This window comes from Eschrichtius robustus, chromosome 20 (assembly GCF_028021215.1).
Source record: "Eschrichtius robustus isolate mEscRob2 chromosome 20, mEscRob2.pri, whole genome shotgun sequence".
NCBI classification, from domain to species: domain Eukaryota; kingdom Metazoa; phylum Chordata; class Mammalia; order Artiodactyla; family Eschrichtiidae; genus Eschrichtius; species Eschrichtius robustus.
In genome coordinates, this window is record NC_090843.1 from 10,001 (window position 1) to 116,885 (window position 106,885).

General features: G+C 45.5%; 1 long non-coding RNA gene and 1 pseudogene across 1 annotated transcript; one reads left to right on the forward strand and one right to left on the reverse strand.

The window, feature by feature from the left end:
* The first annotated feature begins 32,391 nt into the window (after positions 1 to 32,391).
* LOC137754753 (transcription factor COE1-like) lies at positions 32,392 to 54,389 on the forward strand (annotated as a pseudogene).
* LOC137754754 (uncharacterized) lies at positions 47,514 to 83,515 on the reverse strand. Its single transcript, XR_011071920.1, has 4 exons — positions 83,339 to 83,515; positions 61,652 to 61,771; positions 58,478 to 58,623; positions 47,514 to 52,437 (listed from the first exon to the last, which is right to left on the reverse strand). It is a non-coding gene; the product is annotated as an uncharacterized lncRNA (long non-coding RNA).
* Positions 83,516 to 106,885: the final 23,370 nt, after the last annotated feature.

Consider the following 106,885-nt stretch of genomic DNA (forward strand, 5'->3'; position numbering starts at 1 on the left):
GGTAAAAATGAGGTCACTAGGGTGCATCCTAATCCAATAGGATTGAGGTCCTACAAGAAGAGATTAGGACACAGATAGGCACAGGGGGAGACCACGTGAGGACCTGGGGAGAAGATGGCTGTCTAAGCACCAAGGAGAGAGGCCTCAGGAGAAGCCAGCCTGCACACACCTTGATCTCAGACAGCATCCACGACTGGGAGATTGGTCTGTTATTCAAGCGGCCTAGTCTGTGGTATTTGTTATGGCGGCCCTGAGCAGACTCACACGCAGGGTAACTCAGGGCTCAGACTGGACAGAGCCCACTCTCCAGCCCCCTGTATGGGAGTTACAGGATCCTCAGGAACTGAGGAGGGGGTCCCTGAGGAGAGGCACAAGATAGAAGATGCCAGGCATTAACACGACTGCATTCGTGTTAAACGTGCCTGAAGTCCATTCACACGAGATGGTCTTGTCCTGTATGTACATCGGCACCTTCAGTCTGAACTGAGATCTTTGGCTTCACCACCTCCACTGAGAGCATTAGCTTCACCTGCTGTGGACCGTCTCCTGTAGGATTTCCAGAACCACAGAGCATCGAAGCTTCACAGGACCCAGAGTCTGTGCGCTACCGTCCAGGTGACCCTCACAGCAGAGCCGCGCAGTTGCCCACCAGATCCCATTTCCCTTTTTCCTGTTCACAGCTACCCTGCACCTCCCAGCCTTCCCACCCCTTACAGCTGGGGCACAGTGTCTTGTGTTACCAAGGGGAAGGGGTGGAGTTGGTGAGGGCCTTAGCCAGCCTGCATCCTAGGACACAGGGCATGATGCCCACCTGGTCACCCCACCCTGCTGGTTGGAGCCCTCACCTGGAAGCAGGGAAGAGAAACAAGGGGGACAGGGCCTGGCACCTGACACCCACCTGCCCTGGACTCTCACAAGAAGGGGACACAGACATCTTGAGCTTCAGCCCAGTTTTGGGAGACACTTTGTTCCAGCAACAAGCTTTTGCCTTAAAAGCCAAGGTGCATTACAAACTCCTCCCCAGCTGTCACAGAAAGTCAGGCTTAATCTCATCATACTTTTCGCAAACCCCAGCTCACGGTGAGACCACCTCTCAGGTGATGGTGCTTCAGAGCAGCCCCTTTAAAAGATCCCTGGAGTTCAGCTCTCCCAGCCCTGCTTTCAGTTTAAGGGAGAAGTTTCCCTGACAACCTTGAAAAACCTGCTCAGTTTCCTTAACAACCAAGCTTCGCAATCTCCCAAACTCTTCTCCTTCAAACTTTCCTATTCTAAGCTTGATGAGCCTAAAGTGACAGTGCTGTCATCATGTGCCAGAGAATGACTCCTCCGAGCCCGTAGTCACTGGTTACATGATGCTATTTATCATGAAATCCCAGAAGAGCCAGCTTTGCAATATAACCATTTCTGGACTCGGCACTGGGTCCCTTTCCACGGACAGAGTGGAGTGGCTGTTTCCACGGGCCCCGTGGTGGAAGAGCTCACCTAATGATACCGGGCCTTGATCCTTTCCAGGTGATTCCAGGGTCCTCATTCTCCCCAGACCCTCACCCACATGGCTGCTGTCTGTGCCAGTCTATACGGGACCTTGGTAATCTCCTAAAATGAGGGTTATTTTATACACAGGTAATGGGTTGAATGCTGACCCCAAAAGATGTGCCCCCCCAGAACACGTGAACAGGACCATATCTGGGAAAAGGGTCTTTGTATATGCAGTTAAGGATCTCGAGGTGAGGTCATCTTGGGTTAGGGTGGCCCTCAATCCAATTGAGAGAGTCCTTATGAGAGACAACAGAGGAGAAACACAGACATAGAGGAGAAGTCACGTGAAGACAGAGACAGAGATGGGAGGGATGCAGCCGCAAGCCTGGGGACGCCTGGAGCCCCCAGAAGCTGGAAAAGGCAGGAAGAACCCTATCCTGGAGCCGTTGGAGAGACTTCCGTCCTGCAACACCTTGATCTCAGATGTCTGGTCTCCAGGACTGGGGGAGGATCAATTCCTGTTGTTTTAAACCACCCACCTTGTGATCATTTGTTACAGAAGCCACAGAACGGTCACACAGACCCTGCTCTGTAGGATGCTGGAAGTGCGGGTCTCACTAAAGGCCGACAGAGGCTGGATTGCAGAACCCTTAGAGTCAGCACTGGGCCCCAGAAATCCTAAAGCAGTGGCTGGACACCAGAACGTTGAGGGGTCAGTCGGAAGCCCGTCCCTAAGGGCGCCGGCTGCACACGGCCTCCCCAGGTTTTTACGCCTGTACATGTTGGGGATGAGTATTTCCATCCTGATTCAGGACTTCTGATGTCACTGTTCACATTGCTAATTAAGAACCCACTAGTTACACCGATGAAAACCCTATCAGGACACTTGCTCCAGTGGTAAACAATTCTGAAGTTGGTCACAGCTGGGGAATCGTCTCCCATGCAGCCAGCAGCCCCCCCGCAAGGAGCGTCCTCATTGCAAAGCTGGGGGACCGTGAGGAGGCGTTTCTGAGTAAATGTGAGCTGAGCCCCAGGCCAGCTGCTGCTGAACTTTTCCCACCCTTCCCAGGTAAAACACCTGAATGTGTGCAAGGACTTGAAAGCCTAGAGGAAGGAGCTTGGAATCACACCAGTGACAACACGCAGGCCGAGTTGGTGCCTGCAGGCCAGGCAGGATGGTCCTGGCCCCGGGTGCTCTTCTGGAAGCCTTCCATTTCCCTACCTGAGTTACCCCTCCTGTCCTGGCCCCCACTGCTTTTTTCTTTCCTCACCTCTACCTGGGAGAAATTCCAACGGCAGGTATGGGTGACACATCCTCTTCTTTAGCAGGTAGCAGACTGGCAACTCCTGCAGAAAGTCCAGCAGAACCCCGCTCAGACCAAGCCACCCACAAAGCCGTGGGCCCTACACTCCTTCCCACCAGCCCAGCCCCGAGACTGCTGACGGGGCAGAGAATATGGCGTCAGGCACAGCTGCAGGGGCTCTTGCTGCCTGGAGAGGTGTTTATATTGACCTCAACCCAGGCACACCTGGGGAGGGCTGGCCGGCAGGGTCAGGCTGCCCAGCTCAGCCAATCCGTGCCCATCAGGGACTCAGAGTTGCAGAAAATGGGCCTTGCTGCACCGGCCAGATCCAAGGAACAGGTGTGGGGTCCTGAGGGCCAGGATAGACATGGGGCTGCAGCTCTGCTTGTTTTCTAATCATTTTGTCTGGTCCATGAGTGGGAGACAACTTCAAGAAGACCCTCTCCTAACGAGAGGAACCCAGGAGTCAGGGAGAGGAAGGGTGGTGGGCGAAGACAGAGGCCTGGTGCCCCGGCTGCAGTGGAAGCCTCTGGAACACCCGTTGGAAGGAGGCCGCACAGAGTGAAGCCCAGGGTCACAGACCTGTCGGAGCTGCTGTTTGTTAGTTCGGGTCCTGCTCTGAGGTGCTCTGTGTCAGCTCTGACCAACAGGTGGGCTGGGGGTGCTCTGCAATGAGGGCTACGTGCACGGTTCCTGTGTGCCCAGCCCTGCTGGGTGCCTGCCCAGGGGAGCTCCATATTTTGGGACAGGCCTGCCCACGAGAGCCCTGTGGGCTGCTGGGTGCCTGCCCAGGGGAGCTCCATATCCTGGGACGGGCCTGCCCACGAGAGCCTCGTGGGCTGCTGGGTACCTGCTCAGGTGAGCTCCATATCCTGGGAGGGGCCTGACCACGAGAACCCCGGGGGCTGCTGGGTACCTGCTCAGGTGAGCTCCATATCCTGGAAGGGGCCTGACCACGAGAGCCCCGTGGGCTGCTGGGTGCCTGCCCAGGTGAGCTCCATATCCCGGGAGGGGCCTGACCACGAGAGCCCCGGGGGCTGCTGGCTGCCTGCCCAGGTGAGCTCCATACCCCGGGAGGGGCCTGACCACGAGAGCCCCGTGTGCTGGGAGCGGGGCGTGTGTATGAGCGTCCTCTCTGTGCAGCCGGCACAGAGTTGCTTAGCAACTTCCCTGTGGGCAGTGCTGGGATGAAATGAGGACCAGGAGATGCCACGGACCCCCTGAACCCCTGTCCATCCAGAGTGATGCGGTCAGTAGGCAGGTGCTGGCCACTGGGCTGCGTGAGGGAGGCCCCACGGGTACCTCTTGTGTCTTCCGCCTGACACCATGGAGGTCTCCCCAGGACAGAGCAGACAGCCTGCCTGGGGCAGGTGGGAGCTCCTGGTGACCCTGCAGGGGACATGAGAGGGACGGACCAGGCAGGAGGGGGTGGGAGCCCAGGCAGAGCCATGGGGCTCGGGGCCGAGGGGGCTTTTCTGGGTCTCAGCTGGGAGCGGACGTGCAGGTGGTGAGTGTGATCCAGGAAAGCTGCCCTGGTGACGTGAGGCTGAACCTGCGTCAGAGTGACAAGCTTCCGGGTGATCCCAGAACAGGATAGTGAGACGGATCCTGTTAGAAGAAGGTAAGTGAATCCCCCCAAGAGGAGGCTCTGTGAGCTGGCCCTGGGAGGGGGGCGAAGGGAACAGGCGTGGAAGCTGCGGGGAGTGGGCAGTCCCCCTGGGCGGGCGGCGGGTGCAGACCCCACTCCGTGGCCTCACGTCTGTGCTTCCGGCTGGATTACTTGGCCTCTCGGAGCCTCAGCTTCCTAGTCTGCTCGTGGCGTGATGATGCTGAGTGAGATTCTCCAACTCTTTTTCACTGTCTGCCCCTCAAGCCTGTGAGAAATGGAATATTTCTTGCCGTCACAGTCATCAGCACTTGCAGCCCTCCAATGTGAGCCGGCGGGCCCTGAGGCACTCAGGATATGCAAATACAGAATGCAGGCCCCAGAGAGCTGAGGTGCACATCAAAGGAAGGATTTCAGCGAGCCCAGACTCTTGCATCTTCCCATACAAAGAAAAGCGCTGCATTCCTCACCTTGGGAGAGCTGGTTTTCCTTAGTTAACAATCACCTTTTGATGTTCCCCATTACCTGCGCCAGTCCCCTGCCCTGTCCCCTCCCCCCGGTACTTTAGCTCAGGGAGGAAGGAGCGCAGGGGGACTCGGCTGAATAAGGGGCCTGCGCGCCTCGGGAGGAGTTTTCAGCCGCTTTCCCCGCAGTCGGGAGGAGGGGCGCTGACGCTGCAGCCGGACCCTGCGCCTCCCTTGCCCCGTTTCCCCTCAGGACGCTCAGGCCGACCCCCTCCCCACGCCCACCAGGCCCCGCGAGCCAGGCCGAGGGCAGGGGCGAGAGGAGGGACCGAAGTTCCCCGGGACCAGACGCTGGGGGCCGCTCTTTCTGCACAGCAGCGGCGGGTGGCAGCGAACCCCTGCCCCTCAGAAGCTGGTCTTGCGCTGCCGTCCGGGCACCGGACCAGGCGGAGGGTCGGCGCCCACTTACCCGGCCCGCCGTCCCCGCGACTGTCACGGCTTCGGCCGCCGGGGCACCTCCAGAGCCGGCAGCCTCAGTGAGGTCGCCCTCCCCTCGGGCTCCGGGGCAGTTCCGTGACGGCGGAGGGAAGAGACCCCGAGCCGGGAGTTCCAGCTCTGCGGAAACGCGGGCTCCGTTCTGGGCGCAGGGGGTGGGACCGCTCTGCCCCGAGGCCTTCCGGGAGGAGGGGGCGGCGGGGGAGGGAGCCGCCAGGAGCGCAGGGCCCCGTCGGGGGTCCTGGAGGGGCGGCCCGGCCTGGGGGCCACGCCCACTGTGGCCGCAGCCCAGGCCTTTTTCCTGGAATCCTACACAAAAAAGTTAGAAAGATACACAGTCTATAGTAAATATTCACAAATGATTGTTGCTGCTCTGCTTACTATTCTATTAAAGGTGTAAAATCCTTAAAACACTTTAAGTTCAAAATTAAATATGAATTTTTACCTTTCTAATTATGTCTCTGCTATTCCCAACTGTGGTTAATGAATCAGAGACTGTGGCAACACTAGTTAAAAATGAGCTTGTTAAAAAAATAGAACTCAGGGGGCTTCCCTGGTGGCGCAGTGGTTGAGAATCTGCCTGCCAATGCAGGGGACACGGGTTCGAGCCCTGGTCTGGGAAGATCCCACATGCCGCGGAGCAACTGGGCCCGTGAGCCACAACAACTGAGCCTGAGCGTCTGGAGCCTCTGCTCCGCAACAAGAGAGGCCGCGATAGTGAGAGGCCTGCGCACCGCGATGAAGAGTGGCCCCCACTCGCCGCAACTGGAGAAAGCCCTCACACAGAAACGAAGACCCAACACAGCCAAAAATAAAAATAATAAATAATAAATAAAAATTTTAAAAAAATAGAACTCAGGCCCACCGGACCTACTGAATCACAATCTGCACTTTTACAATCTCCCCAGTGTACTTGTGTACCCATGAATAGTTGAAAGGTACATTTCTACCCCGACATGTCTTTTCTGTCTGAGAAATACACACATTTTATCCAGTTTGATATAAACAAAACACTCAAAAATGCATATGCCTGTGTTGAAACCATCTTTTTATCATTTCTTTTCCAGACAAGTATAGTCTCTATACTGGTTTTGTGGATCACATGCCATACTCTTTTCTTGTAGTTAGAAATAAGATAGAGAAAGTTACTTTGTAAAAAAAAATAAAATAAAATATATATATATATATATATATATATATATATATACACACACATATATATTAGTGGATAATTGAAGACACTCTTCTAAATTAAAACCAGTTCTCTTAACTTGCTGTTTTCTTCTTGGGTCACATTATGAACTCTTCCCATGGCCACATGGCATGTGTACTTTTAATTTCAGGGACTGCTGACATTCCAGGATGTGGCCATAGATTTCTCTCAAGAGGAGTGAGAATGCCTGGACCAAGATCAATGGGAATTGTACAGGGATGTGATGTTAAAGAAGTATAGGAACCTGCTCTCCTTGGGTGAGGATACCTTCATTCCAGAATTCCTTATCCACCCACAAGGTTTAGAGTCCTTCAGTTATAGAATGTCTCCTGGAACCTTCTGCTTCCTACAATAGGGTTTCAGATTACAACGTTTCAGGAAAGATTGGGAGTTTGTGGGTATAATTTATCTTATTCTTTTAAAATTGCAGCCTCCCTTTTAATATACTTTGTAACTGCTTGGGATGTGTCTATAGGAACTGTGTACTATATGCTTCTGTTATAGTCCTTACAATATTTTATTGTCTTATTTTCTGTAACACTTTTCCATGGATTCTTTGGGCTTAAGGTATATTAAAAGAGAGACTGCGATTCTGGGACTTCCCTGGTGATGCAGTGATTAAGAATTCACCTGCCAATGCAGGGGACCCGGTTCGATCCCTGGTCCGAGAAGGTCCCACGTGCCACGGAGCAACTAAGCCGGTGGGTCACAACTACTGAGCCTGCGTGCCACAACTACTGAAGCCGGTGTGCCTTGAGTCCGTGTACCATTTATTTTTTGGAGAATAAAACCACCTCTGAGTGATTAAACTTTAGACCAGCTAGTCAAAATGCTTTATCACCCGTTCTTCTAAAACACTGATCAACGAAACAAGTTTTACTAGGGATAACACTGTAATTGTATTCTAGAGTTCACATCGGCAATGTGGTTTACGACCTTGATGCTGGATCAGGACATTTCAATGGTATAACTGCTGTTAATTGTCTGTTTGTTCAACGATTAATGTCTCACGTGATCTGAGTTCAGACTGGAGTCATCCTGGTTGGTTTCTGTCTATTGCAGATTTCTTCCAGTGTGAAAGGACAAGAGCAATACGGCTTACTTTACAAAATGTCTTCAAACTAAATGATGATATAATCTACATTCAATTAATTTATACATACCCAACTGTAGAACAGGGTTCGTTACGGTGGCAGAGCCCGGTAATTATGTAAAACTGAAACTTTTTCTGCACTGGTTCAGGTCCTCTTCCTAAGAATATGTTTATAATCAACATTCTTTCACAAATTACCCAATTTAATTCACCATAGCATTCCTCATATTAACTAAATGGAAAATCCTAGGCTATATACAAATCCAGAAAGGGCCAAAAATCATCAGCCCCCATGGATGATTACAACCCATTGCTGAGGCATTCAAATTACTTATTAAAGAACCACTATGTCCATCAGCATCATCAATTTATATATTATTGCCCTAATGCTAGCCTTAACCCTGGCTAATTCCTCGTCGCATATCTTATCCACTAATTAATATAAATGTAGGCATATTATTTATATTAGCCATATCACACCTAGCCATTTATTCCATCCTCAGATCTGGATGAGCTTCAGATTCAAAATACTCACTCACTGGAGCTCTAGGGACAGTAGCACAGACAATCTCAGATGAAGTAATGATAGCAGTTATTCTATTCTCAGTCTTACTGATAAATGCATCATCTACACTTTCAACAGTAGTTATTACACAAGAACACCTATCACTAATTTTCTCCTGACCCCTACCCAGAATTTGATTATCTCCACAGTAGCAGAAATCCAATGAAGCCCCACTTGATTTAACAGAAGTAGAATCAAAACCTGTATTTGGCTTCAATGTAGAAAATGTAGCAGGCCCATTCACCCCGTCCTTCCTAGAGAATATGTCAATTTCCTTATAATAAACATTTCCACAACAATCTATTTTTAGGAGCATTCGACAATACATTCCCTTGTATGGATGGGCCATGTTTTGCTTCTCCATTCATCTGTTAATGGACACATGTAATACGTGTCATGCTTCCTCCTGGGCTCTGGTCACACACGGCGACTGTGTACCCTGTGGGGCTGGGCTTTCAGCCTCTGCACAGGACCCCTTGGTGTTGGTTAAAAGTTCAGCTTACACCCCAAGAATGACGGAAGGTGAAATCCTCATCAGCCCTGTGCGGTGCAGGCAGGGAGTCACAATTAATTATAGAGTTAAAAGCAGAGAGGGTAAGGGTGACTCAGCCATGGAAAAGGAGTGAAGCACTGACACAGGCTACGATGTGGATGAACCTCGAAAACATGGTGCTCAGTGAGAGAAGCCAGACACAGAAAAACAATTAGTGGATTCCACTTACATGAGACATCAGCACAGGCAAGCCCACAGAGACAGAAAGTGGACTGGGGATGCTGGGGCTGTGGGAAATGAGGGGTGACCTCTGAAGAGTGGGGTTTTGGGGAGATGATGGAAATGTCAAATGCATTGTGCTGGTGGCTGCACAACCCTGTGAATATGCAAAACACCACTGAGCCTAATACTTAAAATGGGTTAACTAACTGTGTGGTACAGAAGTTCAATGTCAATAAAGATGTTATCATAAGCGAAAACCTGGGGGCTTCCGGGCCCACCTCCAGAATATGACCCCAGAGGTGCGGGGTCGGACAGGACCTGCGTGTCTGAAAGCCCCATGCGTCCAACCAGGTGGTCTGTGGGCACCTTGCGAAATTTCCCCCGTGGCATCAGAAGCGTGGGGCGCTAGTGTGGCCAGGCCTCAGGCACAGAGGCTGGATTCCGTGGCCTTGCTGTCCTCTCTTAGGAGCTGTGGCATCGTCTCCGTAGAAGGAGGTGAGTCAGCTTGAAGCCCGGTTCCCTCTTCTGCACGTTTCTTCTTTCTCTCCCAGCGATGGTGCCGGCCGAGCTGTGCCAGGGCAACCAAGGCAAAAGGGTCATGCACGGAATGACTGAGAACTTTGACCAGTCACATCTCCTGGTGGTTGGGTTCCCCCCTCCAGCCTCTTTCCTAACTGTCTCCCCACTTGGGGAAGAAGCACCCTGAACATAAGCATTTCTCTCTCTCTCTCTTTTATCTTTTTTTGTAATTTATCTTTATGTTTATAAGGGGGTGTAGCTGAATGTCAATGCTGTGTTTCTTTCTGCTGTACATCCACTTGAGTCACTTACAGAGAGACATCAGTATATTCTTTTTCAGATTCTTACCAGTCTTGTATATTGTTTTCCTGTGATTACAGTGTGTTGAGTCGAGTTCTGTGTGCTATACAGTCACTTCTTATCAATTACCGCTTTTGTCTATGGAAGGGTATGCATTCCAATTTCAACCTCCTGGGTTATTCCTCCCCTCCTCCCACCTTTCCCCTCTGGCAGCCATAATTTTGTTTTCTATATCTGTGACTCTGTTTCTGTTCTGTAAGTTAGTTCATATGTATCCACTTTTAGATTCCACCTGTAAGTGATTATCTTATTTTTTTTTTTTTAGAAATTTCATGTAATGTCTGAAACATTTATATTAACATATTTCCATACATATTTCCATACAAATACAAATATAAGATTTTTAGAAATTTCATGTAATGTCTGAAACATTTATATTAACATAGTGATTATCTTATGATAAGTCTTAGTGATTATCTTATGATAAGTCTCTTTTTCTGTCTGACTTATGTCACTTAGAATGGTTGTATCTAAGTCCACCCGAGTTGCTACAACTGGCCTTATTTCATTGATTTCATGGCTGAGTAATATTCCGTTGTACATATGTAGCACATCTTCTTTATCCATTCTTCCTTCCAAGGGCATTTAGGTTGCTTCCATGTCTAGGCTCTTGTAAACAGGGCGGCACTAAACTTTGGGGTGCTTCTGTCTTGTGGATGTTTGGTTTTCCCAAGATATATGCCCACCAGTGGAATTGCAGTATCCTCTGTAGCTCCATTTTTTAGATTTTTAAGGAAACTCCATTCTGTTTTCCAGAGTGGCGCTGTTAGCGGCTTACAGTCCCATCATCAGTGTAGCAGGGGTCCCTTTTCTCCACGCGCTCTCCAGCATTTCTTGTTTGTAGACTTTGTGATGATGGCCATTCTGACTGTTGTGAGCTGATACTTCTTTTTTTCATATATAATTTATTTATTTATCTATTTTATTTTTCATTGAGTTGGGTCTTCGTTGCTGCGTGCGGTCTTTCTCTAGTTGCGGCGAGCGGGGGCTACTACTCTTCCTTGCGGTGTGTGGGCTTCTCACTGCGGTGGCTTCTCTTGTTGCGGAGCACGGGCTCTAGGACTGCAGGCTTCAGTAGGTGTGGCTCGCAGACTCTAGGGTGCAGGCTCATTAGTTGTGGCACATGGGCTTAGTTGCTCCGTGGCATGTGGGGTCTTCCTGGATCAGGGCAGGAACCTGGGTCCCCTGCTTTGGCAGGCTGATTCTTAACTACTGCGCCACCAGAGAAGTCCCCCGATACTTCTTTGTAGTGTTGATTTGCATTTCCCGAATATTTGGTTGCCCAAAAAGGGCTTTCAGTTTTTTCCATAAGTTTTTATGGTCCTTAAGCTGGCCAGAATGGTTCCACCTGCTTGTTTATTAAAGTGAAACATCTGCCCTCGGATTATTAATCTGAGGGGCTATGAGGGATGTAACGCAACTGCTGGTTACCTTGGTAACTGATGAACCAACCTGTCGTCACTTCCCCGTATAAACAGTGGTCCCCTCCTCCCCTGAGGAGCGAGGATGGCTCCCATGGCCTACCTCCCGTTTGCCATTAAGTGGTGTGCTGGTGCTCCAGGACCTTTCTGCTTTGCAAGAGTAGGACCCTCTAGCCAATAAATCATTGACGTCTCTGTTGCTATCTCCTGGCTCCTTTCGGTCTCAGAGCGGGGCAAGTATAGGCCTTGCAGGCCTGCTGGGTGCAGCCCACCAACCACATAGTGATTCAATATTTTTATAGATTATACTCCATTTTAAGTTATTTTAAAATAATGGCTATATTCCCCTGTGCTGTGAAATATATCCTTGTTGTTTATTTATTTTATATATGGTAGTTTGTCTTAATCCTATACCCCTATCTCTCCCCTCCCTACTTCCCTCTTCCCACTGGTAACCACTAGTTCTCTATATCTGTGATTCTGCTCCTATTTTGTTACATACATTGATTTGTTTTATTTTTTAGATTCCACATGTTAGCGAGGATGTGGAGAAAAGGGAACCCTCTTGCACTGTTGGTGGGATTCTAAATTGGTGCAGCCACTCTGAAGAACAGTATGGAGGTTCCTCAAAAAACTCAAAATAGAACTACCATGTGACCCAGCACTGCCACTGCTGGGTGTATATCCAAAGCAAACGAAAACACTAATTCGAAAAGATACATGCACCCCAAAGTCCATACCAGCATTACTTACAATAGTCAAGATATGGAAGCAACCTAAGTGTCCATCAACAGACGAATGGATGAAGAAGGTGTGGTATGTATATACATCAGTACAATGGAATATCACTCAGTCATAAAAACAGTGAAATTCTGCCGTTTGCAACAATGTGGATGGACCTAGGGAGTACTATGCTTAGTGAAATAAGTCAGGCAGAGAAAAACAGAAAAATGCCTTCCATCATTACTATTGAAAAATAGTTGACTATTGTTTAGAGGTCAGTCTGACTGCCGTGCCTTTAAAGGTAATTGTCTTTTTTACTCTCAGGATTTTTCTCTTTACCTTTGTTTTTTGCCATTTTACTATCATGCATCTAATTGCAGATTTTTGTTTTATTCCTTCCAGTTTTATTGAGATCTAATTGACATACAGCATAATGACTTGACATTCGTATATGATGCAAAATGATTACCATGATGTTTAGTCCATCACCTCATACAGTTACAATTTTTTTTTCACCTTGTGATAGCTTTCAGGGTCTACTTTCTTAGCAGATTTATTTAAATTTATTTGCATGGGGTTCCTTGGATCTCTTTGATCCATAGATGAATGTGTTTCTTCAGTTCTGGAAAATTCTCAACCATTTTCTCTTCAAACATTTCTTCTGCCTCATTCTCTCCTTCTAGGACTTGATCAGATGCACGTTCGATCTCTCATTGTACCCTCCTTGTGTCTTACTCTCTTTTAGATTTGTTTCTACTCCATGTTTCGTGCTGGATAGTTTATTCTAATTTATAAATTCTAATTTATGTTTAACATATATTTATATATTATACATAATTGACATATAAAATTAGATAGTTTCATATCTAAAAATATGTCTAATTAATGAGTTCATTAATACTTCCTATATTTTATCCAATCTGGTGTTTATCTCATTCACTGTACTTTTTTAAAATTTTTATTTATTTATTTATTTTGTTATTTATTTATTTAGGCTGCATTGGGTCTTTGTTGCTGGGTGCGGGCTTTCTCTAGTTGCAGTGAGCCAGGGCTACTTTTCATTGTGGTGTGTGGGCTTCTCATTGCGGTGGCTTCTCTTGTTGCAGAGCATGGGCTCCAGGCACGCGGGCTTCAGTAGTTGCGGCATGCGGGCTCAGTAGTTGTGGCTCGCAGGCTCTAGAGCTCAGGCTCAGTAGTTGTGGTGCATGGGTTAAGTTGCTCAGCAGCATGTGGGATCTTCCCGGACCAGGTATCAAACCCATGTCCCCTGCATTGGCAGGCAGATTCTTAACAACTGCACCACCAGGGAAGCCCCTCATTCACTGTATTTTTTTTTATCTTCTCTGCAACCTGCCACCTCTTTCTGCCCTTAGCTCTAGCAATCTGAGTGCTGGCTCCAGTGCAAACTCATGGATTTATAGAGTCTAATTTAGACTCACAGTTGGTTAGAAAATAGGACCCATAAGCCTAGGCTCATCTTTTCTGAAGAGGGAAATATATATTGTGTGCTGTAATGAGAGGGAGAGTTGGTGTGGGAGTGGGGAGCTGAGTGGAGGGAGGGAAAGGCAGCACATCAAGTACAGGTGGCACTGATGTCAACGTGAATGGCTGTCATGCTGTAGCTGCCACACAACAGCATTTGGCCTAAGGTTACATTAATAAAGATATTGTCTCTAGAATAGGGAGGTGCTCTACACTGATCATTCATTCAACTGATACTTGTTGTGTGTCAGATATATTACACGGTATTTTTGCATCTAGGAAACCTCAGTGAACTAAAAACAAGCAACCATTGCTGTCTTCGTGGAGCATATGTTCTATTGGTAAGGGGCAGAATGTATACTATAAGCACAGTAAATGAGGGAAGTGTTTATATTAGAAGTTGCTAAATGCTTTAAAGCAGGTGATTCAGAGTACAAGTGTGTGGGGAGAGGGAAGATGTCTGTTGTGGTCAGTGTGGGCCTCATTGAGAAGGTGACCTTTGAGAAAAGATTGAAGGACCTGAATTTTCCAAGAGGATGTCTGGGGATGTTCTTTCCAGGCAGGGAGGACCTCCAGTGCAAATGCATGAGAGCAGCAATGTGCCTGTGTCCATTCACTGTATTTTTTTTTTTTAATAAATTTATTTATTTATTGTTGGCTGTGTTGGGTCTTCGTTTCTGTGCGAGGGCTTTCTCTAGTTGCAGCGAGCGGGGGCCACTCTTCATCACGGTGCGGAGGCCTCTCACTATCACGGCCTCTCTTGTTGCGGAGCACAGGCTCCAGACGCGCAGGCTCAGTAGTTGTGGCTCACGGGCCTAGTTGCTCCGCGGCATGTGGGATCCTCCCAGACCAGGGCTCGAACCCATGTCCCCTGCATTGGCAGGCAGATTCTCAACCACTGCGCCACCAGGGAAGCCCCCATTCACTGTATTTTTAACATTGGTTATTTTAATATTTGTTTATAACAGCTCTGTTTGTTTCTTTTTCAAGTTTGCTACGACAAATTTGATAGTCTCCTATAATGTAATCTGTTTCCTATGATATACCTGTTTTCTGCAGGTATTTTCAAGTTTGTCATTTAATTCTTTAAGCTTGGTAATGAAGGTGATGTTTTAGTCTGTTTGATAGTCTCCGTGTCTGAGAAGAGTGCAGCTGTGTTTCTGCTTTTCTGCTTCCTTTTGGTTCTTCTGGATCTGAGAATGGAGGGGTGCTTCTTTCTGTTCCTGCTAACCTTTGACTGCTGGCCTTTTTTGCCTTTGTAAAGTTACTGGTAGGGTAAGTAAGACCTGGCACAGGTGTTCCTGCCCCCAAGAAGCTTTGGGTTCACTCTGTCAGGGACCTGGGTCACTCCCACTTGGGATCACCTTAAACCATTTTCACGATTTGAGATTCCTTAGCCAACTCAGGTTGTGAGTCCCTAGGAGTCAGTTCTCTTGAGGCGCAGTCTGGGCCCAAAAGTCCCCCGGTTTTGGGGAAAGAGGGATAGGTTTCCACTAACTTTTTTCCCTGATGTTGAAAATTCAGCTTTTTGAAACCCCAGCTTAAAGTGAACAGGTTTCCTACAAATTTTCACCTTTCATGGGCTTTGTGCTCTGACTCTTGCTGCCCCTCGTCCGTGCAGTCCCTGAGCAGAAGCCCGAAACAACAGTAACCGGAAATGCTTGCAGGCATGAGCGCTTCCTATATTCCACTTTCCTCTCTGGTTACGTGCCTTTCTCCAAAAATTGGCCTGGGAACAATCTACTGCTGTTTGGGCTCGTCAGTCCATTTCAGAGATGTTGAAAGTATTGAAACCAGTGTGTGCAGGGTGTGTGTGTGTGCAAGGGGGAGTGATCTGAATGGCGGTTGTTTTTAGTCTCTCATATCCTTAAACGTGTTCAAGTTGGCATGGGATTCCCCAGAACATAATGGAATTTGGGTGCTTATGAAGTGCTATACACATGGCCATGGACCAGCACAAGAGAAAATGCACTTTGTTTAGACTTCTTACCTATTTCCAGCTGTTTAAGAATGTGTTTCATGTCTTTACTAGACAACTGCTTGCATGTCTCAAGGCTGTATGATTTCCACAAGTCTTTTTTTTTTTATTTCATTAATTTATTTATTTATTTATGGCTGTGTTGGGTCTTCGTTTCTGTGTGAGGGCTTTCTCTACTTGTGGCAAGCGGGGGCCACTCTTCATAGCAGTGCGCGGGCCTCTCACTATCGCGGCCTCTCCTGTTGCAGAGCACAGGCTCCAGACGCGCAGGCTCAGTAGTTGTGGCTCACGGGCCTAGCCGCTCCGTGGCATGTGGGATCTTCCTGGACCGGGGCACGAACCCGTGTCCCCTGCATTGGCAGGCGGATTCCTAACCACTGCGCCACCAGGGAAGCCCCTCCACAAGTCTTAATACAAGAAGCTGAACAGTCTTTTTAATTGTTAACATATTTACTGGAGAGAAAATAGATTCATCTGTACAAATGATCAGGCTTGAGAAATGAAGCCTTCAAAGACACACAGTTAAGGAATCGACAATTGCTCTTATTTATTAGGAATACAAGCTGTATGTTATATTTTTAAAATGTCAGTTTTCTCGTGCATGCTCTTATGCAAAGTTAATGAAATAGAATATTTTCATTAAACTATTTTCAAATAGCTGTTACTGAAATGAGGAATACAGTGAAGACTAAAAAAATTTTAACCCAAATTATAAAGCATTTTGTTCTGAAGACATAAGTGTACTCTTACTGTCCTGTGCTTACCATATTGTAAAGTTTAAAACCCTTGTGAAAATTGCAAGTGTCAACTTTCCTACTGATGCGGTGCACAGATTTCAAAATCCAGTCTTTATTCTGTTTTATAGTACATGCTTTTTGAAGGGCACAGTCCATCACAGAAGAAAATATTTCTTTTCCTTACTTATGCAACACATGTGTTCATGCCATTCAGTTTCAGAGTAGAGTGAGTTGATTGTTCTTCATTCTTTAAAAAGTAAAGTGAGATAATAATCGCCTGAAAGTACCTCTCATAGAAGAGTTATTTCCTTTCCCTGTGGGTTCCCTCAGCGATGGTGAAGTCAGAGCAGCGCCCTGAGTGGAGGTCGTGGGCGCCTTTCCAGGGCCCAGGGCAGTGGTGTGGAGCAGCACGGGTTTCTTTCCGTGTGCAAGAAGCCAGGCCAACTCAGCCCTTCCTGACTCCGTAGCCTCTAGATGACCCACCTCAAGTTCCAGAGGGCGGAGGTTCTCAATGACCCCTGAGTAGCTGACTCGCGTCATGGTGGGTGATTTCTTCCACATTGCTTTTTGCACATTTACTTAGAAATTGCAGTCTCAAAGGGGAAAGCACATCTCTCTCTTTAGAGTCAGCAGGGCAGAGTTGGGGAGGGGGCAGTGTGGTCTGGGGGTGGGGGACTGGGACTGAATGTTGATTCACAACTTACGGCCTTTGGAACTTACACAAACGCTCTCTTCTTTCTCTGCCTCAGTTTTCTTACTTGTCAGAGAAGAACAAGGACTGTTTCCACCTCATGGACTTGCTCTGAGGAAAAAATGAGATCATAAGTGGAAGGAATTTAGTCATTGGCATATAAAAAGTGCTCAATAAATGTTTGATTTTAATATTCAGACACAAGAAATGTTTTGCACAGATTTGGTTAACTCACCTGGGGAGAGTAATATTCTTGAGAGAGAGTTTTGAATGTAGTTCTGAAATAATTAAATGCCTTCCTTGATTGAAATAGAAAGGCAATTAAGACAATGAAGCATTTTTCTCTGTGTTATCTAGGACGTATTTTTCTCATTTTCCTCTTGTAATGGGAAAATTTTGAAACTCACACATAGTGGTGACAAATTATACATCCTGAGGTTAATTGTTCCCCATCAAATACATTTCGTGTAGGGAAGGTGGATGATTCCAGAGGTTTCAGAATCCAACTGTGGGAAGCATGGTGCTTGGGACTCACACAGGCCTGGGTTTCTGGTGTGGCCAGCATAGGATTTTGGAAAAGTTTTTTTAACCTCCTGCGGTCTCAGCCTCCCTCACCATAATTAGGGGTAAAAGTACCAAAGTGCCGTGGTGGTATCTGCAGGCTTGTAGGTGACAGGCTATCACATGCTATTACATCATAGCTGAGCCACAACCGGAAGCTGACTCTGCAGTATATTCCAGGGGCTTTTACTTATTGGAAGAGGGAGCAACCTGTTCACATGAAATGAACCAATTAACCAAACTCTGTTCACTTTACCCAAGCAAACTGTCTCCCAAATGTGTGTCTCTGGTTATCTGGGATGGGGCAAAACAACACTGATATGTGTCCAGGAATAGGGTGAGAGGATGGAGGGGACAGAGGTGACTTTCAATGTCATAGCTGTTGCATCTATTAATTTCCCCATGCACATGATTATCTATTTGATGGTGTTTTTTTTATTTCACTAATATGTATCGGGAAGGCTTTGTGACAGATGAATAACCCACAGTCTCTGTCTTCAAAGGAACATAGGGCAGAAGAGGGACTTATGTTCTTGGGTATGATATCTGCTGGTTTAAAACCTCAGGAGCTTCCCGGGTAAAACCTGGCCCCTGTACACGGAGGGCAAGGGGAGACCGAAGAAAGAGGCAGACCACTCCAGATTTGTAGGTGGCAGGTTTGATAAGCAAGAGAACTTACATACGAGGCTTGTCTTGGGTGGCTGCAAGATGAGTAGATCTCTGCACGTGCCCGTCCGAATCTTAAAAGTTTAGCTAGATTTGGGATAATGGGATTCAGTCACGTATCCTGTCCAGATGATCTCAACAACACATTGCTCACTCAAGGCCGTGTCCTTGAAAACAGTTCCCACTGTGGGAACAGAGGGCAAACGTACATTTCAAGGACAGGGGAGGGGGTGAGGAGCCTCAGATTGCCCTTATGCAGCTCGAGGGTCAACAGGAGGTCACAGCTTCTCCATGACCTCCTCCAAGGAGGGGGTCAGAGTAGGCTAACACTGACCAAACCCTAAAATCTCTTATGAGTTAACATAAGAGAAGTTTATTTCTTGCTTGTATTAAAATGCATTTCCTCACGCAGTTTTAAGGACCCAGATTCCTTTGACCCTGTGATTCTGACATCCCAGAGCAGGGGTCAGCAAACTTGGCTCGTGGGTCAAGTTTGAATACTTTTTTTGTAATTTTTTTTGGAAATAAAACTTTATTGGAACACAGCTACATCCATTTGTATGTATTACCTGTGCTTTGTAGCTGCTCTCACACTGCGACGGCAGAGTGAGTACTTGTGACAGAGGGAGTATTTAGCCCATGAACCCTAAAATATTGACTCTCAGCACTTTACAGAAAAAGTTTGTTAAGCCCTGCCTTATAGCATTGGAATCTTCTCTTGGATTCTCTGATTCAGCTCACAGAAGGGGGAAGAAGGGTGGAAGATTCTGTGGGAGGTTTTTATAAACTATATTTGGAAATGGCTTCCATCAATTCCACCTACATTTTATTGGCCAGAGCTCAGTTGGAGCCATACGTAGCTGCTAGGGAAGCTGAGAAATGCAGTCTTAGCAATGGCCCAGAAGGAAACACATAGCAGTTCTCCACCGACTGGTACTGTGCTAGACTCTTCCATTTACTCTATCTTCGTTGTTCCTCAAAACAACTGTTTAATGAGTACAGTACTACTTTGCTGATGAGGTACCTGAGATTCAGAGAGGTTAAGCAACTTGCCTCAAGGTCACTCAGCATCAAAATAGTGGGAGTGGGGATTTGATAGTCAGGATATCTTGCTCTGAAACCTGCACTATTCTCTCTGAAAAAAACTTTGTTTTAATTGTGGTAAAATACACATAAACATGTACCACTTCAGCCATTTTTAAGTGTACAGTTCAGTGGCATATACAATATATTTTGGAGAGTGGGGAGTTTCTTAGATTTTGACAGGAATTTAAAAGCTCAGGGCTTTCATTTCAATGATAATATTAAAAAGGTAAGCATAGTCAGACTTATCCGGGTAATTTCCATAAAACCGAGTACTGACATAAAAATTTTTTTTAAGGTTATTTATTTATTTATTTTTGGCTGTGTTGGGTCTTCGTTGCTGTGCGTGGGCTTTCTCTAGTTGCGGTGAGCGGGGGCTACTCTTTGTTGCGGTGCGTGGGCTTCTCATTGCGGTGGCTTCTCTTGTTGTGGCGCACGGGCTCTAGGCGCATGGGCTTCAGTAGTTGTGGCACGAGGGCTCAGTAGTTGTGGCTCACAGGCTCTAGAGTGCAGACTCAGTAGTTGTGGCACATGGGCTTAGTTGCTCCATGGCATGTGGGATCTTCCCAGACCAGGGCTCGAACCCACGTACCCTGCGTTGGCAGGCGGATTCTTAACCACTGCGCCACCAGGGAAGTCCCCATAAAATTTTTAATCTCACATTTTAGTTTGTGTTTATTGGTGCCAACACTGATTCTTTATTGTCATAAGCTGGTAAGAAGGAGACAGAGGTGGATTTGCTACTGAAATAACTCCTTTAAGATCTTCCTATACCACATGTATTAAGGAATGCTTTGTGGTGGTTCAAAAAAAGAGAAAAATGGCAGAAGAACTGAGACATTACGCCAGACATAATTATACAGACATACCAGCCTCAAAGAACCTACTTTTTTTTTTTTAATTTATTTTTGGCTGTGTTGGGTCTTCATTTCTGTGCGAGGGCCCTCTCCAGTTGCGGCGAGCGGGGGCCACCCTTCATCGCGGTGCGCGGGCCTCTCACCATCGCGGCCTCTCTTGTTGTGGAACACAGGCTCCAGACGCGCAGGCTCAGCGATTATGGCTCACGGGCGTAGTTGCTCCGCGGCATGTGGGATCCTCCCAGACCAGGGTTCGAACCCGTGTCCCCTGCATTGGCAGGCAGACTCTCAACCACTGCGCCACCAGGGAAGCCCAGAACCTACTTTTCTGAACTCAGAACCATCTTGACATTTGAGTGGCAATTTAGTTTCCACAAAACAATGTTTTCCAGCGTTTTATTACTGTTCATTTATAAATCTTTGCTTTTGTGGTGTTTTTCATTATTTTTATAATTTGTTTTCACAGTTGTTTGTGCCATATGCATAAAGAATTTATCCCTAGTTTTATGCTTGTGCATATTTAAGTAAGATAGTAAAATTAATTTAAATAAAAACATGAGGGATCCAGGAGAATATTTTCTTTTTAAAAGGTATGTGTACAGTCGTCCCTTGGTATCCGAGGGGAATTGGTTCCAGGACTCCACAAATAGAAAAATCCAAGGACGTTCAAGTCCCTTATGTAAAATGGTGTAGTCCAGTCAGCCATCCGTATCCACCACAGGGTTCCACATCCAGTGGATTCAACCAACCTTGGATCCAGAGCACAGGGATACGGAGGGCTGACTGTATATGACTCAAGTTTACAAAAGACCACCCCACAGAGATAGTTTTCTTTTACAAAAGAGTTATATTTGAGTTAGGAAACTGTACCAGTCAGGACAGGCTAATCTAAGCTGCAATAACAAGCAAACCCCAAATCCCCAGTGGCTTAAATCACTTGCTTACATGAAGTCTATTGGGTATTGGCAAAGACCTCTGCTCATTGTGATCCTGGACAGCAGGACCCCAACTGGCGGATCTACCCTTGGTAATGCCTCTGGTTGAGGGGAGTGACTAGTCTGGGTCCTCTCACTTCCAAATAAATGCTCTGGCTCAAGTAGGTCAGATGACCACACCTAACTACAAGCAGAGGACTGTAATTTGGGGGGGTACCCAGAGGAGAGAGAAACCAGGAATCAGCTCACAGCAATAACGTGTGTAACAGAAAGCATCCTTCATCTTTCTGTAAAGTAGTACCCTGTGCCCTGGTTTCAACATTTTCTATTCCCTGGTAGAGTTGCAGACAGTTTTCTTAATTTCATGGGCAGCTGTGGCTCTTGGGTTACAGCCAGGCCTGGCCGCTTACTAGCCACGGGGCAAGGGCACATCTCAACCTCAGCTCCTCCCTTGTGAAATGGGGGAGAAATGTCACTTGCATGGTTTGTTGAGAGGAGTCAAGACAATAACTCATGTGAAACCTCCTTCTCAGTTGTAAACTATTACCCAAAGGAAGGTAATAGTATTGTTTCTGGTAATAAGTCATACCACACTGAGGATAAAGAACAGATAGTAATGATTTCACCCTACAGCACTTGTTACACGATCAGTATTTTCTCACAAAAAATTTCCTGAAAATTCACGAGAAATATTTCCTTCGGTGATCTGCTCATGAAACCTGAAGAGAATAGCTCTCCAGTGAAAAAGCAGAATGTTCCTCTTGGCTAGAAGATGAAAAAGCATTTTACATGGCCCCAAATCTATATGGTCCAATTTTCTAGCAGATTCCTACATTTAAAAATGTGAGGTTGAAGAAAAGAAGCACTATCTATTTTCTTAAGGAGCAGTAGCTTTAAGTTGGGGTTCAGTATGAAAAAAACTACAAATGTCTCACAAAATAGTGCTGAAGACAGAAACACAGGAAGATTCTCGTACTACTGTAGCATTGATTCCTAAAACTGAAATCACCCAAGTATCTTGGAGTTCTAATTTAGTAGAACTGGATGGCATCCTAAGATGGTCTTGTCCAACACTCTTATTTTCCAGATGAAGAAAGTAAGGTCTGGAAAAGTTAATTGATTTGCCCTAGATTATGTTCCTTAGACACAAGTTGATAAGTCAAGTATTTTTTCCCTTTCCCCAACCTGAAATTATAGAGATGAACACAATGGAGGAAGAAAGGTTTCTCTGTTCCCTCATACAATTGCTAATAAAAATCTCTTCTAATCAGAGCCTATGAAATTCCCTGCATTGTGTACCTGCAAGTGGACAAAGGGCCCACTGGAAATTCTTGTGAAGGTCTAGCAATGATTTTGAGATTCCTTTTCTGCATATCTAAAATTCAATTGTTTCCCCATTTCAGAATTTTCAAAATGATGTTTTGATCCACAGGAAATGTATGAATTGAGTAAGAAAATAAGATACCAATTTCTCATTGAATAATTTCATTATCTGATTATTCTATTTAATTACATGTGGAAGTGTACTTTTCATCCTAGGAGAAGAATTTTCACATTGTCCACAAAAAGAAAAAGAAAGGTAAGCTACCTTCCTAGGCATATTAGTCAGGAGAGGCTCGATTTTGCTGCAGTATAAAATCTCTGGGACATACAGTAACAAAAGATTATTTCCCATTCATGTTAAAAGTCCACTGTGGGTTGGAGAGCTCTTCACTCCACATTATCTTTGCAAAGAGTGGCAGGTGGAGCGAAACTCCATCTGGGGGTGGCCAGCAGCTGTGACACAGGGAAGGGGATTTGGTGAATTGCACACTGGCTCTTACAGCTTCTGCCTATAAATAACACACACTACTACTGCTAATTCCTCATTTGTCAAAGCAGATTACAAGGTCACAGCTAAATGCAGAAGGATCAGAATGCTTTCATCTTACTCTGCACCTGGAAGAAGAAAAACCCTAATTCTGGTGAGCATCTCTAACGGCTACCATACTAGGAATAAAAAAAGAAGAAAATAAACAGAACAGGACCCACCGCCGCCCGCCACCTGACCCAACTGTCAAAAGGCCAGAGTCTCACACCATCAGCATGAATCAAATCCCCAATCAAGGGTAATAAAATATCTGTCAGCTATACAACAAAATCTCTTAACACATTAATTTTAGGCAGGTAAAATTTCCTGAATCCATTTCTCCATCTTCATACGTTAGTATTGCGTAGATTAGGAAGCAGGTACAAATAAACTAAACTAAATGTGGGGCTGGGATGAAGTTTCTAGAAATTCATTGTGGGCCAGCTTAATGGGGAGACACATTTATGCCTTTTGTGGATTTTATTAGACTCATTTCTTTAAGGAGAAATCACTTCTTTATGACATAATTATACCAATCAATAGAGTCTTTCTAAAATAATTTGACAGTAAAAAAGTTAGAGCCTGATCAGACAGAAACGTTCATATTCACTTAAATTGCTAGTAAGAGTAATTGTTTAATGGGTCGCTCTACAAAGACACCCTGAGCCTTTAAAACTTAGCCTTTTTGGGAAATGTCTGAAGGTCTGGAATATGTTTAAACAAGCTTCATTTGTCTCTTTTATTTGGGTACAATTATTTGCTTAGATACATATTTTTAAACTTTTAGTGTATTACTAGCAACAAACTGTTTCAAGTGGGGGGAAAAACTAGCCCAGAACGTCCCCAAAATTCAAAAACAGAGTTTTGTACTTTCCAGAATAAGAAGCACTTTTATAGTCTTTCTTTAAATCCTTCTTGGTAAAAACCTACAAAGCAAAAAGAAAGGGTGAGAGTCAAAGTCTGCTGATTTGTGTTTAGTTATATCTTCCCCCCCACCCCCCCCCCCCACCCCTTAAAATCCTATAACAGTGCCGGGTTAACAGTAACACTCCAACCACAACAAACCAAACATATTTTATTACATATTTTATGTTCAAGATGAAAATGAAGGTATAATAGTGAGATGATTTTATGCAGAGGTACCATGAATTCTCTGTGAATAGGCGTAAGTCGATTTTGTGTTTTGCGCATTAGTTTTCTAAACTACCATTCCTGATTATATAAATAGCAAACTTTTATTGAATATGGACTACAGTACCAGGGGCTATACCAAATGCTTTACGTTTTCCCCTCACTTATTCCTCACAGCAAACCGACTTTTACAAGCAAGGAAACTGAGGATGAAATGACTTGACCAAGGTCAAGTCACCTATCTAGTTAACAGTGGAATCCTCTTTTGGGATAAATCATCGTGGTAACATTTCAAACAAGGTATCTGATAATTGTAGTGTTTTTCTAATCCGGCTGTCCTGGAGAGGAAAGAATTTAAATTGGCAGTGGTTCCTTTATTCATAAATATATGAATGCCCACTCTGTGCCTGGTCCTGTCTTAAAGCCTGTGGATATAGAGCTGAATAAATCTGCAAGGCACAGAGGTTAAGAAAAGTGGGTTCTGGCATCAGACCAGCAAACCTGGTTTGGGATCTTCAGTGCAGCCTTGGACAGGAACTCTAGCTTCAGCTGAAAACTGGGAAATTATGTTGATGCTTCACTTCATGGTTTTCCTGGTAAATTAAATGAGATAATGAAAGTCAAGTGCTCAGAACAGTACACTGCATAAGACGCTCCATGGTATGCGCTCAGTGAACACTAGCTTTTACTGTCATTTTTGTCATTGTCGTTGGTATAAGCAACCACAGACATTGTCGAGGAGCTCCCTGATTACGGAGGACGGGGAGACATTTAAAGGATATTTCCTGTCCAATATGATATGAGCATTAGGCGAATCAGGAAAAGGCGCGAGTGACTGCCTATCCTATGGGTTTGGAAAGTTTTCGCGGAGGAGGTGAGCTTGAGCCGGTGATGGCAAGAGGAGACGAGCTTCTCCAGGTGGAGAAGGGTGTAGGCGTTCCGCTCCTGTACAAAGGTGCGGCGGCAAAGGTGTGTTTGGAGGAACCTCTAGGCTCTGGCGAAGTGGAACGTTCTAGTGAGGGCAAGAGGAATGAAAAGCGAAAGGAAAGCCAGTAGTGGGAACTTGGGCGGTCTGGACCAGGAAAGGCTCTGCCTTGGGCGGCAGTGACGGGAGGGAGGCAGGGTGGTCGCGAGGTGGCGCTGTGGCTCCACGTAAAGGGAAGATTCGGGCACCCGCGGGTCACTGCGCGCCCAGGACAGCCTCGGGGAGGCGGGGCACGGCGGTCTTGGTGGGCTCGGCACCATCTTCATGCAGCCACCAAATAATGAGGGTGATAAAGATAGCAAATACGCAGATAACCCGAAGCAGTCTCTTCTAGGACACACGGCATCGATAATCAGAAAGTGTCCGCGAGGAACAATTTAGAGCGCGGAACTGTCCAGCAGGGATCAGTGCGCGCGCATTGCGGATACTTTGTGGATCCCGGCGGAACCTGCCTCGCCCGCCTGGAGCCGAGCTGGGCGCTAACCTGTAGCCTCGGGGCGGCTCCTGCGCCCCGTGGGCGACCTCCTGCTACCTGCAGGCCAAAGGAGCCACAGTTGCCACGCCTGCTGTGGGGCGCTCAGTCCGCAGCCTGCCTGCACCTTTCCTCTGACTGGACCTGAGATCTTTGGGGGACTACTTAGCTGGGTTTCACATGCACTTATGGACACACGAATCACATAGGAGCTCAGGCTCAGACACGTGTACCATGCTTTTGCACACACATTACATGCACACCCACTCACATAAACGAGGAATGTCTACACGTGACACATGCGCACACTATACACATGCACTCGTGTACTCACTTTTGTGTGCAACAATCCCCCTCAAGCACACGCGCACACATGCACCCAAGTGCGCGATGTCACTCACTGCCACACACTCGTATTCCACAGACCCACAATATGCAACCACTCTTCGTTTGTACAAACATATTTGCACACTCACATCACACACATCCAGCAAAGACCTCCAAGCGCGGAGCGGTGCGTAAACACCCAGTGAATTGCACCTTAAAGAAAACACACTCGAGAACGTTCTGTGACTGGGACATCTCGAGCTTGTCTGCTAACTCCTCCTCCCTTCTACTTTCCTCTAAGCAAACAGGCCTTCTCCTCCTTCCCTCCCGCTCCAAATCCTAGGAGGCCTCAACTTCCTTCTTTCGGATCTGCACTTCTGAAGGGATGCTAATTTCCAAACAGCCCGGCAACCCTGTTCTCCCACCCTGGAGTCTCCTTCCGTGCGGGGAGCGAGGGCCGTTCAGGCTCCAGAATCAAGCAGCCTGGTCAGGCTCCAATCCCGCGGGCTGGAGGACTGTGGGGAAGGGTCAGGGGAGGGGGAAGGTCGCGCCCTGGGGCAGCCTCGGACTGGGACCTTTCTGGCAGTGCCCGTAACTGTGTTCTCTCTGCACAGAGTAACTTCAGCTTTTAGCTGTGGTCATTCCAAGGCCATGTGGCCTTCCTCCACTACAGCACATCCGCAGGTGTCCAGATTTCTGCCCTCTGATGGGCGTCCCTGGCATCCCCGCAGTCTTTTATTTCGTCTATTTCAATTAGGCGACGTTGCTTGCGCCTGGAGCTCTAAAACTTCAGCTAGGGCTGGGGAGAAGCGGCTAACTGGAGGTCACATAACAAATGTGGCAGAGCCAGGGCTGGAGCTGGCACGACCCTAGCGCGCCCTGCCGCTGGCGGCCCCGAGAGACGCGGGCATCTGTATCCGACGCTGGAATGCGCATACAGTCCGCGTATTATGGCTTTTCAGAACCGTTTACCCTCCTCTCTACTCTCTGCTGCCTGCCTTCGGGGGGACAACTTGCGCCGCCCACGCTCCTTTGTCATCCAGGATACCTACAGGCCCGAGAGCTAAAGGGATCTTCGAGCCATGGGGGGGGGCACGCACCAAGGCGAATGCGGGAGATAAGCGCCGAAGCTGGGTGAGTGGTTTGGATCCAAGGTTCAGAGCACACATAGGCTCTGGAGAAATTTCGGCTCGGCGAGTTTATTAGCAGTGCGGCTGTGGACAAGTTTCATTTTAATCACAGAGCGTCAGTTTTCTCACCTGTAAAATAGGGGTGATCTTACCTGCCTTGTTTGTCTGTTGTGGGAATTCAGTGAGTTTATGCCCATAAAACCTTCAACAAATGGGATCTATTCTTATCTGGGGACCACCCCAGAGGAAACCCAGGAGTCTGCAGGCTCGATCTGGGAAAGGTTCTTTCGAACCCCTGGCCTCAAGCCCTCGTCCCAGGCAGACTAAGCGCTCCCAAGCCAGAGCCCCAGCGGTGTTATTTGCCTGATTTCTACCTCCTAGCTCTCTGTGGGGGACTTTGTCCCTCTCTAGGCCTCAGTTTCCCTGTTCGTGCTGTGGGAAGAGGCACGCTCCCAGGGTCTGGAAGTATCAGCCAGGCTGGGCGAACAAACCGGGGCTTCTCTGCAGCGCTGCGGGTCGGAATCAGCGTTCATGGTCCAGGGAAATGCCCCCTTCCCTTTGCCGCTTGCCGGAGAGGACTGAGAGCAAGGAGGGAGGACAGATGGATCTCCGGTGGAACCGTGGCCTCCAGCTCCTGCGCATTCCTCGAGGGCAGCGGGTAGAGGTATTAGGAGGGCAGGGGCAGGGTTTTGCCGCGGGCGACCGGGGTCCGTTGTTTGACCACCCCCGCCGGCGTCTGGGTGCTGCTCAGGGGCCGCTGCGGAGCTGCGCCCCGCTCAGGTCCTCTCTTTCCCAGGGCCCCGGGCCACCACCCTCCACCCACCCATCCCTCTCCTCTCTGGGGCAGTGCCTTGGTCTCTGTCCAACCCTGCCCGTGGCTCCAGGCCGTGGAGGGACGCCTTCGGAACCGGCCGCGTGCGGCAGGACTTTGCGCCTTTGGCCTTCATCGCCCCATCTTTCCCTCTTCCCTTCTTCCCAGCTTTGGAGGAGGCGTCTCTCCTCCGGTTTCACTCTGGTCTCTGGCTAGCGGCAAAAGGCAGGGGGCATTTCCGCGACAGGCAGGCGGCCCTTCGGGAGCGTGTCTTCACAAGGGGGACCGAAACGAGGGAATTTTCTAAGTGACGGGTCCCAAGTCTGGCCTCCTGGGGGCGGACTAGCGGAGAAGATGCCCTCTTTCCCTGGGACGTCCCCCTAGTCTTAGCTGGGCAGTGTCTGTCTTGTCTCCGCTCTTTTGGGGGGCGGGTGTGTTTCCATTTGCTCTCCCCGGAAGTCACCGCGGCGACTGCCGCTCGTCAGGAGCCGGAATTGATCTCTTTGTGCCTTAAGAGGGTCGGGATAGCCAAGAGTGAGAGGGTTTCAAAGGCCAGGGTGGGGAGAAGGGCTGGCTCACAGGGCCTGAGTTGCCCGCAGCGCGGGGAGACCCCGAGGGCTGGACAGCCTTGTCTACTGTTGCGAGCAACTGAGAGGAAGTGGGTGGATGCTAAATCGCGCCCACCACCAGCTGGAAGAAACTCTGAGAAGCCAAGAGGGAGTCTTCACTCCAGGGGAAATATCAAGCCTTTCCAATTGCTCCTTCCACATCTAAGCTCATTCTGCTGTATATTTTCCTCATGCACGTGTTCTTTACCCCTCACTTTCTTCCTCCCTAATTCTGCAGGGCTGGACAAGGCCTGGAAATCTGCATTTCTAACAAAATTCCTCCTTCCCCTATTTGATTAAGCCGATAAGCAGGGTTTACCTTATAAGTGATTCCCGTTATAAGTTACCCTAAAGTCATATCACAGATATGCTATAAAGCCTGGGCAATGCTATACATACAAGTTTGTCTCTCTACAGAGGATGTGACTATAATGTAAAAAGGATGAAGACAGTCTCAGTACATACTTTATAGTCACCCCTGTCCACACATGTTTTGCTTTCTGCAGGTGGTGCAAACCTTACATGAGGGAAGACTGAAAAGCGTTTAAGGGATTTTTCAAAGTTTGAAACTGTCCGTGCTAGTTCATTATCCACCAGAGGAAATCCACAAAAAGGTACCATTCTGCTGGCCTGGGTGTTGTTCCCAGTTTTCTATCACCCTCTTCGTCTCTTTTCCACCTTCTCTTTAGCTTCCTTCCTACTTAAACATTTCTTACTGGGTAGGAGAGCAAGGTTGAAAGCACAAGGATGCCCAGAAGAAAAACTACGAGTACACTCTGCTTGATTAAAATAAAGTACACTCACCATCCCAGGTGAAGCATCTGCTGCCTCTGCATAGCCAAATGGACTTGGTCGTAGCAAAAGATACCTGCCCCCTTTTGTTTTTCTTCCCATGGCCTGGTGGATGTGGAGGTTGCCTTCCTCTTATTTAGTTCCTGGAGATTACTGGCTCTGGGGCAGGAATTGGGCTGCTGAAGCTTCTTTCTCTGGGCCAGTTTCTCTTTTGGATCACGCAGCTTCAGGCCCCTCCACAAACACATCATTTGCAGAGTGCTTCTAGATTTGCTTGACCCCCTAGAAATCCAGCTGTTGTGTTACTCTCACTGATGTGGGTCCTCAGAGTGGCTGTGTCTCTCCTTTCTCTGTCACCTTTGGCAGTGACCTGATGCCCCATCACTGGGGTATGTACCTCACCAGACTCAACTTGGGAGTCCTAACACTGTTTACTGGAGAGTGAAATGGAGGCTCAGGCAATTAAAGAGAGGGAGATCTCGGTCTTACGCCGGTGCTCCCTGGGACTCTTTGATAGGAGGGTGGCCTCTGCTTCCTGGTCCCCCTTCTCTGAAGGATCCCCTCAGAAAAGGCAGGGGATGGTCCAGGAAGGGGAAGGGATTGGCTCTGGGGACCCTTTGGGCCTTGGAGGTTAAACTTGGAGCTTTGGGAAATTTTCAGCAGGCCAAGATTCAGCTGTGCACTTAAGTTCTATAGAGATGGAGAGTGTCCGGCTTCCCCTTCCCCTCTTCACAAACCTATAGTCCTTCCAGTGTTTCCACCAACGTACCTCTCATGAACGTATACTGGGTGCCAGGAACTCTGGCGGGTGGTGCCGGGATCCTGATGGATCAAACAGATCTCTTCGAGAGCATCTTGGAGGAAATGGCATTAATTCTGGTACCAGGGAGGAAGAGCTCAGCACATGAAGTGGTCCAAATTAAATGGTATGAGACTGGGCAGGCTTTGTGCACAAGAGATAAAGCAGTGTTGAAGACAGTGGCCATGTATCCTCAGGCCTGAAACACAGTCTTTCAACTAGGTTACGAATCTGGAAGTGGCTCCCACTTTCCTGCTCTGCCAAGAGTACTAAGTTTAACTTCTGCCTGTCTCCGTTCCATTCAACATGGGCATGTGTACTTTTCCATCACTGACCCCACGAGCTCCCTAAATCAAAGGGCCAAGAAAGGCCGGCAGAAAGGGGACCTGGATTTCTGGCAGACAATTTCCCCGAAGGAGCCCTTAGCAGACTTGGCTGCAGGCAGGGAGTTCCTTTGAGGGCAATGAAACAGAAGTTCACCATGTGCTTATTAGAGGTTACAGCCTGCTTTAAAATGATGCGGCACGTTACCCAGAAACATCTACCTATTTCCTTTGCCAGCCACAAGCGTATATGCTGAAAGGTCTGAGGAAGGAGATCATTTCGTCTTCCCTTCCTTCCTCCCTTCTTTCCTCTCTCCCTCCCTTCATTCCCTCCTTCCCCAATCTCTCTCTTTCTTGACAGGTGGCAGAGGCCGAAGTTGGGGGGAAGGTTTGTTCAAGCCCCCCATTTTAACAGAAAGAAGGAGGAAGAGAGAAACTCTACACCAGATAACTAATCAGAGACGTTGTTTCTGCTTTGGTAGTTACTCTAAGGGAAAAACTGTTTGGGGGGCGGGGATGAGGGGTGGGGATTGAATCCGAGCAAATTTTAAAACGCAGCCTGGCACAGCTCCAGTGCGAGCATTCGTTAGGTAAACGGTGGTTTACGTATCCCGCGGGATGCTCCAGAGAAGTGGGCATGTGAGGACGGTGCCTAACGCCGGCGGTCTCCAGGCTAGCGGCGGAACGAGAGGTGTTTCAGTGGCTTGACTAGGGGCAGAGCCCGGGTCCCGCACTCCCTGGGGATCCACGGCGCCTTGCTTGCCGGGGCCCAGGGTCCACCCCTCCCTCCCAGCGTGGAGGCAGTGCCGTCCGCGAGCTCCCAGCGCCGATCTCACACACCCATTTTTCCAACCCACCACCCCTCCTCAAGCGAAGAGGTGGGCGCCTGGCATGCGCGTCCTGCTGCTTCCGCCCGGGCTCTCCCGTCTCCTCCACTTTTGCCCCCGACGTCCCAGAACAGCGGAGCAGGACACGACCCCGGGAGGGCGCAGCCTGTGCGCCTCGAGCGCGCTCAGGGCTCGGCGAGGATGCTTAACGGACTGCAGTGGCCGGGATGCAGACCCCAGCTCAAATCCCTGAGAAGAATATCCTCCTCCCCTTCCTTCTGCCTCCCTTCTCCTGCCCGGCTCTGCCCAGCTCAGCCCCGCTCCTCTCCAGCTCGGACACGGGCACTAAGCGATCCTTCGCGCGCCACTTTGCGAGGAACTTTGGCCAGCTCCCCTGCGCCAGCCGGAGAGGGATGTTAATAAGGGGGCGCGGCCCTGCGCTGAGAGCCCCAGGCTCCTGCGCCGCGATTGGCTGCGGCGAGGCGGAAGGATGGCGTTATGCAAATGAAGGGGCGGGCCCTTGCCGCGCGGGCCCCGTCTCCTCCCTTTGGGGTTAGTGTGCTTGTGTTTAGCACTGGGGAGAGCCAAACTGGATTCCATAGGGAAAGCCTGCAAATCACTTCTGTTTTAGCAAGGAGAAAACAATCTCCATTCAGCAGGGTCCACCTCTCTCTCTCCCTCTCCTCTCCTCTCCTTTCCTCTCTGTCTTTCCCTACCCCCCTCCCCCTTCCCCCCACCCCACTCTCCCTCTCTGGTGTATTCTGTCTAGGGCAACCAGCGTCCTCCTCATCTATACGCACTGAAAGGAAAGAAACATCTTTGGTTGGGAGAGAAGGAGGAAAAAAACAAAAAAAGAGAGAGAGAGGAAAAACTTGCCTGGTAGCGGAAAATGACACTTGAAGTAGCAAAGCCGGCAGCGCGAGTTGAGTCTATTATTTCTTAAATTGCCATCAGGGTTTTTTTTTTTTTCTTCCTGCTTCTTCAAGTGAACGGTACCTCTACAAAAGGAAACTCCAGCCCCTCCTGTCTTCCACCGGCCTGTGATCATTACAAAAAGAAAAAGAAAAAAAAAGAGCACCTAAACCAAAAATTAACCAACCAAACAACCCCCAACAGCCAAGCATACATCTGTTTTTTAAATTTTGGTCTTTTTGTTGGATTTCCTCTTCCTTTTTTCTCTCCTTTTTTTTTTCCTTCGGGTTATCGCTCAGTTTTGAGCGAAGGTTTACATTTTTTAAAAATTTGCTTTCCAGCCGGCCTTGATCTTCTAGCACGAGTTCAACGACTCAAAAAAAAAAAAAATCTCTGGCTGGTGTTTTTCTTTCCTTTTTTTTTTTTTTTTTCAAATTTTCAAGGGGGAGGAGATTTTCCACAAGAAAAGGTTGTTTTCATGTTTGGGATTCAGGAACGGATCCAACGGAGTGGAAGCAGCATGAAGGAAGAGCAGCTGGGCAGCGGCAGGAACGCGGTGCGGACGTGGATGCAGGGCGCCGGGGTGCTGGATGCCAACACGGCGACGCAGAGGTGAGTACCGCTCGGGGACCGCGGCCGGGGAGGCAAGCCGCGAGCAGCAGAGCCCGGAGGTGGTAGCGGAAGCCGCCGCCCCGGGGCCGGGCCGCGCTCGTGCGTCTGCCGCTCGGCTCTGCTCGTCTCCGGGGCTCCGCGCTCCCCGGCCGCTCTGTCTTGGTTGCCTGCGGCCGCAGAGCCAAAAGCTGCCTGCGAGGAGCCCGCGCTTTACCGGCACTTTTCCCTGCCTGGTCTGTGACTGTTTTCATTTTGTTTTAAGCCTGAAGAGGCGTCTCCCCAGTATGATGTTGGATATCTGTGTTTTTCCGTGATTGCTGTTTCTTTTCAGGCCGCCTGTCTTTTCTTTCTTTCCTTCCTTTTCCTTTCTTTTCCTATTTTTTTCTGTTTTCTTTCTTTCTTTTTCTTTCTTTCTTTTCTTTCTTTCTTCGTTCTTTTCCTTGCCTTTTCTTCTCTATTTCTTTCCTTCCTCCTTCCTCTCCTTCGTTCTTCTTTTCCTTCCTCCTTTCTCCTTTCCTTTTCCCCCTTTAAAAAACTTTCCTTCTCCTTCCTTTCTTTTCTTCCTTCTTCCTTTCTTTTCTTCCTTCCTCCTTTTCCTTCCTTTCTTCCTTCTTTCTTTACTTCCTTTCTTTCCCCCTTTCTTCTCCTTCCCTTCCTTCTTTCCTTCCTCTTCTTTCTTCACTCTTTCTTCCTCTTTCCTCTTTTTCCTTCTCTTACCTCCTTTTTCTCCCCTTTTCTCTTTCCATGTCCCCTTAGAATCATCTCTTATTTCTCGTCTCTGGTTCTCCCTCCCTCTCCCTTTAGCTTTCAGTTTTTCTTGGTCCACCGGAAGAAGAGCAACTCCTAACTTTAATTCTGATGTCTCCTGAAAGTCTTCCCCACCGTCTATGACCATGGCCTCTTCTAGCCCCTCTGCCGCTCTCAGCTCCTGGATGCTAGGCTGTATGGCCTAGAGGCACTGCCTTTGGAGATTGACCTGGGGGAACTTTCCTGGGCACCCTCGGTACCCTTTCTGGGGACTCCTGGTCCCAAGTGAGAAATGGTGTCCCCCCCCTTTTTAGGCCACCAACTGGGCTTGGGGGAATGGGAGATCTGGTGGCTCCATGCTCTCTCCGGCCCAGAGAGGGCGGAAGGGGAAGAATGAAGATGACTAATTACATCACCCTCATCTTCTCCGGGCTGGGGACAAGTGTCCACAACACTGTTCCCATCCCCGATGATAATAAGGATGGGGGTGGTTGGTAGTGAGAGTGAGTTGGGTAACTGGGCTAGAAACGAAAGTGTGTGTGTGTGCGTGTGTGTGCGCGCGCCCTTGCGTTGGGCAGGTCGGGCTGTCAGTGGCCTCCCTGCGCCCCCGGCGCCAGCCCCCGGGAGGGCGCGCTCAGCCGTCAGCCCTTATCCATAGGATTTCTGGAAAGGGTGTGAGGATTTCTGCGGAACAGCGAAACTTTGTCAGGACAGGTCTTTTAAGAAAAATCCCCAATTCCCTTTCCCCCAGCGACCACTCCTGACTGCTCTGAGTTCCACCCGCAGATCCTTTTTATCCACATGCTTTATTTGGGGGCGGGGGGGACAGAGGGCTCCCCGAGGCCGGGCACCCGCGGCTGGCCGGGGGCGGGGGGGGGGGCGCATGAGGTTTCCCGGAGCATGGCTGCTGCAGCGAGGAGCTGAGCATTTTCCCCATCCATTCTCACCTGCCCACGGGAGATTCGAAGGGGTGGCGAGAACCAACTCCCATGCCCACCCTCCGTCTACGTTGTAAACGGCCGGCTTTGTTCCACGATCGCGCGTCACCTCATCCACCGCTACTTTTCTTCCTCCCCACGCACCGCGCTTCAGGTCGGAGTAAACGCGTACAGCGTTTTGTCTCTTGCACAAAACCCAAGCAAAACTTTCACACCTCTTCGTCGGGCTCGGGGGGCGCGCAGGTCCTCGGCGGGGAGGACTGGCCAGGCGAGAGCGCGCATGTCCCGTCGCCGGCTGGGCCCGGGGCGCCTGAGGGGGCGTGTAGGGGGCCCACGGGGCGTTTTGGGGGAGAGGAGGTGGGTGTTGGAGGGTACGCGCGTGTGTAAGGGGTGACAAGGCGTCGCGGTTGTGGTCCCGCCGAGCCGTCTAACTCTGCGTCTTTGGCCGCAGCGGGGTGGGTCTGGCCCGGGCTCACTTTGAGAAGCAGCCGCTTCCAATCTGCGGAAATCCACCTTCTTCCGCTTCGTCCTGGCCCTCTACGACAGACAGGGCCAGCCCGCGGAGATCGAGGGGACAGCCTTGGTGGGGTTCGTGGAGAAGGAAGAAGTAAGTGGGCGCAGCGCCGCTGCCCCTCGCCCCCAGCCGGGGAGCAGGCCCAGGCGCCTCGGGGGGCGCGCTCCCCCGCGAGTGCAAAGCATCCGTAACACTCCCCCGCGCGGGGGTCCCCCAAGCCGCTTCCCGTTCCGGGCGAACCCGGGCTCCTAGCTCCTGAGGTTCTGCTGCAGAAAAGTTCGTGCTGAGTCCCGAAGGATGGAGAGAGGCGAGCCCGGCTTCGCACTCCAGAGTCAAGGGCGCCGGGAGGAACCCGCCCTCGGCCGCGCGCCCACGCGCGGCTCCTGCCTCTGCTGGCGCGGGCTCGAGCCCCCAGGCCCCAGGAACGGGATCGCCCGTGCGCGCCCCACGGACTTTTTTGGAAAGTTGGAGCAGTAAGGGTGGGAGGGCGGCAGAGGGGTCCCAGCTGGCCGCAATTTCTGCTGCTCCGGGCCTGTCCGGCTCCCAGGCCAGGGGTCCCCGCGTGGGGAAAGTTGCCTCGAAGTCGGTCCACTAGCTCACGCCGACCTCCCTCCCGCGTCTCTTGTGTCTGTGCGCCCTGCTGCGACCCAGGACGCCAGCAGCGAAAAGACCGATAACGGGATTCACCACCGGCTCCAGCTCCTCCACAGCAGTGGTGAGGCTCCCGTCGGGGCTGCGCCGGCACCCCGGGGCTCCGGGTGAGGGTGGAGGGCGCGGGGAGCTTCAGGCGGACGAGGACCCGGAGCAAATCTCAGTCGTCCGCCATCCTCGGGATAAACCGGCGTCTCCTAAGTTTCCTCCGAAGAGGTTTCACCTGAGTGGCTCGAGGGCGGCCGCATCAGCGAGCGCGTACCTGGGCCCAGGTGTGGCGCCTTGGCCCCGCTGGGCCGCTTTCTTTCCTCTTCCCCGTGCTAAGGCCGGGTTCCTCCGCTTACCATAGACTTCATGCCCAGGTCCCTTGCGTTCAGGGGGCTAGAGCGATCAGGGCCATGGTGGCTCCCGGAGAGCACGCGGAGGGACTCCAGCCGTGGGAAGGGAGAGAAGCCGGGGGTGAGGGGGGTGGGGGGCGGGGTCCGCCCGATTCCCAGCTGCTGTGCTTGGGGGCGGGGCTGCCTTCCAACGCGCTCGCGCTGGGCCAGAGGCCCTCGTCCGGGAACTGGGGAAGGGGGTCCTGGCTGTGCTTCTCCGGGACAGTCGGCCTTCCATCGGCCTCGGAGCCCCATTCTTTGTGTGTTTGTTTCATGCAGATCCGCTCTCACTTAATTCTCCTTCGTTCCCCGCCCCTCCCCTCCCCCAGGAATGAGGACGCAGCGGGATTTCTACGTTCGCCTCACTGACTCCCTGACAAAACAAGTAAGTTTCTTAAATTCGCGCCGCGGGGATGTTGGGAGAGTCAAGAAGCCGGCTACTCCTTAGCGGGAGGGCTGGGGCTCGAACTCTCAATGCCAGGGCGGCCCGCGCGCTCAGCGCAGCCTTGCAAGCGCCCCGAAGCACGCGGACGCGCCGCGCGGGGGAGGCGGCTCGGCGGCTCCTTCTTTACGAGGGAACTTCAGACCTTGCGATTTGAGACTACGGGGTGCTGCGCGGGCAGAGTAGGGGCTGAACTTCCTTTGACCCGGCCGGGGGGCCCCAGGGGGCGCAAAGGTGCCCAGAGACCCTGGTGCAGACCGGGCTGAACTGTGAAACCCAAACCGTCAGGGCCTCGCCCGGGGGGCAAAGGTAGAGGAAGCGGGTGAGGGGCAAACGCAGCTTCCCCAGGAACGGTGCGGTGGTCTGAGAGCGCGCTTGACCCACTCTACACATTTTTTAAAGAACAGATGGTGGTGGTGGTAGTGCTGGAAGACGGAGCGACAATTGTTAGAAGATATCTTGCAAAAATCCCCCTGCTTTTGCCTCCAAGTTTGGCAAGAAGCCAGGCAGCGTGAGCGAGCTTGTGGTCTTAAAGGTACATAGACGGCATTTTCTTACGCTCCCAGCACGCGGGTGCCGAGCAGTATACATTAAGGTTGAGTAATGGTTTAAAAGACGCAATTATGAGCCGAGTCAGAAAAGAGGTCTGACATTGTTACGAGGCGCAGGAACATTTTTTAATTTTAAGAAAAAGTTTAGGAATTAAATATCTGGTTAGGTAGTTGGAGGATTTAGTAACAAAAAAGAAGACAGTTTTATTGGGTGGGGGACAGAAATCAGAACAAAGAGAAAAGTTACCCATTGTGTACTAACCACCAGTTCAGTGAGAGGGTTAAGACTGGTTTGCTTGGTGGCGGTTCTAAAACATTCCCTTTAAAATAAGGGAGGTAGTTTTCATAGATACTGGCTTGGAAGGTTTCAAATTAGAGTATACATGCATATTTAAAAATTGTTTTTAGTTACCCATGGCTTAAATATGTTGCACAAAATGCACGTTAATAACCTGTTGGGAGTTTTAAAATCTACTCAGCAAGAACCAATTAATAGCAGCTAATTGTAATTATTACCTTCATATTTCATGGTGAACCAAGTGAAAAACATGAGGGTATGACATGTATTTTTTTAAATGATAAATACATATCTCTTGAAATCTATTTCAAGTTGTTAGCCTAAAATATTTGACTTTCTTGAAGATCTGTTTTATTCCTTAGTTGATTGTTCAGAGTAAACGCACATTTATACTTTTACTCTTGGTATTATTATTGTTTTTTATTATTATTACTATACTGGTTTTGATCATCACATAGGATAATTCCCTTTGATTTGGACGCTCTGTATTTTGTTAAATTTTTTTCCTGCCAAGCAAAAAAAATGCAAAAGCCTGATTTCAGTAACTTTTAAAACAAATGATATCAAAACAAAAATGTCTTAAGTGGAGTTTTGTTTTTAAAAAGTTGTCTGATACCCTGGGTATCTTTTCCTGCCACTCCCATCAGAGGAAAGAAAAGATGGGAGGGGGAGAGGGAAAGTATGATTTCTAATACATATTCCTTATGTGCTTATTAGAGTTTATTTTTTAAAGAATAAAAACTCCCCACAAACCAGTATGTAAGACCTGTCTGCTTGTGAAACATTGGCCACTTAAATATTAAATTATCGGCAACTCTCTGAAGTGAACAGTTGTAAGGAGCGCAAAATTAGGACACGTTTGAAGTGATAACTTCTCTCAAAACTTTATTTTAGGCCCCGTAAACAAAAAGCGCCGCAAGAATTGATCTTCCCATTATGAAATGAACTGACTTTACACACTCTTCTAAGGAGGAAGAATAATCTTGATTTGTATAAAGCAATACATCTAATATCATTTTACTAACAAGGTCATAGAGCTTAAGAAAAACTATAGCTTAAGGCATTCTTTGACTGCTTGGTTTCATAAATTCTGTCGTGGTGGGGATGGGACCAGAATAAGATACAGTGTAGTAATAGCAGGTATAAGAGAGTTACTTGCCATACTGTGACATCTCACTGAAAGTTAAAATTATAAATGTAGGCAATTACATATTTTGGTGGGGAGTGACCTGAACAAAAGGCTTAGTAATTATCTGAATTTAGTCTAAAAATATCAAGAAAAAAGATTTTTCCAGGCATACCTGTTTGCTTTCATAATAGTTGTCTAATGCCTTCTCTGTAGCTTTTACTTTGAGAGGCAATCCCTGCCCGTTATCCGGTTGCTTGTTCCTTGATTAAGTGCTGTAAGAGTTTGGGAAGTAGGTTAGCTGCTTGTGTACACAGCTAATACAATAGTCTTCAAAAAGCAGATCAGCGTGAAGAGCGTGACTTTCCTTAGCTGTGACATAATTATTATGTTTTAGTTTTGATGAGTAAAACAGTGGATTCTCATCTAGCTTGAAATTATTCTGTGATAATTAAATGCCAAGTCTGATTTTTAAATTTCTTAAATTTTTGATTTTAGTTAAGTGTGCAGTGACCCCTTCAATCAGAAGTAAGTCTTGACATAAGGTGACTGATTAAATGGTTACTTTTTTTTTTCCCCTGTGAAATTCTTCCAGGTAGATTGACTCAGGATTTTGAATTTAGAGTGCAGAATGGAATAATTTCAGTGATGTGATGAGTTCTAATAACATCATAAATTTCAGTGGGAATATCTAAGCATAGTTCAAGTGTCTTCTCTTAGCTGCTTATTTATCATAACATTTTTCACATCAGAGATGCAGCTTTATGTATGTGATGTCATATCTTTGACTCACAAGTTGGGGTTAAAACTTGAAGGGAATCTTTGGCAAGCAAAATTCAAAACTAACTGTGCACTTTATATTTTCATAGAATGTTTGTGATCTTGGGTGGAGTTAGCAGCATTGAGATCAAACAGAAATGTACTCAATCAACCAGGATGTATTGGTAGGACACAGTATTTCACACCTTTTCAAAGTGTCTCTTTACACTATTTGGGGTAATGACTCTTAATTTTGGACTCTACCAGGAAAGGGAAAGCTTTATTAGAAGTGAATGTGTAAGGATCTGAGCCCTCTTATCCCTATGCTTTTCTTATAAAACACTAAGGATATAATTATATTTAAAATATTTGTCCACCAACTAGAAAATAAGAAGCTTGCTTTTGGGAAGGGTTTTCAAAACCAAGTTTAGCTGGACTAAAAATAGGGGTTTTTTTGTTTTTTGTCATTGCTGTTTTTGGTATTCCATTAGTGAGCATGCCGAAAGGCCTGTAGGATCCCGAAGTTTATGGCTGTTGCATCCGGAAACAGTATCTACTGCAGAAACTCAAATGAACTCAGTGGGAGAGGTCTGAGTTTTAATGTGCCTCAGTTCAGATTTTCCTGTAGTATTTGAGATATAATTACATTCTGTGATTGCTTCAGTGAGTTATCTTTAAATAGTTTTTTTTTTTAAAAAACCTTTAACTTATCTGCCCTCTTACCATCTTGCTTTGAAGAAAGGGACATTTTTACAATTCAACGAGAGTACCAAATTCCATAAAGTTATCAAAAGCAAAACATTCCCTGCCCCCAAACCAAAGCTCTTTTTTGGAAAGGGAAAAATAGTAAGTCACATAATCCTTGTGTGTATGGATCTGAAGGTAGGTGATATTGTGAGGGGACCCCTAAAAAGTCCCAGCACAGTGGGAAGTCTAAGGTACAATAATCAGAACTGCTGTCATAGTTCTCTTTCCAGCTAATCTTTATATATTTGTTTTGATGTTCCTGGTACTTTAAGTTATTGATGCAAGTGCATTTTTTCCTATTGATTGTTTCATCATATCCTGCCACAGCTACATAGATTTGATTAACAGCCCTTTCTGTTCATGGTTCTTCATTGGTAGATAAGCACATTTTTAGTGTATCAATAAGTTCCTAAGGAATTCAACTAGGCCAGCAGAGAGGTTCTTTCATATATTTGGGGAAACAAACAAACAAAAAATGACACGGCAAGTTTATAGTTAGGAGCCATATTTTAGCAGCTGTCTCTCTTTGGTAACATGTCAAAAATGCAGGTGATTTGAATTTCCTTGCACATAGAGGAATGAAGAAGTTTGGAATTTTTATGCATGATCAGGACCTGTGTTTGGGAAAATGTAAACTCATCACAGTGGAAAATGTGTTGTTTGGAGTCTGGGGGTGAAAACAAAGCTGATAGTTTTGGAGAGATTGCTGGAGCCAGATGGCCTAGTACTTTCCCAGTCTGGCGGTCCAACTGCTGCCTCCTGGATAATATACAGCCATTTGTTTGGGGATATTTACACTAGAGCTGTTTCCATGTGAATGTTTGAACAGCATTTAAAACGAACGTATTAGTAGTGATGCATTTATCGAATTTGTATGACTACACGGATAGTCTGTTCTTGTGTCTTATATTGCTGAGAGGAATGAAGGAGTATCTGGATGTTGGTGAATTGTTTATATAGTTGTTGAGCAAGAATGATTTGGTCTTAGTTATTAAAATATGTAAGCATTTGGAAACTAATTGAAGTAATGGCAGCACCTACCTGGAAGCTCAGTTGTGAAAATTAAATGAATTCATACATGGAAAATGCTTGGAACAGTGACTAGCATACATTAAGTGCTTAATAAATTAGCTGCTTTTATTATTTTATTATTATTACTATTATTACCCCATTGAGTTGACAAAGCCAGTTGTATCTACTAATATAGATGTAAATGTAGTTATATGAGTGAAATATCTTTTATTACTGCTAGAAAGAGAAATATTGCATGATATTGTTAGAATGATTCAGTTTTTATCTTGGTGTTTGAATAATATGAGAGATTTTATTTCTTTGAGACACAAAAGATGCATTCTGAAGCTAACTGCTTTTGATACACATTCTCTTTTTATTCAGGGCTGTGATGTAACTGAACAGCACACTGAATATGATGTCATTCTTTTGCAACTTTCCTAATTCAGTTCTGAAAACAGGCCTGCTTAGCTGCTGAGCTTAAATTACATCTTTGTAATTTGTTCACCAGTAGCCAAGCTGCTAATTGAAGCAAAATAATTTTTTATTTTATTTCACTATTAATTTTGGATTGCTGTTTGACACAGTTGTTTATGAAACGTCAAATTTGTAGTGTTTTCTTTGGCACAGGTTAATTTTTAACTAAGGCTCCCTTACCTACTGGAAATTTCTCAAACTGCATTAGCTAACACTTTTATTTTTTTTTTAATGACGAGCAGTGGAACTTGGTGGTTGAAAGTAATGATTAATATTACAGCATGTTGATAATGTAGGTGTTCATATTTTTTTTAGTAGTTTTGATTCTTGGTAATTTGCTGCCAAAGTCGTGTTGACAGTCTGTATTTAGAGGACACTTTACTTCTGGTTGAAGGAGATACTTTGTACATTCATGAATGTATTCTTTAAGGTGACAAATTAGGTTTGGTGTTTTATTTTGTATTTGGAAAAAAGAGTGATGTATTTTCAAGGTTACTGTTTTGATTTAAATGGAAAATTAGGAGTTTTTGTTAGTTATAGGTAACCTATCTACCTGTTCCTTCCTCCCTTCCTTCCTTCCGTCCTTCTTCCCTCCCTCCCTCCCTTTCTTCCTTCCTTTCTTTCCTTTCATTCTCTCTTTCTGTCTTTCTAAATTAATGAGGACAAGTCTCCGATTGTTGGTTTGTAAACCAAGAAAGACTCCTAATGAAAACATTTTGTTCCTAAAAACCTTTCAGATTTTAATGAACCAAAGTCAAAAGTATTCTCTTTGCCCACTTTATTTTTGCATGGAACACGAAGAGTTAAAATTATTTGAAAAGTAAACAAAGAAAACTGTGCTCAATTCTCTGTATTTCTTTTGGCATGCCATTGAAGTGTGATCCCTGTGTAAGCTCACCCTGTATTTTTTGTTTTACTGTGTGGTCTTTATCCATAGTAAGTTTCAATTAACTTTTAAGACCCAGTGATATTTTAGAAAGGTGGAGATGAACCACAATTCACAAGATGCCTTCTAAAACAGTGGTAACAGAGGCAGATTTTTTCTTTTGATTGATTTCTTTTCAAAGATGGTATAGGTTAATGTGTAATTGGGCATTTGAAACTGATGGCATTTCATCCTCTCACAGCAAACCTTCTGGCACTATTATTGTGTAAGAATGTGAAAGTTTAACAATTCCTATTTTTTCCTTCATTTTTGTTAATTATAAAAAATTATTCTTGAAAAAACCCTCAATCAGAAAGTCAACAGAGTATTAAAAATAATTGTGATATTTTCATTATGCTCATTAGAGGAGAACATTAAGGGAGGCTGGTATATCAGAAGAATAAATCTGCTCCAAATATGTCAAGTTTTGACAACTTGTTTATCAGTTTCACTAGGTTTTTAAAGTTGACATGAAGTTCGTGCTGTTTATTCTTTTACTCTTTTCCTGTACAAGCATTCCTGCCACCTTAAGGGATTTATTTGCATTGGCAGGATTAATGTAAACATCGTTTTCTATTTGATATTGTATTTTGTTGTTGTTGTTGTCTCTTAGGTTAAAACCTCAACTTGCTTCACCATCAATTCATTTATTTAAATAATATATTTGATATGCTTTCTCTCCCCCTCCCGCCCATCTCTGTAACAGGCCTCCCATCCTTACTCCTGATGAACACACTGATTTCTTCAAACCACTGTTGTTTTTGTCGCTCTCACAGCAGACCTACCTTCCTCCCAGTGAGCAGACGCGTGGCTTACTATGCAGGACGAAGATAAGCCTTCTTCTTGGTGTTCCACTGTCTGGGTCCTGAACCAGCTGTCTGTTAAAGTGGTTTCACTTAAAGTAGTCAATGCTGTTTATATGCTTCTGTGATCTCCCAACTGACCCCGCCTCAACGAGCTTCACTCACACCCCACAGAGGCACATATTAAATTGGGAAAACAAGCAGAAACTTCTCCCTAAGCTGGTGTTAGAGGACCCCTTTCCTTTTAGGCTCGAAGTCTGCGTTCGCTGAACTGTGAACCAGTCTTGACGTGTATACTAAATGTACATGGTAGAGATTTGATGTGTGTGAAAGCTGGAGGGAGAACTTGTTGACATTTTTTTAAATTTTATTTTATTTATTTATTTATTTATTTATTTATTTATTTATTTATTTATTTATTTTTTGGCTGTGTTGGGTCTCCGTTTCTGTGCGAGGGCTTTCTCCAGTTGCGGCGAGCAGGGGCCCTCTTCATCGCGGTGCACGGGCCTCTCACTATCGCGGCCTTTCTTGTTGCGGAGCACAGGCTCCAGACGCGCAGGCTCAGTAGTTGTGGCTCACGGGCCTAGTTGCTCCTCGGCATGTGGGATCTTCCCGGACCAGGGCTCGAACCCGTGTCCCCTGCATTGGCAGGCAGATTCTCAACCACTGCGCCACCAGGGAAGCCCTTGTTGACATTTTTTAAAAGTCTGTTTTATCGTTGACACTCTACGTCGGAGACATTCATCAAAATAGATTTATCCTGTTTTCCTATGTTGGATCTCATCAGAATGTCGATTTCTTGGACCATACTTTTATATGACAGTGTGGTATGTGTGTGTGGGGGGCGGGGGTGTGTGTGTGGGTGTGTGTGTTTTAACAAGCGTTTTCAGTAACAAAAACTCCTTAGGCGAGGTTGGAGGTGGAGCTGCCTTTGACAGAGTTTCACTGTATAGCTAACTCTATTACACTGAGGTTCTAGATTATTACTCTATTTTCCAGGATTTTAGTTCTACTCCTTAGGAGAGAGAAAAGACTGTTTCACTTGTTTTCATTTCAGAAGTCACAGAAGCAGCAAGCACTTCTTTGTCTGTGTTTATGTGCTGAAAAGTATTGTTCTGCTGAGGCCCCAAGGAAAGGGACGGAAGAAACTTCATGCTTCCTTCCGTCCCCAGAGTTTAACTATTTCTGAGCAAATCCAAACTCATGCTTTCATTTTTCTATGCTTGATGTAGAGAAAGATTCTCCATTTTGACTCCGCTGCCAGAAGCGAAGTGGCAGGTTGACGTTTGGTAGAGATGTATTACGGAGGCCCTGGGCCTTCAACGAATGATGTTCAGTCACCAAAGACAGAAACATGGAATACCTGGGAGACCACGGATCATCTACTGTCTGGGGGGGTCGTCAACATATTTTCACTGCAGCGTATCTTTAACTGAGTATCATCACAGGCCCACTGATTTCAGTGGAACCAGCAGCCTCAGTAAAAAATAATATTGGTATTATCTAGAAAGACTCAAAATGAGGTCTGATGTAATTGATACTCCTTTCTCCTCCCAAAACCAATTTTTTTTTAAACAGGAAGGAAAACCCCATTAATACCCGTGAATCTTATTTACCAAGTTACTTGTATTAGTTTAGCACGACAGAAAACTAAAGTTGAACCAGAGGTTTTCAGGGGTATTAAGAGAACATAGAAAACATGTAGTGATAATAGGATTTCGCAGAAATGCATGATAGAATTTTTTAGCACCATGTATGAGATCTAATCAGTTATTTACAGTGTTTCTTTGATTTTTTAAAGCAGTGATTGCAGTAAATAAAGCAGGCAGATGTAAGTTTTGGTTTTTAAAACATTTTCAATTTACTTAATGCATTTTCTTGAGTAAAGCAACTTCTTGGGTATTAAAAGGTCTTTTACGATTGCAGGAATGCATCATCAGTGCATGCTAAAACTAATGGGTGAAAATTTAAGTCATAACATGATGTTAACATAATCTAGATGATTTCCCCAGAAGATAGTTATGAATTACTTAAAGTGAAGTAGTAACTTTACAGTACACAAATCTGGCTGTGCTCTCTGATGGGTGGCAGGCACCCCCTTAACCAAATGGTCAGAGTTTACTGGCATTAGTGGAACGAGTTGACAGTGTGACGTGATACAGGGAGAAGAACTCAGCAGCATGTCTGTGGTATTCCGGCCCTGAATTACAGAACTTTAGTCTAAGCCTGAGGAAACATTAGACAAACCCAAATTGAGGATGTTCTACAAAATGGCCTGTGTTCTTCAAAAATGTCAGTGTCATGAAATACAAAGACTCAGGAATATTCCTTTTTAAAGGAGATATGACAACTGAATGCTGTGATTGGTATTGGTTTTGTTGTTTGCTATAAAGGACATTATTGGGTATTTGGTGAATCTCAGGTGTTGATTAGATTATTGTATCAATGTTAATTTTCTGATTCAGATAAGTGTGCTATGGTTATGTAAGAGAATTCCCTGTTTTAAGGAAATACATTCTGAAGTATTTAGGGCATGTCTGCAGTTAACTAATAAATGGTTCAGGAAAAGAAAATAGAGAAAGAAAGAAGAATAAAGCCAATTTACTAAAATGTAAACACTTGAGGCATCTGGGTAAAGAGTATCTTGGGGGCTTCCCTGGTGGCGCAGTGGTTGAGAATCTGCCTGCTAATGCAGGGGACACGGGCTCGAGCCCTGATCTGGGAAGATCCCACATGCTGCAGAGCAACTAGGCCCGTGAGCCACAACTACTGAGCCTGCGCGTCTGGAGCCCGTGCTCCGCAACAAGAGAGGCCATGATAGTGAGAGGCCCGCACACTGCAATGAAGAGTGGCCCCCGCTTGCCACAACTAGAGAAAGCCCTCGCACAGAAACAAAGACCCAACATAGCCAAAAACTAATTAATTAATTAATTAATTATTTTTTTTAAAAAAGTAACAAATATTCAAGTACAATTGGTGTCTTTAAAAAAAAAGAGTATCTTGGAATTCTTTATATATCCTTACAACTTTTCTATACATCTAAAATTATGGCAAAATAAAACATTAAAAAATATAGGGTTATAACAGGCTAACCATAAAAAATGCTTTTGATGGGCCAATGGTAGAGAAATGTTTTCTCCTTATACAGGTACTTTTTGTCCTTTTTTAATTTGTTGCAATTTTTGTTTTGTAATGGAGTTAGGTAACAAAGCCAGAGCCTGCTCTGAGGGTCTGCACACATAGTGTCATAAGCTGTCCTCCATCATTTACAGTTCTAAAAGTCTCAGGTTCATAAACAAGCACATTCCAGATAATTATAAGTTAGTTACTGCAGTTTTTGTGTGTCCTAAAAAAAGGATGGTCTCTGGTTAATTTAAGTAGTTTCGTCACCAAGAAATTGGGAGTTATCTGAATGTGTGAAAGTAATTTTATTAACAATTTGAAGCTGTGTTATATTAGTATTACGCAGTACTACATTGTTAAGTTAGTTAAAATGTATCCCCATGCAGAGCACTGCTCTACCCATAGCTGTGAGCTTTTCTTTGGCCCAGGTATTAACATGTAGATCTTCCAGTAAGCAGAGGTCTCAAGGAAACTTCCGGTGACCTTAAGTAACATGTTTGTACACATATTACTAAAAACAGACAAAAAACATCTTGGCTGGGGAGGCGGTTTGGGACTCCAAATATTAAGAGTCAGATATAATTCTTCTTAGTTGAGGGAGATAACTATGGCTTAACTCCCCGCCCAACCCTGCCCTTCCCCCAGCATATGCGGGCGAGTATTACTGTTTGGGTGGTTATACACCCCAGAGAGCACATGTTTTCAACCTGTAGGCAGGAAGGATTTCCCGACTGATGAATCATCTCAAGACAGTGAGTGGACTCGTTAACCACACCCTCACTTGTTCTCTACTACTTACCTCTAGAATATTACATGTTGGAGTTGGAAGTAGTAAAATGAGGCGACAAATACGAATCATTTAAAAATAAAATCCATGTGCTTTTCTATATTTTAAATCACTAGTATCTCAGTCTGCTAAGCCTTCTGGGTTTTTCCTTCCCCATTGGTTAGATTTATTTTTATTCTGAATTGAAGAGAGAATTGCGGTTGTCTTGACGGCAGAAGCCCATCTCATACAAGGATCCAAAGATGTGCGTTATAATAAGGTGGTTGATGGGACAAAGAGGAACATATCCCCTTCCACTCAATTTGGGTTGATCCTTAACAACTGTCTTAAAACAATCAGCCCAGTGAGGCCTTTGGCTCTGAAAGCCAGTTGGCCTTGCAGCAGTGGTGAATGGCCAAGAACTCGATTGTGGTAGTTTGTCCTCTGCTACTTGGTTACATTCTTAGCTCAAATCGTGCCTTTGTTTACAGGCCATAGTATATTGAAGGCCAAGACAAGAACCCAGAAATGTGCCAAGTCTTGCTCACACACGAAATCATGTGCAGGTAAGAAATACCTTGTTCTTTCCCTTTAATTAGCAAAGAGAGAAGAAGAATTTGTATCTCAAATCTAGGTGAATTCAGGTCTATTTTTGGGTATATGTTTATCTTCTGTTAGACAGTCTAAAAACTGTTAGATGTGAGTATTTGGTAGTCAAGTGTCAGGCATCACAGTGGTTCTCAATCATTTATTAGACTTCATCCTAAAAGACGTGTTTCCATTTTGATATCACATTGTTAACGGGTGCGAAGCAGTGCTGTCCCCTTTTTCCTTTCAATCGAGTAAAATACAATATAACCCTTTTAGTGTTAGTATATGTGCTCAACTGCATTGCTGGTAAAATAAGGGTTCTATTGATGTCAGCAGAAACCTCTGTTTGGATAAGACGTGAAAGTTACAGTTCCCCTTTTTAATTCTTCCACTTAAAAACGTGACCATCCGTACATAGGCATCATTCCTCCCCACACCAACTCTGCATCTGATCTCTTAATCTTAGTTACCTTTTACATAACTATTGACAATGTAGCTAACATTTCTTAAATGTAGCAAGCTTTTGGAAGGATGGCAAAGATGAGTCACTGAAAGGTATAAACATTCATGTTGTCCACAAATGAGTATCTTTATTTTTGTCTGAACTGTCCCTAACTAAGGCCCTGATGCTACTCCTAACTCAGGCCCTGACACTGTCTCTAACTAAGCCTGGAAGCTATCCCTAATCTAGGCCCTGCTGCCGGCAATAACTAAATTCCTGACACTATCCTGAGCTAATATCCTGACCCATCTCTAACCAAGATCCTGATATTGTCCCTAAGTAAGCCCTGACGCTGTCCCTAACAGGCCCTGAAGCTATCCCTAACTGAGGCCCTGACGCTGTGCCTAACTCAGGCCCTGATAATGTCTTTAACTAAAGACCCTGATGCTGATCCTATGAAAGCCCTGATGCTACTCCTAACTCAGGCCCTGACACTGTCCCTAACGAAGGCCCTGAAGCTGTCACTAACAAAAGACCTGCTGCCATCATAACTAAAGTCCTGACACTATCCTGGGCGTATGTCCTGACCCATCTCTTACCAAGGTCCTGACACTGTCCCTAAGTAAGCCCTCACGCTGTCCCTAGGTACAGCCCTGAGGAGGTTCCTAATAGAGGTCCTGACTCTGTACCTAACACAGGCCCTGAAGCTGTCCCTAACTGAGGCCCTGAAGCTGTCCCTAACTGAGGCCCTGATAATGTCTTTAACTAAGACCCTGATGCTGATCCTATGACATGCCCTGACACTGTCCCTAACGAAGGCCTTGATGCTAGTTTTAACTCAGGCCCTGACACTCGGCTTCACTCAGGTTCTGACATGGTCCCTAACCCAGGCTCTGACGAAGTCCCTAAATCAGGCCCTGTTGCTCTCCCTAAGTCAGGCTCTGACACTGTCCCTACATCAGCCCTGTCGCTGGTCCTAATTAAGGCCCTGATGCTCTCAATAACTAAGGTCTTGACACTATCCCTAGCTCATTTCCTGACACTATCCCTAGCCCTTAACCTGATGCTGTCCCTAGCTAATGTCCTGCTTCTTATCCTAACTAAAGCCCTGATGCCGTCCCTAAATATGGCCCTTATGCTAGTCCTAACTCAGGCCCTGACACTGTCCCTAACTAAAGCCTTGATGCTAGTCCTAACTCAGGCCCTGACACTAGTCCTAACTCATGCCCTGACGCTGTCCCTATAAGGTCCTGAGACTGTCCCTAACATAGGCCCTGCTGTTGTCACAAAGTCCCGACACTATCGTTAGCTAATGTCCTGATGCATCTTTTACCAAGGTCCTGACACTGTCCCTAATAAAGTCCTGATGCCGTCCCAAAGTGAGGCCCTGATGCTGTACCTAACACAGGCCCTGAAGCTGTCCCTAACTGAGGCCCTGACGCCCTGCCTAACTCAGGCCCTGATAATGTCTTTAACTAAGACCCTGATGCTGATCCTAGCTAAGGCCCTGACGCTAGGCCTCACTGAGGCCCTGACATTGTCCCTAACTCAGGTCCTGACTCTGTCTCTAACTAAGGCCCTGAGGCTGTCCCTAACTCAGGCTCTGACTCTGTCCCTACCTCAAGCCCTGATGCTGGTCCTAACTCAGGCCCTGATGCTCTCGATAACTAACATCTTGACACTATTCCTAGCTCACTTCCTGACACTATCCCTAGCTCTTTCCCACACTCTGTCCCTAGCTAATGTCATGACTCTGATCCTAACAAAAGCCCTGATGCTTTCCCTAACAAAGGCCCTGAAGCTACTCCTAACTCAGGCCCTGCCTGTCCCTACCTAAGGCCTTAATGCTAGTCCTAACGCAAACCCTGATGCTAGGCCTAACTCAGGCTCTGATACTGGTCCTAACTAAGGCCCTGAAGCTGTCCCTAACATTGGCCCTGATGCTGTCAATAACTAAAGTCCTGACACTATCCTTACCTAATATCCTGATGCATCTCTTACCAAGGTCCTGACACTGTCCCTATGTAAGCCCTGACACTGTCCCTAACTGAGGCTTTGAAGCTGTCCATGACTCAGGCCCTGACAGTCCCTAATTCAGGCCCTGACCCTGTCCCTAACTCAGGCCCTGACAATGTCTTTAATTAAGACCCTGCTGCTGTCCCTAACTAAGGCCCTGACGCTAGTCCTAACTAGGCCCTGACATTGTCCCTAAGTAAGGCCCCAACGCTGTGCTTTAAGCCCTGTTGATGTTCTGAACTAAGGTCCTGACACTGTCCCTAAGTAAGGCCCTGAAGCTGGTCCTAACATAGGCCCTGGTGCCTTCAATAACTAAGGTCCTGACACTATCCTTAGCTAATGTCCTGACACATCTCTTACCAATGTCCTGTCAATGTCCCTACGTAAGCCCTCACACTGTGCCTAACTCAGACCCTGACAATGTCTTTAACTAAGACCCTGACACTGGTCCTAACTAAGGCCCTGAAGCTGTTTCTGACATAGGCCCTGGTACCATCAGTAACTAAGGTCCTGACACTATCCTTAGCTAATGTCGGGACGCATCTCTTACCAAGGTCCTGTCACTGTTCCTAAGTAAACCCTCACACTGTGCCTAACTCAGGACCTGACAATGTCTTTAACTAAGACCCTGATGCTGTCCCTAACAGAGGCCATGATGCTGTCCCTAACTCAGGCCATGATGCTGTCCCTAACTCAGGCCCTGATGTTGTCCCTGACTCAAGCCCTGATGTTGTCCCTAACTCAAGCCCTGACACTGGTCCTAACTAAGGCCCTGAAGCTGTCCCTCACATAGGCCCTGATGCCGTCAATAACTAAAGTCCTGACACTACCCTTAGGTAATGTCATGAGGCAACTCTCACCAAAGTCCGAACACTGTCCCTAAGTAAGCCCTGAGGCCATCACTAACTCAGGCCCTGAGGCTGTCCCTAACTCAAGCACTGACCCTGTCCCTAATGGAGGCCCTGACACTTTGCCTAACTCAGGTCCTGGCAATGTCTTTAACTAAGACCCTGATGCTGATCCTAACTACGGTCCTGATGCTGGTCCTACGTCATGCCCTGACACTCTCCCTAACTAAGGCTCTGACGCTGTCCATAATATCTTGGTCTGTCCCTCCCTAATTACCTGAGGCTTTCCATAACTAAAGACCTGACACTGTTTCTAACAAACTGCCTGACTCTGTACCTAACTGATACTGAATAAGCAGCCTCTCTGCACCGGTTTTGAACCGAATCTCAAGAACAGTGTTTTGGAAGAAATAGAAAAGATTAGTTTTATCACTCTGCCAGCCAATGGAGGACACAGCAGGCTTGTGCCCTCAACAACTGTGAGTCCCAGTGCAGGAGGATTTGGTGAGGTGTTTTATAGCAATGGTTCAAGGGTGTGGTTGCTGATAAGGATCAGGGTGTATACAGGGCCTGCACTCCTTTAATCTGGCCTCAGATAGTCTCTTGATGAGCTTCTCTGGAATGAAGAATGCTAACATCTTCCATTTGTTGGGGGTTTTAGTTCCTTAAGGAGCTCAAAAATATTGTTATGTGTATCCCTTGAGGCAGAACCAGGACCCTGCCTCAAGGCTGCACTATTGTTTCTTGACTGTTCCTCCCTGTCTCTGCATCCCCTCCCTTCCCTGATTAGCAACTGTTCGAATCTGCCCTTTGGAACTCAGGGAAGGTCCTGGAGTGTCTAGTCTATTCCCTACAAACAACTTCGGAGGCACGCAGAAAGGCTTCTGTGCCCAGGAGACCCACAAGGTCCCGCTCAGTTTAACTCCTCCTCTTCTAGACACTCCTCAATCTTTAGGACAACAGATTTTTGACAAGAAAAGGAATAATCATTTCAGATTGAGACATTAATCATAAACTTGGCACAGGAACTCGGTTTTAAGGGGACTCAGTTTTAATCCCCACTTCAGTTTTATCTTTCCCCACATCTTTCAGGCAACGGGGCAACGACTGCTCTGGCTACTTCCTGCTGAAATTGGGGGCAGGGGGTCGTCCTGCCTAAATCTGGGGGAATGGATACCAAATTACAAATATTTGAGTTCCAAGTCCTGGATCTGAGACTCGTATGATTAAGATCTCAATCCCTTGGTCTGCCATTTTGGTGCAACCAACCCAGTTAAAATAGGAGGGGTAACAACTGAAACTTTAATAGTAAAAGTAGATCTCATTTCCTTAGGAATTCAGGAGAATAAGTCTGAAACCCAGTCTGGAACTGGCACTTCGGAGAGACTTTGTAGCCAGTTGTCTAATTTTACCTAAGTAGGTTTTAACTTCTGATGTAGTATTAACATATCCATAACGGGAGCTATTGACCACTACACATATGTCTCATCTTTCTATTAGTATCTGATCTAACGTCATTGTTTAAAATTTAATAGTTAAGAGAGGAGTCCTTGAAAACGTACAGTTGCAGCTACCAGCAGACATTGTTTTGAGAATGGCTAGTGGCATCCCGAGTCTGACATAGCTCAGAAATTCAAGTTCAGCAATACAGGAATGTGGGGACTTCCCTGGCAGTCCAGTGGTTAAGACTTTGTCTTCCAATGCAGAGGATGCCAGTTTGATCCCTGGGCAGGGAGCTAAGATCCCACATGCCTCGTGGCCTAAAAACCAAAACATGAAACAGAAACAATATCGTAACAAATTCAATAAAGACTTAAAAAATGGTCCACATCAAAAAAAAACATCTTAAAAAACAAAAAAACAACACAGGAATGCATCTAAAATCACACCTACAATGGTCACTTAGCTTTACCTTGGATGTCTGAAGCATAGTTACTCCTTTTTGACTGTCAAATGCATTCCCCTCCTCGATGCCAAAGCAGATGTACAATGCATGTCCGAAAGGCTACAAAACAGGCCACTTTGGTCAGTAAAATTTAAGTTAAACCATGTATAAGCCAGAGTGACTTCCTCACACCTCAATACGTGAAGTTTTTTTCCCTTTTGAATACAAGTCTTTCAATAGAGAGCATTCATGATCAAAATATCAATCCCTCAATGCCAGAGTGATTCAGCTGTTTGGCACAGGTGTAGATCATGTCCTTCAGTGCTAGGCCTCCTTTATATTTGCCTAGTTAATCCACATTGGGGGAATACTGATCAGGTATCATGAACATGCTCAGAGGTAATGTTAATGAGAAAACGCTTTATATAGGCCATACATGTTATTATTCATACCCAATTGTCACACAAGCATTGTACATGTGCTTTTAGCAGTAGACCTAAAGCAAACAGTGATACATCATGAGTAATTACATTCTGATAACTTCACTAGGTAATTTTCCTTTTCTCCTAAACATCAGGGCAAAAGTGAAGCCAACACAGTAACTTTCATAAATACAGACTTCAATACAGAGGTGTCATTTACCCAACTGCTCAAAGTCCTAAGTAGCTTGAGGGGAAGGACTTCCCTGTGACTGGAAAACACAGGTCAAAGCCAGCAACAAAAAAACAAAAACACTGTAACTATATTCACCAGTTCACCCAGTAACCAATCCTTTTGTTAACTTTTTATGAAGCCATCAGATTCTCCATTAAGATTTTTCATTTCTTACCCAGTTTGGCATTATGATACGAAATTTATCAGAGACCTGTGTTTGCCAAAAGGTCCTTCACATAAATCTTCTTGAAGATGGAGCACTTTTGCAAAGTGTTAGAGCACAACAATAACTATCTATAAATCGCATAAAGACTTAAAAGGTCACTGTTAAACATTTGATCACAATGTAAATGACAAAAGAAACAATTATTGCTGTTACATGAAACATTTAAAAATAACTAGAATTATGACTGATAACATTTTACCAGGACATACTAGATTTTTAGGAATTCCATGTAATTTAACATACTAATCAAACATTTCTCTCTGAGATGGCTCAGGGGCCTTCTAAAGCATCTCAAAGTTAGCTGGAGATCAAAAGAACTGTTAGAATTGACCAAACAACACTTATTCACTTAACCAAAGTAAGGAGATTTCAAACAAAAATACAGATCACAGACACAGGCAAAGGAACTCACAAGCTGTTATCAAAAGCAGCTTCCAAGAAGACTTTGGAGGGAGAAACCAAATCCAGTCTTGCCCTAACCCACTTCCAACAAAATCCATTTACCCAACTAAATTTAATCCAATCTTAGAAAATCCTGATCATGCACAACTTGTTTCCTCAGTGTTCCCTTTTCACAAATTTTCATCACCTTCTGTATCCATCTTATTTTGCCCCTTATTTTCTTCCACATTCAGAAACAACCAGCTCTAGTACAAAGTGACTTTCTTTTCTCTTTGTACTATCAGCCTGTTACCTAGCTGCTCACTTCATTACGTAGCTTCATAAACGCTTGAACATATGGAACTTCTTTTGTCTTTCTCTTCCTGTGACAAAATAACTCTACCTGAAGGATAGTATAGTCATTTAGGCTACCATTCAAAGACCATCTTTCCTCATTTTCAAGAATGTATCCATACGTTGGCCAGACAAAATTACAATAGAATTTCATTCTTTTCTTAGTCTTAGGTTTACAACTACAGGTTGACCAGTCTGCCAGGATTTTGCCCATTGGCTATCAGATGGAATTGAAGAAGAAGCACTTCCTATGTTTGAACCATAGAACACTCATACACGGACTAAGAACAAAACAAAATCCTCACCACTAATGGAAGCCTCAAACCAAAGGAACCAAAAATCAAACAGAAACCAAAAACCAAACAGCACAAGACTCAAATCAGCTTCCAAGTCTCAACTTAGCCTGTGACCTCTGTCCAAGTGGTGCACCTTCCAAATGAGATTTCCTGGAATGAAAAGTCATCCAAATGGGAACCAAAGTTCCCCCAAATGTACAGGGCTAAAAGGACCTCAGAGTGCATGCCAGGGGAGTTACCACATGCTGGCTGAGGTATCGCAACACCCCAAATGCTACTTTTCTGCTTCCCCAAAATAATCCCTTGGAGTAGGACATTCGGGGCAGTCCAGTCAAGAGGAAGAGAGGCACATCCTCAAGGCAAATACGGCCTTGGCAGTTGCTAGGGTGGTCCCTCTTCCGCCATCTACTCCTGCCCCAGAGTTCCAACTGCTGGGATGGCAGATGGGGTATGACTGAGGCTTGGCCTTTCCAGGCAAGGGTCCCAGGCAGTCTGGCCTCTAAAGGAATTCTCCAACCCTACACTCTCTCAAAACAGGCTGGCATGGAGAAAATCATAGAGTGTCCAACCAAGTCAGGGGACCCACAGGGGCCATCCCCAAGTCAGCCCCATACTGGGTACTAAATTTGATGCCAAAAACTTGACCTCTGTGCACCAGTGCCGAATCGAATCTCAGAGACAGAGGTTTGGAAGAAGTAGAAAAGAATAGCTTTACTGCTTTGCCAGCCAAAGGGGGACACAGAAAACTCGTGCCCCCAAAAACTGTGTGTCCCAATGCAGGAGGATGTGGTGAGGAGTTTTATGGCAATGGTTTAAGGACACAGTTGCTCCTAAGGATTAGTGTGTGTACAGGGCCTTAACTCTCTTTAATCTGGCCTCAGATGGTCTCTTGATGAGCTTCTCTGGAATGAAGAATGCTAAAATCTTCTATTTTGTGGGGGTTTTAGTTTGGTAAAGAGCCCAAAGATACTCTTACGTACATCCCTTTAAGGCCCTGTCCTTAACAAAGGCCCTCAACTTATCTTTAACTGAGGCCCTGACACTCTCCCTAACTAAAGACTGAGGCTGTCTCTAACTAAGGCCCTGAGTCTGTCTTTAACTAATGGCCTCACTCTTTCCCTAACTAAGGCCCTGACACAGTCCCTGACACGGCCCCTAATAACATGAGCTGTCCCTCATTAATGCCCTGATGCGGCCCATAACTGATGTACTGAAGATGGCACTAAGGTCCTGACCATGTCACTAATGACCCAAAATGTCTCTTACTAAGGCCCTCAAGTGACCTCTAACTGAGGCCCTAAAGATGTCCATAACTAAGTCCCTGACACTATCTCTAACTAAGACCCTCAAGTTATCTTTAACTGAGGCCATGACAATGTCCCTAACAAAGGACTTGATGCTGTCTCTAACTAAGGCCCTGAGTCTGTCTTTACCTAATGGCCTCACTCTTTCCCTAACTACGCCCTGACGCTGCCCCTAACCAAGGCCCTGATGGTGTGCCTAATTGCCTGAGCTGTCTTTCACTAATACCCTGACCCTGTCCATAACTAACACCCTGATGATGTCCCTAACGAACAGCCTGAAGTGTCTCTTACTAAGGTCCTCAAGTTTTCTCTGAGGCCCTGACACTCTCCCTAATTAAGGCCTTGACACTGTCTTTAAGTCATGGCCTGATGCAGTTCCTACCTGAGATGCTGATGCTCTCACTAAGACCCTGAAGTCTCTACCTGAGAAGCTGACACTGTCTGTAACTAATTTCCTGACTCTTTTCTTAACTAACATCCTAATTTTGCCCCTAAATAACACCCTGACACTGGTCCTAACTACGGCCCTGATGCTGAACCTATCTAAGGCCCTGACGATGTCCCTAATAGACTTGGATGTCCCTCACTGTGGTCCTGATCCTGTCCAATACTAAGGCCCTGAATATGTGCCTAAGTAAGTCTCTGACCCTGTCCTAAGGCCCTGACGCTCTTCCTAACTAAGGGCCTTGATGCTGTCTCTACAGAAGGCCCTGACACTGCCCCTAAATAACGGCCTGACACTGGTCCTAAGTATGGACCTGATCCTGTAAGGCCCTGAAGCTGTCCCTCATTAAGTCTCTGACACTGCCCTTAATAAGCCCACGACACTGTCCCTAGCTAACAGCCTAAGCTATAACTTACAAAGTCCCTAACACTATCCCCAAGACCCTGACACCCTCCCTAACTTAGGCTTTGATGCTGTCCCTTAGTACCTAAGCGGTCACAAAATAACACCCTGATTCTATTACTAAGGCCCTGAATATATCCCTAAGAAAGTCTCTGAAGTGTCCCTAACTAACAGCCTGAAATGTCTCTTACTAAGGCCCCTAAGTTATCTCTGAGGTCCTGACAACACTGTCCCCAACTAAGGCCCTGTTGCTGGCCCTAACTAACGTCCTGATGCTGAACCTAAGGAGGCCCTGATGCTCTTCCTAACTAAGGCCTTGATGCCGATTCTACCTGAGGCCCTAAAACTGTCTGTAACTAATGACCTGACTCTTTCCCTAACTAACACCCTAATTTTGTCCCTCATTAATGCCCTGACACTGGTCAACACTACAGCCCCGATGCTGGCCCAATCTAAGGTCTTGACAATGTCCCTAATAGCCTTACATGTCCCTCACTGTTGGCCTGACCCTGTCCCTAACCAAGGCCCTGACCCTCTTCCTAACTAAGGCTGTGATGAGGTCTCTACCTGAGGCACTGACACTGTCTATAATAACGGCCGACTCTTTCCCCAACACCCCGATGCTGTCCCTAATAGCCTCATATATCTCTCAATAACGCCCTAATCCTGTCCATAACTAAGGCCATGAATATGTCCCTAAGTATGTCTCTGACGCTGTCCTTAACTAAGGCCCTGATGCTCTCTCTACCTAAGGCACTGACACTATCTATAATAATGGCCTGACTCCTTCCCTAACTAACACCCTGATGCTATCCCTAATTGAGGCCCTGAAGATGTCCCTAATACCCTTAGGTGTTCCTCAGTATCACCCTGATTCTGTCCAGAATTAAGGCCCTGAATAGGTCCCTAGGCAAGTCTCTGACGCTATCCCTAATTAAGGCCCTGATGCTGCCTCTACCTCAGAATCTGACATTCTAATGTCCTGACTCTCCCTAACTAACATCTTGACGCTGCCCCTAAGTGAGGCCCTGACACTCTTCTTAACTAAGGACTTGCCGCTGTCCCTACCTAAAACCCTGACACTGTCTGTAACTAATGACCTGACTCCTTCCCTAACTAACACCCTAGTTTTGGCCCTGACTAACGCCCTGACACTGATTCTAATTATGACCATGATGCTGGCTCTAAGGCCCTGAATATATCCCTAAGTAACAGCCTGAATTTTGTCTAACTAAGGCTCTCACGTTATCTCTTAGGCCCTGACGCTGTCCCTTATAGTCTAAGCTGTCACTAAATAATGCCCTGATCCTATCCACAACTAAAGCCCTGAATATGTCCCTAAGTACATCTCTGACGATGTCCCTAACAGCCTGAACTGTCTCTTCAAGTTACCTCTGAGGCTCTGACACTGGCCCTTCCTAAGGCCTCACCCCGGGGTTGTCCCATGCTGCTGGGCAGTCTTCTCTTGTCCGCATCTCTAGCCGGCTGCCTGCCATTGGCCACTCTAAGATTCTGCGATGCACTGGTCCCACATGGGATGTGCCTGTGTAGGCTCACCTGCGGGAGGAGAGTCATGGCCACTCCGCCCTCCGGGAGACTGCAGCTCAGGGTAGGAATCTCTCAGCCAGTGTCTGGACACAGGGTTCTGTGTCCTTGTTTGTTGTAAATCCCTTGGAGTTACCTCTAACATTTTTTAAATGGATCTCCCCCTCAGCATATTTATGATTTAAATTATTTACCACATTAAAATTCAGGAATGACGTTATTAGAATGAGCAGGAAGACACCAGATGCCCCCCCCCCACCGTGATCTATTACTTGGAGGATTTAAAATTCTAATGAGAAAACACTCACTCTCCTCACCCTCTTGGGTGTCAGCACAAGGCGGGAATCAGCTGCATTCTTTATTTATCCCTCTGATCTTCCAGAACCTTTCCTTCAAGGAGAAATCTCTGGGCTCTGCGGGAACTGTGAGTGGTGACCATCAGGTAAATCTGAGACTGAAAAGCAAGAGGAAAAGAGATAGAGGAGGAGATGAGAATCGGTGATGGGGAGAAGCAGGGGCATCCACGTTCAATCTCAGGCTGAGAGTCTGGGTTAGTCTCCAATGAAGCTAAGGACCACCAGGATCTGGCCCCACCGGCCTTGTCACCTGGTGTGGGGATTGGGGACAGCCAAACCACCATGGCCACTCTCAGAGAAATAAAGAAGGTGGGAGGGCACCCCTGAGAGCCAGACTGAAAACGGTCATGCTGTGAAATAATAAGATGCCCTTTTCAGAAAAGTCAAGATGGTTCTCTTGGTTCTCAAAGACTTGCAAATACTCTGTGTCCTTCTGGAGGCATGCTGAAGCCTTCAGCCTTTGAGGGCAGTAATGGGAGGGAATCTGGGCTCAAAACCGTCCAGCACTCACTCCTTGAGGGTGCGGAGGATGACCAGTGTCCACCCCTTGGGTGCTGTGGGGCCTGAGATCCCCTTATCACCTAGGACGGGAGGGGCCGCACAGACACTCCACTGGACCACTGGGGGCTTGCCTGGTGGACTACAGTCCTTTATCAGATACATGGTTTGCAAACATCTTGTGCCATTTTGGATGGTGGATTATCTTATTCCTTGCTCCTTTTATACACAACTGTTTTTCATTTTGAGGAAGTCCAATTCATCTATTTTGTCTTTTGTTGCTTGTGCTTTTTGGTAGCAAATCTAAGAAATCATGACCAAATCGAAGCTCATGAAGATTTACTCTCATGTTTTCTTCTGTGAGTTTTATAATTTTGGTTCTTACATCTAGGCCTTTGGTCCATTTTGTGTTGATTTTGTATACGGGGTAGGGGGGAGGTAAGGGTCCAACTTTATTCTTCTGCATGTGGGTATCCAGTTGTTCCAGCACCTGTGCTAACTGTTTGGGAGAAAATACCTGCAAATGATGTGACCAAAAAGGGCCTAATTTCTAAAGTATACAAACAGCTCATACAACTCAAAAAAGAAAAAAAATCAAAAAATAAGCAGAAGGTCTAAATAGACATTTCTCCAAAGAAGACATACAGATGGCCAATAGGCACATGAAAAGATGCTCCACGTCGCTAATTATTAGAGACTGCAAATCAAAACTACAGTGAGTTATCACCTCATAGTGGTCAGAATGGCCATCATTAAAGTGTCTATAAATAAATGCTGGAGTGGGTGTGGAGAAAAGGAAACCCTCCTACACTGTTGGTGGGGATGTAAATTGATGCAGCCACTATGGAAAACAGTACGGAGGTTCCTCAAAAAACTAAAAATAGAATTACCATATGAACCAGCAATCCCACTCCTGGGCACATATCCAGACAAAAGTATAATTCAAAGAGATATGTGCACCCTAGCGTTCACAGCAGCACTATTCACAATAGCCAAGACATGGAAGCAAGCTGACTGTCCCTCAAAAGATGAATGGCTATAGAAGATCTGGTACATATATGCAATGGAATATTACTCAGCCATAAAACAGAATGAAATAATGCCATTTGCAGCTACATGGATGGACCTAGAGATTATCACACTAAGTGAAGTAAGTCATAGAGAGAACGACAAATACCATATGATATCACTTATATGTGGAATCTAAAATGAGACCCAAATGAACCTATATACAAAACAAAAACAGACAGATATAGAAAACAGACTTGTGATTGCCAAGGGGAAGACAGCGGGGAGGGATGGATTGGGAGTTTGGGATTAGTAGATGCAAACTATTATATATAGGGTGGATAAACAACAAGGTCTTACTGTACAGCACAGCGAACTATATTCAATACCCTGTAATAAACCATAATGGAAAAGAATATGAAAAACAGTATGTATATATGTATGTGTGTATGTGTGTGTGTGTATATATATCTGAACCACTTTGTTGTACAGCAGAAATTCACAACTTTGTAGGTCAACTATACTTCAATAAAATAAATTTTTTAAAAATAAGGTTGAGATTATACCATCAATTAACTTAAAGGCACTTTTATAAAGTAGGCCTTATTTCTCTTGTCCTTTCATCCTGGGACAAATGTATAACAGATAGAAACTAACCTGGATTACTCCAGGCTGAACTCGTATCACACAGAACCTTAATTGTTGAACAAACCATGAATACCAGTTACACCATGGGATGTCCTGATCCAATATGAAGTTTGTAAACCTTGTATCAAGCCTGCAGAATCCACTAAATTTGGAAATTCAAAGTGAAATGAAGCCACCTATCCCATGACTTCTCTAAAACTAGTTATACAACAATCAATTGGAAACCATATGCAAGCAAATGAATGTAGACAGAAACAACTATACCCTTCCCTTTTTTTCATTTTAGATGAAGACGGTATTTAAGGTGATGTCTTGGGCCATTCCAAGGTGTTACTCAATTTCCTGGGTATCTCCCATGCACACAGGATGTACACGTGTTAGTTAACTTGTTTGTGCAACGACATGAAGGTAGTTAATACCACAAAACTGGATACGTAAAATGAATTAAATGCTAAAGTCATGTTTTGTATTTGTAATGACAATGAAAAAAAAAGTGTAGTGCTGATATTTGTTACAAAAACGAACATTAAAAACATCCTTAGTGAAAAAAGCCATACAGAAAAGGCCACCCAGATCCCATACTCATCCTGTCTGCTTTAAATCCATCAAGGTTGTCCAAATGAGGGGAAAACTCAGTAATGGTTCCAGAAAAAGAAAACTGGATCAGGATGGAAAAAGACATTTTCATACAGTTGGGAGAGCAGATGAAAGTTGAAGTGGGCCTGTGTATTAAATTATAATGTGGACATCATGATTTCATCATTTAGGGATTATGTGCTGGGTCCTTGGGTAAAACACACTAAGCATTTTGTGTGAAGTGGCAAATGTGACTACTTTTGGCCATTATTGAAACTTTTCTGTACATTTTAAGTTACTGAAAAGTAAATTACTTTTCTAAACAACCATGTCAGTACCATGCCAGAAAATCAGATAAGACAGCCATCAAACTTAGTTATAGAGGCCAAGACTTACCCAGACCAAGTTCAACCAAAGTTGTGATACTTATTTCCCTTGTAGGAGTCCACATGGTATTAAGAGGCACCGTGGGAAGAGTATATTAGTAGCTACCATGTCGTGGGTCCTGTGGATCACCTGGGGTGCAGGAGAAACAGTGAGATTTTAGTATTACAATTTTTCACATTACTTCAAAAAATATGTTAAAAAATAAATTCAGTAAAGTTGCAAAATATGGAATCAATATACACAAATCAGTTTTATTTCTGCACACTAATAATGAACCACCAGCAAGAAAAATCAAGAAAACAATCCCATTTACAATTCCATCAAAAAGAACAAACTATTTAGGAATAAATTTAACCAAGGACATGAAAGACCTATACTCAGAAAACTGTAAAGCATTGATAAAGAAACTGAAGACACAATAGAAAACAATATTCCATGCTCATGCATCAGAAAAATTACTATTATTAAAATGTTTATTCTACCCAAAGCCATCAGCAAACAGTGCCAGGAAAACTAGACACCAGACTCCGAAGAACGACACTGGTCACCATCTACACGGCACATAAAACTAACTAAAAGCGCACAGTATTCCACATTAAATCCTTTCTCTCCTGAGGCCCCTGAAGATGCGCCCCACCCACCCAGCAGCCAGCTGCACAGGAAGATTCTCCACACTTGCTCGTTTCTTCCTCTTGTGGAGTCTCCTCACCAGTGGCTCCTGAGAAAACCCAGCTCCTGTCAGTGTGGACAATGCCTCATGGTCCAGAAGCCTCAGCCCTGACAGGAGACAAAGCTCCTGTCTGCTTGTCACAGAGCAAAGTCTGTGGGCAAGGTGCACCTGTGCCCCCAGGGTCAGACAGGTGGGTTCGGCGCACCCTGTGGGACATCAGAGAAGTGCCGGGAGCGCCGCACTCACAAACCCAGAGGCCTCATCCGGAAGGCAGTTCTGCTGTATATACTAAGTTTGGAAATCCAAACTGAAATGGAGCCAGGTATCTCACTGTATTTTCTCAAAACATGGTTAAGGAACAATTAATCAGAAACCATATGTAACGAAATGAATGTAGACACAAACTTTACAACTTAAACCAAAATTCACTCAAAATTGCCCATAGACAAATTTAAATTACCAAACTATAAAAATCCTAGAAAAAAAAAAGAAAATCTACATGACCTTGTGTCTGGTGACCTTATTCAGAAAACCGAAAGACAAACCACAAACTCCAAGAAACTATTTCCAAAACACGTATCTGATAAAGGATCTGTACTCAAATTATGCCAACAACACCATTAAAATTTGGTAAAGATTGAAACACACACCTGGCCCAAGAAGATAAACAGGCAGTAAATAAGCATACAAGAATATACTCAAGATGCTGGTGGAATGCACGTACAACCAACTTTGGAAGACAGTTTGGCAGTTTTTTCCAAATCTAAACAGTCTCACCTTAGGATCCAAGAAATGTACCTCCTGTATTTAGACAACTGCTTTGAAAAACTGTGTTCAAACCAAAACTAGCATCAAGTACTGCACAGCAGCTCTATTCATAATGGCTAAAAACTTAAAGGTATCAGGATGTCCTTCTGTAGATGAATTCATAAGCAAATTAGGGCACATACATGTCAAGGGGAGCAGAATACACCACCCCAAAATATGCCCATTTGACAAAAGGATTATTTTGCACTGATTAATTTAAGAAACAGAAGACCCAGGAGAATCTTTCAAAACCAAGTAGAAAATGCCCTTTCATGAGGTAAATTTACAATTATTAAGGATATCTCCATTTGTAAGGGTATGTCCCTCTCTGGACCAGGAATTGAATGATGACCAAATATCAAGAAAAGCTCGTTGGGACTTCCCTGCTGGTCCAGTGGTTAAGGCTCCATGCTCCCAGTGCAGGGAACCAGGGTTCAATCTCCGGTCAGGGAACTAGATCCCGCATGCTGCAACTAAGAGCCCGCATGCCGCAACTAAAGATTCCACAGGCCTCAACTAAGACCCAGCGCAGCTAAATAAATAAATGTTTAAAAAAAAAAAAAAAAAAAGCTTGTCAATGAAACAGGCCTGGATATAAATCTGTGTAACAACCATACCCTGTTTACTGTGCTTTGCCTAATAACCTCCCTTAAATGGCTTCTTCCATTCCCTAACATCCTTTTTTGTTCTCAGCAGAAGATAGCATTTAAGGTAATGGCTTGGGCCATTTCAGGGAGTGACTCAGTTTTCCTGGGCATCTTTCAACTATACAGGAGGTAAGCATGGTATATATTAAACTTCTGACTGTTTTCTCCAGTTCATCTCCTTTTCATTACAAGGGAGATCTCAATGAAGAACACAGAAGAGTAGAGGGAAAATTATTTTTTCTCTCATATACATGCAATGCAATAGTATTCAGCGATAGAAAGGAATGGACCATCAACCCGGGCAAAAAAAAAAAAAATAGATGCCTCTAACACTTACATTGCTAAGTGAAAGAATCCAGTCTGAAGTGCTACACACTGTATGACCTCATTTATATGACATTCTAGAAAAGGCAAAACTGACATGGTAAACAGTTTATGGAATATGTGGTTGAAACAGTCCATATAATACTTTAGTGGTGAATAGCTGTCACTATGTATTAGTCTACACCCACAGATTTTTACAACCCAACAAGTAATTTACAATCTATTCAAATTTAGCTACTTAGGATATGGGAGTGTCAAAGACTGGCATACAGAATATAACAAAGAATCTAACTGATTTATAAATGTATGAAAAAACTCACTGTTGGTGGTGGGACAAAATGGGCTGACCTAAGTTAACTTTGGAAATGAGCAGACTCTGTAGGCCAAAGGCAAAATATGCCATACATACGCAGTGGACTCTAAGTTCTTTCCCATGAGGGGCAGCAGCTAACAGTACTGAAACTACTATATCAGAAATTGAATGGAACAAGCAGTGAATTTAATAAATGACAAATGGTAGAAGCCAGGTCTCTGACCACTGCAGTGGGAAGTCACAGACAAACAAAGAGAGAAGGTTACAATATCCATGTCATAACAGATCAGGTTGGAGATAGCAGTATAAACTATCTTTAGCCTAATACAGATACACATAGTTCCACATGGAAATCTTTATAATTATGTGTATATGCATAGGCTGGGATACATGCATATATTTCCATGCACTGTCAGCTGAGCATATTTAGCTCCCACGTGTAAGTTTTTAATACCATTCTCTAATAAAAGGAACAAGGGCTCTTTGAAGAAAGGGCTGATGCTAGGACTGAGACAGTAAATATATAAAGCAGGATAATCTTAAAATATCAGAAAGTACAGAAGTACCAAAAATTTTAGAAACCCACAAAAGAAAAATTATGTAAAATAAAAACAGGAGCAAATGGAAAAAGCTCTCAACAGCCAAAGCAAGAATGAACTAAGCAGTCTAATAATGTAGTGCTGGATTATAACCAAAAGTTAAAAGTTAAAGTTTCATGTGTCCAAACTGGTAAAAATAAATTACATAGTTTTTGATGAATGGTGTTAAATAGAAATCTCCTATGCAGAAAGTTTCTGAACAATTCATATATACACTCAGCTGTCCATCAAGGATGTGAAGCTAACCCCTCTCTCCTCAAGTGTGGGTTCTGCATCATGACTTCCTCCTAAATAAGACACACAGGATGGACATGGGGAAAAAATTAACCTCACTGTGGGAAAACTTGACAAACATTACCTCAGCTGGGTGACCAAAATTAAGAATATAAGTGAGAAGTTCCCTTAAGAGCCTGTCCTCTTGATATACAGTGAAGAGGAAGCACTTCACCTCTGTGGTCTGCTTTTTCAAAGCCAAGTCTAACCACGACAAAACCACCAAGCAAATCCCAGTGCCCGGCAGTCTATAAAATACCTGACCAGTCCTCCTCCACACTGTCAAGGTCATGGAAACAAGGAGAGTCTGAGCAACTGTCAAAGCCCAGAAGACACTAAACAGACATGATGACTCCATGTCCTTTGAGATCCTGGAACAAGGAAAGGTATAACAAAGGGAACGTGAATAGGGTCTTCAGTTAATAATAAAGTATCAATATTTCTTCATTATTTGTGATGATTCTGTAGAAAATTAAACAGGAAAAATTAGAAGTCAAATAAGAGAAAACTACTGTAACTGGAAATCTAGAGGAAACGGGGGATTTCTTTGTAAAAACACATTACCAAAATGCACCCTAAATTAAGGAAAACACAAAAAGACCAATTAATCACTGAGGAACCTCTTCCCCTACTGGTTATCCTATCACTGTTGCAGGGTTTCCCTCTCCCAGGACAGGGAAGGAACAGGGACAGAGTTGTTTGGCAGCTCCCCTAGTATCTGACCCCACCCAGTGTCTTCATCTCCCCCAGCCACGCCTACCCAGTGAGGACACCTGAGGAAGGATCAGGGAGTATTGATTCAGATGTGTCAACTAGGACTTTTTTTTATTCCCAGCAACTGGACACACTTACTGAAGTAAAATAAATTAGTATTTATTGTAAGGGTAGAAATACATTAATACTTGCAAGTGGCAAGTTGAAGAATGGGTTTGGACCTGGCAGGTCCAGTGGCTCACACTGTCTCAGTGTGACCTTGCTTCTCTCCAAATCTTTGTCCTGTTCAGTGCCTTTAGGGGACCCCATTCACAGGCACAGGCTCTCTCACTGCCCTTGGGCCAACAGCTATTCTAAGCTGACAACCACTCACCATCCATTTTCCGAGAAACAGTTTCTCCTTTTCCTGGATTCCAAGAAAGTCATGGTTTTAAATGCCTTTGGTCTGGCTTGGGTTACAGTCTCATACTTCACCCATCACCAGAAGATGGAAAATGGGACTGGCTAGATGTGGGTTGTAAACCCATCTTCGAGCTGGGTGCAACATGGGCTCATCCTTCTGCAACTGTTTGGACTGGAAGCAGGTGAGATGTAATTCCCAAAGGAAAACTGAGGCACTTGGGCCTGAGAACAGATGCTGGCTGGGAGAAAGCAGCAGATTCTAAGTCAACGACAGCTCACTGCACAGCATAGAATCTGACACAAAAGGAAGAAAGAGGTTCACTCAGGGTCAGGGGCTGCAGCTGCTCATCCAGTGCTTTTACTGTCCTCCCAAGACTGCAAGAAGTTCTTTCACTTGCTGAAAAGGTAGGATTATTCTTGATGGTAAACTCAAATCTCCTGCCTTGGGCATCAGGTCCTCACATCTCAGAGGGTGGCCCAGAACAGCCCATGTGCCCTCAGAAGACACACAGACCTCATTCCTGCCCCTGAGAGGTGGGAGCCCTTGAGCTACGCCATCTCCTTGGCCATATTAATTACCCATCCCTGAGAAACAATACTGCTCCTTTTCCAGTTTCTTCTCTCTCCTTTACTAAGGGAAGAAACCAAATGCTAGGGTGGTAAGGAAACTCTTGTGCAATGAAGTAATGGGAGGCTCAAGAATTATTCCAAGCCATGGAACCCATAATTGGCAGGCTTTCCAGAGGCCACATGGATGCATATGGCTCTCCAAGACAATGCAGTGTCACTGTGAACCTTCCATTGGGAGGTCCAGTTGCTCCCATATCTTTGATTCTTAATGAATATGAATGTCAAAAGCTTCTAAAGACTGAAAGGACAAAGGATTGCAGGGCCATGGTCTGCTGTATGGTTGTTGTGTCAGGGACACACTCCAATGTTTAGAGGATTATTACCTCTCTTGGCAAGCTACAAGGCTGTGAAGGGGAGGGAGGCCTTTTTCTCAACCACATGGATGTTGGTAGTTGACACTTCTCAAAGGAATGTCTACAATGACCAGGTAGCTGTTCAATTGCCCGGAAGCATGGTCAGCTCAGTAACTATACATGAGGGCCTGACAATGCCCAGGCTGGACTGAACTAGAGGACCACAGATGCCTGCCTGGCTAGTCAGAGGTCAAGGGCTGTCCTGCCTGAGACTTGATCGTCTATTCATGCCCACTCAGATGGGACAAAGGATGCCTCCAGTGCCAGGAGGGCCCCACCAGCCCTTAAGAAGGCAGCATCTGGGGGCTGGCAGGTCACTGCACCCAGTCCTGTATAAATCCACACATGCCCACTGAGTGCCCTGCTGTCTGGGCTGTGCTGGAACCTGGGGCTGCCCAGGCAGACTAGGGCCAGCATCACCCTTCCCAGGTGGGAGGGCAGAAGGAAACCATGCATGACTTCTGACACCCTCCCCAATCCTTGACAGAGGCTGAGTTGGATAAGAAACAGTCCGAGACAAGAACAGACATTTCATTCTTCTCTCAGAGCCCAGGACTGGGGGAAGGGAGGCCAGAAAAACAGTTACTGACCTCAGCTCCCTGACTACTGTTTGACCCTGGGCAAATCCTATCCATTCTGGAGGCTTAAGAGAGAAGAACAGGGGAGGGCAATGAGGGCCAATTGTGCTTAAACCTAACTCTAACCTTAACCCTAAGAACCCTAACCTCTAACTGTAACCCCCTAACAACCCTAGCCCCAGACCCCTAGACCCTCGTCCCTGACCCCCAAACTCTAATCCTTGACCATGACCTTTAACCACAACCCTCTACCATGACTCTCCAACAATGACCCATAACCCTAAACCGTGACCCCTGAACCCTCACACTGACTCAACCCCAGGCCTAAAGCCTGGCCTAGTGGGTACCGAGAAAGGACTCTATGAACTCTCAAATAAACCAAGGAATTAAATCTTCCTGACCACGAATTTAGCAATGGTTTCTTAAATTTGACAGTAAAGCATAAGAAATGAAAGAAAAAAACAGATAAATTGGACTTCCTCAAAATTACAAACCTTTGTGCATCAAAAGAGGCTATCCAGAAAGTAAAAAGACAGCCCACAGAATGGAAAAAAATATTGGCACATTATATATCTCATAAGACTCTTTATCTAGAATATACCCAGGACTTTTACAACTCATCAACAAAAAGACAGACAATACAATTTTTGAAACGGACAAATGACTTGCATGGACTGTTCTCCAGGCAAGACATACAAATGGTCAACAAGGACATGAAAAGATGTCAAACATCAGTAGTCATGATGAAAATGCAAATAAAAGCCACAATGTGATGCCCCTTCACACACACTAGAATAAATAAAAATAATTTTAAAAATAAATTTAAAAATAAATAGAAGTAACAAATGTTGGCAACAACGTAGAGAAAATGGAACCCTTAAAAGTCACTTGTGGAGATGTACAATGGCGCAGTCTATGTATACAAAACTTTAGCATTTATTCAAAAATATAAAATATAATTACCATGTGGTTCAACAACTCTACTCCTACATATATACCTAAACAATGGAAAACAGGCATTCAAACAAAAACTTGTACACCAACTATTCATAGCAGCACTATTCACAATAGCCCAAGGTAGAAAAGATTAAACGTCCATCAGCAGGTAAATGGATAAGCAAAATAAGGAAGATATCAATAAGCTGCATTATTCTGTCATACAAAAGGAATAAAATAAAATTATACAGCTGCTGTGGAAAACAGTGTGGTAGCTCCCCAAAAACGTAAACATGGAATTAACGTATGATCCCTTGATTCCACTCCAGGATGTACACCCAAAATATTAGAAAGCAAGGACTGGAACAGACATTTGTATCCCATATTCATAGCAACATTATTCACAATAGCCAAAAGGTGGAAGTAACACAACACATCCTTCAACAGATGAATGGATAAGTACAGTGTAGTATATACGCAATGAAATATGATTCAACCTTTAAAACTAAGGTAATTCTCACACCTGCTACAATGTGGATGAACCTTGAAGTCATTATGCTAAGTGCAACAAGCCAGACACAAAAGGACAAACGTTCTATGATTCCACTAGTACGAGGTATCCAGATAAGTCAAATTCAAAGACAAAGTAGAATAAGGTTGCCAGGGGTTGAGGTGAGTTAGTGTTTAATGGCTACGGTTTCACATGGGGAAAATAAAAAAGCTCTGGAGATGGATGGTGAGGATATTTTTACAACAACGTGAATGTAGTTAATGCCATAGAACTGTATACTTAAAAATGGTTTAAATGGGGCTTCCCTGGTGGTGCAGTGGTTAAGAATCCACCTGCCAATGCAGGGGACACGGGTTCAAGCACTGGTCCTGGAAGATCCCACATGCTGTGGAGCAGCTAAGCCCGTGCGCCACAACTACTGAAGCCAGCGTGCCTAGAGCCCTTGCTCTGCAACAAGAGAAGCCACCGCAATGAGAAGCTTGCACACCACAACGAAGAGTAGTAGCCCCTGCTCACCGCAAGTAGAGAAAGCCCGTGCACAGCAATGAAGACCCAACACAGCCAAAAAATTAAAAATAAAATAAATTTTATTTAAAAAAAGCTTTAAAAAATGGTTTAAATGGTAAATGTTATGTGTTTTTAATCACGATGGAAAAAATGAATGAAATAATGATCAATGTTACAATGTGGATAAACACTGAAAACATCCTAAGTGAAAGAAGCCACACAGAAAAACCACCCAGATCATGCTCATCTTGTACACTTTAAATCCAGCAAGGTTTTTAAAGTGAGGAAAAGCCCCAGTGATGGTTCCAGGAAAAGAAAACTGTATTCGAATGGAAAATACATTTCCACAAAGCTGGGGCAGCTGGTGAAAGTTGAAGCAGGTCTGGGGATAGGATTATAACGTGGAAACCATAATTATTCCTCATTTTGGGGTTATGTGCTGGGTTCCCTGGGAGAGTGGCCCTCCCACGCTCACAGGGTAAAAACAAGCTGGAGTATTTTGTGAATGTGGAAAACTTGATACTGCTATTTAAAGTTTTTTTGTTTTGTTTTGTTTTTTTAATAAATTTATTTATTTTTATTTTTGGCTGCATTGGGTCTTTGTTGCTGCGCGCAGGCTTTCTCTAGTTGCGCTGAGCGGGGGCTACTCTTCGTTGTGGTGCGCAGGCTTCTCATAGCAGTGGCTTCTCTTGTTGCAGAGCATGGGCTCTAGGCGCACGGGCTTCAGTAGTTGTGGCACGCGGGCTCAGTAGTTGTGGCTCGCGGGCTCTAGAGCGCAGGCTCGGTAGTTGTGGTGCACGGACTTAGTTGCTCCGCAGCATGTGGGATCCTCCCAGACCAGGGCTCGAACCCTGTCTCCTGCGTTGGCAGGCGGATTCTTAACCACTGCGCCACCAGGGAAGCCCCTTAAAGTTTTTTATACACTTGAAATTTACGAGAAAATAAAGTACTCATCAAAACAACCATGTCATACCACGCCAGAAATACAGACATCAAACTCTGTTATAGAGGCCAAGCCCTACCCAGATCCAGCTCACCCGCAGTGGGGATGCCAATCACCCTCGTAGGAGTCCACATACTACGAGAGGCACCGTGGGAAGATTATATTGGGAGCCACTATGTCTTGGGTGCTGTGGATGACGTGGATGTAGCTGAAACAGTGGGATTTCTGAATTCTAGTTTTCCACATTCAACCACCAAAAAACTGTTACAACTAAAAAATGAATTCAGCAAAGCTGCAGGATACAAAAAAAAAGAAAAATCAATGCACAAAAATCATTTGTGATTCTCTACACTGATAATGAACCATCAGAAAAAGAATTAAAAAAAAAATCTCACTTACAATTGCATCCAAAAAGAAAAACTAGGAGTAAATTTAACCAACGACGTGAAGGACCTGCACACTGAAAACTGGAAGACACTGATAAAGGAAACTGAACAGACAAAAATAAATGGAAAGATACTCCGTGCTCATGGGTAAAAAGAATAGTGTGAAAATATGCATTCTAAGGTGGGACTTCCCTGGCCGTCCAGGGGTTGGGACTCTGCGCTCCCACTGCAGGGGGCACAGGTTCGATCCCTGGCTGGGGAACTAAGATCCCGCATCCTGCATGCCACATGCTGTGGCCCAAAATTTTTTTTTAATTTAAAAAAAATATGCATTCTAGCCAAATTAATGTACACATTCAACGCAATCCCTACCAAAAGTCCAATGACATTTTCCATAGAAACAGAGCAAACCATCTTAAGATGTGTGTGGAGCCACAAAGGACCCAGAAGAGCTAAAGCGACCCTGAGGAAGGAGAACGGGCTGGAGGCATCTCGCTCCCTGACTTCACACTTCATCACGAAGCTACAGTCCCAAAAAAGTGTGGAATCGGCACAAAAACAGGCGCACAGACCAGAGGAACAGAGCAGAGAGCCCAGGAATCAACCTACAGGTACGTGGTCGTTAATTCACAAGAAAGGAGCCAAGAACACACACCAGGGAAAGGACAGTCCCCTCAATAAACGGTGCTGGGAAAACCGGATGCCACTCGCCAAAGAACAACACTGAACTCTGTCTACACCGCACACAAAAGGGGCCAAAAACCCAGTTTTCCACATCAAGCCCCTCCTCTCCTGGCTCCTCTGAAGACAGACACCCGCAGCGGTCAGCCACGCACAGGAACCTTCTCCCCACATTTCCTCACCTTTTCCCCCATTGGCATCACCTCCCGGCAGGTCCTGAGGAGACCAGGCTCCTGTCAGCATGAACTGGACCCCACAGTGTCCCAAAGCTTAAGCCCCAGAGGGTCCTGAGGAGACCCGGCTTCTGTTAGTGTGGACTCGACCCCAGCTTGTCCCGAAGCCCGGCCGTCAGCATGGACTCGGCCCCGCGTGTCCCAAAAGCCGCAGCCCCAGCGGGTCCTGAGGAGGCGGGGCTCCCGCCAGCTGCGCGCGGGCGCCAAGTCCGCAGGCACAATGCTTGATCCCGGGGAGGGTCAGGGAGGCGGGCTCGCGTTCCCTGCCAGCCAATGGGAACGTGCAGACCAAGCCACCTCCCAGTTCACCTCCCGCCCCCTGAGGGCACTTCCACTGCATCCACTAAACTGCGGAAATTCAAACTGAAATACAGTCAAGTATCCCATGACTTCTCCGAAATAGTTAAGAAACAATTAACTGGAAACTGTATGAAATGAAATGACTAGACACAAACTTTAAACTTACACCAAACTCACTCAAACTTATTAACAGACATTTAAAATGTGAAACTATCAAAATTACAGAGATAAACACAGAAATACATGACCTTGGGTTTAGTCTCTAGATCACGAGCTTTGAGTTTTAACACACAACGCAAAAAGCCAATCCACAAAAGAAAAAAGTAATATTATGGACCTTATAAAATTAAAGATTTCTACTCTCAAAGACGTTATTCAGAAAATCAAAAGACAAGACACAAACTGGGAGAAAAATATTTGCAAAACTTGTATCTGATAAAGGATCTGGACTCAAAATAGACAAAGACCTCTAAAACAACCCCATTAAAAAAAATGGGTGAGGATCTGAACAGACACCCAGCCAAAAACGATATACAGATAGTAAAAATCATACAAAAACAAGCTCAACATCATATACCATTAGGGAATTACAAATTAAAATCATGAGATATCACAGCACACCTATTAGCACTGCTAAACTCCAAAAATATGACAATACCAATTGCTAGAAGATGAGGAACAACAGAACTCTCCCTCATTGCCAGTGGGATGCATGTACAGCCACTTTGTAAGACAATTTGGCAGTTTTTTCCAAAGCTAAACAAGTCTCACCTTGGGATCCAACAATTGTGCTTCCGGTATTCAGGCAACTGCTTTGAAAATCTATGTCCAAATGCAAACAAGGATGCAATTATGCTCAGCAGCACTTTCATAATGGCTAAAAACTTGAAGAAATCAGGCTATCCTTCAAAAGATGAATGTATAAGCAAATTGGGGTACATCCATGTCAAGGCGAGTAGAATATGCCACCCCAAAATAGCTCTCTCTGGCATGAGGATTATTTCAGTCTGATTTTTTAAAAAAAGAAAAAAAAGGAATCTCAGAAAACTGAGTAGAGATTGCCCTTTTGCGAAGGACATTTACAATAGAGAAATCTCCATTTATAAGGATCTGTCCCGCTTTGCACCAGAAATAGAAGGATAATGAAATCTCAAGTAACACTTATCAATGGAGATGTCCTGACTTAAATGTGCAAACAATCACATTGTTTACTGTGCTTTGCACGATAACCTGACATAACTGGCCTTCCCCCCCTTCCCCAACATCTTTCTTCTGTTTTTAGCTGAAGACAGTATTTAAGAGGATCATTTCAGGGAGTGACTCAGTTTTCCTTGCTATCCCCCCTGTATTCAGAAGGTATACATGTTATTAAATTTCTGTTTTTCTCCTGGTAATCTGTCTTTTATTACAGGGGCGGGGGGGGGGGGTCTCAACCAAGAACCTAGAAAAGTAGAGGGGAAATTGTTTTTCCGCCCATACACATGCAGTGGAATACTACTCCGCAGAAAGGAATGCACCATCAGCCTATGGAAAGACATGGATAAATCCTCAGTATATACTGCTACGTGAAAGCATCCAGGCTGAGAAGGCTGCACACAGTATGACCCCATTGGTGACACTCTGGGAAAGGCAAAGCTACACAGATGATAAGCAGATCATGCGGTGGGGGGTTTGAAGTATTCCATGTGACACTCTAGGATGGATACCTGTCACTATGCATTTGTCTAAACCCACAGATGTGTATAGCCCAAGGGGTCAATCATAATCTATTCAAATTTAGTTATTTAGGATGTAGGAGTGTTGCAGGATGGAATACATAATGTGACAGAGTCTAAATGTATTAGAAATATATGGAAACAACTCACTGTAGGGGATGGGGTAAAAGGTGCTGACTTAAGTTACCTATGGAAATGAATGGAATCTGTAGACTAAAGGCAAACTGGACCGTATATAAACAGTGGGCTTTATTTTATGAAGTTCTTTCCAGGGTGTAGTAGCTAACAATTCTGAAACCTCTGCACATGTAACCTGGAAAGGAGCAATGCATACATAAACGGCAGATGGTGGGAGCCAGGCTCCTTGCTGTGGGAGTGGGAAGTTACAGATAAGCAAGGGGAGAGCCTCTGCCCTCGTAATCCTGGATCTGGGCTTCCTGGGAGGATGCTGACTGGCCGGGGGAAACATACAGATCTTCACGCTGGGAAGACCCTGCAGACATAGGAACTTCACGCCCCATCTTTCCACCCATACCTGCTGGAAACACTCAGCCCTCCGTAATCAGTCAATTGCAGCGTTTAAGACATTCTCGCCCCCAGGCAGATAAAGGAGCATGAGGGTCTTGCTTACCCCGAAGCTGTCCCAGAATCCAGGCCCTGGGGGTGGAGCCAGGTTGGGGGTTCCTGGGCCTCTGACCAGCAGGTGAGAGGAAGGAGGAAGACCAGTCCTGAAGACAGAGGTTCCCTCAAGTCTGTGAGCCCAGGAGCCCCGATGGGATTCATTCCCAGTGAGGACATGGGCGGGGTCTGCAGTGGTTCTGTGCTCCCCCTGGACCCCTTTGATGAAGCCACGGCAGCACTGGCCCCAGACGTCTCCTGGCAGTGTCTCAAACTCTGACACAGCGGTTTTACAAAGGAACAAGAGAATGGAGCTGAGCCCCTGACGGCCACTCCTTTCTGGCTCTGAGTTGCTTCCAACAGGACCGCAGTCACCTGCACGTAGTCTGCTGTGACCTACCTGCCCCCACTGGCCTTTCCTCTCCCTCCCTACGATGAGTCCCGTGACATTTCCAGCCTGGACCCCTCTCGCAGGCCAGACGCCTCTGTCCAGTCACTGCACCCCCATCTCACCTTGGGGGCTAACAGGGCCCTCAGGGGACCGGGATCCTGCAGCTCCCCACACCCAGGAGCAGCCCCACCTTCCCAGGTTGCCGAGCCCAGGCACCTGGTGTAACCGAGCAGGACCCTACGGGGCCTTCCCAGGACAGACCCCTCCCCGACATCCTCTGCTGTAGCTCCTCTCTGAAGTACCTGGATAACAGTATCTGATGCACGCTTCCTGAGTTGTTTTACAGATGCTAAAACCACCACCAAAGGGAACAGTGAACAGGCTAGAGAAGAAACATAACCTGGCCTGAAAGAGTTCATCACGCCTTGTTTTACTTTGTCACTAATTTGTAGTAACTAGATTTGTACTTTACAAAGCCAACCTCACTCCCTGACACTATGTAATTTACCTCTGGCACCCATCACCCCGAACTCTGTGTGAGTTACATCCCTTGCCTCTCACTCCCTAACCTTATTATGTCCAGCACTTACATTCTATACGCCCCTCATAACAAATCACCCCCTATAGTTTTTGCATTTCAGAAACAAGGTCACCGGCCGATAAACCAGAGGCAAACGGACGCAATTACCAGACTGCTGGACCCCAATTACCGGGCGGCCTGATGCCAACTATGACTGTTTTGAAATAATGCAAAGGAAAGGAGGAATGCAAGACCTTCACTACTTCGATCCTCATCCTATACCCCGGACTGCGAGAGCCCCACGTATAAAACCTTCCCTGATTCTCAAGGAGGGCGGGCCCAGTTCTTGAGGCGCTAGCCAGCTGTGTCTTCCCTTCTGCCTGGCAGAAGAATAAAGCCATCTCTCTCGTCCTCCAAAATCCCTGGCTCCGTATTTCCATTCGGCCTCGGTGCACAGGGAAGCCGAGATTTCGACAACAGTCTGTGGCCAGTTCCCACACTAATTCACCTCTACGCCCACAGCCCTGGCCCAAGCCCGATCTTGTGCCTGGTTCCTCCATCAGGCCCTGACAAAACTCCCTGCCCGCACGGCGCACCTCACATCCCACCCCAACGTGGTCTTTCTGAAGCATAAATGAGACTGTGACTCTCTCCCACCTGTAATCCCCCAAATGTTTCCCCACCTTCGCTAGGGTATCTGCTGGGAGAGACATCTGCCAAGGCCCTGAGAGTCCCCGGGATCCCCATTAGGCTGCTGGCTCCTGAGTTCCCTGACAGTGAGCACCTCAGCCGGCCAGGCGACACGGCAGGAAACCCCAGAACTGCTCACCTCAGGAGGGGACTGGCACGGCCACGGCCTGATCAGAGAGAGCAGAGAAGGGCTCCCCAGCTGGGACACAGACTCTGCACGAGTGGCCTCTCCCTGAGCCACTACATCACCTCGTGTGACTTGAGGGAAGGAAGGACCGAGGCACACCTTGTTCCTAAGGAGGATGGGATAGGCTCAGCCACGTCCCCCCAAATTCACATGCTGAATCCCTAACCCCCAGGACCCCAGGATGTGGCTGTATTTGGAGATGGGATTTTTAAAGAGGCGATCAAGGTAAAAATGAGGTCACTAGGGTGGATCCTAATCCAATAGGATTGATGTCCTACAAGAAGAGATTAGGACACAGATAGGCAAAGGGGGAGACCACGTGAGGACCTGGGGAGAAGATGGCTGTCTAAGCACCAAGGAGAGAGGCCTCAGGAGAAGCCAGCCTGCACACACCTTGATTTCAGACAGCATCCAGGACTGGGAGATAGGTCTGTTATTCAAGCGGCCCAGTCTGTGGTATTTGTTACGGCGGTCCTGAGCTGACTCACACGCAGGGTAACTCAGGGCTCAGACTGGACAGAGCCCACTCTCCAGCCCCCTGTACGGGAGTTACAGGATCCTCAGGAACTGAGGAGGGGGTCCCTGAGTGGAGGCACAAGATAGAAGGTGCCAGGCATTAACACGACTGCATTCACGTTAAACGTGCCTGAAGTCCATTCACACGAGATGGTCTTGTCCGGTATGTACATCGGCACCTTCAGTCTGAACTGAGATCTTTGGCTTCACCACCTCCACTGAGAGCATTAGCTTCACCTGCTGTGGACGGTCTCCTATAGGATTTCCAGAACCACAACGCATCGAAGCTTCACAGGACCCAGAGTCTGTGCGCTACCGTCCAGGTGACCCTCACAGCAGAGCCGCGCAGCTGCCCACCAGATCCCATTTCCCTTTTTCCTGTTCACAGCTACCCTGCACCTCCCAGCCTTCCCACCCCTTACAGCTGGGGCACAGTGTCTCGTGTTACCAAGGGGAAGGGGTGGAGGCGGTGAGGGCCTTGCCCAGCCTGCATCCTAGGACGGAGGGCATGATGCCCACCTGGTCACCCCACCCTGCTGGTTGGAGCCCTCACCTGGAAGCAGGGAAGAGAAACAAGGGGGACAGGGCCTGGCACCTGACACCCACCTGCCCTGGACTCTCACAAGAAGGGGACACGGACATCTTGAGCTTCAGCCCAGTTTTGGGAGACACTTTGTTCCAGCAACAAACATTTGCCTTAAAAGCCAAGGTGCTTTACAAACCCCTCCCCAGCTGTCACAGAAAGGCTTAATCTCATCACACTTTTCTCAAACCCCAGCTCACGGTGAGACCACCTCTCAGGTGATGGTGCTTCAGAGCAGCCCCTTTACAAGATCCCTGGAGTTCAACTCTCCCAGCCCTGCCTTCAGTTTAAGGAGGAAGTTTCCTTGACAACCTTGACAAACCCGCTCAGTTTCCTTGACAACCAAGCTTTTCAATCTCCCAAACTCTTCTCCTTCAAACATTCCCATTCTAGGCTTGATGAGCCTAAAGTGACAGTGTTGTCATCATGTGCCAGAAGGCGATTCCTCCAAGCCCGTAGTTATTGGTTACATGATGCTATTGATGATGAAATCCCAGAAGAGCCAGCTGTGCAAGGTAACCACTTCTGGACTCGGCACTGGGTCCCTTTCCACGGACAGAGTGGAGTGGCTGTTTCCACGGGGCCCGTGGTGGAAGAGCTCACCTAATGCAGCCAGGACTTCATCCCTTCCAGGTGATTCCAGGGTCCTCATTCTCCCCAGACCCTCACCCACATGGCTGCTGTCTGTGCCAGTCTATACGGGACCTTGGTAATCTCCTAAAATGAGGGTTATTTTATACACAGGTAATGGGTTGAACGCTGGCCCCAAAAGATGTGTCCCCCCAGAAGACGTGAACAGGACCATGTCCGGGAAAAGGGTCTTTGTGTATGCAGTTAAGGATCTCGAGGTGAGGTCATCTTGGGTTAGGGTGGCCCCCAATCCAATTGAGAGGGTCCTTATGAGAGACAAAAGAGGAGAGGCACAGACACAGAGGAGAAGCCATGTGACGACGAAGGCAGAGATGGGAGGGATGCAGCCACAAGCCTGGGGACGCCTGGAGCCCCCAGAAGCTGGAAAAGGCAGGAAGAACCCTATCCTGGAGCCGTTGGAGAGACTTCCGTCCTGCAACACCTTGATCTCAGATGTCTGGTCTCCAGGACTGGGGGAGGATCAATTCCTGTTGTTTTAAACCACCCACCTTGTGGTCATTTGTTACAGAAGCCACAGAACGGTCACACAGACCCTGCTCTGTAGGATGCTAGAAGTGGGGGTCTCACTAAAGGCCGACAGAGGCTGGATTGCAGAACCCTTAGAGTCAGCACTGGGCCCCAGAAATCCTAAAGCAGTGGCTGGACACCAGAACGTTGAGGGGTCAGTCGGAAGCCCATCCCTAAGGGTGCCGGCTGCACACGGCCTCCCCAGGTTTTTACGCCTGTGCATGTTGGGGATGAGTATTTCCATCCTGATTCAGGACTTCTGATGTCACTGTTCACATTGCTAATTAAGAACCCACTAGTTACACAGAGGAAAACCCTATCAGGACACTAGCTCCAGTGGTAAACAATTCTGAAGTTGGTCAGAGGTGGGGAATCGTCTCCCATGCAGCCAGCAGCCCCCCCGCAAGGAGCGTCCTCATTGCAAGGCTGGTGGACCATGAGGAGGCGTCTCCGAGTAAACGTGAGCTGAGCCCCAGGCCAGCTGCTGCTGAACTTTTCCCACCCTTCCCAGGTAAAACACCTGAATATGTACAAAGACTTTAAAGCCTAGAGGAAAGGACTTGGAGTCAAACCAGTGACAGCACGCAGGCCGAGTTGGTGCCTGCAGGCCAGGCAGGATGGTCCTGGCCCCGGGCGCTCTTCTGGAAGCTTTCCATTCCCCTACCTGAGTTACCCCTCCTGTCCTGGCCCCCACTGCTTTTTTCTTTCCTCACCTCTACCAGGGAGAAATTCCAACGGCAGGTACTGGTGACACATCCTCTTCTTTAGCAGGTGGCAGCCCGGCAACTCCTGCAGAAAGTCCAGCAGAACCCCACTCAGACCCGGCCACCCACAAAGCCGTGGGCCCTACACTCCTTCCCACCAGCCCAGCCCCGAGACTGCTGACGGGGCAGAGCATATGGCGTCAGGCACAGCTGCAGGGGCTCTTGCTGCCTGGAGGGGGTGTTTATATTGACCTCAACCCAGGCACACCTGGGGAGGGCTGGCCGGCAGGGTCAGGCTGCCCAGCTCAGCCAATCCGTGCCCATCAGGGACTCAGAGGTGCAGAACATGGGCCTTACTGCACCGGCCAGGTCCAAGGAACAGGTGTGGGGTCCTGAGGGTCAGGATAGACACGGGGCTGCAGCTCTGGCTTGTTTTCTAATCATTTTGTCTGGTCCATGAGTGGGAGACAATTTCAAAAAGACCCTCTCCTCACAAGAGGAATCCAGGAGTCAGGGAGATGAGGGGTGTTGGGTGGAGACAGAGGCCTGGTGCCCCGGCTGCAATGGAAGCCTCTGGAAGACCCAGTGGAGGGAGGCCGCACAGAGTGAAGCCCAGGATCACAGACCTGTCGGAGCTGCTGTTTGTTAGTTCGGGTCCTGCTCTGAGGTGCTCAGGGTCAGCTCTGACCAACAGGTGGGCTGGGGGTGCTCTGCAATGAGGGCTACGTGCACGGTTCCTGTGTGCCCAGCCCTGCCGGGTGCCTGCCCAGGTGAGCTCCATATCCAGGGAGGGGCCTGACCACGAGAGCCCTGGGGGCTGCTGGGTGCCTGCCCAGGTGAGCTCCATACCCGGGGAGGGGCCTGACCACGTGAGCCCCGTGGGCTGCTGGGTGCCTGCCCAGGTGAGCTCCATACCCGGGGAGGGGCCTGACCACGAGAGCCCCGTGGGCTGCTGGGTACCTGTTCAGGTGAGCTCCATACCCGGGGAGGGGCCTGACCACGAGAGCCCCGTGGGCTGCTGGGTGCCTGCCCAGGTGAGCCCTGCATTACCCTTCCCAGGAGGGAGGGTGTAGGGAAACCCTGCATGACCTCTGAGGCCCTAAGAACACTGGACTGAGGTTGAGTTCAATTTGAAACAGCGAGGGACCAGAGCAGACATTTCATTCGTCTATCAATCAGAATCCAGGACTGGAGGAGCAGAAAACAATGGCCTAGCTCAACCTTGACGCTAATCCTGACATTGACCCTAACCCTAAACTCTGATCCTGACCCTAAGCCCTGACCTAACCTTAGCCCTAACCCGTACCCTAAACCTGTACCTTACCCTAACCCATACTCTACCCGTATCCTACCTGTACCCTAATTCTCGCCCATGTCCTAACACCCACTCTAACACAGGACCCTAACACCCTGAGACCAAAACCATAAACCTTAAGCAATAAACAAAACCACAACCATAACCAAAACCATAAAGCATAAAATGTATTCATTAACCACAGGCATAAATAGGTCATAACTGTAAACATAACCATAAGACGTAAACCATAACAGTAGCCATAAACCACAACACAGCCCCAGCCCTAATGCTAACCCTCCAAACCACTTACACCAAGCCAAGTCTAATCAGATTATACAAACACATCATAAAAAAGAAAACTACCCCAGGATACCTTATAAAGATGAATGTAAAAATCTATCACAAAATAATAGCAACATGAAACCAGAAAAACATTAAATGGATAATGCCATAAGCAAGTATCTCTACACCAGAAATTTCAGGTTGTTCAACATATTAAAATTAAGCAATGTAATAAACCACAATAAAAGTGTGAAGTAAAACACATGATCATATCAATTAATGCAGAAAAAGCTACAATCAAAAACCAGTGTTAGGGGCTTCCCTGGTGGCGCAGTGGTTAAGAATCCGCCTGCCAATGCAGGGCACACGGGTTCGAGCCCTGGTCTGGGAAGATCCCACATGCCGCGGAGCAACTAAGCCTGCGCACCACAACTGCTGAAGCCCGTGTGCCACAACTGCTGAAGCCTGCGTGCCTAGGGCCCGTGCTCCGCAACAAGAGAGGCCACCACAGTGAGAAGCGCGCGCACCGCAACGAAGAGTGGCCCCCCCGCTCGCCGCAACTAGACAAAGCCCGTGCTTAGCAACGAAGACCCAACACAGCCAAAAATAAATAAATTTTAAAAATTAGAAAAATAAAAAACCAGTGTTATTTCATGATACAAACACTCAAGAAAGCAGGAGTAAAAGGAAATTTGTTCAATATGGAAAAGAGTAGTACAAAAAGCCACAGCAAACATCATGCTCAATGTTAAAGACTGAAAGATTTACTCCTGAAATCAGGAACGAGGCCAGGAAGCTGGTCTTCATCATTGTTACTCAATAGGATGCCGGAAGTCCTACCCAGAATCTTGAGGAAAGAAATAAAAAGCATCCACGTGTGAATGGAAAAATTCAAACTGTGTCTCTTCACAGAACACAGATCACATCATTTTATATATATAACTACCTATAATGAACAAAAAATTATTTGAGCTAGTCAACTAATGCAGCAAAGTTATAGAACAAGATATCAATTCACAAAAATCTATCTTATATGTATACACTAGCAATAAATAACCTGAAAAAGCATTTATGGTAACAATTCCACTGTAAATAATGTCAACGTCAATATTTAGGAATATACTTAGTCAAGATACAAGACTTGTTTTATGTGTGTAAATTTGTCTGTTTGAAATTACTGGAAAGTAAATTACTTTTCAAAACACCATGTCGATAGCATGTCCGAAAAGCAGAGAAAACATCAAGCTTCCATAGAGCAGCCAAGCTTTACCCAGGTCCAGTTCACCCAAAGTCCACATGTCACTTAGAGGCACTGTGGGAAGGTTATATTAGGAGCCGCTGTCCTCCGTGTTGTGGACGACCTGGAGATGGTAGAAACAGTGGGATTTTGGAATTCCAATTTTCCACTTCATTCCACAAAAAAGCTATTAGAACTAATAAATAAATTCAGTAAAGTTGCAAAATCAATACACAGAAATCAGTTGCATTTCTAAACACTAATAATGAACCATCAGAAAGAGAAAGAAAGCAACCCTATTTACAAATGCATCAAAAAGAACAAAATACCTGGGAATAGAGTTAACCAAGGAGGTGAAAGACCTGCACACTGAAAACTTTACGACATTGATGCAGAAATTGAACAAGACACACGAATAAATGGAAAGATACCCTGTTCTCAGGGAACGGAAGAATGAACGTTGTTAGAATACGCCTTCCACCCAGAGCGGTGCGCGGTGAGCGCAGGCCCCCCCGAAACGCCATGGTATTTTCCACAGAAACAGCGCAAATCCTCCTAAGACGCGTGTGGAGCCACAAAGGACCCCGAAGAGCCAAGGCGACCCTGAGGAAGGAGAACGGGCCGGAGGCACCTCGCTCCCTGACTTCACACTACATGGCGAAGCTACAGCCACCAAAACAGTGCGGAACGGGCTCAAAACAGGCGCACAGACCAGAGGGGCGGGACGCAGAGCCCAGAACCCACCCCGCACGGGGGCGCCGTTAATTCACGACGAGGGGGCCACGGACACACCGAGCGGAAGGGCAGCCCCACGGTAAACGGTGCGGGGAAGACTGCACACCCCACAACCCACGCGGCTCCACCGCGCACCAGCCTGACCGAAAACCCAGCTTTGCACGCCAAGCCCTTCCGGGTCGCACGAAGACGGGCCCCCTCAGCCGTCAGTCGCCCCCAGGAAGCTTCTCCCCACTTTTCCTCACTGTCTCCTCACCTTATCCGCCGGCGTCGCCTGCGTCCTCAGGAAACCCAGCTCCCGTCAGCGTGGACGCAGCCCCACGTTGTCCTGAAGCCGAAACCCCAGCGAGTCCTGAGGAGACCAAGCTGCTGTCAGCAGAGACGCTGAGCCCAGCGTCCCAGCCGCAGCCCCGGCGGTACCTGAGGAGACACGACTCCCCGCAGCTGCGCTCAGAGCAGAGTCGGCGGGGAACGCGCATGCGCTGTGGGTCAGCGAGGCGGGCTCGGCGCCACCCTGTGGTCGGTGCGGGAAGTGGTCGGTCACTGGAGACAGCGCCCCCTGCTGGCGGAACTGCTGAATCTGTTAAACCGTGGAAATTCAAACTGAAATGGAGACAAATATCCCAAAAGTTTTCGGAAAACAGTTAGGGAACAATTAACTGAGAAAGGAGGAGAGGCTGGAGGCATCTCCCTACTTGACCACACACTGTTGAAAAGCTACAGTCGCCGAAACAGTGTGGAATTGGAACAGAAACAGGCGCAGGGACCAGAGGAACCGGACAGAGAGCCCAGAATTCAACACGCACGGATGGGGTCAGTTAATTTATGACAAAGGGGCCAAGGACACACCGAGGGGAAGGACAGTCCCCACGTAAGCAGTGCTGGGAAAACTGGACACCCCACAACTCCAACAAGTTGGAAACCATTTGGAAAGCAATGAACGTAGATGCAAACTTTACAACTTACACCAAATTCACTCAAAGTTATTCACAGACAAAATTTAAATACAAAACTATTCAAAATTATGGAAGCAAACGTAGAAGACAATTGACATGAGCTTGAGTTTGGTCGTGTAGATCATGAGCTTTGGAGTTTTAACACACAACACTAAAAGGCAATCTACAAAGAAAAACAAGGAATACTCTGGACTTTATAAAATTAAAGATATCTACTCCATGAAAGACCTTATTCAGAAAATCAAAAGACAAGTCACAAACTGGGAGAAAAATATTTGCAAACACACATCCAATGAAGGATTTGTCTCAAAACATACAAAGAACGCTAACACAAACAACCCCATGAAAAATAGGGAAAGATCTGACTGGACACCTGGCCAAAGAAGATACACAGACAGTACACAAAACTATGCCCAGGACTAGGGGGCAGAAAAACAATGGTCCAGCTCAACTTTCTGAGCCATTTGTGACGGTGGACTACTCCTGTCCTTCCTGGAGGCCTCAGAGGGATGGAGAAGGAGGAAGGGGTAGAGGGCCAGTTATGCTTAAACCTAACTCTAACCCTGCCCATTCTCACCACTTTCGTTCGACATGGTCTAAGATGTCCTAGCCATAGTAATTAGATTTTAAAAAGAAATAAAAGGAATCTCATGGCAGAGGAAAAAGTAAAACTGTCACTGTTTGTAGATGACATGATACTCTATACAGAAAATCTTGAAGATGACACCGGAAACCAAATAGAACTCATCAGAAAGTTCAATTAAGTTGCAGGATACAAAATTAATCTACAGAAATTGGATGTATTTCTATACACTCACAACAAACTGTCAGAATGAGAAATTAAGGAAACAACCCCATGGGCAATGACATTAACAAAGATAAAATACCTAGGAATACACCTAACCCAGGAGGTAAAAGACCTATACTCAGAAAACTGGAAGACATTGATGAAAGAAATGAAGATGACACAAACAAATGGAAATATATACCGTGCTCATGGATTAAAAGAATCCTTATTGTTAAAATGATTCCACACCCCAAGGCAATCTAGAGATTGGATGCCATTTCTATCAAAATACCAATGGAATTTTTTTGGAGAACTAGAACAAAGAATTCTAAAATGTGTATAGAAACACGAAAGAACCTGAATAGTCAGTACAATTTTAAGAAAGAAGCACAAACCTGGACATATCACGCTCCCTGATTTCAAACTATACTACACATCTAGAATCATTAAGACAGTATGGTATTGGCACAAAAGAAATACGCATAGAGCCATGGAACAGAATTGAGAGCCCAGAAATAAACCCACACTTATACAGTCAATTTATCTATGACAAAAGAGGTGAGAATATACAATGGAGAAAATATAGCCTCTTCGATAAATAGTGTTGAGAAAACTGGACAGCTACATGCACAAGAATCAAACTGGAATCTTTTCTTATACCATCTACAAAATAACCTCAAAATGAATCAAATACTTCAGTGTAAGACCTGAAGCCATAAAACTCCTAGAAGAAAACATAGGCAGTACACTCTTTGACATCAGTCTTAGCAATATTTTTGGATCTGCCTCCTCAAGCAAAATAAACCAATGGGACTCCATCCAACTGAAAGGCTTTCCAGCAGCAGAGGAAACCATCCACAAAAGAAAAGGCAGCCTACTGAATGTGAGAAATATTTGCAAACAATATATCTGGTAAGTGGTTCATACACAAAATAGACCAAGAACTCATTCACACAAGTCAACCTCCAAAAAAACAAAAACCCAATTAAAAAATTGGCAGAAGACGGAACATGTTTCCAAAGAATATATACAGATGGCCAAAAGACACATGAAAAGATGGTCAACATCACTCATCATCAGGGAAGTGCACGTTCAAACCACAATGAGAGTATCACCTCACACCTGAAAGAATGGCTGGCTATTATCCAAAAGACAACATGTAACAAGTATTTCCGAGGATGTGGAGAAAAGGGAACTCTCATTCACTTTTGTTGGGAATGTTCATTGGTACAGCCACTATGGAAAACAGTATGGAGGTTCCTCAAGAAATTAAAAATAGACCTACCACATGATGCAGGAATTATACTTGGGGGTATCTTTCTGAAGGAAACAAAAACACGACTTCAAAAATATATACATACCCTTATGTTCATGAAGCCTTTATAGACAATAGTCAAGTTATGGAAGCCACCAAACTATCCATCAATAGGCAAATGGATAGAGAAGTTTTCATATATATATGTGTGTGTGTGTGTGTGTGTGTGTGTGTGTGTGTGTATATATATATATATATATACACACACACATATATATACATATATATATGAAAACTGGACACACACACTGGAATATGACTCAGCCATAAAAAAAGAATGAAATCTTGGGCTTCTCTGGTGGCGCAGTGGTTAAGTTTCCACCTGCCAATGCAGGGGACACAGTTCGATCCCTGGCACGGGGAGATACCACATGCCACGGAGCAACTAAGCCCGTGTGCCACAACTACTGAGCTTGCGCTCTAGAGCCCGCGAGCCATAACTACCGAGCCCACGTGCCACAACTACTGAAGCCCGTGTGCCTAGAGCCCGAGCTCCACAACAGGAGAAGCCACCGCAATGAGAAGCCCACGCACCACAACGAAGAGTAGCCCCTGCTCGCCACAACTAGAGAAAGCCCGTGCGCAACAATGAAGACCCAACACAGCCAAAAATAAAAACAAATAAATTTTTAAAAAAATATGAAATCTTGCAAGAACATGAATGGACCTAGAGGGCATTATGCTAAATGAGATATAGCAGACAGAGAAAGAGAATTACCTTATGATGTCACTTATATGTAGAAACTATAAAACAAAACAAATGAAGAAACACAACAAAACAGAAATGGACTCATAGATGCCAAGAACATGCTGGTGGTTGCCAGATGGGAGGTTGGTGGAGGGATGAGTGCAATAGGTGAGAAAGATTGAAAGGTTCCAAATTCCAGTTATAAAACAAACGTCATGGGCTGTGATGTACAGCATAGGGAACAGAGTCCATAATACTGTAAGAACACAGTATGGTGACAAACGGTAGCTAGACTTGGTGATTATTTTGTAGTATATAAAAATATCAAGTCACTATGTTGTATACCAGAAGACTAATATATAATAATTGCCATCAAGTATACGTCAGTTTTTAAAAAGAAGAAAAGGTACTATCTTAAAAAAAAAAAAAAAAAAAAAAAACAGGGTGTTGGGGAATTCCCCAGTGGTCCAGTAGTTAGGACTCCGCGCTTTCACTGCCGAGGGAGCAGATTCGATCCCTGGTCAGGGAACTAAGATCCCGCAAGCTGTGCGGCTCAGCCAAAAAAAAAAAGAGTGTAGTGAGATAAAGAGGCGATGTCAGATGAAACTATGAAAGGATGCGGGTTGAAAGGCCATCTGCGAAAGTGTCTGCTGAAGTTTGACTCTCAAGTGGCCCAGACAAACAGGACTTGAAGAGAAGCAGCCATGTGATGCTACTGGAATGTTCATTTGTTTCTTTGTTTAAATAGGGTTTATTTTTTTTAAAGAAGTTTTGAGTTCACAGCAAAATTGGGCAGAGTACAGAGAGGTGCCACGTGCCCCCTGCTCTGCTGTTATTGCTCTCCCCATCTACCCCCTCCCTCCCACCCACACAGGCGTTCAGTGTTTCCCTCTCCCCAACTATCCTATCAACATTCTGGGTGTTGGTCACTATCGATGAATCTACATGGACACGTCATGATCACCAGAGTCCAGAGTTTACACTAGGGTTCACTCCTGGTGTTGCACAGTCTATGGGTTTTGACAAATGTATCTCACCGTGAATGTATCACACTGAATAATTTCACTGCCTTAAAAATCCTCTGTGCTTGACCTATTTATCATAACCCACCCCTTAACCCCGCCACAACCCCTAGCAACCCACCCTTTCTGTGGTTTGCCTTTTCCCAAATGCCATATGTAGTTGGTACCCTAAGCTATGCCACCTTTCCAGACTGGCTTCTTTCAGTGACTGATATGCACTTAAGGTGCCCCTCCCGTCTCCCATGGCTCTTTCTCTCTCTCATTTCTTTTCAGTGCAAAGAACATTCTGTTGCATGGATGGAGCCCAGTCTATGTGTCCAATCACCTCCCGAAGGCCATCTTGGTTGCTTCCAAGTTCTGGCAGTTATGAATAAAGCTGCCGTAAACGTCCGGGTGCAGGCTTCTGTGTAGATGGAAGCATTCAACTCATTTAGGTCCATCAACACCAAGGAGTCTGAGGGCTGGATCGTATAGTAAGAATGTGTTTCATTTTGAAAGACACAGCCCATGTTCACAGAGTTTCTGAAGATGGTCGCTGAGAGCATGTCAGCATGCTGAGGAATCAAGCCAAGGAAGGAGGTAGAATTCAAAGACGCCGGCAAGGAAGATGTGGCCGAGACAGAACCTGACCTCCACCCTCTTAGAGCTGAAGGCTGGTCCTGAGAATTAAACGGACACGAGACAGATTCACAGGAGGGAACCATATACATTTATTTCCCACAAGTTTTACCTGACCCAGGGCGCCCTCTAAGGAAATGAAGAAAGACCCAGAGACGTGGCGAAGCCTAAATTCTTTTCTGTTGGGTTGAACAGAGAGGCGATTGTGGAAAAGGAACCACACTATGTGGGGAGGCTAAGGAGGGTGAGAATTCTGCTGCACAAGGTCTGTTTGTACAGAATTATCTCATTCTCCACTCTCTGCCCTTGACGATCACAATGTCACTCTCCTTCCAGCAGAGGGGGGACGTCTTCCTGGAGGGAGGGGTGGGGCAGTGGCGGGGGGGACATGTTACCTGCTGCTTCCAGGAAGAAGAAGGGGAAGGCTCAGCACGCCCTTCTTGGACCTGCTTTACTGGGGGGCAGGGGGGTGTTTATTTGTTTGTTTTGGTTTTGCTTTGTTTTTTGAAGTGTCTGTAGCTCAAGACAATATTCTGGTTCCCTTTACATCTAAGTCCTTTACCTGGGGTTAGGCTTCTGACAGGAGGAGGGACACATGTTTCTGACATGACGGGCTGGGCAGGCAAGGAGGGATAAGATGGGTGCGGGCCCGTACCTGTTCTCTTCTCATGTGTTGGGAAGATGATTCTGCTCTTGCCAGGTGGGATCTAATTTCTCCATGAACGATCTAGCAAGATATCAGCTGAAAAGAGGAAGAGCAGAGGTCAGAAGAATGTAGAGAAGATGGAATATAGATGCTGGGGTCTCCTGAGCAACGATTTCATCAGAGGTGCATGCACATCCCTGGTCTCTGGACCACCGTGTTTAAGGCCGATTTGGTGTGTAGGTCATTTTCAATGTACGGTGGTACCATCAGGCCACTTTGGGGTACTGTCTCCGGCTCACCTGAGTGGTGCCGTCGTGCCCACATAAGACGGGGCTCACCCAGGGATGGCATGGTGCCAGAGAAAGGGAGACGGCGGTATGTCATTGAACTTAAGGTATTTCCAAGAGAGTGACTCTCTGAAGTGGCTGAGGTAGGAGAGCAGCCGGATATCTGTCTGCTTGTTTGTTGGGTATGGGGGTGGGGGCGGGTGGGTGTTGTTTATTTTCTGGACGAGGTGAAAGAACTCTTAAAGTGAAGGCATTTGTACAAGGGGTCTGGCAGGATGGGAGGGAGGGGGTCCATGTGCCATGAAATCTAGAGAATCTAGAGTGGTTCAGACTCAGGCCTTTTCTCGTAAACAAGCAGAGACAGGAGTTGGCTTTGGTCATGGCAAAGCTAGCTGGCACCTCAGTAGTCACAACAGAGGGTTCCCAGAATGAACTGATTTGAAGGGGCCAGCACACCTGCAGCCCTCCCCCCTCAGACCTCAGGCCTCAGCCCCCAGGTGGTGTACCTTTCACAGGAGAGATTTATTTCCTCCTTGCAGGGAGACAGAGAGGAGATCTTTTGCATGGGTCTTTTCTTAAGTAACATTAATTCAAAATAATCAATATGTCATTAAGGCCTATTTAGAAGTGACCTGCCCTGGACCCTAACAATATATACATACATACATACAAGAAAGAGAGAGAGAAAGAAGAGACAGAGAGAGAAGGGACAGAGAAATAGAGACAGACAGAAACATAAAGAGGCAGAGAGAAATAGACAGAGAGACAATGAACACAGGAGACAGGGAATGAGTAGAAGTCACACAATTTTCATCAATCAGTCCGCACGTTAGAACCCAGGCGCAAGGTCCACCCACCCTGGAGGGGCGGGGATGGCACAAGGACAGGTGAGCAGGAGGCATGAATGCCGGGAGCCATGGTGGGGGCGGCCCACCCCAGGGCCAAGATGAGACTCGGGGACCCGAGTCTAAACGCAGCAGGAGGACCTGGAAGGTTGTTGCCGGAGGGGGCGATGTCTGAATTTTATTTACTTTCAATCCTCCCAATGGGGGGACTCAGAAACAGGCAGGAAAGGGAGTGACTCTCCCTAGATCCCGAGCAGAGCCAGGCCTGTTCAGTTGTGTTCTGTGCTACGCCAGCCCTTCATGGAATCCTTCCTTTGCTAAGCCTGTGCGTGAGCTCCACGTGATACCAGCCCACGGGTTTTACAGGCACTGTGGGTGTTTCTGGGTCTGTACACCTGATGGCCCCCCTGGGAAGTAGATGCCAGAATGACCCCCACTGTGCAGATGGGGGACTGGGGAGACCCTGAGAGGCACATGGCTTGTCCAGGGCCACATCACTGGTGAGGAGGAGGAGCCAGGTCTGAAGCCAGCTGTGTCCTCAGAGCTGGGGCCCTGGCGGCACCCAAGCCTCCCCAGGCTATGGGGTGGGTTGTGTTGGTGTCACAGTGCATAGACATGGCACGGGGTGGGGGTGAGCGGTCAGCAGCCCAGAGGTGCCCTTGGGGAGCTGTGTGTAAGGAGGAAGCCCGGGTAAGGGGACCTCAGGAAGGGACCTCGCTTCCCTGGCCATAGAGCCAAGCAGAATTGGAACCTGGGTGACCAGGTGCCCACTTCTAGAGGAGCTCCCTACCCAGCTCACTTGGTTGGCAATGCTCGAATGGACATGTTGTGCTGTGTCCTGATATCCCGAGGCCGTGGCCTCAGGAACGGCCCCAGAAAGAGCATTTTCCGATGCTGCAGGCCTTGCGTCAGGTCTCACCCCAGACGCCTTTGGCCATCTGCCCAGAGGGACCCAAAGGTAACACTGGGAGGCCCAGGGCAGGCCAGCCCAGGCCAGGCCACCGCTCTGATCCCATCCAAGTAGCCCTATGTCCCCCTCCCTGGACGTGTGGAGGTCGGGGCTTCTGTGGGCTGGGTCTGCCTGCCGCTAGAGCAGGCTGATGAGGGGTCAGAGGCCAGGGGCGCCGGTCATGTCCACACCTCCAGTCAAAGCTGGCTGGGCGGGATGTGGAAAGCCAGGGCAGCGCCCTTCTGCCCGAGGTCCACCCCAAGCCCTCTAGGTGGATCTCTCTCCTCCCGGGTGGGGGGAGAGCAGACACAGGTCTGTGCCTGACCCGGGAGCAGGAGGTCGAGGGGGCGGCGGCGGCGATCACGGCCGGGCGGGGCTCTGGTACCTCCGGGCCGGGCCGGCCGCTGGTCCCTGTCATGGCAGAGCCTCACGTTGGAGATCGGTGACGAGCTCATCCAGGGGGACACCCGACCCACCATCTCCCCGAGTGAGGGGCTGGGGCGCCACGCTGCCCGCGAGGGCCGGCGCAGGCTCTGGGTGAGTGTGGCCATGGAGGGCTCCACGGAACCGGGGCCCAGAGGTAAGCGGGGAAGGCCTCCTGCCCAGACGCCCCCCAGGCCACTCCCCAGGCTCCAGCCCCGGGCTTCCACGGAGCTCAGCACACCTGGCTCTGACCTGGAGCACCACGTGCACCTTCCCCCGAGTCAGCTGCAGGACCTGGAGCCCACCCAGGCAGAGCACAAGGGTGAGAAGGCCGGGAGTGGGTGCATGTGAGGGCGTGGGGAGGGGTGAGTGCTGGGCCACACGGGGGGGGGGGGAGTCCCCAGAGGCTGGGGTTGGGCCCAGAGCCAAGGCTGGCCTGAGGCCACCCATCTCATGGACTGCCGTCAGAGAGGACATCCTGCTGTGAGTTCCTGGACCGGGAATTCTCTGGGAAGCTCAGGGAAGAGTTCTGTCCTCGGAAGGGCACATGGAAAGGCAGGCGTGTGGGTCATCTTTTCTCCTCTCACAGCTTCAGCACTTCCCCGGACCTTAAACCTGGCTCCAACTCCCAGACCTGTCTATCTGGAGGCGTTAGCCGCAGGTGCAGGACCAGGGACCAACGAAAGGGAAATCCCAGCCTAAGGAATAGCCTGCCAAAGACCCCGCGCCGGGGGAGGATTTACCACCCCAGCAGGAAGAGCCGGCACGTGCGCCTGCAGGAGACCCAGAGCCATTTCTGGAAACATCACCCCCAGGGGCGGAGCTGGCTCTGCAGCCATCATCACCCGATGGTGATGGTCTGCTCCCGATGTACACCACCAATATGCTCCCCAACCCGAAATTTACTTCCCTTGCCCTGTTGTTATTTTTATTTTTTATTTTTTGTAGTTCTGTTGTTTTCTTTCACGTGGTTTATGGCATTTTGCACTTCTCTTTTTAAGTTTAAAATAATAAAATTCATGTTCTTTGCATTTTAAATTGTGCAATTCAGGAGCATTAAGTACATTCACAATGCTGTGCAACCATCACCACTGTCTAGTTTCAGACCCTTTCATTCCCCCTCCCCCCAGTAAAACCCTGTATTGAAATCATGCCCTCCCCGTTCCTCTCTTCCCCAGTCCCTGACAACCCTTAATCCTCTTTCTTTCTCTGTTTCTTTACCTATTTTGGGTGTTTCCTATCAATGAAATCATACAAAAGGTGGCTTTTTGTTTCTGCCCACATATTTTAAGAGGGGACTGGTGAATTCTTGTATTTTTTTTTTTTCATCTGAAATAGCATTTTGGTATTTGAAAGGGAAATCCAGGTGGATTAAAGATGTCACGTACAAAACGAAGCCCGTTTAGTAAATATGTGCATAGTCTCAGGGTCCACACTGCTGTTCTAAGTGTGACACCCCAGCCAGAAGACAGAAGGGAAGCACCGAGCTCTTCCTGTGGCCCAAAAATAACTAACAGAACAAAACCAAGAAAGACAGCTGGAAAGACAAACCCCAACACAGACTGGAAAAGCATTCCTCGTAACCCAGAGCCAGAGAAAGAGCTAACATCCCTGTGGCCCCAAAACCCTCTCGAAAATCAAATGTTCTGAAAAGAAACAGAAAAACACATGCAGTTGCAATGAGAGGCTATGCATGTGGCCAGTGCAGCTTAGAGACTGCTTGACCTCTCAGACGAGGACACACGCAAATGTAAACACTGGGGAAACGGCACTGGTCATCATCACCGAGGTAGGTGTTTAGTCTGGTGACCACCAGCCCTGGGGACCACAGGCCCCAGCAGATCCCCCAAAGGGAAGAGTGAACGGACACTCCTCCCCGGGGGAACAGTGTGCAGGACCCATCACAGTGCCGCAGGTGCATCCCTTTACTAGCAGTGCGGATCCTCGGAGGGGATCCCACTCCAATTCTTGCACAATTTTTCCTGTCAGCTTAGATGCCAACCCTCAGCGTCCCAAAGCTGCAGCCCTGGTGGTACCTGAGCAGACAGAACTCCTTTCAGGTGTGCACACGGCCAAGTCCACCACAGAGGGCGGACGCGCCGGGGGTCAGAGAGGTGGGCTCAGCGCCCCCTGTGTTCACTGCGGGGAGTGCAGGCCACACCTCATTTCCAGTTCACTGGACACAGCGCCCCCTGCTGGCAGAACTGCTGAATCCATTAAACTGTGGAAATTCAATCTGAAATGGAACCCAGTATCCCATATGGTCGCCAAAACAGTTAAGGAACAATGAATTGGAAACCCTACAGGGTGAAATGAATGTAGATGCAAACTTTGCAACTTACACCAGATCACTCAAAATTATTCAGAGACACATTTTAAATGCACACTTCTCAATATTATAGACGAAAATATAGCAGAAAATTGACATGAGCTTTGAGTCTTAACACACAATACAAATAGGCAATCCACAAAGAAAAAACAAGGAATACTGTGGATTGATAAAATTAAAGATTTCTACTCTGTGAAAGACCTTATTCAGAAAAGCATAAGACAAGTCAAGAACTAGGAGACAAATATTTGCAAACACACGTAATAAAGGATTTGTCTCCAAATAGACAAAGAACGCTAACAAAAACAATCCCTTTAAAAATAGGAAAAGATCTGAAGGGACACCTGGCCAAAGTTACCCAGATAGCACGCAAAATTATGCGCAGGACTGAGGGGCAGAAAAACAATGGTCCAGCTCAACTCCCTGAATAATGTGTCACCCTGGACTAGTCCTGTTCTTCCTGGAGGCGTCAGAGAGATAGAGAGGGAGGAAGGGGAAGAGGGCCAATATGCTGACACATAACTCTAACCCTGACCACACTCCCCACTTTCATTCAACATAATTAAATAAAAAGAAATAAGAGAAATCTGATGGTAGAGGAAAAAGTAAAACTGTCACTCTTTGTAGATGACATGACACTCTATGTAGAAAATGCTGACGGCAATACCCAAAACCAAATAGAACTCATCAGGAAACACAGTTAAGTTGCAGCATACAAAATTAATCTACAGAAATTGGTTGCATTTCTATACACTCACAACGAACTATCAGAATGAGAAATTAAGAAAACAATCCCATGGACAAAGACATTAACAAAAGTAAAATACCTAGGGGTGCATCTAAGCCAGGAGGTAAAAGACCTATACTCAGAAAACTGGAAGGCATTGATGAAAGAAAATGAAGATGACGCAAACAAATGGAATGATATGCTGTGCTCATGGAACGAAAGAGTTCGTTAAAATGCTTCCACACCACCAAGGCAATCAAGAGATATGATGCCATTCCTCTCAAAATATCAGTGGATTTTCTCGGAAAACTACAACAAAAAATTTCAAAATGTGTATGGAAACACAAAAGAACCTAAAGAGTCAATAAAATCTTAAGAAGAAGCACAAATTTGGACATATCATACTGCCTGATTTCAAACGATACTGCAAACCTAGAATCATCAAGACAGCATGGTATTGGCACAAAAGAAATAAACATAGATACAAGGAACAGAACTGAAAACACAGAAATAAACCCACACTTATATGATCAATTCATCTATCACAAAAGAGGTGAGAATATACAGTGGGGAAAAGACAGCCTCTTCAATAAATGGTGTTGGGAAAACCGGACAGCTACATACACAAGAATCACCATTGGATTCCTTTCTCATACCATCTACAAAAACAACCTCAAAATAAATCCAACACTGCAAATACTTCAATCCTGAAGCCATAAAACTCCTATTAGAAAACATAGGACGTACACTCTTTGACATCAATCTTAGCAATATTTTTTTGGATTGGTCGCCTCAAGCAAGGGAAACAAAAGCAAACTAAACCAAAAGGACTCCATCCAACCGAAAAGGTTTTCAACAGCAAAGCCAACCATGCACAAAACCAAAAGAAAGCATACTGAATGTGCAAAAATATTTGCAAATAGTGTATCTGATAAGGGGTTCATATCAAAAACAGACCAAGAACTCACACAACTCAACTTCCAAAAAAACCCCTAACCCTAACCCTAACCCTAACCTGTATAATTCTTCCTTTTAGGGGGAAACATTGTAGAAGGCAGACCAAGTTGCTGTTAGCAACAGGTTCTTGTCCTTTACCCACAGTATTAAGTTTGTGGGGAGATTCAAACTGATCCTTGACTCTGAGTGTACTGATTTTAATCATTCCCTAGACTCACAATAAAATAAGTACATTAATGCAGGAAATCAGCCCTTTCTAACATTAATAATGAATTTTAGCCTTGCGTATTCTTGAACAAACAGTTTAGAAAATGCTTTTCTAAAATTTTATCGTCTAAAATTATCTTGTCTTAATTTGTCTTTCTTGCAGGATTCAGAGGCTTTTCTCTCAAATCTAGTAGTTAGCAAGACCATCTTTGCTAAAGTAGACAGGTTAGCAGAAATCATCAATTTCCAGGGACCCAGGGATTTAAATAATTTTTTAAATGACTGGTCTCAACGAACTTATGGTTACCAGGGGGGAAGTGAGGAGGGAAGGGATAGTTAGGGAGTTTGGGATTGACATGTACACACTGCTATATTCAAAACGGATAACCAACAAGGAGCTACTGTATAGCACAGGGAACCCTGCTCAATGTTATGTGGCAGCCTGGATGGGAGGGGAGTCTGGGGGAGAATGGATACATGTATATGTATGGCTGAGTCGCTTTGCTGTGCACCTGAAACTATCACAACATTGTTAATCGGCTATACTCCGAGATAAAATGAAAAGTTTTTTTTTAAAAATACAATGATCAAAAAAATAAATAAAAATAAACAAATGGTCTCAGAAACTGAACTCACTGATGTCTCTAGTTAACAAAACCACACACCTCATTGCCAAAGAGGAGACAACACATAATCTCCAATAAGGGTCTCCATGCCCTTAATGCTTTTAGAAAAGATTTAAAAGCAGAAGTCATATATTAAAAAAGGCTTTTATGATGTATATGTTGGGGTTGTTTTCTTTCTATTCTCAGCTCTTTTGTCTGACATTTAAAAGACAGTCAATATATTTGAGGCCCCTTTCAATCTTTCTATTCCTCGATTTCATTGTTAACTTTGCATTTGCAGTTGGTGCAAAAATATATAAGACATTTCTATGGTCTGAGTACTCAAAAAATTGTCAGACCTTACCTAAATATGTTTGTCTATCATTTGAAACCTTTTTTTTACCTATTATTTGTTTTCATTCAGCTAACAACCCACATGATAATAATAAAAGCAGTATGTGAGCATGAGTGCCTTGAGAAGGGGTCACCACGTTGTCGTCCTTGCAGTTCTCTATTTGTTGTGAATTGTACAAATTTCTCCTTTCAGAGCAGTCATCTTGTTCTTGCCAGGAATATATTATGGGGCATGGTCCTTCTGATGTCTACTTGTTCAGTGAGTGTGAGATGATTTGTATCACTTTCATTGGTTTATTTTGACTGTAATGTATTTTTTTCTGCATTAAAGTTTGAATTACTTAACAGAAAAAAAAAAAGCAGTATATGCATATTTACTTTCTATGGTTACCTGTGTTTGTAAACATTTTGTGGGGTAGTGATTTAAGTGTTTTTTAAGTAAATAAATTTTGTTTAAAGCTATTGATTATTTAGTAGAATTTAAAAAGCAACGTAGACTCTATAAGAACATTTGGGATAGAGCTGTGATTTGTGAAGAATTTGTATTTTAGTATCGTGTCAGAAAGTCTCTAGATGGTGTACAGAGCTATCAAGTAGGCTATGGACTTTTTTTTTTTTTTTGAGTCAAACTAGTTTCAATCACAGTAGCTTATTTTTACCCCCTTTCCTTGACTTGACCAGTCGTTAAACTAAATCAACTGGCATTGTGTTGACACAGTTTAATACACCAAGTCATTTTGATAAGACTCCTTTGTGGCTTTAACTTCCATGTCGAATTACGTCATTAACGCTCCAAATTCATTTCCTCCCTATAGGAACTTTAGTTCCATTATAATGCGTGCTAGATAACAACCTAAGATGCATTAAAAATGACCAAAAAAAGAGACTTCAGGCCACCCTCTCCGTAAATGGTATAGTGTTGACATTTTTTTCAAACAGAACTAAACAAAAGTAGTTTCTCTGTCAAAAGAAACATCTGAGATCACTTACTATGAGCAAATTTTAGAAATTTTAAATTTTGATTTCAAAGAAAATAGAAAAGGAACCAATGTTAGGATATTTTAAATATGTTTAAATAAAGAAAGTGTAAGGTCTACTTTTTTAAAAATACAAATAAGGAGAGGCGGGGAAGGCATTCTGGAAACAGCAGTTCTCATAATTCATTTTCCATTTAATGGTCACTAAATTGCCATATTTCATGATCCCAGGGGCTGGAGACAATTGTGGAACATCTATTTTTTTTTTTTTTTTTCTGAGTCATTGTGAATAATAACATCATACTGATGTAATTTTATTCTTTGGAAATGTAATGTCTTGGTCACATTAATAACAACATCTACTATCACTATCTTTAAAAACTAACCAAAAATATGGCAAGTTCAGAAACATCAGACGTTCACACTAGCAGTGAGAATATGATTTTAATTTTCTTTTGAATGAAAAGGATAGAAAATAAAATCCTTTGCGTTGTTAATTTGTAAATTGAGTTGGAATTAATTTGAATCTAGCTTCTCCTTAACTTCATCTTTCTAGGGACTCATTCACCTTGTAGTTGCCAAACCTAGACTGTTTGGCCAAATATGTTGCTGTAAAGATCTCAAATGCTCCTTTTCTTTGTTTTTTATTTAACATGCTCACCCTCAAACTAAGCTTTTTGTGTGTTCTGATTTGGTGCCATTTGTAACTGTGTCCCAGGGGCCACATCCCACTTGACTTAATTAACTGCTTATCCATTTTTTTGTTTTTTCTGTCCAAGCAAACTTAAGACTTATTACCAATTTCTTAGTGTTACAAAGAAGACTCCATTATCCTAAGGCAGTGAAATGTATGATATGTTCAGAACCTAAAATCCTGGCTCCCATTTCAGACCTAAAGCTGGCATGCATGAAGAGGATAGAGCCACTTTGTTTTAATATGGAGAAGAGAATACTTGACTTATTGTTTTCATTAGGTTACTAACCAGCAGGAGAGGTGATGGGCCACTGTTTTTGTTTTTGCTTTTTTAACGAAACACCTTTTACCCCTTTATTTCTGTATAATTTATGTTTTTAGAGTTCAATTGTTATTTCTGTAATTATCTTCAATTTCCATATGCTTATTATTGAATCACTGAAAAACTCGTCTTTAAAATTCATATCATTCCATTCTATCTCTTATAAGTGTTAAATGTATGATAAAAGTACATATTTTAAATTATCTTCAGTTCTTGGATATAACTGCAAGAAAAGTACTAATTTGTGGGTATTTAAGAAAAGCTGGAGAATAAACTCGTACTTTAAAATATCACGTCTCTTTTCAATTCTTTTACTGTTTATAACAAAAAGCCGTAGATAATTTTCATTTTTCTTTCAAAATCATGTTATCTCTCTAAACCTGTTTTTAAGCAGTGGGAAAACATTTTGTACGTTGCAACCGGTTGGCTTTTTCCCCTGGATTCTTTCTGATTCGGGGCTGGTGAAAGGCTGTGCCTTGTTGTGTTTGACCAATGGTTCTCTAACTTAGCACGCTTGGGAATCACCTGCGGGGCTTGTTCCAACACGGATTACTGGACCCACCCCCAGAGTTCCTGATCCAGTAGGTGAGGCCCAAGAATTTTAATTCCTAACAAGCTCTCAGGTGATGCAGATGTTGCTGATCTATGCACTACTCTTTGAGAACCGCTCCTTGATGATACTTGCAGTAAATGCTAGAAAAGAACCATGCTGAGTTTTTGAAAGATATTTTTGTGAGAAAAAAATACTGAGTGAACAGGGACATCAGTGAAGTTAGGATTGTGCTGCAGGGTGATGCTTATCCAGTGTCAATTGTTTTTGAATCTAGTTTTATCCTGCCCCCTGAGATGCAGAGAAATGTCACTTTTTGAGTGGACATAAAACAATGTCCCTAACTCGGAGTTTAGCATTTCCTGTGTTGAAAGAATTGAATGACATCTCTTTGAAGATTGCAGAAGCTTTTTCATCTTGCTATTTCCTCTATATAAGATTGGGAACGATGTTCTTATCTTTGTATCCATCATTTTGTTACATAGTAGAAACCTAGATAATTGTTGAGTTAAATTGTTTTAACCAATTAATCTTTTTAACCCTTCATTAGCATACCTTACTGCAATTTTTAAAAATAAATTTATTTATTTATTTGTTTATTTATTTATTTATTGGCTGCTTTGGGTCTTTGTTGCTGCACGCAGGCTTTCTCTACTTGCGACGAGCGGGGCTACTCTTCGTTGCGGCGCGCGGGCTTCTCATTGCGGTGGCTTCTCTTGTTGCGGAGCACGGGCTCTAGGTGTGCGGGCTTCAGTAGTTGTGGCACTGAAGTTGTGGCTCAGTAGTTGTGGCTCGCGGGCTCTAGAGCGCAGGCTCAGTAGTTGTGGCGCACGGGCTTAGTTGCTCCGCGGCATGTGGGATCTTCCCGGACCAGGGCTCGAACCTGTGTCCCCTGCATTGGCAGGTGGATTCTTAACCACTGCGCCACCAGGGAAGCCCTGCAATTTTGTTTTGATCCTCAGCTTCCAACTTTTAATTACCCTGTAAGCATGCAGCTCAGTGGTATTAGTTATATGCACGGTATTGTACAACCATCACCACTATTTCCAAAATTTCATCATCCTAAAAGGAGGCTCTGTAACCATGAGCAGTAGTTCCCCACCCGCCTCCTTCCCCAGCCCCTGGTAACTTCTGATCTCCTTTCTGTTTCTGTGAATTTGCCCACTCTAGATATTTCCTATAAGTGGAGTCATACAATATTTGTCCATTTTGTGACTGGGTTATTTCACTTAGCATGTTTTCAAGGTTCATCCATGTTGTAGCCTGCATCAGAACTTCATTCCTTTTATGGCTGAATAGCATTTCATTGTGTGGATATACCACATTTTGTGTCTTCATTCATCTGTTGATATTCACTTGAATTTTTCCTACCTTTCGACTATTGTGATTAGCGCTGCTGTGAACACGGGTGTACAACTGTCTGTTTGAAGTCCTGTTTTCAGTTCTTTTAGGTATATTGGCTTAAAAACAGCAACAACAAAAAGATTCAGAGGAAGTTGTAAAGACTGTGCAGAGAGGTCCTTTGTACCCTTCACTCAATTTGCACACTGGCTTTTAAAACCGAAAGGAAGTTTAGGCACAGAGGAATAATGTGGTAGACCAGAGAGAGATCAATTCCTGATAACGCTGTTACTATTTAAATCTTATCTCGCTAACCATAAAGACAAATTCCAAAAGAACTCCTGTTCTCTTGGACCTACTGTGTGTGTGGGGGGGTCCAGAGTCAATGGAATAGGAACCACTTGTGATCAGAGAGATAAGACCAAATGTCAGCCACGTTGAACGTGTATCAGGTGCATAAGTCCCAGTAGTGCAATCAGCGTTAAGTAAAGCACTCCTATCCTCAGAAAAGGTGGTCTTATATCTGAAACGCACTAAGGATGTTTTAGGGTTTTAGAACCCTAAAAAACCTAAAGCACATTTGGCATCACTGGGACAAATAAGGAGAGTATTATTTAGATCTTGGGCCTACTTGGTTCTAACCAGTTTATGTCATATCCTCAATGGCTATGTCATTCTTTTAAAGGTTGTGCCGTGCCTCCTTCTCTCCTTTCTCACAAGTATTTTTTCAAGATCGAGTGTTGACTCCATCAGGATTGGCTGCGGAGGGAGAATCTTAATGCATAGTGAAAGCACGGAAGTTAGGCTACATATAAGGTGAATCTTGGACAAAAAAAAAAATCTTGGTCAGCTCTACTGAATGTGGGTGGAGACTACCCAAGGCCATGAATACCAGGAGAATCTGAAGAGATGCCTTTCTGCCTACAACAAAAGCTACTGCCATTATTTGGCCAAAAGTGGTGCCCCTGGGCCACAGGGCCACAGGCATCTCCATTTCAGAAGAGTAGCTCTGCTCTGCATTTGCATAACTAAAAGTCCCCTTAAGGGGTTTCCCTAGAATGAAAATGGATTAACGTCAGCTTTGAAATGACAATTTTTCATTTCCTATCCGTGGCAAGGAGAGCTCAGCCCCAGGAAGCCGCTGTCCGTTCATTCAGCCAGGCTTCTCCCTGACAGAGTCAGGCCCAGGGCAAGAGTGCAGATGGACACCCATAGACCATATGTCTAGTATTTTTAAATTATAAGCCAGCACACGGAACTATTCTCAGTATCTTGTAACAACCTATAATGGAAAAGAATCTGAAAAACAGCATATATATATGAATGACTTTGCTGTACACTTGAAACTAACACATTGTAAATTAACTATACTTCAATTTTAAAAAGAGCATTAAAAATAAATAAATAAGTATTAAAAATAAATAAAAATTAAAAAGCATTATTTTGTACGAATAATAAAAGTTGCTAAATAAACATTATTTATACATCACACACACAGAATAATCTGGGCCAACTTTTCAGACACTTTAGGATGTAGAAATAACGTTCTCAACATGAGAAGCTTTATCTGCAAGGAAGAAAGTAGGTGTCACAGAGACATCTTTTCTTAATTTTTCTGTATTGCCATACATACAGCCTTGTTATTTAATACATGACGAGTACCAGCCCTGCAGTAAAAATCCTCTTTGTCTTTAAGTCTAATATTTCTGAATTTAGTGCCCTGTTTGATTTCACATCTTAATTTGAACTTTGGACGTTTTCCTTGAACTGTGAAAGAAAACTTTCTGGTTGCATAATGCCTTTTAAAAAAATGCTTAAATGTTACTTGAAAGTACAGAACGTTTAAAGGTTAAAGCAATATGATGTAAACTAATTTTACTTGATCAAGACTTTAGTATTGTATTCATTTAAAATTTTTGAGGATTTGAAGGATTAGATAAGTTTAAAAGAGCTAACTAATCTTCAAGAAAGAGCAAAGATAATGCTGGGAAAGAATAGACGTTTCTTAAAATGCATATCATGTCTGCCACTGCTGAATGCACAGTGTAATGCCTCACTACAGAATACTAAACAGCTGGTTTCCTGGTGTGTCCACGTTGATTTCCATTGTGTGTAGAATGCAGGGCAGGGATTTTATTCAAAGTGTTCCCACTTAATGAAAACGCTATATAAGACCACATCCCCTTCACTTTTTGAATGCAGATCTTGAAAGAGAAGGCTAATGTAATTTCCTTCTGCTGTCAGTACTTAGGGATTATGATAAGAGTTTGGAAATAAATTCTTCCTCTAAGATTTAGATTGCAGTAGCAATATATTCTGGACCAAAGCAGATAAGCAGATACATAATGACTCCCTGGCTGACAAAAATCTGACTATAAGAAGGTAAGCTTCTAGAGGCCCAGTTTCACAACTAGTTGACAACTAAATTCTCAACATCTGGAAGGCAGCTATGCTCACCACTATACCACCAACGCTAAATTCTCAACATCTGTAACTAGTTTGCTTAATTTTATGTTACGAAAATTTCACCTTAGGTTTTTTTAAAGATAAGATCACAACTCATGTAAATATAAAATACACATATCAAGAATTTTATTCAACTTACAATTAATAAGGGAACCAGTAAGATGTAAAAAGATGTTCAAAGGGATCTTTACATAAGAATAAAACTGCTAGTTAGATACAAAATTGGTTAATGTCCAACAAGGCCATGCATTGTAATGTCCTGAGGTTATCTATTTTGCCAGACAGGAATTATTTGAATCACTAGTGGACAGAAATCTGTATTCATCTCTGCTCCTACAGAATTTTATTTATTTATTTTTTATAAATTTTATTTATTTTATCGATTTTATTTTTGGCTGCGTTGGGTCATCGTTGCTGTGCGCAAGCTTTTCTCTGGTTGCGGTGAGCAGGGGCTACTCTTCGTTGTGGTGTGCGGGCTTCTCATTGCGGTGGCTTCTCTTGTTGCGGAGCACAGGTTCTAGGCGCGTGGGCTTCGGTAGTTGTGGCACGTGGGCTCAGTAGTTGTGGCTCGCGGGCTCTAGAGCGAAGGCTCAGTAGTTGTGGAACACGGGCTTAGTTGCTCCGTGGCATGTGGGATCTTCCCAGACCAGGGCTCGAACCCATGTCCCCTGCATTGGCAGGCGGATTCTTAACCACTGCGCCACCAGGGAAGCCCCAGAATTTTAAAATAGCCCAGAAAGTGTCAAGATCAGCACTGCACTGAAAGAAAACCCAGCAATCTCTTTTACCTATTTCCAAGTTTTAAATACTTTTTCTATAGTTAAAAGTGGTTTAGAGACTGTCATACAGAGTGAAGTAAGTCAGAAAGAGAAAAACAAATATCGTATATTAACGCATATATGTGGAACCTAGAAAAATGGTACAGATGAACCGGTTTGCAGGGCAGAAATTGAGACACAGATGTAGAGAACAAACGTATGGACACCAAGGGGGGAAAGTGGCGGGGGGTGGTGGTGGTGTGATGAATTGGGCGATTGGGATTGACATGTATACACTGATGTGTGTAAAATGGATGACTAATAAGGACCTGCTGTATAAAAAAATAAATAAAATAAAATTTTTTTAAAAAGTGGTTTAAATGGTACATTTTATGTTATTACATTTTACTATAATAAGAAATCAAATGAGAAATATACATACATACATACATACATGTTTTTTCTGATATTGTGTATGTCTGCCTCCCAGGAGAGGAAGGGTTACTCATGTGGATGACAGTTAAATTCTCATTAGTGATGAACAAATGGTCATTCTGGTGTTATACACCATCATTGCAATGGATAGATAGTGCATATTCATCCCTGAAAGATGGATCTGCTCTTTGAGCTGGAGACACTGGGTTTCCGTGCCTACAAGGCCAGAGGTCAGACTTGGTAGAAAATTCACCAAGGTAACACATGTGAACTGGTGCAGCCTTTCTTGATAGACGGCTCTTTGTACTCTCCCTGGTCAAAGAGAGAAGAGAGTCCTTTTCTTATTTTGAACTTTAACAACTTCATGTTGGCCCTGAAGCATTTTTTTTTTCAGATCTTGAAATCAAATGTTTAACCATTTATCTACTTCTCTGACTTTTGAGATATACCATACGGTTGAAATAAGTTTACTAAACTCCAATTACTGTGGAATGTTTGCTGAGATATTCAGGCAAATTACTCACTACTTGAAGTCATTCGAAGTATACTCAATTGTGAGGTAAAAGTTGGATGGGATACAAGCGCCTATAGAACATTTGTGCCTTTGTAAGGAAGTTCTGTTCCTTCCCATGAGATAACTATCACTCATTTCCTTCCTGGTTTTTCAATTCCCATGCTCTTTGTGAACGTTTACAGCAGGGTTTTATGTTGAGGAGAACATTGGCCGATATTACATTCAAGTGCTCTTTCTGTCAAAAGCGTTTTCAAGCTCTTTATTGGTTATAGTAGTTACGCTACAGCTTGGTAGAGTTGCACTAGATGCTACTTCTTTGGAGATGGTATCATCATGACGTGTATGTTTATGAACTACCTGCTTCTCCGATATATGGTAAACTGACTGTCAAAACAGTTTCCTTGGGATCCTGGGGTTTGGATCAAAATCATCCAGTTCTGCTCCTCAAAGTGAATTAAACCAGGAGAACTGCTGAGAGCCGTTTCCATTTCCTTCTTTCAGATGGACCTGGAAGCACTGAGTCACAGGGTTGTTTTCAAAGTTTATGTCCTATAGTATTTCCCATCACTTTGGGCAAGAAAACTCTCGGTGTCCTACACGGGCTAAGTGAACTGAGAGGAGGTGATGGTGCATTGATCTACCCAGGAGAGAACCGGGCAGACAGCCAGGACCCTGGGAGTCTCCCTGCCAGTTACCGATATGGAGATAATTTATCAAGACTTTTCTGCTGTGTTCCCACTGCCATGGAAGACTCAACAACAAACAAGCAAGGTATTTTCTCTCTTTCATTCCAAGAAGCCTTTGTGTTTCATGGCCCATCTCCCTTTCCCAAAGGGCTGCGTCATATGGGCTAAGAAAAGAAGTTATGGGGATGCTCTCCCCTCCACCTCTGGGTTCATTTGAGGAATAAGCAGTTTATTCAGGGAGCCAGATGTTGTCGGGGGATGGGGAGAAAACAGGCGTAACTCCCCTGGGGAGGAGAGAGTTGGTTACACCTGGAATAATTACACCTTGAAACCCACTCCACTTTTGGTTTTATAAATTACAAGATATAAGAAAATTTTATTGTTTAAGCCATTTCGAGTCTTAGTTTTCTGTTATTTTGCAGCCCCAAATATTGTAACATACTTACATATATAAAATCTATCCAAAAATGTACACAAGTGAGACCACTCGGACACACTGCTCGGTACTTTGCTTTGTTCATTAAATATGTCTTGTGGCTGTTTCCATATCTCCTTGTACAGATCTACCCCTCCTCTTTTTAATGGGTGTATGGATTTTCAACGTATTAAATATCATCATTTATCAACCAGTCCCCAGTGATTGAATGGTTGTTTCCAGGATTTTTAATTTTTAATTTAAATATTATTTTAATTATTTTTTCCATTTTCCCCCAGCTTTAATGAGGTATGACTGACAGATAAAAACTATATATATTTGGCACTTCCCTAGTGGCGCAGTGGTTAAGAATCCGCCTGCCAATGCAGGGGACGCGGGTTCGAGCCCTGGTCCTGGAAGATCCCACATGCCACGGAGCATCTAAGCCCGTGCGCCACAACTACTGAGCCTGCGCTCTAGAGCCCGCGAGTTACAACTACTGAGCCCGCGTGCCTAGAGCCCACGCACCGCAACGAAGAGTAGCCCCAGCTAGCCGCAACTAGAGAAAGCCCAGGCACAGCAGCAAAGACCCAACGTCAGCAAAAATAAATAAATAAATAAAACTATATATATTTAAAGTGTACAACATGATTTTTTTTGAGAGTTTTGAAAATATTTTATTTCTGATGGTTACATAATTTTAATGATTTTATGCACACTAAACATTTAATACAGAGAAATAATAATGTATATGTCTTTTGTTCCCTTTGTAATCCACATTATCACATAACTGTGTAAATAGCAGTTCTAACTGGGCCATGAACTGGGATTGGAAAAGCCAAATGATTCAATAGAACCTTAACCTGTGCCTAGTTGAGCCTAATCTTCTTGTGGTGATATTAACATATCCATCACCTCATATAGTTACCT